General features: G+C 42.4%; 1 protein-coding gene across 1 annotated transcript; it reads right to left on the bottom strand.

Moving 5' to 3' along the window:
* Window positions 1–17,274: 17,274 nt before the first annotated feature.
* Window positions 17,275–89,115, bottom strand: LOC124612861 (GTP-binding protein Rheb homolog). The gene is made up of 5 exons (XM_047141295.1): window positions 88,870–89,115; window positions 88,722–88,793; window positions 83,656–83,863; window positions 21,715–21,844; window positions 17,275–17,816 (listed from the first exon to the last, which is right to left on the bottom strand). Exons 1-5 carry the CDS (start codon window positions 88,916–88,918, stop codon window positions 17,727–17,729), a joined length of 549 nt encoding a protein of 182 aa, XP_046997251.1. The 5' UTR covers window positions 88,919–89,115; the 3' UTR covers window positions 17,275–17,726.
* Window positions 89,116–138,236: the final 49,121 nt, after the last annotated feature.

Below are 138,236 nucleotides of genomic sequence, written 5' to 3'. Positions count from 1 at the left end.
TCAGAAAGCATGGCATGTCAGTTCAGTGTTGATCGTATATCAGTAGGGATTCGAATTTAAAGAAATCAGACGTGGTTATCACAAGGTTCCACCTTGTGTCCTCTATTGTTTCAGATATACTTGCAGTTTCAGAAGATGCAATTTTTTTTCATTTTGCAGATATGCACGTACAAGCAAAATGTAGTACCAGTCCCATTAGTGAAAAGAAATCTAATGAAATATTCAGAAATCAGTTAATTAGTTAGTTTATTCATTCATTCATTCATTGTGTTCTGTAGATCACATCAAGAAAGAGAATCTTCAGGAATACAGAATGAGCTGGTCGTCAACTGTCAATTGTTGAACTGAGATACTGAGCTGAGCAGACAGGAGAGATGCAGTGAAGGGTGTGGCGCATTGCCTTCTGGTGGAGCCTTTTCCATTGGTGCTTCCCTTATAGCACCCAATGTATGATGGCATATCCTGTGAACATGGATCTGGATATATATGCAGTGGATGTGATGCAGAGGTGCTGGCCATGGCACCACAACGCTACTTCAAGCTGTTTGAGGAAGTACGGAAACAGTGGGAGATGGCAGCAGTGCTGTTTCACCTGAACAATGAACAGGTTGTGGACTGAGACACAGCCTGGTACTGGCAAGTGTTCATTGAAAATAGAGGAAAGGCTGCTGCCAAAGCTGTAGGTGGGGAGACAGGCAATGTCACAGATACCAATACTATGGGTCAGGGCTGAATGACCATAGCATTGAAAAGTGTGGGTCTGCATGTGCAAACTGCCATAGTGACCAGCACTGTGGGTAGTGCTTGGACAACTGGGATGTCCAAACAAAAACCTGCACACACTGCCACAGTAAGTCAAATTCCCACTGCCATCCAGTGTCAGCTGTTGGAATACGAGCAGAGACTGGCAATCAAAAATGGCTGCACCACCACCCATCGCAGAGGAGGCCAGCTCCCATTTGGCACCCGTTACCAATTGGTCTGAGCAGGGATCACTACTATTCATTGTTGGGAGCTGAACTCACAGTGAGTCACAGATTAAGGTAGCTGCGTCTCACTAATTTTCTTCCTCATAATATTAACTTGAACTGCATTATGTTGTTCCATAGCCTCATTCCTTTCTACATCCAATTTTGAATGGTTAGTACCTGTAAGAGACAACTGAACCAAGACAAAATCATTTTTGGCCAATGACATTACAGTAGTCTCAGAAGTTCCAGCTTCATGTTCCTCTACAATACTGGTAGTATCAGATATTACAGTTTCTTGCTCCTAAACTAGGGGATAGACATCTTCCTCTTCCTTGGTGTCCTCTCAAGAACACTCAGTTTTCTACACAACTTTTTTGGGTTGAGAATTTACATAGCTATGACGAACTTCTTTCAGGTTTTCCACAAAGCTGTCAGACAACATCTGCTGTCAGCCACCTGTTTCACTTTGCAAACTTCTTTAATGGGTATGATGCCAGAAGCACAAAATCCTGCAAGAATGGTGTCTGGAATTTTCACACCCATGTTTTCAAACATCGCCCTCAACATTGTAATGATGGTAATTTTTGGACAAACACCGCTACTGCCTTTCATCCAATCAGTCTGTGCTTTCCACTCAGCTATTTTCTTTGGGCAAAAGAAAGTTGCATCTCGAGCCTGGCAGATGTGTGTTACATCTGAGGGGAGCAAGACTAATTTAATATTGTTCTCCTCATATTGGGAGATTAAAGACATGAAACTGTAGCTTTAGAGGTTGTCCCCTATCTGAACCGAGACCTCTTCTGGCTGCTTAAGGTACAGCAAAGCTACTGTATGAAACCAGGCTTCAGATAAATTGGCCCACATTGGTTTCTATTGTAGGCTCCACCATTCACTTGACCTTCTGTCCAAGCTGGTTAGAGACGAGTGGCCTTATAAACTGCATAAGACAGCAGATGTCCATCTCTTGCAGCAGCTATCATCAAAGGCTCACTTGTTTAAAACAAGTCTATTATTCTATGTGGATGTTTACATCCTCTCTTGACCCACACTTGGACAGCACCAGAGTCCATTGTCTCATCACAGTTGATTATATGACTAGGCTGGACACAATGCACAGTTTACTCCTAATTTTTAAAGTAGTTTGCTATAACTTCTCTTGTCACTTCAGATCTAGCTCTCTTTTTACAGGGTGTTCGGAAATTCCCATTACAAACTTCTAGGACTAGTAGAGAGCACTGACTACAAAATATTTTGAATAGGAACTCATGTCTGGAAACCTACTGTTTCCACACAATAGCCATTAGAAAACATATTTGCCAGGTAGGTTTGCAACAGGGCAGTTATAGTGGGGGTACTTACGTCAGATTAGCTGATGACAGTTCACTTCTATCCTACTTCCCTCACCCAGTTCGAGTCTCATTCACGCCTGTCAGTTTTGAGGTGCTATGGTACATTGGAGATGGTGTGGATGTAGTAGCTGGTCATCCACAATACACCAGATGGTGCTGGTCGAAATATCCACTGCGTGTGCAATCGCTCATGTGCTCCTTGATGTGTTCTCTTCAGCACGATGCAGTATGGCCTCTTCCAATTCGGGTGTGCAGTGTCTCCCTGGAACACCACAGTCACAGCTGCTGATGGTGAAGGTACCCCTTTCTTGAAGCTGTTGCATAATTGTGGCAAAAAGGGAATGCAACAGAGACAGACATTGTGCATAACAATCTTGATAAAAACAATGAGCAGCTCTTCCATTACCATGACTTTGGCTTACAGAAGGATCATGTCAGTATATTCTGCAAACATGTACTCAATCATGTTGTCCTAACACTCACAGACATATGAATGAGCCTCAGACTTGGTCAGAAAGGTAGTGCAGAAGTCAAATGACATCAGCCAATCCAACATAAGCATTACACAGTTGCAAACCTACCTTGCAAGCATGGTTTCAAAATAGATGTACCATGGAAATGGTACATTTCTGGACATGGTTTCCTATTTAAAATATTACAATATTATGAAAAGGATAATTGCTATTCACCATATAGCGGAGGTGCTGAGATGTAGATAGGCACAACGAAAAGACTGTCAGAAAGCAAGCTTTCGACGGACAAGACCTTCATCGAAAATAGACAACATACATACACACACACTCACACAAACGCAACTCACATATGCATAAATGTATGTTGTCTATTTTTGACAAGGGCCTTGTGAGTTATGTTTGCATGAGTGTAAGTGTATATTGTCTATTTTCAATGAAGGCCTTGTTGGTCGAAAGTTCACTTCTTGACAGTCTTTTTGTTGTGTCTGTCTGCAACTCATCATCTTCCACTGTACGGTGAGTAGCAACAATCCTTTTCATAATATTGATACATTCCATCCTAGACTTTCCATAATTTGAGTTTGTTTTATTTAAAATATTAGTCACTCAGTCCCCTCTACAAGTCATAGAAGTTTGTAACAGGAATCTCCGAACACGCTGTATCTTCACTGAAATGTACAGAATGATCCTTATAAAGTGAGAACAGATTTTCACCCACTCGTATCCACATCTACTGCCTTGAAACCTCTTCTATATTCTTCTGCTTTGGTCTGAGTAACACTTCGCAACATACCTAACCTTAATTGTTTTAGTAGCTGATCCCATTCTACACATTTAAATAAAACACTGATTAAAGTCTTCTACCATAAAGATAGTTTGTACACCTTTTTTCAAAAGATTTTTTTGTTTAACTTCCTAGAGAGTGTACTAGTAGATATTCTATATTTTTTTAGATACATTTCTGAGAGAGATTTTACATGCCTTGACTGCCATAACACCTTTCTGGAGGCTTCTCTCACTATACTTTTAATAGTCATCTGGCCCAGTCTTCTTTTTGTGCACTTGCAGCATGTTCCAGTTCACCCTGAAAATATATAATTTTAAACATTTACACCTGTAACTAAAGAATAACATAAAAAACTTTCACCCAGCAGGTCCTTAATATTCTAATGACAGAGAGCTTTAATACTTTTACTGGAGTAGCTATGCAAAAGTTTGTCTTCAGTGTTAAAGCAAACAGGAAATTTCACACTTAAAAATAATATTTGTTTTAAAAAAAAATCACAAACCTCTTTGACACAAAACCTTTGTATTACTGTAACTACAATTTTCTCTGTTGACTATGATAACTTGTTGTTACTTATGGAAATTGCTTATCATTCCAGAAAAAGGACGATTTATTGGAATGGACATGGCATTCCACTTCCTCCCAGTAGTTGCAAATCAGCCTAGGCTATGGTAGATTATAATGCAATCTCCACTGGGACAGGCCTGATTATCAGCTTAATACCTGGTATGCAAAAAAACTTTTTCCAGCTCTTAGTGCCAGCAACCAGTAATATACGATGAAGAAACAAACAGCCTTGGTTGCAATAATTGCTAATTTACCAATGGCATCTTTCGCCTGATTCAGGGATTTTCAGATTGACTGATATTAGGAGGTATTAGACACTTGTATACCAATGATACAAAATTTCCCAGCAAATAACTCATCAAATATTTGCAAACTTTGCATGGTGTCCTTGTTGAGGCAGGCAACATAGTCCAGTGAACACAAAAATTATTTGTGTAGCCCGAAGATGAGCAACACACCTCCAACATGTTTATATGGTGACCAATCTATGTAACTTTGATCCTGTTTTGTATTCACTGGACTATGTTGCATGCAATAGCGACAAATCATGCAATGTTTCTGAATATTTGAAAAGGGCAATTATTTGCTGGGACGGTCTGTATGCTTGGCACCCCACATGCCTAACACCATCTAATATCAGCCAGTCTGAAGATACCTGAAGCAGGAAAAACACATCATTGGCAAATAAATAATAATTACAACTGTTCAACGAAGAGTGTTTATTTCTTCTTTACATCTGATATGTGACAAGTGGCGTACTATGGTCTTGTACTGCAAAAAGAACCAAGGCTCCAATATCACTATTACTATTATATTTTACCATATACCTGTATAATTACTGTTGAAATTGGGATAACATTTTGAGTCACTCCATATTGCATCTTGTGGAGAGAGAAGCAGCTACTTTCCAATAAACTGGTTTGCTCTAGATTCTTTTCTCTCAGATGTTATTTATCCAGTACTAGCAGCTGATAAATAACAATAATACATATCTCCTTTTGGAGGGGGACACAGACTTTTTATAATACTGAGAATAATCTAGCAGAGGGCATTAGCAGGCATCTGGAACTATCTGATTCAATAGAGATAAATTTGGCAACCTTTAACTCAGTTTTAAATTTCATGTTGTTCCACTACTTTCTATCCTGGCATCTTCGTAAAGACCAGTAAACCCCAGAGTCTTTAAAGAATCAAGCTCATATACAAAACACTTTCAGAGGTCTGATTATTTTACAAATGAGTTACAAAGTTAAATATTTGACATTAAGCATGTAAGTGAGATCCCTTTTGTACAAACATCAAGTGAAGAAAACTGAAATAAGGTAGCTACAAGAAATAATGTCCTTAGAACGATCACTGGCATAAGTGGGGCACCAAGTCTACTGTGCTTAGAACCACTACTTTAGTACTTGGCTTTTTTGCAGCTGAGTACACGTCATGCCTGGCCTAGAACGGCACAAGCAAAGAAAATCAATATAAGCCTTAACGAAACTTGTAAGGCCAGTCACAGCATGCATGAAGCCCACTCCACTGGAAAAGCTCTACCAAGCTTTAGATTTCAGCAGTTCTAAGTCTTGTAGGGCAGCTCATGAACATAACGAGCAGTTCAAAGCAACATTTGATGAGCACAATTAATTATAAGGTAGTCTTAATGGCTTAAAAAGACTAAAATCAAGATATTGGTTCCTCAATTACTCCTTAGATGAACCCCTGTTGGCTACTCTGTTTAAGAACATCCACTAAATGGTGCTGAATTAAACTACAACTCATGGAAAATGTTGAACTTTACCATAACTGGTACAGCCCCTGTAAAAATCAGCCTGGTAAAACGTAGCCTATTACAACCTGATGACGCTAAATACAGCTATGGAGAAATATAAGACATGGCGCATCATTTAACATGCCAAAATTATCCTGCATGTTGCTCCCTAGACGGCCTCTGCCTAAGCAAGCCTGAAGCTTCTGACTTAGCCCCGAATTGAGCCAAAAAATTGACAGCTCTGGTAACAAAAAAGTAAAGTAAGTAAGCAAGATAAAGTTTTGAAAAAGTTTGTAATATTGCTTGAAGCTCGGCAGTTGCAAAATGCTCTAATTATGAAATGCTGAATGAATATAGTGTGTGTAATTTGTGCTGCAATTTAACCAAAACTAGTTTTCACACATCTAAATATCTAAGTGTGTCATACAATCATACGTATTTGCATGTACACTCAGTAGTATATGAGGATACTGTCTGCAAACTGCGTCCCAAATAATGTTGGTAGCAATAAGTAATAAATTAAAACATCATGTCTGATGCTTAAGTTTTACTGCATGAACAGCAAAAATGTACTAAATGATAAATACATTTTTCTTTAATCATTCTGTGTGTATGTCTATTATGTGTAAAATTTGTTGGAAGTCACTAAGTGCTCCCATCCTCATATACTGATTGAAAGACTGATTTGTGATCCATCAATTACACTGCCTCAATACAAACACACACACAGTTTGCAACGGTAATACTTGCCCTATTGCAGTAAACTTTCCATAGATTGACAGCATTTTCAATTTTTAAATTCAGTCAATAATTACACGAATGATTGAAAATCAAAGTTCTTTGGATCTGGAAGGTGTCAGGTAACCTGAACTGGTTCTGGAATAATTGCTTGGTAATACAGATTGTCCTGCCTTTGTATGGACCCTTTTATGAACTTTGACAGGGAATTAAAGTACCTATGTAGAGGAGTAAATGGTTCTTATAACAGTTTGTATCTCAAGTTACCTCAAATTTGTTTTACTATTCGACACAGTAAGGGTACTAATTTAAAAACACAGAGCATTAAAAGTGTACTCATGAGACAGAATTCTTGGCCTGTACTTATTTTCAGAATGCAAAATGTTTAGTACTACCAAAAAAGAGACAGAAAAATAAAAATGTTGACATCATCCTAGGTCTCAGAACTATTAGTTCCTTCCTTGGGGAAGAGAATGGGAAATGTTAAAATTAAAACTCCAGGACGAGAGGGATCAGCTGTAGTAGGGATGAGTGTAGGAAATGATGAAAGAGAAGGCTTCAGAGATGGAGAGGGAGAGAGGGGGAGGAGGGGAGAGAGAGAGGGAGAGGGAGGGAGGAAGAGGGGATTTCTGGTTGTTGTTGTGGTCTTAAGTCCAGAGACTGGTTTGATGCATCTCTTCACATTACTCTATCCTGTGCAAGCCTCTTCATCTCCTAGTAACTACAGCAACCTCCATCCATCTGAATCTGCTTAGTGTATTCATCTCTTCATCTCCCTCTGTGATTTTTACCCCCCACACTGTCCTCCAATACTAAATTGGAGATCCCTTGATGCCTCAGAACATGTCCTACCAACGGATCCCTTCTTCTAATCAAGTTGTGCCACAAATTCCTCTTCTCCCCAATTCTGTTCAGTACCTCCTCATTAGTTACACGACCTACCCATCTTATCTTCAGCATTCTTCCATAATATCACACTCGATGTTAACAAATTTCTCTTCTTCAGAAGTGCTTTCCTTGCCATTGCTAGTCTACATTTTATATCCTCTCTGCTTCGGCCATCATCAGTTATTTTGATTCCCAAATAGCAAAACTCATTTACTGCTTTAAGTGTCTCATTTTATAATCTAATTCCCTCCGTGTCACCTGATTTAATTTGACTACATTCCATTATCCTCGTTTTACTTTTGTTGATGTTCATCTTATATCCTCCTTTCAAGACACTGCCCATTCCGTTCAGCTGCTCTTCCAGGTCCTTTGCTGTCTCTGACAGAATTACAATGTCATCGGCAAACCTCAAAGTTTTTATTTCTTCTCCCTGGATTTTAATTCCTACTCCAAATATTTCTTTTGTTTCCTTTACTGCTTGTTCAATATACAGATTGAAGATCATCAGGGATAGGCTACAATCCTGTCTCACTCCCCTCCCAAACACTGCTTCCCTTCCATGCTCCTCGGTTCTTATAACTGCCATCTAGTTTCTGTACAAATTGTAAATAGTCTTTCACTCTCTGTATTTTACCCCTGCCACCTTCAGAATTTGAAAAAAGAGTATTCTAGCCAACATTGTCAAAAGCTTTCTCTAAGTCTACAAATGCTGGAAACATAGGTTTGCCTTTCCTTAATCTATCTTATACAATGATTCTTAGGGTCAGTACTGCCTCACATGTTCCAACATTTTTACGGAATCCAAATTGATCTTTCCCGAGGTCGGTTTCTACCAGTTTTTCCATTTGTCTGTAAAGAATTCATGTTAGTATTTTGCAGCCATGACTTATTAAACTGATACTTCAATAATTTTCACACCTGTCAATGCCTGCTTTCTTTGGGATCGGAATTATTATATTCTTCTTGAAGTCTGAGGGTATTTAACCTGTCTCATACATCTTGGTCACCAGATGGTAGAGTTCTGTCAGGGCTGGCTCTCCCAAGGCTATCAGTAGTTCTAAGGGAATGTTGTCTACTCCCAGGGCCTTGTTTTGACTTACGTCTTTTAGTGCACTGTCAAATTCTTCGTGCAGTATCATATCTCCCATTTCATCTCCATCTACGTCCTCTTCCATTTCCATAATATTGCCCTCAAGTACATCACCCTTGTATAGATCGCCTATATACTCCTTCCACCTTTCTCCTTTCCCTTCTTTGATTAGAACTGGTTTTCCATCTGAGATCTTGATATTCATACAAGTGGTTCTCTTCTCTCCAATGGTCTATTTAATTTTCTTGTACGCAGTAACTATCTTACCTCAAGTGAGGTATGCCTCTACATCTTTACACTTGTCTTCTACCCATCCATGCTTAGTTATTTTGCAATTCCTGTCGATCTCTTTTTTGAGACGTTTGTATTCCTTTTTGCCTGCTTCATTCACTGCGTTTTTATATTTTCTCCTTTCTTCAATTAAATTCAATATTTCTTCTGTTACCCAAGGATTTCTACTAGACCTTGCCTTTTAACCTACTTCATCCTCTGCTGCTTTGACTATTTCACCTCTTAAAGCTACCCATTCTTCTTCTACTGTATTTCTTTCCCCTGTTCTTGTCTATTGTTTCCTAATGATGTCTCTGAAACTCTCTACAACCTCTGATTCTTTCAGTTTATCGAGATCCCATCTCTTTAACTTACCACCTTTTCGCAGTTTATTCAGTTTTAATCTACAGTTCATAACCAATAGATTGTGATCAGAGTCTACATCTGCCACTGGAAATGTCTTACAATTTGAAACCTTGTTCCTAAATCTGTCTTACCATTAAATAATCTATCTGAAACCTTCCAGTGTCTCCAGGCCGCTTACACATATACAACCTTCTGTCACGCTTCTTAAACCAAGCGTTAGCTATGATTGAGTTATTCTCTGTGCAAAATTCTACTAGGCAGCTTCCTCTTTCATTCCTTACCCCCATTCCATATTCACCTACTACTTTTCCTTCTCTTCCTTTTCCTATTATTGAATTCCAGTCCCCCATGACTGTTAAATTTTCATCTCCCTTCACAATCTGAATAATTTCTTTTATCTCATCATACATTTCTTCAATCTCTTTGTCATCTGCAGAGCTAGTTGGCATATACACTTGTACCACTGTGGTAGGCGTGGGCTTCATGTCTATCTTGGCTACAATAATGCATTCACTATGCTGTTCATAGTAGCTTACCTGGGCCCCTATTTTTTTTTTATTGATTATTAAACCTACTCCTGCATTAACCCTATTTGATTATGTAGTTATAACCCTGTAGTCACCTGACCAGAAGTCTTGTTCCTCTTGTCACCAAACTTCACTAATTCCCACTATATCTAACTTTAACCCATCCATTTCCCTTTTTAAATTTTCTAACCTACCTACCCAATTAAGGGATCTGACATTCCATGCTCCAATCTGTAGAACACCAGTTTTGTTTCTCCTGATAACGATGTCCTCCTGAGTAGTCCCTGCCTGGGGATCCGAATGGGGGCTAATTTACCTCTGGAATATTTTACCCAAAAGGATGTCATCATCATTTAACCATACGGTAAAGCTGCATGCCCTCGGGAAAAATTATGGCTGTTGTTTCCCCTTGCTTTCAGTCATTCGTAGTATCAGCACAGCAAGGCCGTTTTGGTTATTGTTACAAGGCCAGAGCAGTCAATCATTAAGACTGTTGCCCCTGCAACTACTGAAAAGGCTGCTGCCCCCTTCAGGAATCACACCTTTCTCTGGCCTCTCAACAGATACCCCTCTGTTGTAGTTGTACCTACAGCACAGCTATCTGTATTGCTGATGCATGCAAGCCTCCCCATCAACTGCAAGGTCCATGGTTCACGGAGGGTATTCCTGGTACAGATAGGGATATTTATTTTGTGGAAGGATGACTAAAAGCTGTACCCATCCCTGTGATGCCAACTGAGGAGCTACTTGAATGAGAAGTTGCAGCTACAAGTCGTGGAAATCTGATACAGGGCAGAAGAGTGGTCTGCTGACCTCATGCACCTCCATAATTTACACAAATGATGATACTTGCAAAGGATGGCATGGTGGTCCATTGGCATTGAATGGTGTCTATGCCTGAATATGGAGTTTGTATTTAGAAGAAACAAAGACTAATTCTACGTAATTTACATCAAAATGCAGCTGATATATAAATAACAATTATTGTGTTTATCACTATAATGCAATTTATTTCTTACAAGATCCATGTAACATTGTTATGTCCAATATTCATTTTGTTATCTATCAATAAGCACGAGTTTATTGCACGTATTTTTACGTGAAGGCAAGCTGTATTGCTACAACACATTACACAAAATGTGATTAAGGGATATTGTACAAGTGGCAGTTTGAGAAAGACACATTCACTTCTGCATAATTTGTAGTCTGAAAACAATTTATCAGAGATTTTAGTAAGTATTACAACTTAAATGGCTCAAATGGTTCAAATGGCTCTGAGCACTATGGGACTTAACATCTGTGGTCATCAGTCCCCTAGAACTTAGAACTACTTAAACCTAACTAACCTAAGGACATCACACACATCCATGCCCAAGGCAGGATTCGAACCTGCGACCGTAGCGGTCGCGCAGTTCCGAACTGAGCGCCTAGAACCGCTAGACCACCGCGGCCGGCTACAACTTAAATACCAATTATACAAAAAGGAAGAGGGATAGATGGGGCTACAATTCGTTACAAATATCATTATGTTCATAAAATTTGTTTTATTTCTGTATACTCTTTACACCACTTTCGCCAGCATTCTCAAAAATTTTAGAAAAAGTAATGTACAATCAGCTTTATTACCATCTTATCTCAAATAACATACTGTCAAAGTCACAGTTCAGATTTCTAAAGGGTTCTGATATTGAGAAGTCTATCTACAGTTACAGTGAAAATGAGCTTAATTCATTAGATAAAAAATTGCAGGCAACTGGTATATTTTGTGATCTGTCAAAGGCATTTGACTGTGTAAATCACAATATCCTTTTAAGAAAATTAGAATATTATAGTGTAACAGGAAATGCTGCAAAATGGTTCAAATCTTATATCTCTGGCAGGAAACAAAGGGTATTATTAGGAAAGAGACATGTATCAAGCTATCAGGCATCATCCACCTGGGAACTAATTACATGTGGGGTCCCCACAAGGTTCCATTTTAGGGCCCTTACCTTTTCTTGTGTATATCAATGACCTTTCATCAGTAACATTACCAGATACCAAGTTCATTTTGTTTGCCGATGGTACAAACATTGCAATAAATAGCAAATCAAATGTAGTCTTAGAAAGATCAGCTAATAAAATATTTGTGGACATTAATCACTGGTCCCTAGCCAATTCCTTGTCACCAAACTTTGAAAAAACACATTACATGCAGTTCAGAGCTTGTAAGGGGTGTCCTACAAGTATATGCCTAACGTATGACGACAAGCAGATAGAAGAAGAGGACAGTGTTCAATTCTTGGGATTACAGCTTTATAATACATTCAGCTGGGAAAAGCACACCACAGAACAGCTGAAACGTCTTAACAAATCTCTATTTGTAATGCGAATTGTGTCAGACATAGGGGATATAAAAATGAAAAAGCTGGCATACTATGCTTACTTTCATTACATAATGTCATATGGGATTATTTTTTGGGGTAATTCATCAAGCCAAGCTAAAGTTTTCTGGGCACATAAACGTGCAGTAAGAGTTATGTGTGCTGTGAACTCAAGAACATCCTGCAGAAGCCTGTTTGGGAACTAGGGATACTAACTACTGCTTCCCAATATATTTATTCTTTAATGAAATTTGTCATTAAAATATATCACTTTTTCAAACCAACAGCTCAATTCATGGAATGAATACTAGAAAAAAGAATAATCTTCACAAGGATTTAAAGTCACTAGTCTTGTACAAAAAGGTGTGCATTATTCAGGAACACACATTTTCAATAACCTGCCAGCAGCCATAAAAAGCTTAACAACTAATGAAATTCAGTTTAAGAGAAGCCTAAAGGATTTCTTGGTGGCCAACTCCTCCTACTTCATTGATGAATTTCTCAGCAGAACCAACTGATTTGTGTGTGTATATATGTAAGTACAATATAACTTCTGCACAATTTCAGTGCAGTAATGTGTTTATTGTAAATAAGTATTATAGTAGTTGTATTACACATTTATTACCTTATAAATAAATAAATAAAACTTTTTTATTTTAAATTCAGTGCATTAGTATTTGTAAAATGATTTTTTCGTATAGTGTTCATTAAAAAATTACAATCATTCTACTTGGAACCTGTGGAATGGTACATTAGCTTATTTGTTTGAGTTGTTAATATTTGTCGTGTATTGTCATTTTTCTGTCATGTTCTACATCCTGGAGGACCTCCTCACTAGGGATCAATTGGAATGAAAGTAAATCTAATCTAATCTAAAAAAGACAACTAGTGACTGTACTACAATTTTATTTCTGTATGAAAAATGTCATACGTAACACTGACTAGATGGATTAAATGGCTTAAAGGTATTCAAATAAAACAGAATCAGGTCACCTGCTACTAACACTTTATGCAGGTTATGGGTAAACTCTGATGTGATAGGACAGGCTTGTGACAGGACTGGAGCAGGAAGTGCTGGGTGGAGGGACTGGGCATGTACTGCACCTTTGTCTTCCACAGTGTATAATCCCTGTGTCAAGAACCTTCTCACTTCTAACGTTGTGTTTCTTGCCCACCCAACCTACACAATATTCTTGTCCATCCAAACACCACTCCCATTCCCAACCTCTTGCCAAAGGGATCATATTCCTGTGAAAGAACAATGTGAAAGACCTGCAAAGTCCATCAACGCATACTTCCTGCTCTGGTCCTGCCACAGGCATATCATACCTCATCATCAGAGGCCTGGCCGCCTGTGAAAGGAGCCATGTCATATACCAACTCTGATGATGCAAACATTGCACTGCTTCCTATGTCAGTGTGACTACCAACCAGCTGTCCACTAGGATGAATGGCCACTGTCAAACCGTTGCCAAGAACAAAGTTGACCAGCCAGTGGCAAAACATGCAGATGAACATAATATGCTCAATTTCAATACCTGCTTTGCAACCCGGTCCACCTGAATTCTTCCCCACAACACCAGCTTCTCTAAGCTATGCAAATGGGAGTTATCTCTGTAACATATCCTTCACTATTGTAATCATCCTGCCCTCAGTCTTCCGTAAGTGAAAGTCCTCGCACCATCCACCCAACAGCTCCCCTTCCTCTGACCTGTCAATCACATCCTCACATCAACTTCAGTATGTGCCATTCCCCACGGTCTCTAAGAACTGTTGAACACATGCCTATCGTATGCACCTGCCACCTCTCCCTGATGGATTCCTAATTGGCTAACTGGCTGCCTCCTCCTGAGCTACTGCTTTTTGGTGAGTGGCCTCCTTTTGTCCTAAAGCATTTACACTCTATCAAAACTTTCCTACTAAATTTTAAATTTAACATATTAGTTAAAACTGTGTTAAGCAAAACTTCAAATTTTGAAAAGTTAGGGTGATCCTTCACTATCAGTTGGGAAGTGTTACCTATTATCACTCCAATTTTATTTTTATAAAAACGAACTTCACAAACAGATTATTCATTTAAAATGTAAAGTGTGGAAGTGAATGCAGCTGTAAACTACTTGTCACTGGCTGAAGAATAACCAAAGGATACATGATAATTCTTGGTACAGAAATGGTTGAGGCATGTGTACACTGAAGGAACATGTTGGAACTATAGATGTCAGAGACAAGAAAAATTGGCAGATTTACAGGATACTGACCTCAATATCTACAGCTACTATAATAGCTCACATCAAATGAGGTGAACCAGTCTTAATCTTTAAATCTTTCATTAACCTTCAGTAAAGTAACAATACTTTCATTTAAGGTATTTAATGAAACACCCATTTTCTATCAATGAAAGCGTTGTGATAACTCATTGTCTAAAACTGAGAAAATTTTCTGTGCTCTGGCACTACTTCACAAATAATAATAGCATTCCCTGAATCTTCATCCCTTCTAAGGTTCACTACAATATACAGTAAACAATTGCTTTAATCCACAGTACAGGGTGAATCAAAATGGACTTCACATCTTTGAAATGGTACAAAAATGTATTGAGATAACTTACAAGATCAGTAGATGTGTCATTTTTGAGCAAACCAACCCAGGTTTCACACAAAAGCGTCAAGTATCATTTTGGTTCGACATGACTACCATTTGTGACGCGGCAAACATCCTACAAGTAATAAATTTCTTCCCATGCTCATTGCAGCAAATTGGGGGTAACTTGTGCAATGGCAGCACAGATTCTATTTTTCAGGTCAGCTAAATTGTTTGGTATGGGACAAATGCATAAAAGGTCTTTAATGAAACCCCAGAGAAAGAAATTCAGTGAGCGTCAAGTCTGGGAAGCAAGGTGGCCATGCAACTGGTCTTCCACGGCCAGTTCACCAACCAGGGAACTGATTATCGAGGAAAGCTCTAACTTCCATGAGGAAATGAGGTGGTGCACTGTCTTGCTGGTGGCAAACCATCCCATCTTTGTCACCTTCATCGATCTGTGGAATTAAAAAGTTTTCAAGCATTTCCTCCAGATATACAAAACCAGTGACTGGTCTCCATGAAGAAGAAAGGGCCGTACACTTTCAGTTTGCTAAGAGCATGAAACACAATGACTTTCGGTCTGTCACGGACATGTTCCAGGATTGCCTCTGGATTTCCACTGTTCCATGCATTCACCATGCCACTGATATGAAATGTTGGTTATCATTTAAGATTATTGTATTCAAGAATATCTTGTCGCCCTCTTTCTGATGCAATATTTCCACACAGAATTCCCCAAAAGCAACCTTATCAGCATTGCTAACGTGCTGTGCCATTGTGAATCTGTATGGTTTCAAGCTAAATGTCTACACAATACTCACCAAATGGTCGTTTGTGGAATGCCAGTCTCGCGTGATGCATGCCATGTTGATTTTTGTGGACTGCGGGCAGAGTTCTCTCTAACCTGTTTGACATAATCATCAACATGTGGGTGACCTTGTGATGTGACACATTTTAGGGAACAATGTCTCAACACAGTTCTTGTGCGAAGAGTAAATTTAAAGCCCACTTGGAGACTCTAGTGTATTCAGTGCAAAACGTACACCGAGCAGTTGTTGCAGAGTTTGTTTCATGAAACCAAAATACACATGGAGCATGCTCTGCACCTGTGAAAGTAGCCATTTTAACTGTGCACTACACTGGCACTCCTGGTGGCAGGATGAGTGTCTGATGCAATACGTGAACCAAATTTGAGGTGGTTTGCTACAAAATGATACATCTAGTACTTCTTTAAGTTATCTTAATAAAAATCTGCATAATTCCAAATTTGTGAAGTCCTTTTTGACTGTGTGTAGCCTATTAGCTTGTATTTTTAAATATGCTAACTTTTCCTCACATTAACTCTGCTCCTACCTTCATGTTACTTTAATAATTTCACTGTGTAAAATAAAGAAATTATGAAACTAGTACAACGGCTGCAGACAACACTGTATGGAGTGATCCGAGTTTGTTAATACTATTACCTGCATGGAAAAGTTGTGTTGTATAAATAAAAAGAAATCAGCTTTAATTGTTTTGTTCTACTATCTCTAATTACAGGACAAATACCTCCAATCTCAGGGTATGTTGTCTTGGCAAACGGGACAAGGTGCAACATCTCAGGTACAAAAATGTTTCACATGTGTCGCAGCAGGTAAACAGAATACTTGATCAGCTAAAACAATCTGCCTGCTGCACTTTGAGTGAGTATTTCTAACATGTTGAAAAGAAAAGAATTTGGCTTATCTTGAGAACTTCAAGCAAGAGAAATTCCTAATGCTAAAGATAACTTTATTCCTTCACACAATTTATGTCTTTCTATATGAACTAAAAGAAAAACCTCTTTCTTTTTCCAGATCGTTTCTTTAGTTTCCCTTGACAAGGGTCATGAAAACAACTACACACCATCAGACTATTCTTTATTTTCTAAGCTTTGCAAGGAGTGAATGCAACATAAAATCCCAGACAACTGGATCACCTACGGTTCCTTGTGGCAAGCCTTTGGAAATTCCTCTGGCGAGGCATCTGCTTGTTCAAAATAGTGTTGCTTCTGTCTTTAGCATACTGTTTTTACACAGTTGTACAGTCATTAAATTCTCAAACTAAATGGCTGCAGGCAAATTTGTAATGTATATCGAATAAATGTGCAAGAGGCAGAGGGAATGGGTGGGAACTAGGACAGGGGATACCGACATTTTTACCACCACCCAGCTCTCCAGTTCTTTCAGGTTAAGGAAAGGTTTTTACTGTGATAAACATTCTTGATTCTGTCTCAATTTGTCAAACAAAATTAAAAATACAGTTAACATATATACTTCCAGAGTCAATAATTTTCACATTCATGAAAATTAATTATTTTTCAGAGAATTGGTTGCTAAGTATTAACTGTAAATTATTTAGTAATCAGTCTATGTTCTCTTGCAAATGAGAGTATATTTTCCATTCAAGAGACAGTGACATTCTGAAATCTATCTTTCTCATAGCACACACACAGCAAAAGAGTCAAACCTATATCAATTTAAAATGTTTCCTGAGGAAATGTGGTTTATATGCAAAACAAATAATAAACCATTATGACAGTTTATTCAGAATTCTGTAGCACTACATGGTTTAAATGGTTTCATTCACACAGTAACACTGGACGTGTCATTCAAAATCTTAAAGATATTGCTAACCTGTCAGTTCTGTGTAAGTGATCAACCTTTACACATATGTACACAAGCAAAATATTTAACAGATTATTTTCCAAATTACTATTAAAACTGAACTTTTATACAAATTTCTCTAAAATAATTTCAGTGTACAACACATTAAATCAACATATACCATCCCTAAATACAAAATATACACATTAGATACATATCATATTGAGAGGTTATAATCACATGATTATAATTGATAAATTGGTACAAATAAATCCTATAAAACACAATATTACAATAAAAATGTTATTCAAAAGAAACAAAAAATAACATTTGTATATTATATGTGCAACTTCAGCTAAAATAATCTTCTTTCAAGAAATGGTGCAACTCGATTTTTCTTGTACATTGCCATTGGCTTTTTCTATTTCCAACAATGCCGTGTGAAAAATATCTGCAACAGACTAGCAAAGGAAAGGTAGGGAGATTAAGTAATGTAGACATGATTAGTCTATAAATTCAAAACAAATTAAACAAATTTAAAGAATTGTGTGTATATTCAAAATCTTCAATTATTGCAAACACAAGATATGCACGCAAAAGAAGGAAAAAAAATTGTGGGGAGCTGCAGAGGGCCCCTAGTTTCTCTTAAGCAGCAACAAAGGTGAAATCCCAAGAAACAACAATGTAACAAACTGTCACTTCAATTCTTACTATAAAACATAAAGATTCAGCATCCACTCAGTGGGTTATTTTCTGTCCTGTTTCCCCTCTTTCAGCAATTACCAACAAAGTACTGTTGCCCTACACCATAAAGAATGAACAACCACAGAATAGTTGTCTTTTGTACGTGGTAAATCTTGCCTACCAATGACCAGAAAGACAGTCATTTAGGGAAGTAACAGTTCAACGTGGAAACTGAACAAGAGTATGAGTTAAAAAAGAAACATTTGAGCAGAAACTAAAAAATAATTAACAGCAAATTATTTCTTCAGGAAAGTGAATGGTTTGAAGCTACAAGTCAGAAGAGACTTGTTAAGCAGTGTGTAGCCAAAGATGGAGATGTTATGAGAGGCACCGAAGGAGTCGGGACGTTGCCAGAGGGAACGAGAAAGAAAAAAGGAGCCATCACAGGAGGGTGGGGAGCAGGGAGTTGGCCATAGTTGGGGGTGCAATGAGGCAGGGCAGAGTGGAAGGACAGGGTGAGGAACATTTCAGGAGGGATGGCATCAGAACGGGGGCCCTCTGAGTCTGCACATTCCTGTGTAAGCAGCTGAGTGGGAAGCACAGCTGGCAACCTGGCTCGTTAGTCATGCTGAGTAGAAATAATTCAAAGCCATTCCAAACCCTGTCAGAGATGAGGGCACAACCAAATGACTGCTCAAATTTAATGGATTAATAAATAACTGTTTATGTTTATAGACTGTTTGTTTGCAGCTACCCATAAAGTAATTCCTCTCTCTCAAGCTGTAAAGGAACCCTTGATACCCAGGGTGGGAGAGACCTACATCCTGACCACAAGGTCTCTTCCAGGGATCTGTAGTGTGTACCACATCACCAACCTGCTACACATTGACATCCACATGGGGAATCGATACTACAGCCCATCTTGCTGCAACACTTAATTCAGGAGTCAGAAGTGGGATGGTTTGTAGAAGGTATGCTTCATTCAAATGACAGTGGTGACTGAAGTGGGAAAACAACATATGGGAGCAGCAGCACAGACTTTTTTTCCACTTGTGGAATGCGTACATTCTTGTATCTTTGAATTATTGTTTTCTCGTATCATCGTAACTTTACACTGCCTTGTTCATCACTATTTCGAGTTTAAATTCTGTTGTATTTGGTGAAGGCCCGAGAACTGACCCAGTATCTCAGGTAACATACACAGACTGTAATTACCAGGTCTCTCAGCCCCAAGTACCAAGTTGTACAATGTAATTTTTTGGATATGCCATCAAAAAGGTCATTACACATGCCAGTAACAAGATCATGTTTGGCTTTGATATGGGACACCATGGGTACTGAGAGGACTTTTGAGAAGACCAAAATAGCCATAAGTTTTTGTTGCAAACAGGAATTTTATAAGGTAGAGTGAATACAGTACATATTAAGTTTAGGTAACAGATTTGAGGAACTTTTAGATTAGACTTATATTACGTGAACTATGTGAATAACTGGAACTGGGCACACTTAGTAAAGGTAGATGTAATCAGTGGCAGTTCAGCAGTGACCTAGTATAGCATGGTCTAAGTGTCACAACAAAATAGGATGGTAGAGACTTTTTCCTGTATTTACATTATGTGATACTGACCCAAACAATCTATACACTGAGGCACCACATGGATATAAGACAATTCATTTGTCCTCATGGTGTCAAACTGCCCCAGGTCCACCAGGACACGGTGCACAGTAGCAGAGAATAAGCCAATGATATCTCTAGAGATGTTGTAGGGGAAAATTTCAGGTTACTGAAGGAAGTTTTATGAAGTTTTTCAAAAGGGTATTACTTGCGGAGTACGATAGCTGGAAAGTAAGTCTGTGGGATATTTGAGAGCTTACGAAACAGGGCAACTGCACAACTTACATACTCTTGGAATGAGAGGAAGTTGTGAGTTCAAATATTCAGAATTATTATGAAGTATTGAGGATTCATTATGAAGATAAGTAAATGTTATGATTATGAAGAAGGATTATGTCCATTTACTGATGTATTACAAGGATGAAGGATGTGTTCAGTAGAGGCAATAGTTTATATTATTGAGTCAGACTTTTCACATTCAATTAGACAGGAAAAAAAAAAGTGCTGTCACTGATTTCCTGTCCTTTGTAGATAGTTTTCATTACTTGTTACATCATAATGATAAAATAGAATGCATATGGATTAATGAACAGAATTTTGCAGGTCAAGGTTCCCCCCCCTTCATATCAGCACCAGAGAGCATGGAATTTTATTTGTGAAATTGCCATCCATAAAAATGTAATATGTCAAATAATGAAAGCCCTGAATGGAATAACAACAATATGGAAAGGATAGATTGCTACTCACCTCATAGATGAGGCACTGAGTCACAGGTCGAATGAAAATGACTGCTAAAATATCACACACACACACACACACACACACACACACACACACGCACACATATATACAAGACCACTGTCTCCAGGCCCTGGAGCCTGGCTGCAACTGTCACTGGACTCACCTGACAAGCCAGAGCTGAAAGAATGCCTTGAGGTACTCAAAATTTAGTACAATGTAGGTGCCAGGTGTATGCCAGAAAATGCTACAGACAGTGAAATCCTCTCAACCTCCTCTTTCAGGTGGGCTACTACTGGATGTGAAAGGAGGTTATTAGAGGATAAATCTTCCACTTGGAACATGCTCAAGGGAAATGAGGAGTGATTATGGAGCAACAGGAATTGGCATACAAGGACATCCGGTTTTGACCATAATTTTGCAATGGTTTGGGGGAGGGGAAGGGGGAGAGGGGGAGGGGGGAATAGGGCAAATAGTGGTTATGTTGATCTCAGCATAAACTAAGAGTTTAATAAAATCAAAGCTCTAGAGTGTTTTTACTGACACACACATGTTAAGCAATCACTGTTTCACAAAAGGTACACTCTTTTGCTGTTAGTGATAAGCAATAATTTAGGTGCCAGCTTAAATCAGGCAGTAAATCTGCTTTCAACCCAGACAGGTGGCATTATTATGAAGGCAAAAACAATGGTGAATTATTTATTATGCAATGATTCAGCCAGAAAAGGAAAAGCTATGTTTCCGACAAAAGACAGGGCTGTAGTAGAGAGCATAAGTGACATGGTTAGGATGTTAATTGCCCAAGTGCAAGAATTTTTTGTTGTTGTCGAGTTTGAATGTATCAACACAAGAAGTTAGCCATCAGAAAGATGGAGGTCAATATGAAGGAGGCTGGCATGGGGCATAGTGAAAAGAGAATTATTTAAGAGCAAACTTTAATCAAATTGTCAGGGCATACTGTTTGGCATTTATCCATAATTTGTATCCAGTACCCTATGCATTAAATCCAATGACTCTTCTGAGTGAACTGACATTATGTTCATAAACACAGATACTCTAGACATATAAATTCCATGTACATTTATGATAAATTTTCTAGTTGCATTCAATAAAATTATCCTCATATTTATATTTGAGATATTAGGAAACTGGGGGAAATTAATGACTGCATAATTATACAAAATATCAGGAGCAGATGGCACTGTGGCCTAAAGCACAAATGGCAGCAGTAGATGCACGATACCAGGAACACGTAGACCATTAAAATGTAATTTCTACTTCAGGATAAAGCTTTCAGAATCTCATGTAATAATTTTTGTTACCTCATTCTGTTTTGCTGACGCCTCAAGGAATGCAGCTTTCCAGGAATCAGCCAACCTCTTTCCTTCCTCACTGCTTACAATTCGGTCCATGTGCAGATCAGTTTTATTTCCAACCAAAACAATTGGAACACTGTAAAACAATTTTACTAAATACCAGTGGCACAACCATTTTACTCATCATACATCACAAAAGCCAAGAGGATTAAAATTCTCTCAGTTTTCTCCATTTGCCATTTGTAGAATTTAATGATTGGTGAAAATATACAATCTACAACTGCACACTATTCTTTTCTTTTTGCTGTAATTTCTGTATCAAGTCATTTCCATTGTGACCTCAAATTAAAAAATACTGTGTTCACAGATCAATGTTTGGATGTGAAACGTAATGCACAACAGCAACAGAATGACACAACTATACCTCAAAACATATTTTTAGGAGGTGGCGCTCCACAACTTACTTATTTGAAAAATCTCACGTTATCACCTTTGCTGGTGAAATACTTCAGTTATACAAGCAGTTTCAGTTATCTGACCATCACCAGGTTCATAAAAGTATTCACAACATCATGTTAGGAGAAATACAATTTTATATTTTGTCTAACATGATGCTGTGAATACTTTATGAACTGGATGGTCAAACAATAAACTGGTTGTACAAATAAACTATTTTACCAGCACCTCAAGATGCAACATTTTTCAAGTATGGTACCTCAAAACATCCACTAAGACACTCTGATTCTGCAATTTACACCTCTCCTTTTTTGTACAGATACATTTCGATATTTTGAATCCGAAAAATTATTGCTTTATTTCAGATACATAGCAATGACACAAAAACTTGCCCCCTTTTCCATAGGGAATGAACATTTTTCAGTACAATGCATTACGTGATTTAATGTGTGTCATTTGCATTGGCTCATTTAGATGGTAAGTTAATCAGTGTATTGTAAACTCTGTTCCCTAAAGTTCAAATTTTTTGTATAACACTATACTATGTGCAGTGCATAATATTTAACTGCTGTGTCAAGATTCATGGATGTTTCTACTGGTCTCTAAAAACTGGATGTTAAATGTCTGTGGCGTTCAGTCTTATAAATGATGTTCATCCCACAGAAAATGCACCATCAATATGATGCACTTTAATGTTTCAACAAATTTACACAATTTTAAAATGTATTCATAATAAGCAGCTTACATCAACATACATATAATACTCATCATACATATAATACTTGTAAGCTGCACAGCACCACTCGTTCAAACTATTTTGAAACAATTCAGTCACCATCTCAATCTCAGTTATATGACTGATTCTCAAGTCAAACATAATAACATTGCAAAACTACTAACTTAAGACACTCTACTGACAAATACAGGGTGCCCATAAATTATCTTTACAATTTAAGACTTTAATAACTTTCAGACTATACTAGATATTAACAAATGGTTTGCACATGTGATAGAGTTTTTTACCTTCCAGGTAACACAATTTTTATGCAAAATTGAACTTCAAAACCTGATAAAATGTGGATGCTACAGGAGAAAGCTCAGTGCGTGGTCTGGTTCATACAGGCAACATCCAATACCCAAATGCAATGAAACTTTCGAACACTATGGATGGCAACTACTTGGACTTGGCATGTCGTATTTCATTTAAGGAGGCAGGTAGTGTTCCCCATAAACAAGACATGGATCACCCATCTATTTCACACACCAACATGGACTAGGTACAACAGATGTTTTCAAGGAGTCCAACAAAATCAGTGCATACAGTGGCTGGGGAACAGAGAGTTGAAATGAGATGATCAACAGTGCACAATGTCTTGCACGAGAGGTTACGGCTATATCCCTAAAAGGTGCAGCTGCTTGGGGCATTAAAGCTTACGAACAAACCTCAACCTGAATGGTTTGCAGTGGATATGCTAAGCTTGTTGGAAAAGATTTGTTTTCCGATGAGGTAACATTTCATGTATCTAGGAAATTAAATCATCATAACCTTCATATATGGAGTTCACAGCATCTTTGTGTTATGCATGAATGGAAAGTGTCCCATGGTCAATGTTTGGTGCGGACTAATGCACAGTTGCATTATTGATCCATTCTTTTCCATCAAGTCTGTCATCAACAGTAATGTTTACCTGGACATGTTACAAGAGGTTGCTGTGCCACAACTGGAACACCCGGAACCTGATGTCATATTCCTGCAGGATGGAGGACCACCCCACTGGTCCCTAGATGTCTGCCAATTTCTAGATGAGAAGTTTCCAGATAGGTGGATTGGCCAAGATGGTCCAATTTGATGGCTGCCACAATCCCCTGATCTTACACCATAGACTTCTTCCCGTGGGGTTTTGTAAAGGATCCGATGTACCAAATCACAGAGACCTACAGGACTTGAAAGCACGCATTCACAATGCATTTGAACGTGTCCCTGTAGAGATCTTGAATTGTATGTGGTGAGAAACGGAATTACAACTAGACATTATCCATGCCACTAAGGGGGAACACACTGATGAGTAAGAATGTGGAAAAAAATTCACGAGTTATCCTAAGACACACTGAAAAAGTCTCACTTACACCTCGTATTTTTTTGTTGGTTGATTAAGGTTCAGTTGGCAGCAATTTGAGATGACTGTCTCATAGTATTACTCAAAAATGACAGTAGTCCATGTGCTATATAAAGAGCCACCATATAAAAGATAAAAGTTATGGAGAATATATGAGGGAAGTTCAGCAACTAATGCAACACATTTTTTTCTGAAAGTGGTTTGGTTTTATTCAAGATTCCAATACAACATATTATTCCCCACCTTTATGTGAGCTGCTCTTGGGTGGACAGACCTGTGTGAGGCCTTGCATTGTCACGGAAAAGGATAAGTTCATTTTCATTTTTGTTGCAACAACCACACTGTAGTTGTTTCTTCAATAGTGCATGTCAGTGTTTCATTCTGTAAATATTAGCTGTTCCAGTTTACTGCACTGTATTCACCTATTTGACAATCCCTGACAAATGATCAGGGTAGTAAGTATTATATTCGTATTTTTTATGTTATACTTTCTGACAAGTTACACACCCACAAGAATCATCTCATTTTTTAGATCTATGGAATGAAAGCTGAATTTAATCTATTCAGTTTCATGATGGTAGCACAATACAATCAACAGTTGATAATTGCACCATGAGGGAGGACATCAAACACAATAACCCCTTCAGAGTACAAGAAGCTGTCGCCATGACTTAACCAGCTGAGGATGCTGCTTTGAACTTTTCTACAAAGGAGAGGTGGATTGCTGTTTTGTTTCGAGTATGAATTGATGAACTCACGTTTCATAGCATAGGATGATGATTGACAAAAACTTGTCACGATCAGCCTCGTAATCCGCAAGCAATTTCACACAGATGGTCCCTCTTTGCTCTTTATTGTCTTATAATAGGCTGCAAGGAAAGGAGCAGGCACACACCTCTGAGTGACCCAACTGGTGGACAAGTGTGTAAGTACCACTAACAGAGACATACAGTTGTGCAACGAGATGTTTGATTGTGATCCGTCAGTCACCTCGAATGACTCTAATGAGTGTCCACATGTTCGAACACTGCAGGGTCACAGCTGCGTGCAGTGGGTCAGAACATGGGAGATCGGACAGGTTTGCACAACCTTGTTGCAATGACAGACACCTCGCCCAATGACTCACCATACTTTTGTTCACTAATGGGTCTCCCCACGCATTCTGAAAGCATCTGTGAATATTTGCAAAGCTCCGATTTTCTGCCAAAAGAAACTCATTGACAGCTCTCTTCTTGGAACACACCTCCATTACAGATGCCTTTTTGGAGACCATGAACAGCACTATCACCCATCAGAAGTTCATGAAACTATAGGAGCTGAAGCAGGAATATTCCACGATATCACGCAACAAATTCTGCGATTTTTCAACTGAAATCGGCCGAGCAAAAAAGTGTTGCATTACTTACTGAATGCTCTTCATACATAAACCTGAAGAACCAGATTCAAGGATCAGGCAATACCACTGAAATATGATGATCAAAAAGTAATATCTGTTTTGAATCCATGTCTAGCAACATATTTCCAAACCTAAGATTACACCATAAATCCAACACAAGGCACAAACAGAATTTAATGCTACAGGAAACACTGATAGAAAACAAACTGACCTACAAGATGTATGACAAGGTGTGCAAACACACCTAAGAAAAGCACTATCAAGAGTGTTTTTGCACATCTGAAATCCTTCCCATTTTCTAACAAAGAAAATGGCACTTATGCTTCTTAAGACACAATCTCCTAAAACACAGAAAACTAAGATTCTTGTTACGGACACAATAGCAATATACCAATAGCAATTTTTTGTGTGTGTGTGTGTGTGTGTGTGTGTGTGTGTGTGTGTGAGAGAGAGAGAGAGAGAGAGAGAGAGAGAGAGAGAGAGAGAGAGAGAGAGAGAGAGAGATTCCAAAAATCCCCAGAGCAATAGAGATACTAGTGAAACAGCAACTACCCAGAAATATTGCCCACCAATGCTGCAACAGGTAACTACTGAATTCAATTCACGATTTGGAAGAGAAATATAAATAATAGTTTTTACGAAAATAAGGCCAAAAAGCTTTAGATAATATACACTGATGAGCCGAAACATTATTCCACTGCCCACTGCAAACAGAGCAGAGACAAATGGGGAATCACTTGAGTGATATGGGCTGCAAATACGAGGGCAGTTCAATAAGTAATGCAACACATTTTTTTTTTCTGAAACAGGGGTTGTTTTATTCAGCATTGAAATACACCAGGTTATTCCCCAATCTTTTAGCTACACAACACCATTTTTCAACGTAATCTCCATTCAATGCTACGGCCTTACGCCACCTTGAAATGAGGGCCTGTATGCCTGCAAGGTACCATTCCACTGGTCGATGTCGGAGCCAACGTCGTACTGCATCAATAACTTCTTCATAATCTGCGTAGTGCCTCCCACGGATTGCGTCCTTCATTGGGCCAAACATATGGAAATCCGACGGTGCGAGATCGGGTCTGTAGGGTGCATGAGGAAGAACAGTCCACTGAAGTTTTGTGAGCTCCTCTCGGGTGCGAAGACTTGTGTTAGGTCTTGCGTTGTCATGAAGAAGGAGAAGTTCGTTCAGATTTTTGTGCCTACGAACACGCTGAAGTCGTTTCTTCAATTTCTGAAGAGTAGCACAATACACTTCAGAGTTGATCGTTTGACCATGGGGAAGGACATCGAACAGAATAACCCCTTCAGCGTCCCAGAAGACTGTAACCATGACTTTACCGGCTGAGGGTATGGCTTTAAACTTTTTCTTGGTAGGGGAGTGGGTGTGGCGCCACTCCATTGATTGCCGTTTTGTTTCAGGTTCGAAGTGATGAACCCATGTTTCATCGCCTGTAACAATCTTTGACAAGAAATTGTCACCCTCAGCCACATGACGAGCAAGCAATTCCGCACAGATGGTTCTCCTTTGCTCTTTATGGTGTTCGGTTAGACAACGAGGGACCCAGCGGGAACAAACCTTTGAATATCCCAACTGGTGAACAATTGTGACAGCACTACCAACAGTGGTGTCAAGTTGAGCACCGAGTTGTTTGATGGTGATCCGTCGATCATCTCGAACGAGTGTATTCGCACGCTCCGCCATTGCAGGAGTCACAGCTGTGCACGGCCGGCCCGCACGCGGGAGATCAGACAGTCTTGCTTGACCTTGCGGCGATGATGACACACGCTTTGCCCAACGACTCACCGTGCTTTTGTCCACTGCCAGATCACCGTAGACATTCTGTAAGCGCCTATGAATATCAGATGCCCTGGTTTTCCGCCAAAAGAAATTCGATCACTGCCCGTTGTTTGCAACGCACATTCATTACAGACGCCATTTTAACAGCTCCGTACAGCGCTGCCACCTGTCGGAAGTCAATGAAACTATACGAGACGAAGCGGGAATGTTCGAAAATATTCCACAAGAAATTTCCGGTTTTTTCAACCAAAACTGGCCGAGAAAAAAAATGTGTTGCATTACTTATTGAACTGCCCTCGTAGAATAATGCACTCACTCAAGTGACAAAGGGTAGATTGTTATAGCCCAGTGCCTGGGAATGAGCATCGCAAAAACAGCGAAGCTGTTCAGCTGTTCACATACTACTGTCTTCAATATCTATAGGAAGTGGCTGAAGGACAGTAAAAGCATTAGAGGGTGACAAGTACATGGGCATCCATATCTCATCATAAAATGAGAAGCTCAAAGATTTCCCCACTAAAGCAGGATATGCACAATTTGAGGCAGATCGGATGACGGAGTACAATGTTGGTGCACGCACAACTTTTTTAAATGACTTCATATTGATCATCAACTGTGCTGTTTACTACAATATCAACTACTGCAATTTCCAATGGTGATTGTTGTTGTGGTCTTCAGTCCTGAGACTGGTTTGATGCAGCTCTCCATGTTAATCTATCCTGTGCCTATCCAGTACCTACTGAAACCTACATCCTTCCGAAACTGCTTAGTGTATTCATCTCTTGGTGTCCCTTTACGATTTTTACCCTCCACACTGCCCTCCAATGCTAAATTTGTGATCCCTTGATGCCTAAGGACATGTCCTACCAACCAATCCCTTCTTCTAGTCAAGTTGTGCCACAAACTTCTCTTCTCCCCAATCCTATTCAATACATCGTCATTAGTTATGTGATGTACGCACCTAATCTTCAACATTCTTCTGTAGCATCACATTTCGAAAGCTTCTATTCTCTTCTTGCCCAAACTATTTATTGTCCATGTTTCACTTCCGTACATGGCTACACTCCATATAAATACTTTCAGAAACGACTTCCTGACACTTAAATCTATACTCGATGTTAACAAATTTCTCTTCTTCAGAAACAGTTTCCATGCCATTGCCAGTCCACATTTTATATCCTCTCTACTTCGACCATCATCAGTTATTTTGCTCCCCAAATAGCAAAACTCCTTTACTTTAAGTGTCTCATTTCCTAATCTAATTCCCTGAGCATCACCCGATCTAATTTGACTACATTCCATTATCCTTGTTTTGCTTTTGTTGATGTTCATATTATATCCTCCTTTCAAGACACTGTCCATTCCGTTCAACTGCTCTTCCAAGTCCTTTGCTGTTTCTGACAGAATTACAATGTCATCGGCGAACCTCAAAGTTTTTATTTCTTCTCCATGAATTTTAATACCTACTCCAAATTTTTCTTTTGTTTCCTTTACTGATTGCTCAATATACAGATTGAATAACATCGGGGACAGGCTACAACCCTGTCTCACTCCCTTCCCAACCGCTGCTTCCCTTCCATGCCCCTCGGCTCTTATAACTGCCATCTGGTTTCTGTACAAATTGTAAATAGCCTTTCGCTCCCTGTATTTTACCACTGCCACCTTTAGAATTTGAAAGAGAGTATTCCAGTCAACATTGTCAAAAGCTTTCTCTAAGTCTACAAATGCTAGAAACGTAGGTTTGCCTTTCCTTAATCTTTCTTCTAAGATAATTCGTAGGGTCAGTCTTGCCCCAAGTCTTCCAACATTTCTGTGGAATCCGAACGGATCTTCCCCAAGGTCGGCTTCTACCAGTTTTTCCATTCGTCTGCAAAGAATTCATGTTAGTGTTTTGCAGCCGTGACTTATTAAGCTAATCGTTCGGTAATTTTCACACCTGTCAACACCTGTTTTCTTTGGGATTGGTATTATTATATTATTCTTGAAGTCTGAGAGTATTTAACAAGTCTCAGACATCTTGGTCAACAGATGGTAGAGTTTTGTCAGGGCTGGCTATCCCAAGGTCGTCAGTAGTTCTAATGGAATGTTGTCTACTCCCGGGGCCTTGTTTCGGCTCAGGTCATTCAGTGCTCTGTCAAACTCTTCACGCAGTATCGTATCTCCCATTTCATCTTCATCCTCTTCCATTTCCATAATATTGTCCTCAAGTACATCGCCCTTGTATAGACCCTCTACATACTCCTTCCACCTTTCTGCTTTCCCTTCTTTGCTTAGAACTGGGTTTCCATCTGAGCTCTTGATATTCATACAAGTGGCTCTCTTTTCTGCAAAGGTATCTTTAACTTTCCTGTAGGCAGTATCTATCTTACCCCTAGTGAGATAAGCCTCTACATCCTTACATTTGTCCTCTAGCCATGCCTGCTTAGCCATTTTGCACTTCCTGTCGATCTCATTTTTGAGACGCTTGTATTCCTTTTTGCCTGCTTCATTTACTGCGTTTTTATATTTTCTCCTTTCATCAATTAAATTCAATATTTCTTCTGTTACCCAAGGGTTTCTACTAGCCCTCGTCTTTTTACCTACTTGATCCTCTGCTGCCTTCACTACTTCATCCCTCAGAGCTACCCATTCTTCTTCTACTGTATTTCTTTCCCCCATTCCTGTCAATTGTTCCCTTATGCTGTCCCTGAAACTCTGTACAACCTCTGGTTTAGTCAGTTTATCCAAGTCCCATCTCCTTAAATTCCCACCTTTTTGCAATTTCTTCAGTTTTAATCTACAGTTCATAACCAATAGATTGTGGTCAGAGTCCACATCTGCCCCGGGAGATGTCCTACAATTTAAAACCTGGTTTCTAAATCTGTCTTACCATTATATAATCTATCTGATACCTTTTAGTATCTCCAGGATTCTTCCATGTATACAACCTTCTTTTATGATTCTTGAACCAAGTGTTAGCTATGATTAAGTTATGCTCTGTGCAAAATTCTACCAGGCGGCTTCCTCTTTCATTTCTTAGCCCCAATCCATACTCACCTACTACTTTTCCTTCTCTGCCTTTTCCCACTGTCGAATTCCAGTCACGCATGATGATTAAATTTTCATCTCCCTTCACTACACGAATAATTTCTTTTATCTCATCATACATTCCTTCAATTTCTTCATCATCTGCAGATCTAGTTGGCATATAAACTTGTACTACTGTAGTAGGCATGGGCTCCGTGTCTATCTTGGCCACTATAATATGTTTACTATGCTGTTTGTAGTAGCTTACCTGCACTCCTATTTTTTTATTCATTATTAAACCTACTCCTGCATTAGCCCTATTTGATTTTGTATTTATAACCCTGTATTCACCTGACCAGAAGTCTTGTTCCTCCTGCGACCGAACTTCACAAATTCCCACTATATCTAACTTTAACCTATACATTTCCCTTTTTAAATTTTCTAACCTACCTGCCCGATTAAGGGATCTGACATTCCACGCTCCGATCCATGGAATGCCAGTGGTTACGGGTGCTGAAAACAAAGCAGTACTTTTCAATTGCCTGTTACCACTTGGAAAATGACCGAAGGTTGAAATTGCAGTAGTCGATATTACAATAAATAATACAGTCAATGGTGAATATAGGGTCATTTAAAAAATTATTCGGAAGTGTGATCCCACAACGAATACAACTTTGCAAGTACATGAGTTTCAGATCAAACAATTTAGGGTACACTGTTGAACAAGGGGATCCAAAGCGGATGACTCCCACATGTTCATACATTAACGCAACAACATGCCAAATTACAACTGCAGTGGGCACAGGATCATCAAGACTGGACCACGGATCAATGGAAATTTATCACCCGCACAGATGAATCATGTTTCTTGTTACATCAAGTTAATGGTTGTGTCCAGATACAACATTATCCATGTGAATGGCTGCTCAAAACACACATTGCACCACAGACCCTGGTTGGTGGAGATAGTATTATGCTATGAGGGACATTCACATGGGCTCCCATGGGACTTGTTATTTTAAGACAAGGCAACACAACAGCTGTTGACTACATGAAGATTATAGAGTACTAACTGCACCCCTTCATGCTAGAGGTCTTGCCCAACCGTGACTGCATCTTCCAGCAGGGTAACTGTCCATGTCACAACGCCAGAATCGTGCAACTGTTATTTGAGGAACATGATAGTTAACTTAAATCGATGTCTTGGTTACCAAATTTGCCTGACCTGAAGTTGATAGAACATATCTAGAATTCTATCAGATCCACTCTGTCTAATTAGTGGCTTGTAATTTACTGGGATTGTGTGATCTTTGCATAGACCTCTGGTATCACATACCTCTGTAAACCTACCAAGGACTTGTCAAAGCCATGCAGAACCAGTGTTGTATTGCATTCTGAAGGTGGACCATCTTGCTATGAAGCAAGTGGTCATAATGTTTTGGCTCACCAGCATGTCTTAATACTGTTGATGGCAAGTATGGGTCGCTTTTAGGAGTTTATTTTTAAGGGCACTGACATTTTCCAAGTTACTAATTAATTGGTAACACTTCTCACTAAGTTCACAGTTAAGATATCAACTAAAATAACTAACAAAATATATTTACACATATGCTAACTCTAAACTGATTGGTTTGCATACTGTTCTCCCTATGTTTTCTCCTCCACTAATTCAAATGATTTATGGGTGCAGGGCCAACCGAACTGTGTAGTACCAGGCTTCAGTTTTTTCTTGACTTAAGGGGGGACGTTGATGAAATTGACCAAAAATGTCCATTTTTGATTTATTTTTTATTTGTTAGTACAACTCATGGACAACAAAGTTTCAATGTTGAAATTGCATCCGAAGTGCCTGAAAATTAATTAAAAGTGTGACGCGCCCTACCTGCCAAGCCCACATTTTGAAGCAGCACTTCAATACCAGCTCAGTGAACAACGATTCTGTGTATTACTTTCAACCCAACATGTGCGGGATACATCTAGAAAGCCGTGATACACACTCTTTGGTTTTATTGATCATCTTTGGCTGATCCTGCACTTCTCAAAAAGTGTGTTCATGGCTAAATCCAAATGACACTCTAAATTCACTCACATGGAAACGATGCCCTAAAAACAAATTTGCATCTGCTGCAGTTGTCAGAAGTGCAGCTTATGATGCAGTTACTGTATTTAGTGATGGGAACGTCGGGAGGATGAAGGTATTAGAAAGAATGGGCTTCAAGATAGAAAATTTTACTCAAGAAATCCTGAGAGAAATAGATTTACAGCGCGTCTCTGCAGCTGAAAATTCAGTTTAAGATCTGGTAAAGGTAAGAAGACAGACAACAAGAAACAGACGAGAAGCCTTGAAGGGAAAGACAACCCAGAGTACAAAGATGCCTTCTGAAGAAGTGACATAAGGAAAAAATTTAGGTTGAACTTTAAATTGCATTTCCTGAAAAGATTATGTACCTTTTCCTCAGAGTCTATGAATTCTAGAATTATAAAATTTTATACACGTTTCTGTAAACCTATAAACGTTGTCTCAAGAGAAAATTTTGAAATTCTGATTGCAAGCTGAGATATGGGGCAATGTGCTTGGAATTTTGCATGAATTTAAAATTGTACTTGTGGAATTATAATTAAAAAATTATGAAAATTCTCCTATTTGACCTATTTCAAAAACCTCACGAGAGAAGCTCACAACATATAGAGAGATGAAACAGAGAAATTTTTGTAGAAATCTCTTGAATACTTTCTGAAAAAAGGAACATACATTATTTTTTGAAAATAAAACTTCAAATTTCATTAAAAAAAAGTTGAATATATATAATCAAAGGATTTTATATGTAAATGTGTTACTTTCATGTAAAGTGTGGTACAAAATTTCATTGCCATATCTCCAAAACTGTGGATTTGGTGCATTTTTGAAATAGTGTGTGTTTTTCATCAATGTCCCCCCCCTAACAATGTTGTGTTATTTGATGTCGTGCACGGATGGTGTATTTGAAATGATTCGTGTGTATGAAGTGGCCATTTGGTAGCCTGTGATGGGGCTCTATAAAGTTTAATATAGAGTTCTTGTAATTTATTATACTATTATTAGTGAGTACCTGAAGATAGATAGTAGTGAGACCATTTAGTTTTTGGATTATGATTATCAGTAGTTGCCAACATGGATATAACAAATTTAATCATTACTTGTTGAACGACATTTTTTACTGTTACGTGGGTTGTTGTTGTTGTTGTTGTTTGGGGAAGGAGACCACACAGCGAGGTCATCGGATTAGAGAAGGACGGGGAAGGAAGTCGGCCGTGCCCTTTCAAAGGAACCATCCCGGCATTTGCTTGGAGCGATTTAGGGAAAGCACGGAAAACCTAAATCAGGATGGCCGGACGTGGGATTGAACCATCGTCCTCCCAAATGCGAGTCTAGTGTCTAACCACTGCGCCACCTCGCTCGGTGTGTTACATGGGTAACACCATTAAGTTTTTATAACAGTATGGCCTAATTAGTGCCACATATATGAAATTAATGATACCTGCCACTTTTAGAAACAGAGACGAATATACGAAACGACATAGTGAAAACGCCTTTTGGCAGCATATTCGTTGCGGTACCTGGTTCGAGAAATCTAGTACGGTGATCTGAGATATTTGTTTCCTGACTTCTTATTTTTGTCATCACTAGTCTGTCAGGTTTTGTGCTCATGAGAGACAGAATGGATATTAATGACTTTACCACACCAAAATAATTTTATTTATGTAATGAAGTTTGCTGAGAATTTATCATGTACTGGAGACTGATAAGATAGGGGAGGGTGGGATTGATTTTAGGTTGACTGTTTGGTGTGTTGAGGACCAAAATAAAGGTGTTACTGAGTCCCTCGGTTCAGAGGTAGTTCTTTGGAGTCAGTGATGTCTGCCTGAAACATGTTCTGATGACAAAAATATGTATGAGTGGTAAAATCTAGGCACTGAAGGCAATAGTGATGTCAGGACTGAGAAGCAGTTCCTGGAGAATTATATGGATTGGCCTGGTACATACAGGGCATGGACAATGAGTGGTGACTAAGGGAGACGGGACAGTTCATCCTCATGCAAAAACAGCCCTGGATGATGTGAGCTGTATGAACAGAGACCCTTCTCTTGGAACACGGCGTCACCATTGGGGAACAAATGTTGTACCATGGGATGGACCTGAACGGTTCATTGAATACCACGATATGGCTGCCCAAGAATTAATTGAACCTCTGGCTTGGTTTACTGTTGGTGAGTAAAGTCAGTCGTAAGTTGGAAACAGCATGAAGCAAGACTCATCTGATCAAATGACTGTTCCATTTCTCCATAGTCCAGGTTTCATGGCTTCAGCAGCACATTTTCCTGTTATGGGCATTTGCATCATCACTGATGAATAGTTTTGGAATTCCAGTTTGCCCTGCCATTCTCTGCTAGTGGAACTCCCTTCGTGCTGTTCTGATGCTGATAGTGTTTGACCATGGGACCTTCAGTTGTCTAGTGACTTTTGCAGTTTTCATTATCTTTTCTTTCGTCACAATCCTCTTCTTTAAAACACCACACACTTCAGCTCCCTCGGTCACGGAAGAACAAACCATAGAAGCATCAAGAATTCGCCCATGTTCAAATTCGCTTAGCTCTGACGTAATGCATTCACAACCACACAGAACAATGTTCTGACTATGGCTGACACTTGTAATGTATTGAGGATATTGCATAGGTGTCGCTCATGGTCAAATACAACAGCGCAACCTGCAGGTTTTGCTAGTACTTCCGTGTATGTTCAAACACACATTTCGCACTGTGTTTCAATATTTTTTAACATCTGTAGATCAGAGCAGACTCAGGGTCTCCCAGGGCTCACTAAGCGCAATAGAAATTCCACCTGCATCCAACCTCCGGCAACTCAATTACAGGCGAAGACAGTTACAGAGCAAATGATGCCTCCTAATTGGGAGATTCACAATAGTAATAGCGATAAGACTAAAAACATAATGGACACAAGTTGAACTGCCAATAATAAAAACAAAATCAGAGAAATAGGTTAAGGCAGCACGCATGTGCCACTGGGCCTCTGCAAGTGACGGAAACCGTCCCATCCACAGTTATCCCACACCTGAGCCATTACAGTCAAGACATTAAAGAGCATTAAACAGAGTGCTACCCTTAAAATGGATATAAGGTGCAGCAGAGAGAGTCAAAACACATCTAAAAACAATTAAAATGGATGGGAAGAGACAGCTGGTGAAGGAGTTACGATGGAGGGTTCCCCAGACCTAGCACGCACCAGGAAATGCCAAAGCTGCAAATTTAATTTTTTTTATTTACTTGATGATGATAAAACTGTGGTACGTAATTAAATTTGAGGAAAACAGTGTTATAAGAATGTAATCTGGTGTAAAGTTTTCTTATAGTGAGTCAAACTTAAAATCATTTTGCAGATTTGAAGAGACCAAGGCTTCCACCCTGGCTGTGTATTCGGAAGTCTGATATAACCCCATAGTCTTGAAACAGTCAGTGGCGCATATCCCTAATGGCTTGGTCACATGGGGCTGATTCCTGAACAGATGCTTGAAAGTTGGAAGGACCGCCACACTAAATGCCAATGACTGGGGCAGTGCTAAGATTTTTATGGTCTGTTGAGCCAGAAGGAGGCACTTCCAAATCTGGAGTCATGGTTCACCTGCATCTGTGTACAGACTTTGAAGTGGGCTGGTCCAAAAGGCTCCAGTCAATATCCGAATGCGCTCATGATAGACAGTACCTAACACCTTGAAGCACGAAATACGGGCTGATGCATAACCTATGGTATCATAATCTAACAGTGATGCGACAAATGCCATATGAAACTGCAGGAGGCACGACCTGTCAGCTCCACACACTTTTTTGCCAAGGCATTTCAAAATATTCAATGATTTGAAGCTCTTTGTTTGTAGTTCCTTCAGGTGTAGAATCCAAGGTTAATTTCGAGTCAAACTGCAGGCACAAAATATGCAGTGTCCTTAAAATGTAAAATACTGTCCCTCATTGTGAGCTCTGGTTGGTTAAAACTTCAATTAGCGTGGTTAAAACTAATGTACAGTCTTCTCTAGTGAGAACTTAAAACCAGTTTTACTGGCCCAAGCTTCCAGCCTCCTGATGGTCACCTGTAGTTGCTTCACTGCCCATGAACGATCAGAGAAACAGTATGAGGCTGCAGAGTCATCCCAAAACTTACATTTAACAGGACTCCTGACTGTGGAGGAGATGCTATTGATAGTGATTGCATCGGGGAACCCCATCTCCTGAATACAGCAATCAGACAAGGCATCACCAACACACTATCGTAAGGATTTTGTACTTGTGTGTATGCTTTTTTTGAGGTGAAGAAACACATCAACCAAATGGTTTCAGCATAAGGAGCCCTGTGTTGCCATCTCCAGGAGCCAGACAAAGCAATGAATGACCACACACTCTTAGAGTGTTATCCATACAACTGTTCAGGGCTACACTGCAGTAACTGTTAGGATCAGTACAATCCTTGCCTGGTTTCCATAATTGAATTGACATTGCCTTCAAGTCATGGGATGCTGTCTATTAAGGCAGATCTGACTACAAAAAAGACAGAAGTTTGCCTCTGGCACCAGGTCACACATGTGACAGAGCATTGCAAGATGAACTGCTCACTGACTAACTTCAAGTTATAACACATTCACACGAGGCCAGTTTAACAAAATAAAGGGTTCTTTTAATTCCTTAACATAAAAACTCCGAGTTATCATTTTTATTATTATTGACAGAAACTTAAAATCCTGAGTATACACAGGTAACTTATGAAGACACCTTTTTTTTAAAAAAAATTTTAACCACACTTATATCTGTTTCAGCACAAATAGTTAAGTGTTGGGCTGCTAGGGTGGCATCTGGTACTACATTTGTAGGCTGGCTGTTGTGTTTTGGTTGAGATGGTTGGCACTAGATATCACCCACACTGTCTACATTGGATACTATACAACAAAATGTGTGCTTTCAGCCTCTCTCCTGTATTGCTATTTAGGCAATGTTTTCAGAAAAAGGATGGCCATAGTGATCCTGAAATTAGCTGCTTAGAAAGTGAGGAAGATGGATGTTACTTCATTAGACACAAACCGATGACAGTTCGTTAGCTGAGTGACAAGCACTTGCCAGAAGTATGAAATAAATACATCCTCTGCACTCCAGCCAGCCCCTCCAAACTATTGTGATGGGCATGGTTAGACTTTATGGCTACACAGAAACTAAAAATTGACTTCAAGTTTCAGGATATTTTAGTCCAAGTCCAGTGCACGAATATACTCAGGATTTTTTTACTGCTGGTCTTCAAGATTTTGTAACACTTATTTTGGGCTTCAAAAGCTATCTTTATACATCTACATTCAAAATAGGAGGTTTTTCATTGATAAAAAAATAATTTTTTGGAACATGATTTGAAAAAAATCAACATGTTAAAGGGTTTAAACGGTATAAGTTCCACTGGAAAACATAAGGTGTTCCCAGCAAGAAATCTCACTCCTAACTGGTGCGAGATGTAAAGCGTATCCTTTCATATCCGTAGTTTAGACCCACCAGTAGATGATAGCAGCACCCTGATACTCTTGGAGAAGTGAAAGGAACAGATGCTAAAAGGTCACGAGGATGACAAAGTTGAGTACCATAGGACAGATTGTTCCTAATTCCTGCCTGGATACCAAGTGAAGGCAAGAGTGAGTGGATGGGAGGGGAGGGGGAGGAAGTAGAGGAGGGGAGGGGAGGGGAGGGGGTGAAGACAAAGGTGGTGGAGGTCGTGAGGTGAGGTGGGGAGGGGGCAGAGGCGGGGAGGGGGCAGAGGCGGGGAGGGGGCAGAGGCGGGGAGGGGGCAGAGGCGGGGAGGGGGCAGAGGCGGGGAGGGGGCAGAGGCGGGGAGGGGGCAGAGGCGGGGAGGGGGCAGAGGCGGGGAGGGGGCAGAGGCGGGGAGGGGGCAGAGGCGGGGAGGGGGCAGAGGCGGGGAGGGGGCAGAGGCGGGGAGGGGGCAGAGGCGGGGAGGGGGCAGAGGCGGGGAGGGGGCAGAGGCGGGGAGGGGGCAGAGGCGGGGAGGGGGCAGAGGCGGGGAGGGGGCAGAGGCGGGGAGGGGGCAGAGGCGGGGAGGGGGCAGAGGCGGGGAGGGGGCAGAGGCGGGGAGGGTGTGCGCATAAAAAATGGGGAGTACATTCTCTGGAGGTTAATGGGAGTCCTGGCACAGGGCTGCTAGGTACTTTCCAAAATAGTAATCCCACTCAAGGGTGGGTGTTGGGGTCGATGCCCCTCATAAGCAAAAAGAATATGGTATGTTGAATGACGAGTAAACTGTCAGGTGGTAATCGTTTAAGTGAGCAACAGTTGGTACCAGTGGAACAGAAGATGAAGATTCCTGCTTCAGCAAGGAGAATGCTACTGGGAATAGTCCAGTCAAATGTCACAATGATGGACTGGGTCAAACAATTTAAAAGCTGAAGGTGTTGCCAAGCCATAAACCCGCCAATAACAGTCCAACTGGGACAAGACCAGTACCCAGTAAACACAGAAGAGTAGCATGATCCACAGCCCAAGAGGTGTGGGCAAGGAAGTGTAGAGCATTATGCCTGCGCACGCAACTGGTCTGTAGTTGACAAATATGCAGAGGCTAACTCAGCTTTTTATCAAAGAGGCAGCTGAAAAAACAGGACTGTATCAATGTCCAAACGCTGGATATCCAAGCAGAGTTTTGGATCACTATGGACCACAGTATAACAACAGAAACGCACGGTGCGCATTTTTACTGAAGATAATTGGAAACCATGTGAAAGGGAAAAGCAGACACCCTTACAACTAAAAAATTATCAACCTACAGCACATAAGTGATTGTGGCCTGACAGGGGCTACAAGCCCAAAAACTGAGGTCATAGGTGCCCATGTTAAAACTAAACACGAAGACAGAGAGGAGTTTAAAAATGATTATACATCAATCCCAATTGATGTAAGAGAAGACAGCTGAAAACAGGGATGTGGAGAAGGCAGCTGCTGACAGCCAGGTTATGAAGACTCACTGCTACAGGGCACAGAGACAGAAGGATCCTGCTCCATGATGTCCACAGAAGCATAGGCTGTTTTGTGCTGTCAGCCTGTGAAGCCCAGCGCAGGGCAAAGGTATCACATGGCAACACTGTCGAAGCGGATCTTTGGGGAGGGGGGGCGGTGGCAATGCTACCATGACACTAAGCCTCAGAGCTGAGTTTGAGGTCACATGTCTGCGAGGCCATGTTCTTCATGGAGCGAGATGTAGCAAGAACAGTACTATAAGAGCCAGACGGTAGAAAGCAGGGTTTGCGACTTGCCAATAACTTGTGAGTGACCGGGTGAGGAACGTTTTGCTTTACCCTGATCTCCTGGACAATCTGCTCATCAAGATACAAGGAAAATCTTGAGAGAAGGCGGCATGATCGCCATTGCAGTTGATACAACGTGAGAGAAGGAGGCGGGGACAATCGCCCTTCTGCGCACCCATACCACAGGTTACACATTTGGCTGGGTATCAACAAGACATTCGAGAGTGGTTGAAACGATGACACTGGTAGCAGCGCATTTGGTTAGGAATGTATGGTCGGACTGGGATAACTTCATAGTTTGCTTTGATCTTGGACAGAAGAACCACTCTGTCAAAGATGAGAAAAAGAGTGCGTGAGGGCACTAAGGGGGCATCACCTGATGGACGGCAATGACACCTTGATCAGAGAGGTATGTTTGAATTTCTGCCTCGGTCAGACCATCGAACACCTAGTGTAAATAGCACTACGGGAAGAATACAGTGTTTGATGGGTGTCGACACGAACAGAATAGCTGTGGAGGAGCAAAGCTCCAAGCTGTTGTTGTGCTTGAGAATCAGAAGCAGTCTCCAAAAGTAAAATGCCATTGTGTAAATGAGAGCAGGATTTCACAGGGCCAACACCTTCCTGGATAATAAACGGGTTTATCGTAGCAAAGGACTTACAGTCTTCAGTACATGAAATCATGAGGTGGTGTAGCTGGTAGGGTCTTTGAATCGTTAGCTTCATTCCGTTTACCTTTAGTAGAAATTGACTGTGAAGATGACGATTGGCTCACTGCAAGAAAATCTCCCACAATCGTCAGCGTCTCCGAAGGTGCACTCCTTCCAACGAGGAGGGGGGCCCTCTTCACAAGGGGACGCACCTGCTTCTTTAGGTGATTGTTCACACCTCCCAAACACCTGACAGAAGGACCAATTGGCAATTTGGGAAGGTGGCAGCTCCGGCAATCACCCCTCCCTGGGCCTGGCCTGTACTAGGAAGTACGTGTGAACCCTACCTGTCGACCTAGGGCTGGGAATTATGCGTTGCCGAGTCACCTGTTATGTGTCAGTCACATGGCCCGGCCTTCAGGAGCGCACAGGAAGGAAGAAGAAAAAAGCCTCAAATGCCGAAGTTGAGGAAGGACAGGAGAAAGAGAACAAAAAAAGGAAAAGGGAACGAAAAACAGTAGTGAGACTGTCTTTTTGTCAGCTACAGACAATGAGGAACATTCCAAAAAACACCCCAGACATGTTCCCCAAGGGAGGGGAAAAAGGAGAACAAGAGACATGCACCACGGAAGGCAAAAAATGCTGCAAAGGTTCGGGCCCTGTGGTAGCCAAGCACGAACCTGCCAAAGTGTGGCGAGCCCACTGGGGGGAACTAGTGAGATAAAAACAAATACACATTTGTAGGGAACTAGAAAGTCCCTATCATAGAGGATAACTAAAGTGTGATTGCCAAACATTGTTATATGCCTTTTGTAGATCGAAGGAGACTGCAACAAGGTATCAACATTTAGAAAAAAACATTTCAGTTGCTATTTCCAACATAACCACATGGTCAGTTGTAGATTGTCTCTCTGGGAAATCACACTGATAAGGGAACAAAACACCCCAAGTTTCAAGAACCCAGAGTAATTTGTGTGCAATCATCCTTCCCAGCAGTAACCAGGGTACACTCACGAGGCTAATTTTTTAGTAGCTTTTTGTAGACGTTGGGTTTTTGCCTGGCTTAAGAATGGGGACAATGATACTATCTCGTCATTGCAAAGGGTTGTTTGGTTGCTCCTGTGTAGTGAAAGTGTTAAAGAGCTCCCAGTATTTAACGGAGTGCTGCCTATAAAACAGAAAATGGGGTGCAGCTGAAAAGGAGCCAAATAACATCTCTAAGCAATTAAAACAGAGTAAAAGGTGGATGAAAGAGTGAGTTGGTCAAGACACAAGGATCAGGGCCTACCCAGAACCAGCATGTTCCAACCATAGCCACTTTTGCCCTTGCCCTCAAGGTAGCTCAAAACCTTGTATCTGAAAATAAAAGCCACTTTCACAGAGAAAAGAGACCTAGTTCAACTGTATGTGATTCATCTGCCAAAATTTGAGGCACAGAATTTTCGAGGGCCATGCTCAGCATGGAGGGCCAGAACAAGGAGGCCTTCCACAACACTATGAGCTATTGTTTGTACAAGTAAGGCTCCACAACTACTACGTGATGGTGGTTTATTGTGTGAAATAAAACTGTTGTAGCCTGGTATTACCAATGTGGAGGCAACACAGAACGGTGCATTCCCTCTGGAAGGAATGGAAAGAACAGTGCCATGCAGCAACAGACTCCTTGATGGTATGGGGTTTATTAGAGGACTTAGTAGCCAATCAGATGTCATTCCATCTCTGAGTGAGCAGAGATCTTATTTGCACCCACATATCAGCACCTGTAATTGGCAAAGTGAATAGGGGGGCAAAAATCACTCATCTAGCCAACCTGCTGGCCAGATCATTCTCTGGGATACTCACAACCAAAAGACTTCGGAACCAAAGAAAGATAACTGAGCAATCATATGACTAAGTTCAGCGAGGTCATGAATAACAGAAATCATTGGGTGACAAGTAACATCGGCCAATGATCTGAAGACTGCTCATTGAGTCACTACACATTACAATGTGATCAAGTGAGCATATTTAAGAAAATGGAGGGCCCTATTAACGGTTATCAGCTCAGCTGTAAAAACACTACATGTTCCTGGCAACGAATGATGTTTCTCACTGGCAGGGGATGTAAAAGCATATCCTGTCTTACCCACAGTTTTAGAGCTGTCACTGTAAAAGATGATAGCACCCCGAAACTCCTGAAGAACTGAATGTAACAGACGCTAAGTACACCAAGGAGACAGCAGACCTTAGGACGTTGAAACAGACTGGTCCTAATTCATGGCTTGGGCACCAACCAAGGAGGGGTGTGTGACAAAACATGGGCTGCACATTCCTTGGAGGAGAGGTGGAGATCCTGGCAGAGGGTTGCAATGCACACTGCAATTGGTAATCTAACCTAACGGCAGATGTCCAAAAAGAATGGGATACATTGGATGATCAGGGAATTGTTGACCAGTGATGGCACAGGAGACCAAGAGTCGGTACTGTTGGAACTGAAGAGGCAAGATCCAAACTTCAGCAAGGAGACACTCTATAGAACTAGTCCAGAATGTGTCAGGGGCCAAAAGAACTCCATGCAGCCTGGCAACCATCATCCAGTCGGGATGAGACCAGGGCCCTGTAAGTACAGAGAACAGTAGCACAATCTACACCACAAAAGGAACGGGCAAGAAAAAGAGTCTTAAGTGTTCACATGCAACTAATCTTTGACAAATATGGGGCAGCCAACTCAGCTCCTTATAAAAAAAGAGGCTCAAAAAATGGGTCTGTGAAAATACTTCCAAATCCTCTGTACCCACAGAGAGTTCTGGGTACCGAGGAGCTGGTATTCACCTGGGACTGTGGAATGTGAGCTGTATCAAACGTAAAGGTCATCAGCATGTAGTGCAAAGGTGACCAGCAGCCCAACAGATGTCACTAATCCATTGATTGCAATAAGGAAGAGTGTCACACTCAGGACAGAACCCTGTACGATGCCGATCTCTTGGATACATGGAGAGCTGAATGAAATACCAATTCACTCCCACAACAATATCTGGGATAAAGACATACAAATTAATATTGGCAGGGAGCCTTGAAACCCCAGTACTGTAGAGTAAGTAAAATGTGATGGCGTCAAGCAGTGTCATATGCAATATGTAGGTCAAAACAGACTGCACTGAGGTGTCGACATTTAGAAAAATGCCTGAAAATAGCTGTTTCTGGACCAGATGGTCAGTTGTTGATCATCCCTCCAAGAAACCATACCAGTAGGTGGATAAAAGCTTTGAGACTCAAGAACCAAGCAAAATCTGTGGGCAACCACCCTCAAGCAGTCTGCAGAGCCCAATTGTGAGCCCAAGGGGGGGTTAGCTGTCATGAGACATGAGCTTTTTGCCTGCCTCAAGGATGGGGATGATGATACTGTCTTGCCATTGCAAAGGGAAGACACCTTTGAGCCAAATACAGTTGAAGACCCAGAGCAGACACAGCATTTGAGTAACATCCAGGTGTTTGATCATCTGATTATGAACTGAATCAGGGCCTGGGACCAACTTGTGAAATAAGGAAAGTGTCTGAAGCAGTCTGCAGTCTGTATGGTTCATCATATGATCCGGCTTGGCAGAGGTGAATCACAGGCAGACATCTTCAACTTGTCATTTCTGCAGTAGAAAGGATCTGATTGGACTGATAGACTTAAAGAGACCAAAGTACGTGGTCATCATTCCCTCTAACCTATATGCTCAGCTGGAATAACCTATATGCTTAGCCAGAAAGAGGACACAGAAGGCAATCCTGGTAAATCTGATAGTAACCAAGAATCAATACAGTAGAAGAAATAAATATAAAGGCATGGGCACTTGAAGGAAAATTAACTTTATTGATTGGAATACTTGGGTAGAGTGAATGTGCAATAGTATGAGATCCGGTATACTGACAAATGCAGTCAAATGACATCACATTTGATGCTGGTAATACAGTATATAACAAGACATAAATGATTCAGCCTCTGTTGGTCCATTATGGACAGGTGGTAGATAGTGGAACTCGGTATACAAAGACAGTCAGCAATGTGCAGTGTTAGTGTGTGTGTGTGTGTGTGTGTGTGTGTGTGTGTGTGTGTGTGTGTGTGTGCGCCTTTACTGCAGATAGGAAATGGACACTATTGATGACAGTGTGTATTGTGTACATAAACCAGGACTGTGACAATGCCATGCAAGGAACACTTGTCATATGATGAAAAAGCAAAAACCAGTACATACAATGAAATGGAACACACTGATCATCAAATCACCAAGAAGTTGAACTATTCAAGTACAGTGATTGATAATTTCATTAGACTGGGCACACAATATGGACAAAAAGGAAAATATGGGCACAGTAGAAAATTATCTGACACGTGGAAACAGTTACTTTTGGACAAAGCAAGGGCCACAAACTTGTTGCCAATCTTCAGTTGCCTGTAAATGCCAGACATGTGCGACAAATTGTCATATGACAGCTACCTAGCATTCAAGAAATGACAGCAGAAACTTGCTCTAACATCCATACATAAACAGACTAGATTGAAGTTTGATGAAAAATGTATGTTATGGACTTCAAAATGGGATGAAATGATCTTCAGTGATGAGAAGAAGTTTAATTTAGATGGGCTGAATGGATCTCAATTTAATTTGCATGATCTGAGAACAGAGTAGGAGGTAAGCTGAGCAGAAAATTTTGTGGTGGAAGGGATAGATTTGAGCAGGCTTCTGCACTAACAGCAAATTACACATTGCTTTGCTGAACACTAGAATGAGCTCCAACATGTATCCTGAGATGCTAGAGACAAAACTGATTAGAATGTATGAGGACTTACGGGACAAAATCCTAATGTTTCAACAAGATAATGCATCTGTGGATGTGTCTGCTATATCAAAAACTGGTTTGAAGATAAAGAGATCGCTGCAGTGCCCTGGTCTGCACATAGCCCGGATTTGAACCCCGTGGAAAACCTTTGGGGAATACTCCACTGCGTGTTTGTTACAATGAAGGCAATTTGAGACTGTATGCGAGCTGAAAAGAGCAATACGAGAAGAGTGGGCAATAACTTCACCGCATGAATTACAAACCCTAACAAAATCAATGGCGAAGAGAATTTCTGAGGTAATCAGAAGAACAGGGGTTGGAAAAGTACTGAATGGAATAATACAACATTAGATTGAGTGCCTTTATACAAATTTCCAGCCAGGAAATGCAAACACCTTATTTTGTTACCCATGTTACGAAAGAATCTATGTAAGCCCATCATGATTGTCTATGTCTTATATGTATCTACTACTTTCATAGTAAATTCAACACATGTTGCTTCAGACATTTAATTATTTCATAGGAACCCTGCTTTATATCGATTTCCTCCACTATAAAACCAACCGATAACAGTAAGTAGAAGAGAGAGTGGTAAACTCTGCCCAGAAAATAGCTGGAGGCCCCTCATGACCTGCTGTACAATGAGAGATGCTTTCTCTGTAACCGACCTGTGTTTCCCCATCCTCCTTTACCAAAAGAAAACTATCAATGCACACAAGTTAATAAAATCTCATAAAAGAGAACAATGGTGACAAGACAGTAAACCAACAGATGTAAAAGAATATGAGTTAAAAAGGTGAGAAGGGCATGGGCCAGGCCAGACCACCAAGCAAGGGCAGCAAATGGGCCCCCTGGGATGGGGCAGCAGCGAGGTATCCCTCCAATCCCTCAATGGCTGATGAGGCCAATGTACTCTTAGCTAAATTAGAGCAGCCCAGTAGAATGTGGACCACCACATCAGGCCAGTTTTGTTTTGTTTTAGGGTGCAAAAACAACTAAGGTCATATGCACCCATGTCAGAATCTTAGAACATTAATAAAAACAGGAGTTAAAAGTGCCTACGCATTAAGCCCAACTGAAAGAAGGAAAGGGAGCTAAGAACAAGGATTTGCTCTTGGAGAAAGGGCCACAAAATACACCATAGAGACAAAGGAGATCCCAAACTAAAGATTAAATGTCCTCCTCCATACTGCTACGAGGGATAAAAAGTAGAATGCAGTCAACAACCCATGTGGCGTTCACTAAAAAGGCCATTAACTCAGACAGCAAAAGTAAGTGGTTAAAAAAAAGGGCATTCAGACAGGAAATGGCGAACTGCCAAAGATTGATGACAATGAGCACAAACTGGTTGGGGGATCTCCAATTAAATGGCAATGGCTAAAACGACAGTGCCCAATAAGCAACCTAGCTAAAATGAACTCTCTGAGTGTGGGCTGAGAGGAGGTTGGCCAAGCAGCCACGACAGGTTTAATTTCCGAGAGCTTGTTCCCATGATGGGAAGATCAGTTGTGATACCAAAGTGATACCACCTGCTGGCAGATAGTAACACGGAGATCATCGGAAGGAATAGAAGAAACTTTGGGCTGAGGTAGGAGGACTGCAGGCTTGGCAGAACTTCACTTTGTCAGACCAGCGTGACAAGGGATCCACGTAAATATCACAGTGGCTCCCTCAAGAGTGAGCAAGTGGAAGCTTTCTTGGATCCATCGCACTAAGAGGCGGGCTGTGTGCAGCACACAAAGTCTCTGCAAGGCACAGAGAGAATCTGAGCAAATGACAGAATTGAAGAGCCCGTGTCACCAGATGTACTGTGTCACCTGATGTAGGCCAAAGAGCTTTGCTGTAAATACTGAGCAGTGCTCTGGAAGCCGATACTGAAAATGGTTTGTGCCAATGATGAAGACACATCCGACACCATGGTTAGTCCAAGAGTCATCAGTGTATACAAAGATACTACCAATAAGTTCCATGTGAAGGTCGTGAAACTTACAGGGATAGATCAAATCTGGAGTAGTGTCCTTAGGAGGCGAATGAAGTTCGAGGCGAACATGGGCCACCACACTAAGGCAAGATGGTGAAGGGTTCACACCCATCGGGAAAGTGGCAGGTAGCGCAAAGTTAAGCTGCTGGAGCAATAGCCAAAAGTGAACTCCAGGAGGTATCAGAGAAGAGGAATACTCTCCATACTGGCAGTCACTGGAGTCTTCGAAGGAGGAGGCAAAGGATGCATGGCTGGGCATATCCGATGGGTGGAACACTATGTCAGTATAACAGCAGCAGTTTGGCAGCTTCTGCTTAAAGACTCACAACCATCCTAGTGAAAAAGGTGCCAGTGGCCAAACAGATTCCAGAATAATGGAGTATATTTAGACAGCGTAAGATGGACAGACTTGCAGATGCATAAACGAAACACCCATAGTCTAGTTACAAATGGATAAGGGACAGCTACAAATTGAGGAAGGTGGTCCAATCCACTTAGGACATTTAAGACATTGAGGGACTGGGTACAACGGGCAGCCAGGTAAGACACATGGTAGGACCAAGAAAGTTTCCTATCAAATATGAGCTCCAGGAATTTCATAGTTTCAGGGAATGGAAGAGCAACAGGCCTGAAATGCAAAAACAGTGGAAGAAACCCATTGTGCTACCAGAAATTCATACAAATTGCTTTGTAAGTGGAAAAGCGAAAACCATTGTTGATTCTCCAAGAGCAAAGATGATTGAGACATCACTGAATACGCTGCTCGAGAAGACAAGTCTATGGAGAACTGCAATAGATTGCAAAATCATCAACAAAAAGGGAGCAGAGATGCCAGGCAAGAGACAGGCCATAATAGGGTTAATGGTGATAGTAAAGAGGATGATGCTCAGGACAGTGCCTTGAGCCACCCCATTTTCCTGGATAAAGTTGCCCTAGAAGGCTAAACTCACACATATGTCTTAGGCTTTCTCCAAAAGAAAATACATGGCCACAATCTGGTGCTTTCACAGAAAACCATTCAGGACACGAGTTGAAAAACTGACAAGACTGCTATCTGCAGAATGGCTTGCATGAAATCCACATTGTGCAGTTGTTAGTAAATTGCGAGACAAGCCACCATACCAGCCAAGCAAGAATCATACTTGCTATCACCTTGAAAACACAGATTGTGAGAGAAATAGGGCAGTAGCTAGCAGGAAAGTGTTTGTCCTTACAAAGCTTAGTTATGGGTATGATAGTGGCTTCACTCTTGCATCTGCAAAACGTGCCATCCGCCCAGACACGATTGTATGTATAAAGAAGAAAGTGCTTGCCTGCAAAAGAAAGGTGCACCAAAATCTGAATGTGAACATCGTCTGGCCCTGGGGCAGGAGATCGGGATGAAGTAAGAGAATGATCTGGCTCCTGCATGCAGTGTTCACGATTCTGAGAAGAAATGGATATCACCCAAGCATCCTCCACTTGTTTCCGATGGTGGAAGGTAGAGTGATAATGGGTGGAGCTCAAAATCTCCGTAAAATAGCAGCCCAAGGTGTTAGATGTAGCAATGGGATCCACAATGAGATCATTTGTTATGGTCAGGCCACAAATTGGAAACTAGACCTTGGTCCCAGAGAACCATCGGAAGTTGGTCCACACGGCGGAAAAGCCACTGCAACTGTTGAAAAAACTAGTAAATGAAATCCAGCAAGCTTTCTTGCTAACCCAAATAATGTGACAACACTGTGCACGCAACTGTTTATAACAAATGCAGTTCACCATCATAGAATGACTGTTAAAAATGCAGAGTGAATTGTGCCACAGCACGCCTTAGTTTACCAAAGGACCAGGACATGACGTAAAAGGAAGTGCGAGGAATGGAATTTTCTGCAGTGGTAAGAATAACGTTTGTTAGGTATTCTATCTGGTCATCACAATTTGGGAAACGTTCACCGAAGGTCACCAGGGAGGAGTAAAGCCTCCAGTCGGCCTTAGCAAACATCCAACTGGGTTTACACATTGGGGTAGGAGTTAGCAAACAGGTAGCACACTGGAAATGGTTTGTCAAGTTTGTTCAGAGAGAATGGACCACTTGAGATGACAGGCAAGCTGGGAATTGCAGACCAAGAGGTCCAAATGGAAATAGGTGAAAAACATTAATGACACGGGAAGAAAGTAGTATAACGAGCTAAAACAATACACCAGATGGACACGGCTGACTGACCACAAGAGTAAAAAAAGAGAAGCCAGCCACTGTGCAACACACTAAAACCTCCAGCCTAAAAGTTTAGGCCAGAGTCCTGACATATCACAAAACTTTACAACCTTAGTCACACTCACATCATCATCAGCTAAAATAGAGGGCAGATTTGCTTCTGCCCTTGCATCACGGTATAAAATGCCCCCTCTTAAAATATGGCGGACAGACATGTGCACACCACAAGCATCACAAAATGGGGGATCCTCTCACTGTAGTAAAAAGCTATTTGTGAGAGGGCAGTGCCCAATTCTAAGACGCATGAGGGTCATTTCATCCTGCCTGAGAAACCTGGCAGGAGGAATGCCATGGCCGGGTTTTTGACTTCACCAACCGCAGCTTATTGGCCATCATTACCAGCCATTCCTTGTCCAACAACAGCATCCACTTCCTGTGTAGTGCAGAAATGACAGCCTGCAAGGGAATAGGGCACTGTGCTGATTCCTGTTCTCTGTAGGCCTCCTTGACAGCCCGATCAGCCTGTTCATTTCCCCATATCCCTACACAACCTGACACCCAGCAGAACGACAGCTGCCTACCCTGCTGTTAGAGCAAGTACAGTAGGTCACGTATATCAGCCGGACCAGCTCCTCAGCTGGGTACAGGTTCTGTAACTATTGTAAGGCACTAAGGGAATCAGAGGAAATGAGAAACCGTTTGCCTCGAATATGACACATTTGCTCCAGTGCCTTCAGGATTGTGTGGAGCTCCGCTGAGAAAACTCTATACTCATCAGGAAGGCAAATCCTGGTGACATGGTCAGGGAACACAACACAGCAGCTAAGGGAATTCCCTTGTTTGGAGCTATCAGTGTGTACTACTGTGAAACCGAGATGTATATCTAAAATATTAAAAAACAAATTGAAATGTAAAATCTGACATACGATCTTTCTTAAAATTCATCAAATCTAAAATAAGACTGTGTCTCTAGAGAATCCAAGGTGGAAATCTGCTCCCACCGCGATGTAAAATATGAAGACCGGCCACACCCCCCCTCTACAAGGCTATCCTGTGCACGAATCCCATAGGGCCTGGTTGCCTGTTGCCAATTACGAAAAAGCCTTTCCAGTGGAGGCTGAGCAATGGTATGGTAGGTAGGTGTGTATGGTGAGGACAGTGTTTTGGTGCACGTAAGTAGCCTTCTTCTGACGTGAAGTGGCCTCGGCTCAGAGGCTTGGTATAGGGCTTGTTCTGAATGCCCCAGTGTCCAACCAAATCCCTTCATGGTGCACCACATCCAACATCTTTAAATAAGAGGGTCCCGCAGACCCAAACACTGTGCACACATAATCGAGCCGAGATTGCACAAATGCCATGTAAAACCAGAGCAGTCAAGACCTGTCTGCTCCCCATGTAATGTGGCTAAGACATTTTAAAATACTTAAAGCCTTAAGTAACTGTTTTTTCAGGTCCTTAACAGGTGGTAACCACATAAGCTCAGAGTCAAATATGAGGCCCAGAAACCTCACTGTGTCTTGTACGGACAGTCCCCCTAATCCTCAACTCAGGAAAATTTAAAATCAAACGAGAATGGTTAAAAAGAACATGCAAATAGACTTCTCAATGGAAAATTTAAAACCACTCTTCTGTGTCCATTCATCCAAACATTGAAGAGTTAGTTGCAACTGATGTGTTATCGCTGTGAGGCTTGAAGAAGAGCAAAACACAGAGAAGTCATCCACAAACAAAGAACACTAGACAGGACTTTTCACCATGGACGTAGTGCTATTAACAGCTATTTCAAAGACAGTCACATTTGAGGGACACTGTTCTCCTGCTCAGCAACCGCAACTGGAAACCTGGATCCTGACTGGCTGTTGCAGTAACTGTGGAAAAATACGTCGCCACAGTCTGGGCAACGCCTGACTGATTGGTTTGGAGAGTGCCGTTCCCCATTACCGCAACCATGGGCACCTGCCTCCTCTCCCAAAAATTCTCCTGATGGTCTCCCATTCAATGGAACTTTTGGTGGAATAAATAATGGTGCTCAGGAACTGTTGCCACGACCTTTTCTTGCTATCTTGAATAATTTGGCAACACTTTGCCCTCGCCACCCGAAAGGCTGCAAGATTCTTTGCAGTTGGCCGACACTTTAATGTACGCAGAGCTGCACCCCTAGTCCTGATTGCAGAGCGGAATTCGGCACTTCACCAAGGGACAGGTTGTCTCTTCTGTTGTCCCATGGACTGTGGAATGGGTGCTGCAGCAGCGTGGTGGATCATTTTGATTATATGATCCACCCACGCCTCAACATTTGCATGATGTTCGAGCTGGGCCAACTGGCTATAAATTGTCCAATCGGCTCTACGAGCACCCATCACGGTGGTTTCCTTTTGGGTTCCACCCCATCTGGCAGGTGAATCCATGCAAGTCAGAGACCACTACCCACTGAGCAGTGTGAGCAACGGCTCGAGCGCAAAGCAAGAGATCAATGGAAACCAACAACTGAGTTGCTGTGCAAAGCAAATTGGGTGCATTAAAATCACCATAGAGGATGAAGGGGGCAGGGGATCTGTGTGATAGGGCCTCTTCATCAAGTGCATCATGTGGGGGCACGTAAAGGGAACATATCATACATGGATGATGCATGTGCACTGATACAGCAACTGCTCGTTAAGTCATCGTAAGTGAGAGAGGCAAGGAGGGGTAGTTGGTATTGATGAAAATACCTATGCCTGTCTCTCTCTCTCTCTCTCTCTCTCTCTCTCTCTCTCTCTCCACTCAGGGTGTACTTTTTGTAGAGTACATAGCCTTGTAGCTCAGGGGTGTATGGTGTATGACTGATGGAAACTAATCTCCTTGAGACACAGACACAGTAGTCTATCCTGAGATAAGAGCTGGAGTTCCTCCACATGCGTCCAGAAACCCTGCTAGTTCCCCTATAGGATGGGAGCCATTTCAGCAATGTGGTTTTAATTTAACCCTATCTTTGCACCATGGAGGTGAAACACTTTTAGATCCTCCGGGGAGTGGAAGGGCGGGCGCTGATGACCGAACAGTTGAGTGCCCCACAAAACAATCATCATCATCATCATCATCATCATCATCATCATCATCATCATCGAGTGGAGGTGCTGCCTGGATCCAAGGCATCTAACTCCATGATGTCCTCCTCATCAGTCAGGCATGAAAGAATGACGTATGACGGCACTCGGGACAGCTTTTGACCCAAACGTCGTGAACCTTTCCCTGCACCTTGTTCCTTCGAGGATGAGGGGGGGGAAGGGGGGGGGGGTGCCGAGAGGCACTCTCGCTTGTTGTGTGCCTTCTTGACTCTTACTACGGAACTGTTGCTGATCTTTTCTGTGGCGGTTGCTTGGACTGCTTTTCCTTCTCATTTTGCCTTGGCATACACATATGCAAGTAAAGGTGCTAGTGGTGGATGGTTGTGCGCTGGATGACATCGTGTCAAGACGGCGACGTTAGGAACAGGTTTCTGTGCCATGGAAGCATAAGAAATGGTAAAGGCGGGAGGTTTCGGCACCTTATATTCCTTTTTGGCTTCAGCATAGGGAATCTGCTTGGTGACTTATTTCTTGAATTTTTCGTTCCTCTGCAAAAGCAGGGCATTCTTGGCTCCAAACTGGGTGGCTCCCAGAGCAGTTAACACAGAATGCTGGATATGGGCAGTCAGTCCCAGCTTCATGGGCCACCTTTCCACATTGCTTCACCCCTGCAAATCAAGTGTTGTGTGACCAAAATGCTGGCATCTGTAGCACCAAATAGGGTTAAGTACATAAGACCTAACCCTAAGTCGGAGGAAACCTACCTTGATGTGGTCAGGTAAAATTAGAGAATTAAAGGCCACAATGAAGGTGGCGGTCTTCTCAATTTCTTCATTATTCCTACACATCCTTTCCTCTACATCCACTATCCCCTGTAATGCACATTCCTGTTTAAGTTGGGCTATGTCGATATCCATAATGTCATGGCATGTGACCACACCCTTGTTAGAGTTAAGTGAGTTATGCAATTCAACAGTCACATAATATTCACCGAATTTTTCAGCCTTCGTAAGTAGTTCCACCTGCTTTGCCCTATTAGTCTCAACCATTAGGGAACCATTCTGCAGCTGCTTAATAGGCTCCAAGTTCCCTGCAAGTCCTTCCAAGCCTTAATATATATAGGAGGAGGACACTTTTCAAGACGTCCCGTCTTCCTCTTAATGACTGAAAACACATTTTGATTTATGACTCCTTGAGCCCTGTTACTATAATTCAACTGATGCAGCTTACCTCTAGGGCTAGCCTCCCTCATTCGTTCGGAGAACTGGGCGTGAATACTCCCAGGCTGTACACCCTCCCCACTGGGAGGGGAAGATGTTTTCAAGGGCTCCACATTGATCCCACAAGCAGCTAGGAAAACAAGGGTCCACTCAGCCAGTGTCCTACATGCCTGAGTAAGCTGTATACAACTGAGGTGCAGCAGGATCCCCAGATGTTGCCTGCTAATGACTGTTCCGCCTCAACAGCCAAGCATCTCATCAGCGCACAGAACATCTTGACATTGAGGAGTTTTTTTATAGAGGTTTTTACCATCTTCATAATTGTACAGTCAAGCCTAGATCTCCATTCCCTGTGACACAAAACGTTTCACTGCCTCACCATACAGTGGTCGTTGAAGCATGCCAGAGCTTACGGTGACAAGAGACTCCTGGCACTTACCAGTCCCCAGCTCAGGAACCACTGGGTCGCCACGCCCCTACTCAGCAAATGAATGCTGAGCCCCTGAGGGTTGTGTGTGTGTGTGTGTGTGTGTGTGTGTGTGTGTGTGTGTGTGTGTGCACGTGTGGAGTACAAAAGGGATTTGGGTGCTCCAGTGTTAAGGCAGATGAGGCTGAATTGACTGAGAAGGTCAACCAAGGTGGCACCTCTCTGACAGGTTCTGGAAGAGCCCCAAAGGGGATTATGTGTATATGCGGACTGAGTGCTTGCAGCTGAGTATTCAGTGGGACAATATGACTATGAAAGTCATCGCAGATAAGCGGCACAATTCCCCCTTGAGATGAAATGCCATCCTTGGGAGGAAGGTCAAAATGGACTGGAAAGAAATGTGAGAGGTCACTGCAGTTGCGAGGGTGCACTTATGTTTCCTGGAGGCAGGAAACAAGTGGACCCTGCAATTATTTCTTGTTGGGTCTAACAATTCCATTGGAGGAGAGTCATGATGGGGAAAGGGGAGGAGGGAAAAAATGAAGTGTTGTCACCTTGGTGGCTGTCAAGTGCCAGCCTTCAAAGACTCACTAATACTGGGCTCAAGAGGCTGGAGGATTTTGCTCCACAAGATCTAAAGAAGCGTCAGCATTCTCACTGGGTCGGCCTGCAGATTCTAGGGCAGAAAAACAGTTCGGGGTGTGCAACGAGTGAAATGGAGGTTAGCTGGGTGAGGGTATCACGCGGTGACACTGTTGAAGAGGATCCCAGAGTTGGCGAAGGATAAGACCATTTGCCTTTGTTTGATTTCTTGGAGCCTTTGCGGTTCACAGATGAAGACTTAGATGTTTGTTGTCTGGATGGACGTAAAATGTCTTCATAGGGGTATTCCTTCTGTTCTTTCCAGCCAGCCGGTTGTCTAGCAGGTGATTTTGCTGCCAGAGACAAAAATTTGGGAGATTTTGCACAGCTGGAGGAGGAGGGGGAGGGAGGAGGGGGAGGAAGGAGGGGGAGGAAGGAGGGGGAGGAAGGAGGGGGAGGAAGGAGGGGGAGGAAGGAGGGGGAGGAAGGAGGGGGAGGAAGGAGGGGGAGGAAGGAGGGGGAGGAAGGAGGGGGAGGAAGGAGGGGGAGGAAGGAGGGGGAGGAAGGAGGAGACAGGGATGCTATCATGACATTGGGTGCTGAATTTGAGGTCACGAGTCTGACTGCCCCCGTCTTCGTGGAGTGAGGTGCAACAAGAACAGTGCTGCAAGTGCCAGAGAGTAAAACACAGGGCTTTCCACTAGCGAACAACTTGTGGGTGACAGGGTAAGGCACTTTTCCTTCACCCAGATCTTCTAGAAGGGCCACTCATCGAAATACAAGGGATATTCTTGAAACGAGGATGCATGGTCACCATTGCAATTGACACGGCAGGGAGGAGCCAATGCCTCTGATGATGCATTTCTTCCAACTGGAGTGCCCCTCTCAGGGGTGGGGCTCACCCGCCTTTGATGACTGTTCACACACACACACTTCCAGAACTCCTGACAGAGGGATCAATTGACTATTGGGAAGGCAACAGCTCAGGCAATCACTCCTCCCTAGGCTTGGTCTCTACCAGGGGGCATGTGTGAACCCCGCCTATCGACATGGGACTGGGAATTACATGTTATTTAGTCACCTGTTACGCGCCAGACACACGGGCTGGCCTTCAGAAAAACACAGGGAGGAAGAATAAGCAAAGAGGAACCTAAAATGCCAAAGCGGAGAAAGGATAGGAGATGGAGAATGAAGAAAGAAAAAACAGTGGATGTACTGTTCTGATGTCAGATTACTGAAAATTAAGAACACATTACTAAAAATATCCTAGACATGTTCCCCAAGGGAGGGAAAAAGAATAGCAGGATGAGAGACATGCATCACAGAATGGCAAAGATGAGGCAAAGGCTGAGGCCATGTGGTATCCATCTACGAACTCACCAAAGTGTGGTGAACCTCCTGTGGGGAGCATCAGACAGGCACCACACAGACAGCAGATCCTCATGTCACAGGATTTGGTCAAGTGTCAGCCAACTGTAGCCAACAGCATGGAAGATTTCCTACAAGAAGCACAAAGACTGCCACATGGTGGTCGGCCACTTTACTGCTCGCAGTTTGGATAAACCAGGGCACATGAAGCCATATTCTAAGCCTCTAACAATTGATCCCTACAAACAGCTGAAGGTCTGGTTCCAATATTTCCATCTTCAAAGTTGGCATCCTGATAGTGAAGTTGGCCAACTCATCAGCATGTTCATTGGCTGGGATACTAACATGACCTAGGTTCCAAAGACAACCAACCATCCAGCTTGGAGGTCACAGAGGAGATCCTGGATAGCCACAACCAATGGGTGTCACTGCTGATTAAGAATGTATCACCAGTGCAAGAATGAATGCTAGCCACCAATTCTGCAGTGAATACACTGCACCCATTTGGCAGGGAGCTTAGTTCACTGCACCTTGCATGTGTGAAGGTAAAACTGGTTCATCAGTCAACCACAGAGCCATCAGTGTCACTACTTTCAAACCTATAAATGCATCAAGGATCATCAGAAACATGCTAGCAAAAAACGATGGGGTCAACAGAGTCTTTTGGTCCAAAGGATAGATCAAGACAGATCCAATGACAGGGTGCACCCCATGGGGGCATACAAGACTGCTACCTGACAAGAGGTGACAGTACGTGAGATCAGAGTTCAGAGCAGGGACACAATGAACTGCAATCTTAACCCCAGTCATAGGACTCTTGTGGAGCATACATCTTCCTAAAAGGAAAAAGGACATGGTAGTGCAGATGCTTAGTGGAGCAGAGAATGTATACTGCATAGTTGAGCAGCAGTTGTTGGCACCTGGGCTGTAGGGATGGACCCCAGCCTCTGTAATTAAGCTGTTTAGAGAGCTGGTCTGAAAGGCACCTGCTGCAAGTCAAACCCCACAATGGTGTATCAGCTCCAGCATCCCCAATGCTGAGCCATATGCCAGACTCCCGTAATGAAGATGGAGCAGGATCCGTGCTTTATAAAGCCGTGAAACTGTAGAAAATTCTGCACCCTAGCTGGTGGTACAGAGGCAGCAAAGAACATTAAGGTGTGACCGGCATGTTTGCTTAAGTTCGCAAGGATGAGGAAGCCACACAAATGGGCATTGAAGGCCAGACCCAGAAAGCAATAAGACTCTAGCACACTGAGAATTGGTAGTTGATGTAGAGTTGTGACTGGATGGACAGTACGATGGTGACAGAAGTACATGATGTGTGTCTTGGTGGCTGAAAATCTGAAGCCATAGGTGAGAGCACGACTGCACATTTCGTATGACACTTGCAGTTGGCAGTCAGCAATGCACACAATAGAGAAGCATAAGCAAGTGCAAAAATCTTCAGGATACAGGCAGGGTGACTGTCCAGCTAGTCCATTGACAGTGACTAGACAAAGAGACACACACAATACAGTCATGGGTGACACTTTTCTCTTGTATACGCATGGAATAACTGTGGGAAGCACTAACCTGAACCCAGAAAGCATGGCACGTCAAAGTTCCAGAGAAATATCGGGAGCAGGCTCTAGAGACCCCACTCATGTAGAGTAGTGAGGATGTGATGATGCCTTGTGGTGTCATATGTCCTTTCCAAGTCAAAGAACACAGTGATAACATGTTGATACCGAGCAAAAGCTGACTGGATAGCAGACTTCCAAACTGTCAGCAGTAGGATGGAGTTGGCAAAACTGCCTTGGAACGGAGCCAAAAAGACCCTGACATTCAAGGTACCAACAGCCACCGGCTCACCATACACTCTTAACAACTTGCAGAGGATACGAGTGAGACTATTTCAATGATAACTTTTCATTTGTGGGGTGTTCATCCAGTTTCACTGTTCCAGGATGATAATGTTTTCTCACCACTGAGATGGGAACTAACCCTCACTCCAGATATGATTGGAAATGGCAAGAACATGACAGGAATCCACTGATTGGTGTTGGAGCTTTTAGCTGTGGATGCGCTCTGTCCCTAGAGCTATGTCACAGCAAAGAGGTACAGTACAGAATTGAAGAAAATGTCTCTGAGCACCATGGGACTTAACTGCTGAGGTCGTCAGTCCCCTAGAACTTAGAACTACTTAAACCTAACTAACCTAAGGACAGCACACACATCCATGCCCAAGGCAGGATTCAAACCTGCAATTGTAGCGGTCGCACGCTTCCAGACTGTAGCGCCTAGAACTGTTCGGCCACTTTGGTCAGCAGAATTGAAGAATTTTCACTCACTGAATGAAGTGTCATATAGCTCTAAGAGACGTATAGTAAAAGTTAAGTGAATTTGCTCCACCCACTGTTTGAGGGCACAAAATGCAGGCTGACAATTCTCGGACACAGAGGCTTGAGCCAAGTGTTCTGCAACAGCATCTGGGTCATTATGGCCACTACCATTCTGGGAGACATCAGGTACACTTGTGGGGGACTGGTGTCCATACATGTGTCGAACCTTTGCTGCCGGCCGGTGTGGCCGAGCGGTTCTAGGCGTTTCAGTCTGGATCCGCGCGACCACTACGGTCACAGGTTCAAATCCTGCCTTAGGCATGGATGTGTGCGATGTCCTTAGGTTAGTTAGGTTTAAGTAGTTCTAAGTTTTAGGGGACTGATGACCTCATATGTTAAGTCCCATAGTGCTCAGAGCCATTTGAACCTTTGCTCAAACCTGTGAAAGTGAGGTATGTGGCCCAATAGTTAGTAATATACTGTTCCCACCATTCTTGTTTCTGTTGTTTTATTAGGTGGTGGATGCATCTGTTTAAAGGCAATGAGGTGCTCAATCAATGGATGACATTTATGGAATTAGAGCACCCGTCTGTGATCTCTAACCACCATGGCGATTTTTGAAGTGCACAAAAGTACTGTTCCCAATGGGTGGATCCTGAGGATAAGTAAGTCTGCTGCTGATAGAATGGCTACGGTTGTGCTGTGGACACCCACATAAATACCTCCATGTGGCAGGGTGTTCAGGGTGACAGCAGAGGCAAACGCATCCCGAACAACACTGTGGAGGGCCCATCTGGATGGACACCCAGACAGATGACACTCAGTGAGCAACAGGACAATCAGAAAACAATCACTGCCACATAAGTCATCATGGACTCTTCGATGAATGGAGGAAAGAAGAGCAGGGTTGCAAAAGGAAAGATCAATGGATGAATAAGAGCCATATGCCACAGTAAGTGTGTAGGGGCATCAGTATTCTGGAGTCAAAGATCAAGCTCTGTAAGAAACGTTTTGATGGTTACTGAGGCCAATGGTCATAGTTCCACTCCACAAAGGATTGTGGGCATTGAAGTTACCCAGCCAGAGGAAGGGTGGGGGAAGCTGAGAAATCAGTGCAGATAACACGGTCTGATACACATCATTGTTGAGAAGGAGATAAACATTATAGACAGTAAAAGGCAGAGAGATCCTCACACAAACAGCCAAAGCCTCTAAAGTCTTTTTGAATGGCACATGTTTGCTGTACACAGAGTTCAGAACGTGCATCCAGATTCCATCTGACACTGTCACAGTCAGGTCAATTCTTCAAATAGCCCTGATGACTGCAGAGAATACGGGTTTGCAAAGCTGGGAACTGAGTTTCCTGGAGGGCACTGCAGAAAGTAGGGGAAACTCATAAGAGACATTGGAAATCAGCCAGGTGATGTAAAAAACTGCTACAGTCCCACTGGAGAATCCCATTATAGGTAACCTGTGTAGGCGTGAAGGGATCAAGGTGGCAGGTCATGCTCCAGGGTCGCCAGCTACTAACAGTTGCAGAATAATGGCATCAATACACATTGGTTATGAAGCGGGTTGTGTGGGTGGATCTGGTGCAACAGGGGTCACCAGGAACTCTGCGTCAGTTACAGAGCTGGAAAAGGTGGTGTCCTATAGCATGGGGATAATAAGAACCTCCTCCGTCTTGAAGGTCCTCTTTTAGTTCCCTTTTCTTCGGACGATTTTGATGTCTGCGAGGGCCTATTTGCCCTAGTTTGATGGACAGAGCGGGAATGCGAAGCCCTATGACCAGCAATCCGTACCTTCAGCCACTGGCTGGTAGCTAGTTGCAGATAAGCAGAATCCTGAGGGGAGCATACTGAGGAACCTCCTACATGGCAAGGCATGCCGTAGGAGGGTGTTGCTTCTCTGGCTGAGATGGGGATCAATCTTACCGGTGGGTGAGGAGCCAATGCTCCTTAAGTGGGTGTGGCGGAAACTGCATAAGGGGGGACCATAACCACACAGGGAACGCAAGTAGTCAGGTAGCAACGAGGGTCTGGCGTAAAAGGCACAAAGGGCAGGGTGCTGTCATTAGAGAAGATGACTTCACCTTAACTGTAGCTAAGGTCATTGTCATTCATACATGATGCAAACGATCACATTGTTCTTGGGCTCCTGGTAAGTGAGCCGGTCAAGGGTCTTCTATTCTTGGATTTTCTTTTCCCTTTGGAAGACAGTGCAGTCTGCTGAACAGTGGGAATGGTGCTCCCCGCAGCTGCGACAGATGGCAGAGGGGCACAAGAAGTTTTCGCATGCAACTGACACCCACAGTCCATACAGACGGACTAGTGTTACAACACAAAGACATGTGCCCAAATGTCATGCATTTGAAACACTGCATGGGAGGGGAGCATACAGTTTCACATCACATTGATACACCACCACCTAGACCTTTTCAGGCACAGAGTCACCTCCAAAGACCAAGATGAAGGCCCCAATATCAACCCTACTGTTTTCTAACGCCTGCTGGACATGACAGATGAAATACACACCCCATCACTCCAAACTGGCATATAACTCGTCACTCATCTGTAAAAGCAGGCTGTGGTGGATGATACCTTGTATTATATTGAGACCATTATGGGGGGGTGGGTCACAGTTACAGGAGAGCCACCCAGCTTGTATCAAGAGAGCAGCACCTGCTACTGAGCAGGTGATGCCATTTTAATCAGAACTGAACCACTTTTCACTTTCAAAATTGCTGCCACTTCTCCAAACATGCCCTCAAAGTGTTCAACAAATACTTATGATTTTTTGATGAAAAGGAATACCTGTCTGTCCTACAGCAAACTAAGTATTGTGGGGAGTGTTTCTCCCCTTGTCTCTTAGCCCTACATTCCTCCCACAGAGTAGTCTGGGAAGAAAACATAGTGCGGTCATATCTCCCTGCATTGTATTAAACCTCTCTTTCGGAAGAGATGGCTGGGGCCGTGCGGCCACCAGCAGAAGACAGTTTGAGCTGCTTCATCTGCAAGTCATCTGCCTTTGTACCACCCACTCCAAATAGGGGCTCTCCTCTCAAGACCATCAGCCACAGCAACAGAAATCTGGCCGGTTAACCACTGCCCTGGATACCCCATGCCCCAGCCATGATGGGCACATACTCCTTGGTACGCACAGGGCATTTCCAGCTCAGGCCCCAATAGTGCAATCCCTGTGTGGTCAGGTGGCTATCACTGTGTGTGTACTTGTTAGTCTGCCCCCCCCCCCCCCCATACACACACACACACATTTAATAGCCTCCTCCCCCCCCCCCCCCCCCCCCACACTCAACGGGATAGCTACCACATTGGGTATTGGGTGTACTATTTTTGCCAAAAAGGAAGGGTGCAAAGATAGAAGGGCACATAAGGGGGCATTGCCTGGGATTCCGACGTGTGCTGGGGTCCACACAAACATCACTGAACGGCTGGACCATTCCAGGACATAGATGGACTCCTGGATGGTCACTACCAAAGGATGATGAGGGTAGCACTAGTCGATAGCTTGTAGGCTGCTCAAGGAGTCAGTACACAGAAGAAACGACTCCCCTGGGCCTGAACAGATGTGCTCAAGAGCATGAGGTACAGCTACCAGCTCTGAAGTGAAAACACTGAAGCCATTGGGCAAGGAATGCTGTTCAATATGTCCTCCATGGACATACGCGAAGCCGAAGTGACCATCAGCCATCGAGCCGTCAGTGTAAACCACTTCTGAACATGTCAAGAATAGAGAGGAAGTGAGAGCAGAGAGCTGCGGGGTGAACTGAGTCCTTTGGGCCATGTGAAAAGTCCAGGCGAAGACGCGGCCTAGGTGTACACCATGGAGGTGTACGCAAATGGACCTCAAGGATAGGTGGTAAAGGCAAGGACTTCAGTTGAGATAGAAGGGATTGGACGTGAACTGCAATTGTAGGCCCTGACCTGGGCCACCGATGCGGAGGATGAACTGCCGTGGGTGGGAGACGAAGACGGTAATTCGGATGCGCAGGAGAACTAGGAACATGTGCAACATAACTGGCGAGCAGTTGTGCATGCCTGACCTGCAATGGAGGGACTCCAGCCTCCACCAGGACGCTGGTCACAGGACTCATCCTAAAAGCTCCCTCCACTATGTGAACACTGGGTCGATTAAACGCAACACTGAGGGTGCCACCGAACCATAAACCACACTCCCATAGTCAAGGAGGGATTGAACAAGGGCTCTGTATAGCTGCAGCAGCGTAGAGCAATCTGAACCCCTGTTGGTGTTGCTCAGGCAGCGGAGGGCATTGACGTGCTGCCAGCACTTCCGCTTAAGCTGACGAAGGTGAGGAAGCCAAGTTAATCGGGCATCAAAAACCAACCCTAAAAATAAACGTGTCTCCACTAAAGTGAGGGGATCGTCAGTAAGCTAAAGTTTTGGTTCTGGATGAACGAAACAACATTGACAGAAGTGCATAACACATGACTTTGCAGCTGAAAACTGGAAGCCGTGTGCTAGAGCCCATGACTGCACCTTGTGGATGGCTCCCTGTAGGCGCCACTCAGCACCACCAGTACTGGTGGAGCAGTACGAAATGCAGAAGTCGTCTGCATACAGAGAGGGTGAGACAGACGGCCCTACAGCTGCTGCTAGACCGCTAATGACCACTAAAAATAGAGATACACTCAACACAGAGCCCTGCAGGACCCCATTCTACTGGATTTAGGGGGAACTATGGGAGGCACCAACTTGACACGGAAAGTACGAAGCGACAGGAAATTCTGGATATAAATCTGGAGTGGGTCTCTGAGACCCCACTCATATAATGTGACAATGATAGGATGTCGCCAGGTTGTGCAATACGCTTTTCGTAAATCAAAAAAGACGGCAACCAGATGTTGGAGTCTGGAAAAGGCTGTTTGGAAGGCAGACTCGAGGGACACAAGGTTATCAGTGGTAGAGCAACCCAGGCTGAAAACCCCGGCAGAAACCACCCTGGCACGGAGCCAGTAGGCCACGTGACTCCAGGACCCAACCCAACCGCCAACAAACCATACGCACCAGCTTACAAAGAACGTTGGTGAGGCTGATAGCTATCCACATCAAGAGGGTTTTTGCCAGGCTTGAGCACTGTATGATGGTGCTCTCCCACCAGTGCGATGGAAAGACACCATCGCACCAGATCCAGTGGAAGATCACAAGGAGATGTCGCTTGTAGTCAGATGAGAGATGTTTAATCATCGAGCTGTGGACCCGATCAGGCCCAGGAGCTGTGTCGGGGCAATGTGCAAGGGCACTGAGGACCTCCCACTCCGTAAATGGGGAATTATAGGATTCACTGTGGCGTGAAGTGAACGAGAGGACTTTCCCTTCCAGCCGCCGTGTGAGAGTGTAGAAGGCTGGGGGGGTAATTCTCTCTGATGCAGATGCTCGAGCATAGTGCTCAGCAAAGTGCTTGGCAATTGCGTTTGCGTCGGTAGATAACACCATTTATGTTAATACCAGGAAAACCTGTTGGGATCTGGTACCCAAAAACTCTCGTTTCTTTGCCCAAACTTGGGAAGGTGACGTATGGCACCCAATGGTCAAGACTTGTCTCTCCCAACACTTCTGGTTCCGTCGTTTTATAAGCAGGTGAACATGGACACACAGCTGCTTAAAGGCTATGAGGTGCCCCAGAGGAGGGTGCTGCTGTACATCTGCAAACCGAGAAATCAATGGCCGAATATGTGCCATGTGCCACACTGAAATGTGTGGGGGCACCTGTATTTAAGTCAGAGGTAGAGTTGTGACAGTAAATTTTTGACATTTCCGCCTCGGCCAGTAAGCACTGTGCCGCCCAAGGGGTTATGGGTGTTAACATCTCAAAAGCAGGAAAGGTTTAGGGAGTTGATCAATCAGTGCAGCCAATGCGTTCAGGGGTACTGCACCATCTGGAGGAAGATATACGTTTCAGACAGTTATTTCCTGTGTCATCCTTATCCTCGCAGCCACAGCTTCAAGAGGGGTTTGGAGGGGCACAGGTTCACTGCATATTGAATTCAGGACATAGACGTAAAATCCACCTGACACCTTATTATAGTTGCTACAGTTCCTGCAATATTCCTTATAGCCACAGAGGGCAGGGGTCCGCAATGGTGGGAACCAGGTTTCCTGGATGGTAATGCAGAAAGCAGGTGTAAAGCTTAACTGTTGCTGTAGCTCAGCCAGGTGGTGGAAAAAACCTCCACAATTCCACTGGAGGATGATGTTATCGTGAGGCTGGGAAGGCACGAAGCACATATGGAGGCAGGTTATGCCTCATGGTTACGTGCTGCCTGTGACTGAGTATTTGTAGCCATTTCTGTGGAGGATGAGGCATCAGTGAGATCCAGGTCAGCAGGGGATGCTAAGATCCCCACTGCATCTGCAGAATTGATAGGGAATGGTGGTGTTGGGGCCACCAGAGGGTCCTGTTTCTTAGCAGACTTCTTTTTAGTTTGCTTGCTCTCTCGCTTCTCTTTAGGAGCTTGCTGGGAAGATTTCTCCAAAGCAGCTTCAGGCACAGAGGAAGACCGTGAAGCTCTTCGTCCAGCAGCTTTTGGCTCCTTGAGCCACTGACGAGTGTCTGCCATGGCATTAGTGGAAACCTTGGAAGAGAGGGCCCCAAGGGACCCCTTCCACACGAGAGGCGCTGGAGGAGGCTGTTGCTTCTTTGGCAGGGAGGAGGGGACTCATGTCCCCTGTGTTTGGGGGACTTTGCTATTGAAGTAGGTGCTTTGGGAGCAATGGAGGAAGATTTGCCCCCTACCACCAAGGGGCAGATGCATTCTGGTAGCCTGGAGGGCCCACTGTTCGTGGCATGGAGTGAGGAACCACTGGCACTTGGGACAGCGATGGTGATGTAGCTGTAGTGTATGTTGACGTCAACCTAAAGCGGTGTAATCTTTCGAATTTACGTTTAGCTGCTGTGTAAGTCAACTGGTCCAGGGTCTTGCACTTCATAATTTTCCACTCCTTTTGGAGTACTGGGCAGTCTGGCGAGCAGGGGGAGTGGTGCTCTAGACAGTTGATGCAAGTGGGAGGTGGCGCACATGGAGTATCTGGGTGCATTGGACATCCACAGTCTCGACATGTGAAACTGGTGAAGTGCAGCGGGAAAACATGTGCCCGAACTTCCAGCACACCACATGGTTTAATGTCACAGTAGTAAACCACCACCTTGACCATTTCAGGCAATGAATCACCCTCAAAGGTCAAAATGAAGGCACTGGTAGCAACCCTGTTGTCTTTGGGTTCCCTACAAACGCGCTGGATGAAATGAACTCCCCGCCATCCTAAATTGGCACGGAGCTTGTTGTCAGACTGTAAGAGGACGTCACAATGGAAAATAACCCCTGGACCATGTTGAGGCTTTTATGGGGAGTGATGGAAACAGGAATATCACCCAGCTTGTCACTGGCGATTAATGCTCGGGATTGGGCCGGGGATGCTGTCTGAATCAAGACTGTGGCATTTTGCATCTTGGAGAGCGCTGTCACTTCTCCAAACTTATCCTCAAGGTGTTCAAAGAAAAATTGAGGCTTCATCGGTAGAAAAGAGTCCCCATTAGTTCTGCTACAGACTAAAAACCAAGGCGAATATGGTTCTCTCCGTTCTGTAGCTTTATGTTCCTCCCATGGTGTACCGATGGAGGGAAACTATTTAGGGTCGTACCTGTTGGCATTAAATTCTATCTTGCCCTTCTTAGAGACTGCTGGTGCCGTAAGGTCACCAGCAAGAGATGACTTAGTCTGCTTCATTGCGGGTCATCCGCCCTGATGCCACCCACTCCAATCAGGGGCTCTCCCCACGGGCGCCACCCAGCCACAGCAAAGGCCACCTGGCATGATGGCCGATGCCGGGAGTCCTGATGCCACAGGATGTCAGGCATCTACCCCTTAGCATATGTGGGGAGTTTACACTCAGGCATCAGCAGTGCGATCCTTGTGTTGCCAGGGGGCTACCACTAAATGAGTACATGACGACCCCACCACAATATACTGGCCACCGTGCTGGATATTAGGTGCAGAGAAATCCAATATTGCCACGGGGGCGAAAGGGACAGGAGACAACGGAAGAAGATGACACACCCCGGAAAATGTCCTCGCCCAAATAGTTGAATCGTAGGTGGAGACACAAAGCCATGACAAGAGATTCAGAAGATATAACATAAGGGCACTTGTGCACCATGCAAGGCATCCTTCTTCATAAGGCCCGCATTTCTGTAGAATTTTGAAAGGACAAACTATAGAATGGGACCCGTACTCAGAGGTCCAAAAAGTGAGAGACTCCTTTTAGTCACCTCTTACAACAGACAGGAATACCTCGGGCCTATTCTAATGCCCGGACCTGCAGAGGGAAAAGAATAATGGAAGGACATACTTGCATCACAGAAAAGGTAGTAGTGCTGCAAGGGCCAGAGCTCCATGCTGGCCAAGCGCATACTAACAAAAAGCGATGCAAGGCCCTTGTGGGGAGCAGCAGAAAGGTAGCTGGATAAGGATGCTGATACTGTTGCAAAGCATTTAACAAGAACTGGCACATCAGTAGAAAGAAACCCTGAAGGCCAAGACCCAAAAAGTCGTTTATCATTGGTGGCCCAGAAGACTAGAAAAGCTTGGCCCATACCTGGAAAGGAGGGGTATTTGTTCTTGGGGAGTAGATGTAATGATTCCAGTACTCCTTCTTATTGAATTTAATTAGCTACTGAGCCTTAGCACTAAGTGATACGCTGGTTTGCAAAGGATGTTGCTTGGAACATTGCAGGGCTCTTTGGAAACCATGCACAGCTGCTGCAATGCTTTGAGTCACCATGGTGCCAGCCTGAGGTCTTTTAGAAAGGGGAGTAGTGGTTCTAGTGGTGTGGATGATCGCATCAGAGACATCTTGTTGATGCAATCTGACGAGAGAGGGCGGAGGTAGAAGCAGAGGCATACAACCACCAGTTGGCTCTTTGAGCACCCAATGTGATAGTCAGTCCACCTGGTGGCAGCAAGTCACAGGATCACCAGAAAGTGGTCGCGAGGGAGAAGAGAGAGACTGATAGCTGAAAAGGTGCCACGGGTGACCTTGAAGTGGGTACAAGTACCACCATTGAGGGGGAGAGAGATCATAGCCAGTAAAAAGCTGAATAAGTAGAAGGCCCCTACCAGACGGAGAGTTACTCGCCCACAGATGGTCAACACTGGGTAAGTAAGTAACCTTCCTGCAGGAAAATGTTGCAAAGATGGTAACATGAAGGGGAATCCACTCACTGATCAGATCTATGTGAAACAATGTGCAGACCCCTCCATTGCTCTCTCAGGGCCACTTCCAACAAAATGCACAATAACCATGGAGCACTGGTGAATGGTCATCAGTGACATGTATTTCTCATAGATCAATACAAACTGCAAAGGAGAAAATAAGGTGTCTTAATTCCAGCAGGTAATAATAATATCCATTAAAGTTTCTCTGAATGGCCATGTTACAAGTGTCCCTAGTAGCCGTGAAGGGATCAGGATTGGTCACACCCCAGGATCACTGCCTGTCACTGATGCAGTTGGAACCACACCAATGAGCATTGGTTCACAGTCATACAGCATGGGTGCCTACAGGGGCACTGGAGTAGCCTTGTTATGACTCTTCTTCTGGTTCTTCTTTGCAGCCACTGGTTGCCGGGATTCTTGTGAGGGCCTATCCTCAACACACGTGTGGGTGGATGAAGAACAGACTGCCCTGGGATTACCAGGTTGCGGTTCCTTCAGCCACTGTCTGGATTTGGGCCTCTGACATGTGGGTTTCCAGGGAGAGAGCTCCTGAGAGGGAATTCTGTTACTGGTACACACCAGAGGAGGAAGCTGCTCCTCCGGCCAAGTGTGGGAAGTGGTTCCTGAAGATGTGCCAGGAGAACCACAAGAGCAAATGGCAGTGGGAGAAATGGTTTAAAGACAACTGAGACAGCGAGAGTGATAGCTGTGACTTTCACATAATGGGGATGTTATATCAACAGTACATAGTTCAGATTTTTTATGCACTTCAGTATACCTAAGACAGGTGGTCAATAGATTTACATTCCTGTATTTTCTTTTCTTCCCAGAAGATTGGGTCAACCAGTGAAGGTGGACGACACTGTTTCTTGCAAGTGACATGCAAAGTCAGTTCTTCACACAAGAACTATCTTCATGGACTGACCACGCACAGTTATTACAGTTTGGATCTGCCATGCAGCAGGATGACATCTTATCCAAGCACAAGCACTGGAAGCACCTCGCGGACAGTGAGACATGAGATTTCACATCGCACCTGTATACAATGACTAACTTTTTCTGAGAGGACATTCCCTTCTAAGGCTAAGATAAAGATTCTTGTATATATTTCATTATCCTTGTTATCTTTTTGGATGTGTCCAACAAAATGTACACCACACCCAGACCCCTGCTCAAGATTAGCCCATATCTCGTCTTTTTGAAGCCAAAGGCGTGGTGGAAGATGACTTCTTGAGTGAAGTCTTGGGTGAGGCAATGATTGACTGGTTGGTTTGGGGAGTAAAGGATCTAAACTGCTGGGTTATCAGTCCCTTGGGCAATGGTCATTGGTATGTCACTCAGATGTGCATATGCCTGAAGAGCTGTGATTGTGGAGCAGAGGTGGTTTTAATAAATTGTGATCCATTTCGCATTTTTGTCAAAACTCAACTTCTACAAATTTATCTTCAATACGCTTCACAAAAGATAACAGCTTTGTCGCAGTAAAAATGTCTCCATCAGTTTGATTACTTACTAATAACTGTTAAATTGTTTCGCTCCTAGACGTCTAGCTTGTCCCTTTTCCCATGGAATAGCCAGTGTAGGGAAAGTAGTAGGAATATAGCTATTTGCACTGAAGTTTCTATACCTGACATGCCTGGATTAAAATGGCTACTGATTTCATGTGTTTAGTGTTTCATGCATCAAATGACCACCCTGATGCCATCTATTCTAATCAAGGGCTCACCCCATAGGAGCCCCAGCCGCAGCAATGGCCATCTGGAATGTAGGCTATTGCCAGAAGCTCTGATGCCCCAGGAACACAGGAATCTACTCCTTGGTTTGTGTGGTGAACTAGTAACTCAAACATCAGAAAGTGTGGTACCTGTGTTGTCAGGGGGGTTAAACCGAAAGGGTACTTAACATCCCCACATGTTGTATTGGCTACCGCATTGGCTTTGAAGCACAAATAAGAGCTTAAGCACATATTGTGCACAGATCTTTAACACTGCAAGCAGTAGGCACTATTTAAGATGTTTTTCTCCAGTTGGTCTGTACTGCAAAAAAATTTGGAAAATGAAGGCCAAATTGAAAAGGGTACCACAAATTACTTCAGCCAAGAAGGTGAAGAATGAAAGAATATTACAAGAAAGGAAAGCAGAGCCTAGGGAACAGCCAGATTGACAAGGCTGTCACCACAGAGAGAGAGAGAGAGAGAGAGAGAGAGAGAGAGAGAGAGAGAGAGAGAGAGAATGCAGCATATGAAAGGAAGTAGGTGCTGCAGTAGCTTGAGGGTCTGTGTTTGCAAAAGAATCACGTGACACGAGGCAGCCTTTGTAAAGGGTAGACACCTTTGAGCCACATACAGTTGATGACCCTGAGTAGATGTAGGCTATGAGTACATTCAGATGTTGGATCATCTGATTATCAATTTAATCATAGCTTGGGGTCATACTGTGAGATGAGGAAAGAGCTTGAAGCAGTTCCTAGTCAGAGAAAGGTTCTGTGTATAATTTGGCTTGTGGCTGAAACATAGGACGACATCTTCAACGTATCATTCCTGTGTTAGAGAGGTAATCTGGTAAGAACAGGACACTGAAGCTGCCACAATGTGAGTTACAAGATGTTTAGCAAGACTGGACGCATTGGTACAAAGAACACCCAGAAGGAACAGCTGTTGACCTTCGGTGGCCCAAAAGACAACAGAGCTTGGTCCACACTTGGGAAGAAGTGACATACATTCCCAAAAATGGGATGTAATGCTCCCAGTATTCCTTCTTACTGTGCTTCATTACAGAGCGAGCTTTAGTGCAGATCAACTTAAAAGTTAGGACTGTGGCCTATGATGTTGTAGGGCCCTAAGACTTTCCTGAACAACTGTTGCAATGTTTTTGGACCACCTTTGGACTGACTTGCAGTGAAACTTGCCAGCAGAATTAATAATAGCAGTTCCAGCAGCAGAGGTGATTGTGTATGGTGAAGGTGACGGCAGAGAGACGAGGGCTGATCAACAGGGACAGAATGACTTTTTCCTGTACCTTCCATAATAGTTTCCCACATGTACCATGAATGTTTGAAAAGAGCGGGCTTTTATGTATAATTCCATAGGCGGCAACACACCTGTAGCGGTAGATTGCTAGTAATGCTCTATTTTGTAGACACTCTTTGCATAATAAACAACGGAGGTGACGTGATAGTAGTAGTATGGCGAAATAAAATTCTGTGTTCATTTAAACTATACAGCAACCAAAACTAACGAATAGCTGCAGAAAGCATAAGGTGAAGGTGCACCGCCTCATGCAACAGCGTTTAGATGGTTCGTCAAGGACTTCAAAGGACGACTTCTTGGACAGGGTGGCGACTTAATCACAACAATGCACGACTTTATCTTGTAAATCAAGTCAAGCAATTTCCGGCCCCATCAACATTACCCATGCAGCGCATCTGCCTTATAGCCCCAATGTTGCTGCCTGTAATATCCCCCCCCCCCCCTATTTCCATCACTAAAGGCAAAGCTTTGCAGCATTCAATATGAGAAGTCTGAAGTAGTGGTCAAGAAATGCGACGCAATTTTGAAGGACCTCAAAAAGAATGGCCTTCACTGTGTGTCAATAGAACTGGCAGAGATGCTGTAAAAACAGCATTCAAGCAGGAAAGGAGTACTTTGAAAAAGATCATGCAAACATTGAAATGGAGTAATAAACACCTGTGAAAAGAAATCAGCTTGTCTTTGTTGATCAGCTCCCATGTATAACTGCCAGTTTTCTCTTTGAAGAGGTAACTGGACCATCAAGCGGTGACAAGGAAGTGACCACCACAAAGTGCTAAACATTTTGCAATCCACATTGTGGCAGTTCCAATATCCTATTCTTACCTGGCTACCTCTCTAATGCAGGAATGACTAATGTAGCAAAGCCAAAAGGTAGGGACAACACATCATAAGGTTGACAGCCAAAAAGGTGCCATGTGTGGCACTGAAACGTGTAGGAGTACCGTCACTGAGGTGGCACTATCAGAAGACCCCTACCAGACAAAATGTTACTTCCCCATGAAACTGGGAGAGTGGAGGGAGAGGGGTAGGGGGTGGTGAGGAGTGTTGTTCGTTTAAGACTTATCTGAAGGGACGTAAGTGCCCTGCCTGGTGATAAATAATTGTTCAAATAGTGGTAGCTCAGTTTGCACTCTCACCACTAATGCTTCCAAAGAAAAAATGACAAGCATTGCGTTGAGAAGTGCCAGATAGTTTCCCAAGTGTATAAACTGGCCTATGAAGAGTCAGAAGCAGAAATAGTGGCTCAGTGTAGTGCTCACCCCAGTGAGCAGGGTAGTCAACACCTGGAATGTTATGCGTGGGAGAGAGACAGAAAGTAAACAGTCAACAATGTCTATTATTCTCTCTCTCTCTCTCTCTCTCTCTCATGCAGCTGCCTTCTTAGGTGATTTTTGTGTGTGTGTGTGTGTGTGTGTGTGTGTGTGTGTGTGTAATAAATAAAGGGATACTGGGGGCTCATTTAATCTGTGTTAGGGAAGAGTAAGAGGTGCTCTTTCACCTTGCTGTCTCATTTAAAAGTAAGATGTCTAAGCAATAATTTTAGCTGTTTCAGTATATGCTGAATGCTACAGACAAAATGTTTAGGACAAAAGTTACAAGTTGAGTTAGTGATGGGTGTGGATGGGTAAGGGCAGAGTTTAACTGGGACTAGGTTGTTTAATTCAGTTTGAGTATTAAGGTAGTTACACAGGTTTTGTTTGTTTCTGTGGGGAGCAGGAAAGTGGTGGTGGTGGTGGTGGTGGTGGTGGTGGTGGGGGGAGTATTTTTGGTTTCATTTTTTCTTTTTGAAGTAGTTTAACATTTACTTTATGGTAATATTACATTTAAACTTAGTGTTGGGAACAGGTACTAGTTGAGTGGCAGATGGGATTGAGGTCTGGGAGGGTGATGGGTGGCAAATAATGGGTGATTTATTTCTTTCTACAAGTTTTGTTTGTTAGTGAATGATGGCTTCTTTTTTTCTGTGTTCCACCAATATAGGTTTGTGTGAAGGCGGATTTTGGTTGACAAGTGCAAGGGTACATCAGAAAGTCTTTGCCCTTACATTTTTTTTTAAGCCAAATCACGGCTGTAGGTGCCATGTCAACATATCCATTCCCAGCGTTGGACCTTTCTTGGTTTGTGCCAGCCCTACCTGCTGGTAGCTCCGCCACATGGCTCTGCTGTCAGTTGTTAAAGATGGAGGTTGTGCAACACACGGCCACGGCATTAGAGCAACGAAGTGCGATTCATTTTCTACGGAGCAAGGGATGAATTGAGGTGCTGGTAGTGTGACAAATGCCATGAAGTCTAGCATGACAATGAGCTGTCAGGGGGAGGGGGGGGGGGGGGCGGCAGCGGCATTCATCACTGACCGACAACCACATTTCCCACATGGATGCAATGGTGAAAGCAGATAGATGTGTGCACATCGTGGCCATTGCCCAGGAGTTGGGAGCTTGGCATAACATTTTTCACGGGCCCTTAGGATACAGGAAAGTTTCATGTCGGTGGGTGCCTAAGCAGCTGGATGACATGATGAAAGGCAAGTGAATGATGTCCTCACTGAACCATCTGGAAAGGTACTCCAAGGAGGGTGGAGGTTTCCTGGGCCACATTGTTGCTGGTGATGAAACATGGACTTTTCATGCCAGAATCCAAGCAGCAGAGCATGATGTGGAAACATCTAGGTTTGCCTGTGACACAGTTCCATTCAGCACAGTCTGTTGGGAAAGTTATGTTAACAGCCTCCTGGGATAGCTATGGACTGCTCCTGCTGGATTTCATGCCATATAGTGCAACCATCAATGCCAACAAGTTATATTTCCACACTGTTACATCTGAGGGCTGCCACCAGGAGCAGGCGCCCTGGGATTCGTTACGTGGACAATGACGGCATATAGCAATCAAAACTGCCAAAAATCTCCGGGTATTTCACTGGGAGATTGTGAACCACCCATCATACAGTCCACACTTCGCCCCTAGTGACTTCCATGTTTTCAGACCACTGAACAAGGTCCTGACAGGAAGCAATTAACAAGTAATGATGAAGCCAAGGCAGCAGTCTGATGGTAATTCCATAGCCAGACAAATTCTACAGCATCGGGATCTCAAATTTAGTGCTGTGATGGGACAAATGTGTGAAATGATGTGGGAACTATGGGGAAAAATAGTTTAAGGAACATAGAATAGCAAGTATAACATATGTCATTAGCTGTAAGTACCTTACTTTAGATAAAAACAATAGGGGCAAAAACTTTATAATTTGCTCTCATACTTATTTGCCCTCATATGTTTATAATATTTATTTGTTTAAAGAACTAAGTTATATGTGTGTACTTGGTTCTGTGGATCATATTTAATTATACATAGAAATTCACACACCCCCATGAACCATAGACCTTGCCGTTGGTGGGGAGGCGTGTGTGCCTCACCGATACAGATACAACCACAACAGAGGAGTATCTACTGAGAGGCCAGACAAACGTGTGGTTCCTGAAGAGGGGCAGCTGCCTTTTCAGTAGTTGCAGGAGCAACAGTCTGGATGATTGACTGAATTGGCCTTGTAACACTAACCAAAACGGCCTTGCTGTGCTGGTACTGCGAACGGCTGAAAGCAAGGGGAAACTACAGCTGTAATTTTTCCCGAGGGCATGCAGCTTTACTGTATGGTTAAATGATGATGGCGTCCTCTTGGGTAAAATATTCTGGAGGTAAAATAGTCCCCCATTTGGATCTCCGGGCAGGGACTAATCAAGAGGACGTCGTTATCAGGAGAAAGAAAACTGGCGTTCTATGGATCGGAGCGTGGAACGTCAGATCCCTTAATTGGGTAGGTAGGTTAGAAAATTTAAAAAGGGAATGGATAGGTTAAAGTTAGATACAGTGGGTATTACCACAGTAGTACAAGTTTATATGCCAACTAACTCTGCAGATGACGAAGAAATCGAAGAAATGTATGATGGAGATAAAAGAAATTATTCAGATAATGAAGGGAGACGAAAATTTAATAGTCAGGGGTGACTGGAATTCGATAGTAGGAAAAGGAAGAGAAGGAAATGTAGTAGGTGAATATTGATTGGGGGTAAGAAATAAAAGAGGAAGCCACCTGGTAGAATTTTGCACAGAGCATAACCCAATCATAACTAGCACATGGTTCAAGAATCATAAAAGAAGGTTGGTTGGTTGGTTTGTGGGTTAAAGGGACCAGATTGCAACGGTCATCGGTCCCTTGTTCCAAAACTTAAAAACTACCACACAGAGTAAAAAATCGGATAATAGAGAAAACAGACAACACAGGACAAGAAAAACTCAAAGAACAGACATAACAAATTAAAATCACACGGAGTGTGGCAGTGGTTGGCCGACCATAGAATAAAAAAAAGAAAAGCCAACCACCGAGAACACATTAAAAACTCAATTTAAAACCATATGCCAAAGGCCAGAATCAACACAAAACAATAAATAAAACAAACACTCATATTAAATGATAAAAACCCCCTGCCCGAATAAAACGTAAAACTAAGCCAGCCATAGCAGGGTCATCAGTTAAAAGGGCAGGGAGCGTATCAGGCAGCGCAAATGTCCGCCTGACCACAGCTAAAAGGGGGCAGGCCAACAAAATGTGGGCCACTGTCAAAGCTGCCCCACAGCGACACAGAGGAGGGTCCTCCCGACGCAGTAAGTAACTGTGTGTCAGCCGGGAGTGGCCAATGCGGAGCCGACAAAGGATGACTGAGTCCCTGCGGTTGGCTCGCATGGATGACCGCCACACAGTCATCGTCTCCTTAATCGCAAAAACTTTTCGGTGGAGGACAGCTCGCAAATCAGTCTCTGGGAGGCCAACATCCAGAGATGGTTGCCTGGTGGCCTCTTTCGCCAGGCGGTCAACATGTTCATTGCCCAGGATACCGACATGACCGGGGGTCCACACAAAGACCACAGAGTGGCCACAACGGGCAAGAGTATGCAGGGACTCCTGGATAGCCATCACCAGACGAGAACGAGGGAAATACTGGTCGAGAGCTCGTAAACCACTCAGGGAATCGCTACAGATCATGAAGGACTCACCTGAGCAGGAGTGGATATACTCTAGGGCTCGAAAGATGGCGACCAGCTCAGCAGTGCGAACGCTGCAGCCAGCCGGCAAGGAACGTTGTTCGGAATGGTCCCCTAGAGTTAGCGCATAACCGACACGACCAGTAACCATCGAACCGTCAGTGTAAACATCAGAGCCCTGATACGTGGCCAGGATGGAATAAAAGCAGCGGCGTAAGGCCTCTGGAGGGACTGAGTCCTTCAGGCCCTGTGCCAATTCGAGCCGAAGGCAAGGGCGAGGAACACACCATGGGGGTGTACGCAAAGTGGCCCGAAAAGGAGGTGGAACAGTGAAAACCCTAAGCCCGGAGAGAAGCTCTTTGACGCGGACCGCGATCGTACAACCTGACCGGGGCCGGCGTTCTGGCAGATGGACGACCGATTGCGGGAACAGGAGACGATAGTTTGGATGCCCGGGCAAGCTAAAAACATGGGCAGCATAAGCGGCCAGTAAATTTTGGTGCCTGAACCGCAATGGAGGGACACCTGCCTCCGCAAGTATGTTGTCTACTGGGCTGGTCCGGAAAGCACTAGTGGCAAGGCGTATTCCGCTGTGTAGGATTGGGTCCAGTACCTGCAGCGCAGATGGGGATGCTGAGCCACAAGCCAGGGTCCCATAATCCAGACGAGACTGGATTAACGCCTGGTAGAGCCGTAACAGGGTAGATCGGTCGGCACCCCAGCGGGTGTGGCTCAAGCATCTCAGAGCATTTAGGTGCCGCCAAGTCAGCCGGGCATCAAAAACTACACCCAAAAACCTGTGGGTCTCCACCACAGCAAGGAGTTCGTCGGCAAGATAATGCCGTGGCTCAGGATGGACTGTTCGGCGCCAGCAGAAATGCATAACGCGGGTCTTGGCAGCCGAAAACTGAAAACCATGTGCTACAGCCCAAGACTGCGCCTTGCGGATAGTGCCCTGTAGCTGACGTTCAACAGCTGCAATGCCAGTAGAGCGGTAGTAAAGGCAGAAGTCGTCAGCCACCGCCGCAGCGAGCCCGTTTATTGCGATTAAAAACCGGCAGACACTGAGGACAGATCCTTGTGGTACCCCGTTCTCTTGGACTCGGGAGGAACTATGGGAGGCCGCGACTTGCACACGGAAGGTACGATACGACAGAAAATTTCGGATAAAGATCGGCAGAGGGCCCCAAAGACCCCATCCATGAAGTGTAGAAAGTATGTGATGACGCCATGTCGTATCGTACGCCTTCCGCATGTCTAAAAAGACAGCGACCAGGTGCTGACGGCGGGCAAAGGCAGTACGGATGGCCGACTCCAGACTCACCAGATTGTCGGTGGCGGAGCGGCCTTTACGGAACCCACCTTGAGACGGAGCCAGAAGGCCCCGAGACTCCAGTACCCAATTCAAGCGCCGGCTCACCATCCGTTCGAGAAGCTTGCAAAAACGTTGGTGAGGCTAATGGGGCGGTAGCTGTCCACCTCCAAAGGGCTCTTGCCCGGTTTCAAAACGGGGATGACAATGCTTTCCCGCCATTGTGACGGAAACTCACCCTCGACCCAGAGACGATTGTAAAGGTCGAGGAGGCGTCGCTTGCAGTCCACTGAAAGGTGTTTCAGCATCTGACAGTGGATGCGATCTGGCCCAGGAGCGGTATCAGGGCAAGCAGCAAGGGCACTGTGAAATTCCCACTCACTGAGTGGAGCATTGTAAGATTCAGAATGGTGGATGCGAAAAGAAAGGCTCCGACGTTCCATCCGCTCTTTAATGGAGCGGAAGGCCAGGGGGTAATTGGAAGAAGCGGAACTCAGAGCAAAATGCTCTGCCAAGCGGTTGGCAATTTCGTCGGAGTCTGTACAAACTACTCCATTCAGTGAGAGCGCAGGGACGCTGACAGGGGTCCGATAGCCATAGAGGCGTCGGATCTTGGCCCAGACCTGCGATGGAGAGACATGAAGGCCAATGGTGGACACATACCGATCCCAGCACTCCTGCTTGCTTTGGCGGATAAGGCAGCGGGCCCGCGCACGCAGACGTTTGAAGGTAATGAGGTGTTCAATGCAGGGATGTCTCTTGTGACACTGGAGTGCCCGCCGGCGATCTTTAATCGCTTCAGCGATATCAGGCGACCACCAAGGCACAGTCCGCCGCCGAGGGGACCCAGAAGAACTGGGAATGGAAGATTCGGCGGCAGTAACAATGCTGGTGGTGACCGATTGAACCACCGCATCAATGCCATCATTAGAGAGAGGCTCAATAGTGGCAATGGAGGAAAACAAGTCCCAGTCAGCCTTATTCATTGCCCACCGGCAAGGGTGCCCAGAAGACTGGCGCTGTGGCAGTGACAGAAAGATCGGAAAGTGGTCACTACCACACAGGTTGTCATGCACTCTCCACTGGACAGATGGTAAGAGGCTAGGGCTGCAGATCGAAAGGTCAATGGCGGAGTACGTGCCATGCACCACACTGAAGTGTGTGAAGGAACCATCATTTAACAGCGAAAGATCGAGCTGTGCTAATAAATGCTCAATGGTGGCGCCTCGACCTGTCGCCACTGACCCACCCCACAGAGGGTTATGGGCGTTGAAGTCGCCCAGTAATAAGAAAGGTAGAGGCAATTGGGCTATCAGCGCAGCCAGGACATGCTGCGCGACATCACCGTCCAGTGGAAGGTAAAGACTGCAGACGGTAACAGCCTATGGCGTCCACACCCAAACAGCGACAGCCTCTAAAGCTGTTTGTAGAGGGATAGACTCGCTGTGAAGAGAGTTAAGGACATATATGCAGACGCCACCAGACACCCTTTCATAAGCTGCTCGGTTCTTATAATAACCCCGATAGCCACGGAGGGCGGGAGTTTGCATTGCTGGAAACCAAGTTTCCTGAAGAGCAATGCAGAAGAAAGGGTGAAGGCTGATAAGTTATCGGAGCTCAGCTAGATGGTGGAAGAAACCGCTGCAGTTCCACTGGAGGATGGTATTGTCCATGGCTGAGAAAGGCGTGACGGGACTGGGAAGGCAGATTACGCCTCTGGGTCACCTGCTGCCTCCGATGGAGCACCCGTGCAAGTGCTATCCATTGCGTCTGAGGGACCCGCGAGATCGAGGTCCTCAGCGACGCAAGAATCTCCACCGCATCCTCAGACGCAGAGCTTGTAGGTAGCGGTGGAGTAGGTGCCACCGCAGGTGCCTTGGTCTTACGGGTCTTCAATGTCGTTTTCTGTCGCTGTTCCTTTGGTTGTCATTGTTGAGAGGGCTTATTGGAGTCAGTCTCCGGGACCGAAGATGATCGTGAAGCTCAACAACCAGCGACCTGTGGCTTCTTCAGCCACTGGTTGGTGTCTGCTGTGCCGCTGGTAGGAACCTGGGAAGGGAGTGACCCAAGGGATCCCTTCCAAGCGAGAGAAAAAAAGAAGACTTACGCTTCTCCGGCTTAGAAGTGGGGACTGGTGTCCCCGGTGGTTTAGTGGGTGCTGCTCACGAGGTAGATGGTGTGGGAGCAACAGCGAGAGAAGGGGCCCCCGTCGTCAAGGGGGCAGGTGAGGTCCTCTGACTCTGAGAGCTGACTGTTTGTGTTGCAGCTAAAGGAGCTGGAGCAGGAGTGACAGTTGAGGCATAAGATGCCATCATGCGCACGGGATGTAGCCGTTCAAATTTCCGCTTAACCCCAGTGTAAGTCAGTCGGTCCAGGGTCTTACATTCCATGATTTTGCGTTCTTTCTGTAAGATCCTGCAGTCTGGCGAGCAAGGTGAATGAGGCTCTCCACAGTTGACACAGATGGGAGGCGGAGCACATGGAGTATCGGGATGAGATGGGCGTCCGCAATCTCGACATGTGAGGCTGGAAGTGCAGCGGGAAGACATATGGCCGAACTTCCAGCACTTAAAGCACCGCATCGGGGGAGGGATATAGGGCTTGACGTCACAACGGTAGAACATCACCTTGACCTTCTCCGGTAATGTATCATCCTCGAAGGCCAAGATGAAGGCACCGGTAGCAACCTGACTGTCCCTCGGACCCCGATGAATGCGCCGGACAAAATGAACACCTCTACACTCTAAGTTGGCGCGCAGCTCGTCATCAGACTGCAAAAGTAGGTCCCTATGGAAAATAACACCCTGGACCATATTTAAACTCTTATGTGGTGTGATGGTAACGTTAACATCCCCCAACTTGTCACAAGCAAGTAACCTGCGTGACTGGGCGGAGGATGCCGTTTTTATCAAAACTGACCCAGAGCGCATTTTGGACAAGCCCTCCACCTCCCTAAACTTGTCCTCTAAATGCTCTACAAAGAACTGAGACTTCACGGATACAAAGGATTCCCCATCAGCTCTGGTACAGACGAGATACCGGGGCGAATACGTGTCACTGTCATTCATTGCCCTTCGTTCCTCCCATGGTGTGGCCAGGGATGGGAACGATTTGGGGTCATAAACGTTACCTTTCAAATGAGCCCTCGAACGCTTAGAGACTGCTGGTGGCTGGCCACCAGCAACAGATGATGTGCCACGCTTCATTGCGTGTCATCCACCCTGATGCCACCTACTCCAACCAAGGGACCTCCCCATGGGCGCCACCCAGCCACAGCAAGGGCCACCTGGCAGGATGGCCATTGCCGGGAGTCCTGATGCCCCAGGGAGATGGGCATCTACTCCTTGGCATACATGGGGAGTAAACGGCGCAGGCATCAGTAGAGCGATCCCTGTGTTGTCAGGGGGCTACAACCAACAGGGTACAAGGCGGCCCCACGACAACGGACTGGCTACTGTGCTGGATCTTAGGTGCAAAAATGTATGAGGTTGTCGTCGCAGCGAAAGCAACACTGCACAGTGCAGCGTGGAAATCGCACCCATGGACGTATCCTCGCCCAAGAGATGGAAAACAAGCTGGACACCATTGCAACGACGAGAAAGCCAGCTAAAGGTCTCAATGCACGACAGATACAGTGCACCATGTAAGGCGCCCTTCCCCAATTGGCTCGCTCTTAGGAACAATTTAGAAAGATGGAGGTCAAACCCGAGAGGGGACCATCACATAAGGCCGAAACATTTGAGACTCCTTTTAGTCGCCTCTTACAACAGGCAGGAATACCGCGGGCATATTCTAACCCCCGAACCCGCAGGGGGGAAAAGAAGGTTGTATGCATGGAAGAAGCCTGGAGATACTGACAGGTTTCAGATAGATTATATAATGGTAAGACAGAGATTTAGAAACCAGGTTTTAAATTGTAGGACATCTCCCGGGGCAGATGTGGACTCTGACCACAATCTATTGGTTATGAACTGTAGCTTAAAACTGAAGAAACTGCAAAAAGGTGGGAATTTAAGGAAATGGGACCTGGGTAAACTGACTACAGGAAAGTTAAAGATACCTTTGCAGAAAAGAGAGCCACTTGTATGAATATCAAGAGCTCAGATGGAAACCCAGTTCTAAGCAAAGAAGGGAAAGCAGAAAGGTGGAAGGAGTATATAGAGGGTCTATACAAGGGCGATGTACTTGAGGGCAATATTATGGAAATGGGAGAGGAAGTAGAGGAAGATGAAATGGGAGATACGATACTGTGTGAAGAGTTTGACAGAGCACTGAAAGACCCAAGTCGAAACAAGGCCCCGGGAGTAGACAACATTCCATTAGAACTACTGACAGCCTTGGGAGAGCCATTCCTGACAAAGCTCTACCATCTGGTGAACAAAACTTATGAGACAGGCGAAATACCCTCAGACTTCAAGAAGAATATAATAATTCCAATCCCAAAGAAAGCAGGTGTTGACAGATGTGAAAATTACCAAACTATCAGTTTAATACGTCACAGCTGCAAAATACTAACGCAAATTCTTTACAGACGAATGGAAAAACTGGTAAAAGCCAACCTCGGGGAAGACCACTTTGGATTCCGTAGAAATGGAACACATGAGGCAATACTGACCCTATGGCTTATCTTAGAAGTTAGATTAAGGAAAGGCAAACCTACCTTTCTAGCACTTGTAGACTTAGAGAAAGCTTTTGACAATGTTGACTGGAATACTCTCTTTCAAATTCGGAAGGTGGCAGGGGTCAAATACAGGGAGCAAAAGGCTATTTACAATTTGTACAGAAACCAGATGGCAGTTATAAGAGTCGAGGGACATGAAAGGGAAGCAGTGGTTGGGAAGGGAGTGAGACAGGGTTGTAGCCTCTCCCCGGTGTTATTCAATCTGTATATTGAGCAAGCAGTAAAGGAAAGAAAAGAAAAATTCAGAGTAGGCATTAAAATCCATGGAGAAGAAATAAAAACTTTGAGGTTTGCCGATGACATTGTAATTCTTTGCGGTCTCTGACAGGACTTGGAAGAGCAGTTGAATGGAATTGACAGTGCCTTGAAAGGAGCATATAAGATGAACTTCAACAAAAGCAAAACGTGGATAATGGAATGTAGTCAAATTAGATCGGGTGATGCTGAGGGAATTAGATTAGGAAATGAGACACCTAAAAGTAGTAAAGGAGTTTTGCTATTTGGGGAGCAAAATAACTGATGATGGTCGAAATAGAGAGGATATAAAATGTAGACTGGTAATGGCAAGGAAAGCGTTTCTGAAGAAGAGAAATTTGTTAACATTGAGTATAGATTTAAATGTCAGGAAGTCATTTCTGAAAGTGTGTATGGAGTGTAACCATGTATGGAAGTGAAGCATGGACGATAAATAGTTTAGGCAAGAAGGGAATAGAAGCTTTCAAAATGAGGTGCTACAGAAGAATGCTGAAGATTAGATGGGTAGATCACATAACTAATGAGGAGGTATTGAATAGAATTGGGGAGAAGAGGAGTTTGTGGCACAACTTGACTAGAAGAAGGGATCGGTTGGTAGGACATGTTCTCAGGCATCAAGGGATCACCAATTTAGTATTGGAGGGCAGCGTGGAGGGTAAAAATCGTAGAGGGATACGAAGAGATGAATACACTAAGCAGATTCAGAAGGATGTAGGCTGCAGTACGTACTGGTAGATGAAGGAGCTTGCACAGGATAGAGCAGCATGGAGAGCTGCGTCAAACCAGTCTCAGGACTGAAGACCACCACAACAACATAAATTCACATCAAGTATGAATTTGCACATTTCAGATGTCTGATAGTTAATATTGTTTACTGATGGTTTGGCGGTATTGTGGACTTAGTCATGTGACGTATTAGCCCTAACACTCTCTCTCTCTCTCTCTCTCTCTCTCTCTCTCTCTCTCTCTGTGTGTGTGTGTGTGTAGGAAAAGAAAGTCATTTATTTTGTCTGCTCCTGCCTAAACCCCACCTGCCGTGTTATCCTCAGGCCTTAGCCATCAGCGAATGGGGATAGGGAAGGGCAGGTAATCAGCACACTGCTCGACTAGTCATTATCAGTGCCACTACTTCTCCATCAAGTAGTTCCTTGACTGGCTCCACAAGGGCCAAGTGCACCTCACTCGCCAACAGCTCCTGGCAGAACCGCACAGTGATAATTCCAAGTGCTAGCCCAGCCTGGTAATATGATGGTAACCAGTGTTACCACGGCAGCAAGACTGTTGGCTCTTATTTTAATTACCACAAATAAATTTTGTACTGTGTAATTGTCTTTGATCACTTCACACTGTCGAATCTGTGACATCATTGTTGCCATACTTGCTAAAAGTGAGATGCCTTTGTCAGTCATCCTGATGAACGTCAAGATGATAGCTAATATTTATATACTACAATGTGAGTAAAAAAGTGAACAATGTTATGTTTTAGTTCCTAACATACCATACAAAAACATCTATTCTGAATTAGATCTGAAGAGAAATTAGAATAAGTTAAAGTTTTAAGTTCTCTATACTAAACACATTTCTAAATTAACAAGCCACATTTTTTTTAGAAGTTATTTCAACAATATTAAGTAAAAAGGTTCTCCACACAATTGTGCAGCAATACTAACTGGACTTTTCCTGTCATATCAAGTAGTTTGTCATATATTATTTGTACAACTTCAAATGATTTTGCAGAGTCAATTGAATACACAAGTACATAACCATGAATATCCATTGAATATTGTGCTGGAAATATAGAATATTCATCTTGACCAGCAGTATCCACTAGTTTAAGTTCATATTCTTGACTGTTGACACGAGTCGATTTTGTAAAAGCTGAAAAAAAGAAAGAAAAATTAAAGTAGTCCACTTAAAAATGTAAACACTGAAGACCAAATACTAATTATTACCTATGGAAAACTATACATGTGGATTATATAATTAAAACACCAAATATTTCATAATTGTATAAAAACTTAAAACTAACAATAATATTGTTGCATTCTGTCCTGGATTTTCCAAAACTAACAATACCTTCATTAAAAATTAGATACACAGGCAAATCACTGAACAGAATAACGTAGGAAAAGAAATGAGGGGGCGGGGGAGGGGGGGGGGGGGGGGGCAAGGATGGCAGCAGAAGACATCTTGTCGCATGTTACATAGTCTGGCTGTTACATACTTTTACTGACCCACTGACTTCACCCTTTCACAACTGCATCAAAATTCTGTTTATTGCTCACTGCTTCTTGAATTCGTTGTCAACTGACTATTAGCTACACCAGGTATCAACAAATATAGTTAATTACTTTATCTTTAATAAAGATTTTAAAAATTAAATAGACCAAAGTAACAATATTTCCACCTCAGTAAAAACAGACTTGTATTTTAAATTCAGAATAATCTATATTTAAGTCTCTTGAATATACATGTCAAGCAGTAGCCACTATGAAGGAACTGTAAACAAACATTAAAATGTTAAATACACTATTTGATCAAAAGTATCTGGGCTGCTATCAGCAAACATTGATATGGGTTGTGTCCACCCCTTTCCTTTATAGTGGCTTGAACTTTGTTGAGGACACTTTCAATGAGGTGTCTGAATGCCTGGAAGAATTGCAGTGTATTCTTCCTCAAGGGGCTATAAGGGGCATTCAAAAAGAAATGAGCTGGAGGCATACTTACAGAAACCAGTACCTGTATGTTAGAAGTATTGACCCTGGCTATTGAAGCACTTTTCCCACAGTGACAAGGCCGTGAGTAAATGGTTGTCTCATAAAATTCCTGGGGCTGCAATGTTAACCATTTCTGCACGTACAGCTGTACATTGTCGTCCGAGGTGAGCCATTTGCCCTTCAGAGCCTTTTTAAGGGGGACCCTTCTGATCCACTTCCTGCAGCATGGGACAACAATGAATGCCCAGCATTACTCGCAAACCTTGACCACCCTTCGCCAAGCAATCAAATCAAAACGACCAGGCAATCTCACCCATGGGGTCATTCTGCTCCACAACAATGCAAAGCCACATACAGCCAACAGTCACGGCACCCCTGCAGAAATTCAAATGGGAGGTTCTCGGCCATGCTACACACAGTCTGGTCCTCTCCCCCTATGATTATACCACTTTTGGTCCCCTTAAAAAGGCTCTCTGAGGGGCAAACGATTCGGACAAAGACACCCAGCTGTATGTGTGGAACTGGTTAACATCGCAGCCCCGGAATTTTATGAGACAGCCATTCACTGCCTTGTGTCACACTGGAACAAGTGTGTCAACAGCCAGAGTCAATACTTCTAACATACAGGTACTGGTTTCTGTAATTATGCCTCCAGTTCATTTCTTTTTTAATGCCCGTTATAAAACCAGAGACGGGAGTGATGTTGGATGTTGGGATTTGGGGCAAAGGTGACAATGTAACTCTTACCTAAGGAGTTCCACTGGGTTCAGGTCGAATTTCTAGGCAGACGAGCCCATTTCAGGAATGTTATTGTCCTCAAACCATTGCCTCAGAGACTCTTTACAGTACAATGCATTGTCATGCTTATTCAATAATACTGTAGGCAGTACATAATGCTGTAAAATGTGTTCATCTCCTCCTGCATTTAATGTTTTCTGAAGTGTAATAGGGGTATCAGACCCCAACCATAAAAAAACTACCATACTGTAATACCCCCTCCTCTGTACTTCACTGTTCGAACTACACACACATTTGCCAAAACCAAATTCTTCCATCAGATTGCCACAGGATCTAGAACGATTCATCGCTCCAAATCACTCATTTCCAGTAATCCACTCTCTAGTGGTATCACTTTACACCTCCTAAACGCCAGTTGGCATCGACTACAAAAACGTATCGCTTGTGAGAACACTGTACCCTATTCTTTTTAACTCGCTACACACAGTCACAGTGCTAGCTGGACTGCTGGCATCACTTTGATACTCCCAGCTGACTTCTTCAGATGATTTAAAGCAATTTTTTGCACCCACTCTCTGCAACACTCGATGGTCCCAGTCGAATTTGATCAGTACATGAGGTCTGCGTGGTATTGGTTTAGCTGCGGCTATACCTTCATGTTTCCACTTCACTATCCCATCAGCAACAGTTGACTTGGGCAGCTTTAGGTGGGTTGAAATGTCCCTGATGGATTCATCACTCAGGTGACATTCAATGACTGGTCCACATTCGCAGTCAATAAGCTCTCCTGAATTACTGACCCATTGACTGTTGCTGCTTTTCTACTGGCTACACATTACCTCCACCTCATTTTATGCTGGCAGGTCTGCCTCCCATGACATCTTGTGGTCAATTTTGCATTACATAGTAGCTTCTAGATTCTTCTAATCTGACAGTACAATTTAAAATGTATCTTAATTCCAATACAGTGGGTAATGATCCTGTATCATTTCAAATTCCGAGTTCTATCACTGTAAAAAAGACAAAGACCTTCACTATGCCATAGCATCACTTCAAGGAAAATTTTTGGAAATGAATGTAATGAAAACTTAGAATTAGGAGTTTCCAATATTTATATTATCCATTTGTCATTTGTAGAGAGCTTTTCATATAAGTTGAAGTACAGGGTACAACAAAAGTACTGTTTCTGGGATTGTGTGTGAACCAATACTGGGAGGCAGGTTCCAATCACTGTGTATGCTACGACCTACTGCCTGGACTTTGGCAGGTGGCACAATGGTTTTAGATTAACTAAATGAGTTAGGAATGGCCTAGAAAAGGACTATGACAAAACTGTTGTTCCATTTAGCAGTTTACATTGATGTTCAGTAGCATCTGCTTACAGATGCTGTGATCAGTCAAAATGAGGCATTAAAAAGTAATGGCAGTGGATCGACTGACCAAAATTCACTTACAGTCACTTGGTATGAGTCCTTCAAATGGTTTTTGTATCCAGGGCCTAATGGAGAAGCCTATCCTGAAATACTCCTTTTTTCTGATTACGCATGGCTGCAGGCATTGGGTACAGGTACTCTTATTTTACAGAAAAGATTTTTTTTGCCATCAGCTGCTCACAGTTGTAGCCAGTAACCTACACAAATTTTTCTTGCAGTCAATATTGGAGTTCTGAAAAAGAGATGTTTTTGATGATAGGACATGCCCTCAGAATAATGGTGTCTACACAATATATGCAGTCTTGCACTGTCCTTCATGAAATAATTTTAAGCCTTTTCTCAGGGGGAGGGGGCAGAAGTTACCGCATTTTGTTCACTTAGCTGTCAAAAGTTATGAAAAAAGATTGGTCTGGTAATTAGTGTTACAGTAATGCATAGCACACTTCACAGTATGGAGATACTCTTCATGTTACTGACAACAATTTTGAAAACACCACTGTTTGTTTTGCAAGTTCACGTACTCCGATTAAATGAAGCCATGCCTCACCAGAAGTAAGAGCATTTCAAAATCAATCTCTCCAAGCACAATCTCAAATGGCCAGTTGTAGTACTAATGTCAATCAACAGCATCTGAATTAATCAACTGATACACTAACACTACTTTGCAAGAATTTTTGAGTTTGCACATTACTCAAATCTATCTCCAAGGCAGCTTTCCTTGTTCAGCTAAAATCTACCTCCCAAAGTCCGAGGAACAGTCACTATTTATGTGATGGTTACTATAGCAGTTTCTATAAAACACCAGAACCAGCACCTCCATCATACATTAAACACTACAAAAACTATCATAACTAGCCTACATCTTGAGAATGAATTTAAACTTACTCGAGGTACCTTTGCAGGATATTTACAGAGTATTCCTCCTTATGGTATGCATGTGCTACATAAAATTAAAGCTCTGGTTACATAAACAAGTGCATTATGGGTGCTTACAAGCAGATGAACCATAACACACTAGTGCACGTGATAGGAGCCAGAAAAAGTTCAGATCTTCATTGGACTTCTAGTCAAAATTTACAGCCTTGAAAATCTCATATCACAGTGTATGTGTCAACATGTCTCACTGTCATCTTTATCCAGCACAATCATAACACTACAACAAAACATGTTTCATCAACAGATCTGTTTAAAAATGTCTGTAGCACTGCATCTACTTCGTGGATATGCAACAATATTGTGACAAGTTCATATGAAAATATTGAATTACAAATCCACAACAAGAAACACCATGCAATACTAGCAAATTAAGAAGTCAGTCTGTCTTGAGTTAATATGAAATATAGCAACAGCAAAATAATAGAAGCCACCTGACATTTACTGCCACCTGAAAGTTTACAAATATTAAGCTCAGTCTTTCCCACGATAACATATAGTTCACTGTACTTAAAAACACTCAGGATAAGACAAATTTTATTATGGAAAATCCTACAGCAACAATTTTAGCTGTAACATGTAATGCCAATTCAGTACGAAAAAATTAAATAAATGGAAGGCTGATATGATGCGTCTTAGGCATAAAATTGCCTTCGTTTTCTAGTTGTTTCTGAAAAACGTGCCCAAATGAGCAACAGAAAAACAGATGTGTTGTGGGCAAAAACAGCTACGTAGTGAACTCATTTTCCACTGGCTGGCAATAACTAGCTCAGCTAGGCGTCGCAATCTAATGTGTGAACGGCAGCATAGCAGACAACTATCGGTGTCAGTTCCGAAGATACTACGAACAGCCTTCATTTTACCGGATGAGTGATGAATTAAGTGTACAAAAAGCTGATAATGAATAATACTTACTATTTTCAATTGTAGGGTCGTATGAATCGACAAACTGCCCTTCCACGAACTGTATGCTTAGGGAAGATTTCCCTGTGGAAAAAACGCAGATGTCACTCCACTTCACTGCATGTAAATACAAATTTTACAATGCAACAACGTTACTCACCAACAGACCTGTACCCCATAATCGCTATCTTTCTCTGCTTGGGTGGCATTGTTATTTCACAATATCAGTTAAAAACACAGTCATTCACTTGTGTGGTACAGAAACTTACACACATATAGCCAAGAAATAAACGTTTAACCTGCACTTAACTTCCTGTCACACAATACGACACTGGCATCAGTACCAGCAATCATTCAAACACCACAGATCACCTTTACATCACTTGCGTCATTCGAGACCAAGGAGGTTAGACTTCATTGTTCGAGGCCACTCCATCAGAGTGTATCATAGAGTGTAACAAAAATCAACGAGTGAAGAAGGAGCATACAAGCTACGAAACAAAGAGTTCAGATAGCTCTCTGTGTCTATATTTTCATTTGTTTGCTACGCTTTCAGAATCTATAATATTAATGTTAATTGGACAAAACATAAGTTGAAAAAGCCTGAACGCGTATATAATCAACAAACTAGTTCGTTAGTACATTTAGAAAGGTATTTACTCATACATACTTATGAACACACAGAAAAAGACGAAGTGAATTATTTTTTTTTTTTTTTGGAAAATTGTTTCAAAAGATTCCGTGCTAAGTACTAGTATTAACCGTGGGGCATGTTGTAAAGCAAAATCAACCTTATTTTCCTCTCCTGCGGGGTCTCTCCCGCTTCATGGGCTAAATTAATACAAAGAAGCGGCTGTTATAGACCAATTGTCTATGATAAACCTTCAACAATAATAGGCTACATGCAATACTAAAAAATTACCTATCTTCGACATATTAATCAACATAGAAGTATAGAGGCATTTACCTATGCACTAAAAGCTTGGCGGATTATTTTATAAATAGTTACATTCTCTTAATATTCCTCTGGATGGATTATCTAATAACAGTGTATTAACGGAATATAGGTGAACGTCCCTAAGGTTCCATGCATGAATCACACCAAAATAAGGTTAGATTTTCATTTCATAAATCAATTTAATGTAGCTGTGACTTTTATAAGCCGTTTTAATCAATATTGCAGGTCATGATTGGTTTCTCAACTTCTACCGAATTTTTACATGCCGTTTTGAGAGAGCTTCAAAACATTATTGTACTGTGACAGGCATATCTAGTGTGCTATGAATATGTGTAACAAAATATTTTCTTTATGACTCAAGATATTACATACACCAATTGCAATCAAAATATCGGATATATGTGCCACTATTGGAATTAAAGCTCTCAAGGAAAAGTAAATGCATCTAGTGACTCTGGTAGGACAACATGCACGACACTGAGCCTGACATAGAATGCTGTTTTATTTTTGGGTTGTTACACCAGGGAATCAAGGATGCATGTTGCGAATGTATTGTTCAGGTGTAGGATTTGTGACATGTTACAAAAACATTATATATTTTCAAGTGCAGTTATGTCTTTACAGTCAGATTTCTGCTGAAGTAATTAACATTGATAAGGGAAAACTGATGATCAGCTATGCTGTTAATAACAATTACAAATATTTAATGAATTGGCCCAAATTTTTCCATAAGTGATATAAAACCGGAAATAAAAAGACAAGACAAATGAGAATAAATTGGCAGTACTTATTTAATGTAGATTATAATTTTCTATAGTGAACTGCATGCACATCTCAATAAGAAGTCTCTATGAAAGAAAGCTGTCCTTTGTTGTAAGCAGGGGGATGAGTTAGAAATTTCGTTTACAACAAACGAGTCTATGTTTTCTAAGTCCTCATCATTTTTGGAAAGTGGTTATTTCACTTCAGATTCTACATTCCCTTTACGATTTTCTGCAATTTCCACATGAATACCAAGCTGCTTTGGCCCAGAGTCAACCATGGTTTTGAACGTGTGGAATTCCTGTCTCATTTCTATGATCTGCATAATGTTTGCTGATACTCGCAACTCATAGGTATATATTCTGGGTGTTCACAAAGTTTTAAACTCAGATAAATATCAGAGTGCGAAATCAATAGCATCCGCTATGTAGCAGTTATGCTTATCAATATATTTATACAACTTCAGCTGCTGTCAATAATAATAATAGTAGTAGTAGTTGTAGTCATAGTAGTAATATTCATAACTTGTCTCAAAAAAGGAAGAATTGCTTTTGTGGAATTTTGTTGTTTTGTACATAATTAAGTACAGTTTATGGCAAGGATGAAATAATATTTAAGCTTTTGCTACTCTCCATTTCGTATTTTTGAATAAGTGGGAGCTTTTTGACCTTTTTTTATTTTTGCAGACAAATGTACAAGGTCCCTAATTCATATATTACTTAACGAATTAACTACTGGGCTGAAAATCAGGCATTCTTATGTTGCACCCACAAAATGACTTACACTTATTATACACTTCTTTGTTAAATGTTTGCTTGTAGTCACATTTATTTGATTTTGTCACTTTCTCAGGCAATGGATATGGTCTGGGAGGCCCTACTTTCTTTGCAGCTAATTTTTCGTGGTAATTTGATTTTCTGTTAGCATATACTACAGATTCAACAGAGTTCATTTTGACGCTTCACAGGAAGCCGATTCCTGCACAGTAAACAACCAACTCCAAACACAAACTGCCATTTGCGGAAATTATTAAATTCAAGTCTACCAATAACGACACTTGACCAGAATACAAATAAGACTCTGAGAGCCATAAGGATCAAAAGCACACCGTCTGCCCCCCCATATTTAAGTGAATATCAGAGAAACCAATGGGACAGCCTTTCATGAATGTTCAGATATGTGGGCCTACAGTACAGACAAATCTGACCCACAACAGCTATCAGAAGTGTGAATAAATGCTACAGTCTCACAATCGACGATGATGTGCTTTATGTTCTCAGTGTCTCAAACTGATTACTATATGATAAAATCCAAAACTTAATCTATTATATCTAATTCAGAATACACTGACAACTGATGTAATTTTACTATATTGTGTTTGAACTGGCATATCTGTGGAGAGTGCTACTACCTAGTGAGATTTATTCCAAGTGAATGTGGATAAAAGTCTGCTGCAGTGAGATACCATTTGTTTGCATTGACATAAATATGTAGTCAAATGATAAGGGCTAACAGTGCACACCACAAACCATGCACATTGTTTATAAAATCTATATGTATTTGACCTGTAAGGCAATTATGTCACGCCACTTTCACATATGCAGAAGCTCCTTAAAACATGCACAAGTAAAGGTGTGCTCACGACCCTGATGCCAACTTTCACTGGATCTAGAGGAGCAATTTTGCACAGCACAGTATACTTAGTACCATGTATTTCAAACTGCCACATCTACATTATGTTTAACAGCATTCAAAGAAAAATAACCAATAAATCTGGATGGTGTCGAAAGTTAGGGTGTTCATATGCTCTTGCGCTGTAACACAACAGCCGCCACTGTTTGCTGACCCTTAACTTTTAAGGCCTTTTACTATTTTTCCAAAGTCCTCTTTCAGGTCCTTTTTTATGCCATCTTATTTTGTTTTCAGCTGTGATCCTATTTTCTTTCCTTATTGGGATTGTAAACTTTTTATTTTGGTATTAACTTTCTGTCCTAATTCGGATTGTAAGTTTCCAGTTCTGGTATTCACTTGTTATCCTAACTGTAACTGTGAGTTTGCGATTTTGGAGTGTATTTCGACAAACATTTCCTCCAACATAGCGAGCTTGTTTCCACCTGATTCTGCTTGTGAACTACTCATGATTACACTTGACCCTGGTACTGGCGTATCAGTGTCAAGCAATTTACAAAAACATCAAATCACTGTCACTGATAATAAAATGAAAGAAAATGGACTACTTATCTGGCAGCTGTCGGCGCCCACAGTCCAGTCCAATCCAGTCCAAAAACGTCCTTTTATAATTTCTTTTGGTGTTATCTTTCATCTGAGATCCAAACTGTTTTAATTGTTATTGTCCACTCATCCTTTGACCACACTGTGACATTCAGTTCTCGTTTTCTGATGTAAAATACTTCCTCTTTGGTACCTGTAACATACTAACATTAACAACATGTCCCAACACATTCCAATAATCCCAGTTCCTTCACACTTTCTGACACACTCTTTTTACTAGGTTCTAACTAAAAATGTTCATTTAACATACTTGTAGATTTCGAGTATGTGTTAAGTTCAATGACATGCCTGGAGTGTGTACTTACCTTATAGGTTTCGACGACTTTTCTCCACCAGTTCAATGTTAATTGGGGTGCAGAATATTAATTTCTTCACTGCAGAAATCTCAGAGATCAATGTGAAAAGCCAATGATATTAAATAATTTAAACCAGCACACAGTTTGCCTTGTGTTAATCTTTATATTGTTTCAGAACGTTCATACACTACACCTCTCACTTAACAGATCATGTACTAGAATCAAGTGAAAACAACTGCTACTTGCAAGTGGACTCTCACCAGTGGCATGTGGGGTGAGGGAAAACTGTTTAAGCATGCAAGCTATGTCCATGAACTGTAACATCAGAGGGGTGGGAGCAGACTGTGTAACTTAGGTCAACTAGGCTGTTATCACTTTAAACTGAGCTCATCGATTTTGTACTTAAGAAATATGGCCTGTGATGTCAGAGAGCTATGCTGAGGCCTGTCATCTTGGATTGCCTGCAGTGCAAATTGTGCTAGCAACAATCATCTTCTGTGCCAGTATCCATGGAGTCTGCCATCTTGAGTTTTGTCATAGGGTTGGGGAAGTCTAAAAAATCTGACAACTAAGGAGGCTGAGATAAGGTCCGCCATATTGAATTCTACAGTTAACACAAGCGATTAGGCACCATACAGGCTGTGCTCGGATCAATAGCCTTTGATTATGATGTCAAAAACCCAGGAAACCCTGAGAACAGCACAGTATGTGCTAGTATCCACCAAGTTTGTCATTGTATATTCTGCTGTCATAGAAGTTGTGCTCACGCCTGATACCTTGCTTTTATACTTAGGACAATTGGACTAGGTTCACCATCCTAGGCTGTATGAATTTCCCATCATTTTTTGAATTTCTCTCGGTTTTATACATAGAGCAATTGATCTGTGATGTCAGAGGTATAAGAGGAGAAATCCAAGAACAGTGCATGTTGACATCATCAATCACATAATTGGAAATCTGGCTACAATGCAGCCTGTGCCGAAACTTCTATAGCTGCGCTACTCCTGAACTGTTATAAATCAAAAAGAAGTCTGGGCCTCATACATCTTGCGATGTCCTTCTCCTTTCATTTTGTTGTCTTCTTTCTTCTACTACTCATGTGGATGTCTTCTAGGTGATCATGTGTGCAATATATGCTGTGTTAAATGTCCCAGTCATTTACAGTTGAGGTTGTCCAGTAAATGCTCGCAAGCTGGCAAGCACCTGCATGTCTGTGTTGTTACAGTTGCATTCTTGGTATGTAAGTGTCACGTGGGCTCATAATAAGCGTTCCCACATGTGTGCAATGCCAGCCATTTAGTCTGCGATTACAGAAGAGAAACTGTTGTGACACACAGTGCCAGTTCAAGCGTTAGGTTTTGGTCCCTCTGCAGTTTCTGCTTGTTGGTGGTACCTGCATTACGCCATAGCACACAGATGCACTTAAGCACAGCGCTGAGCAGTGTCTTGAATAGAGTGACTGAATGACTACATACATACTGAGTGCATCATGTTGGAAGGCAACACAGTTTTGAACTGTTTTACGCATTCCCCTCTGCTAACATCCAGCAGCCATTTAGATTTAGATTTCCTCTTGATCTCTTTCCGTGAACAGCTCTGTATGATGAAAACTTCTCTCTGCCAGATTCCATAACTCAATGATCAGCGTGTCTGGCTGCTAAGTGGAAGACCTTGGTTCGATTCCTATCACTGCCAAGGATTTTTCTTTGGCCAGAGGACTGAAATGGGGTACATTCATCCTTGGGATGTCAGCTGAGGAGCTTCTTGAGTGAGAAGTAGTAACTCCAAGGTCAAAGAAAGTCGACAACAGCTGGAAGAGCAGTGTGCTGACCCCATACCCATCTGTGCCACATCAGAATGGCCCCACAGGCCGAGGATGACATGGCAGTCTGTCGGTCTCGACTGGTCCATCTAGGCCAGAACATGGAGCTTTGCTTTGCTTGTCTGAAACAACACTTTTTAAGGCTTGAAGATGTTTGACTCCTCTCTGGCGCCTCACACCTTCCACATTTCCCTATCACACTCTGCACACACAGAACTATCTTTGAAGACTTTGTGCACTATAGCTAATCATCTTGGCCCCAAGCGTGATAAGGGTCCCTCATCCCAACGGCATTTTTTTCAGTTAGTAAGACATAAATATACCACATTTAGTTGCAATTGCTCTAGAATTTCCACTTTCTTTATTTACATATCAAATTCCGTAGGACCAATTGAGGAGCAAATATCCAAGGTCATGGAATGTGTCAGTAAAGGAAATTACAACACAAAAGCAATAACAGATAAAAATAAATGTTTATGAACCTGAAAAAAGTCAGCATCTTTTTCAGTTAGTAAGACATAAATATACCACATTTAGTTGCAATTGCTCCAGAATTTCCATTTTTTTATTTACACGTCAAGATCCAATTGAGGAGTAAACATCCAAGGGCATGGAAAGTGTCAGTACATGAAATTACAACATAAAAGCAATAGCAGATAAAAATAAATGTTTATGAACCTGAAAAAGTCAGTTTAATCAACAATACAGCAAGAATCAACTTAATTTTTCAAGGAACTCCTCGACAGAATAGAAGGAGTGACCCATGAGGAAACTCTTCAGTTTCGATTTTAAAATGCGTGGATTACTGTTAAGATTTTGAATTCGAGTGGTAGCTTATCGAAAATGGATGCAGTAGTATACTGCACACCTTTCTGCACAAGAGCTAAGGAAATCTGATCGAAATGCAGGTTTGATTTCTGCCGAGTATTAACTGAGTAATAAGATAATATTGTTAACAAAAATGACAGTAAGGAATACATACATTGAGAAGCCAATGTTAAAATACCTGGACTCGTGAACATGGGTCGACAAGAGGTTTGTGACCTTACACAAATTATTGCCCGAATCGCCCGTTTATGAGCCAAAAATGTCCTTTTAGAATGGGAAGAGTTACCAAAAAATATAATACCATACGACATAAGCGAATGAAAATGTTGAATGATCACTCACTTCAGATACCATTCGAATAGTAAATATAGCAGTATTAAATCTTTGAACAAGATCCTGAACATGGGCTTTCCAAGACAGCTTATTATCTATCTGAACACCTAGAAATTTCAACTGTTCAGTTTCACTAATCATACGCCCATTCTGTGAAATAAAACGCCAGGTTTTGTTAAATTGTGTGTTAGAAACTGTAAAAACTGAGTCTTGCTGTGATTTAGTGCTAGTTCATTTTCTACAAGCCATGAACTTAGGTCATGTACTGCACTATTTGAGACCGAGCCAGTGTTGCACACAACATCCTTTAATGTCAAGCTAGTGTCATCAGCAAACAGAAATATTTTAGAGTTACCCATAATACTAGAGGGCATATCATTTATAAAAATAAAGAACAGAATGGCCCCAACACTGATCCCTGGGGCACCCCCCACTTGACCATACCACACTCAGACCCCACGTCACAGCCATTATCAACATTGTGAATAATGACCTTTTGCTGCTTGTTGCTAAAGTAAGAGGTGAATCAATTGTGAGCTACTCCCCATATTCCGTAATGGCCCAACTTCTGGAGCAATGTTTTGTGATGAACACAATCAAATCCCTTAGTTAAATTAAAAAAATATGCTAAGCATTCGAAACCTTTTGTTTAACCCATCCAGTACCTCACAGAGAAAAGAGAATATAGCATTTTCAGTTGTTGAACGACTTCTGAAACCAAATTGTAAATTTGATAGCAAATTGTGTGATATAAAATGATCAATTATCCTTACATACACAGCCTTTTCAATAACTTTAGTAAACACTGTTGATATAGAAATAGGTCTAAAATTATGTACATTGTCCCTTTCTCCATTTTTATAAACTGGCTTTACGACTGACTACTTTAATCGCTCAGGAAACTGACCATTCCAAAAGCAAAAATTACAGATGTGGCTAAATACATGGCTAACATGTGCAGCACCGTGCTTTAATATTCTGTTAGGCTCTCCATTGCAACCATGAGAGTCCTTAGTCTTCAGTGATTTAATTATTGACTCAGTATCCCCCTTGTCTCTACCACAGAGGAGTATTTCAGCCCAATTTCGGAAAGGCATTTGCCAAGGAAGTAACATGATTCCCTGTAAAGACTAAATTTTTATTTAATTCACCAGCAATGCTCAGAAAATGATTGTTATATATCTGATGTATCAGTAACAGAAATATTTTTACTATGAACTGACTTCAAAACGTCGACCTTGTGCTGCTGACCAGAAACTTCCTTCACAACTGACCATATGGTTTTAATTCTGCCCTGTGAATTAGCTGTTCTATTTGCATACCACATACTCTTTGCCTTCCTAATAACATTTTTAAGCACCTTACAATACTGTTTGCAATGGGCTACTGTAGCTTGAGTGTGACTACTTCTAACATTTTGATATAAGTTTTGCTTTGTTCTACATGATATCCTTATCCAACTAGTCACCCACTCGGGCTGTCTATTACTGCTAGTACCTCATTTAGAATGTTCTAATGGAAAGAAACTCTCAAAGAGCATGAGAAATGTGTTAAGGAAAGCATTATAAAAAAAATGGCTCTGAGCACTATGGGACTTAACATCTATGGTCATCAGTCCCCTAGAACTTAGAACTACTTAAACCTAAGTAACCTAAGGACAGCACACAACACCCAGTCATCATGAGGCATAGAAAATCCCTGACCCCACCGGGAATCAAACCCGGGAACCCGGGCGTGGGAAGCGAGAACGCTACCGCATGACCACGAGCTGCGGACTAAGGAAAGCATTATATTTATCATCTATGTTATCGGCGCTATAAACATCATGCCACTCTTGTTCCTTAACAGGCTTACAAAACTCTCTATTGCTGTTGGATTACCTTTCCTACATAGTTTATAATGAAATGTGACATTTTTTTGAGCACAAAAACCTTTTAGTGTTAAAATTTGTGCATCATGGTCTGAAAGGCCATTCACCCTTTTACTAAAAGAGTACCCATCTAGTAATAAAGAATGAATAAAAATATTGTCTATGGCTGTGCTACTGTTCCCCTGCACCCTAGCTGGAAAAAACACTGTCTGCATCAGATCATATGAATTTATGAGTTCTACCAAAATCCCTTTTCTTACAACATCATACACAAAATTTATTTTGAAGTCACCACATATAACTAATTTCTGGTACTTCCTACAAAGTGAATCAAGAACACTCTCTAGCTTGAACAGCAATGCTCTGAAGTCCGAGTTAGGGGACCTATAAACAACAACAATTAGAAGTTTAGTTTCACTAAATTCAACTGCCCCTGCACAACATTCAAATATCTGTTCAGTGCAGTGCTGTAATATGTCTATGGACTCAAATGGAATACTGTTTTTTATGTACACAGCCACTCCCTCACCCTGCAAGGAACTCCTTGAAAAACAGCCAGCTAACCTGTATCCTAGTAAAGGAAGCCTCTGAGTAGTCAAATTATTTAAGTGGTGCACTGATATAACAGTAATTTCAGAGTCAACATCTATAAGCAGTTCACTAACTTTATCTCTAATAGCTCTTATATTTTGATGAAATATGCTAATTCCTTCTCTGCTTGGAAACATTACATCCTCTGAAGGTGAGCCCTTAGAGGGACTTCCTTTAAGCATGTATACCTATCAGCTGACTTCAACCCAAAAAAGGTGCAGCTCTAACACCAACTTCTACAGGATTTTTTCCATGAGTGATCCCACCACCACCACCCACTACACTGTCACCTACAAGTTTCGCCAGCCTCCCCTTTCCATACCTATTGAGGTGCAGGCCATGTCTAGTGATATCCGATTTACTGATAGACTCAACTGGCACCACCGAGATGTGACCCATGCCCTGTGCCATCAGCGCCCTCCCCAGCCCTACGTTAATGCGCCTAACAGCCACATTAATATGAGGCAGATCATGACGCCAAAACAGTTGCACTAAATGCACATTAGTGCCACTAGTTTGAATAGCTATCTTTACCATATCACCACCTACATCATATTCCCTGCTTCACTCAAAGATTGTTCCCTGCTCCATCCACTATCATTACCTGATCCTCATTCATAAAATTCCTACATAACTCCCCTATACTGTCAGACACTTGAACCAACCCCGCACTAGGTTTTGCAACGCTTGTGACCTGGTATTCACTCCCCAACACTTTCTGCAACTGCTGGCCCACACCTCTACCATGTAAGCTACCTAGCAGCAGAACCTTCTTCTTTCTGTTAGGCTTTGAAACTGACTTAGGCCTCCTACCTGCTAAGGATTGCTGCATGTTCCCTACATCTACAGCTACACGAGGCTCCTCTCCACTTAACTCTGACAGTTTGTCAAATTTGTTGTAGATACGCAAAGTACTACTGTCTGAATACCTCCTCTTACTAGGTGCCCTCTTGCCAACTGCCGGTTCCCATTCCCCACCACCCTTCACCCTCTTCGACCTAGCTAGTTTCTCCTTTGCGCGTTGTTACTGCCCCTCTATCAACTTATTTCTACTACAGATTCTGCATTCCCAAGAGAGGATCTCGCTAGAATGCCCACTGGCTTCCCCACTGCATTCCCCCCCCATGAAAATACTTTGAACAAATCCCACACTGTAACCAACTACTCAGAAACCTATGACAGAGACACCACTTCTCACTCATGGTAAAATTTTACAATTACCGAAAAAATTATGCATCTATGTTACGAAATTTCACTTACACCAGCAGAACTATTTATACAAATAACAACAGTGGTCTCGAAATTCTCTGTCAACTAAGAAAGCAACTACTTGTATTAATACTACTACACTACAGCTAATACCAATACCAACAAAACTTCACAAAATTACTAGCTAAAACAAAAAATTCAAAGGCACTGGAACACTCAACGAAGTTAAAACAGTGAATGAAATTTACTAAACGACTTCAAGCACAGAAAACTCTAAAAAACACTGCGAGCGAACGTTTACAAAAGTTTATTAAGTCGTTATTTCGCCACAAACAGCACGAAACGCCGCTGAAAACTATTAAATTTAATAACTGTATAACAGTGCACAAATAAGTTTGCCAGTACTAGCGTTATTACAGCTGCATTGCACGCCGCAAAATGTAAACACCCTACATAGTTAGAGCACATTCACATTCCTCAGAAATAGGGACGTTGGATGGCTATTACTCTCCATAAAGACGACACATTGAGATGCAGATCGTTACACATTTAGCTTTCAGCGAAAGCCCTTATTTGAAAAGTTGACACACAATCATGTACACCTCAAGCACATATTGCTTCCATTTTTGACAGCTCCGGTCTAAGCTGCTGGGGAGGGTGAGGGTGTGGGTGAGGTGTTCTTACTTGTATGAATGAATGTATATGTGTATCCTTTTCTGAAGAGGTCTTTGGCTGAAAGCTAAATGTGTGACAAGTATTTTCGTTGTGCCTGTCTACGACTCGATGTGTCTTTACTGCGAGTAGCAATCACTCTTACTCCGTATATTGGTGGTATTACAACCTGGAGATTCTATTGTTTGATGTTAGATGTGTCGTATCTATACAATAATGGCCTCCTTGTTAAGTTATTTGTGTGCCAAGTTGAGTTAAAATACCTCTCTTTACTCCGGAGTTATTCCTACAAATCACTAGGCGTGTCTTACCACTACAGTAATTGTTTCTTTGTATCAACTCATAATACGGACAGCGAATACAGCTCAAACAACTGGTTTTAGGCTACAGATTTTTTTTGGGCTCCAGATTAATATGAATGTTAAAACTGCTTAAAAAAGCATTTTTTGATGTTTTCGGTTCTTTATTGGTATTATTGCCAATAATAAATGTAGATGTCAAAGAAAGGCTGAAAAATTCTAAGACTCTGTCAGCCCTTTGCATTAGACATTTGAAGTTACATAAGTAACAGGGTAGCGGGGCATGATCCCACTTTCGATATCAAATTGACATCAAATGGATATGCAAATCAACTAAATTGATCAATTAATTCCCCCCACCACCCCCACTCCCACCCCAGGATGTGTTTTCATCAGCCTGCAAGTGGGTCCCAGTTCCCTCTCTTCCCCACCCCACTGCTACCACTCCCTCTCCGCAACCCATGACATTGGCGGGAATTCCGAATTTCAGTGGGAATTCCGATTTTTGGTGGCATTTCGGAATTTTCGCTGTACAATTCAATTGTCAATTGTAAAAACTCAAAGAGATGATTATATAGCGTCCCTTTCTGTCCTGAGGCACATGAGGTGCAGGTTCTGACACCTGTGCTCACGACAACGCGGTCTGCTGCAGGGAATCCCTCCAAACGGCTGCCGCGTCCGGAGAGCTATCTGGCTGTTGCGTGCTGGTCGCGTGTCAGTGTCAACGGCCAGCCTCACTTTCACTTGTGGCCCGGCGACAGTGGCCCCCGCCTAATCCCTCAGGTATGCGGCCCGCTGGCTGTCAGCTTGTAGCACTGGACGCTCTCGCGTCCTTCTCGTCAGATGGCGCGCTGACGCTCCCCTTCTTGCAGGTAGCCGATGACCTCTTGTTTTTGCTTCGGCTGGCCTCTGCATTGCCACGATCCCTGTCATCTGCACAATTCTTACAAAAAACTTATGCCTAACTTTTCCCCATGACCTTCTATATTATAATAAATTTACATAACGATACATTGATGGTCTGTCATTTCAGACACTCTAATTTTAATTTTATAATTATAACAATATCTTGGTGTATCTAATCTAGACATGGAAATAATTTATCTTGATATTTGTGTAGAGACCGATCTCACTACTGTACATGGTGTGTGACAACTGATGCTATGTGTTGGATGAACAACTAAATGTGCGGGCCCGCACTAATATTATTATTACTTATATAGATCGATAGTAGACATGCTCAAGAATTAACTACCATTTGCCAAGGATCTACATTCTATGTCTTTTGAATAAATTACTGAGCTATAAAGAACACGCAACTATTCTACTTTCACTCGCCCGTCGTTCCTCCATCTCGGGTCTGTGGTTTGGTGACCTGAAAAATAGCATCCCAACAGGCGCGCGCCAAACAACACTTGTGGTAGAAGACCCCCACAATATTAAGGATCTAGTTATTGTTAAATCCTAAAGTTTAACTTATCCTAGTATATGGTACTCTACCTTTTTTTTACCTTATACAATACTCTTACATAATTCCTGTTACGCTGAGATGTCTCGTTGCTGGCCTCTATTGACGATAGTGATGTGCGCGCCGTACGACACGGCCTCCGAGTTCTCACTATGCCTCACTGAAACTTCAGAGACTGGGCTAGCCATGGCTATACAAGACAATAAATTTAGAGTTGCAAGCGATCAAAGTGCACCTTTCCAGAGACAATATAATATGACCAAGCCAGTACTGGTTCCTGTTGAGGATTCAGTCGCCCACCGCACGCCAGCTACACAGTATGTCACGAATCTCCAAGTAGAATTGCTTGGTTATTCATTTGTGACAGTCACGAGCAGCACGCTAAATCCCCAACCAGCACATTGGCATGGTAGGCTTTATGCCCGCATTTCTACTGTCTAGGGCACCATTGGAGTCAAACGCTCACAGGTTCACCCCGACTTGCAAGGCAACGATGCTGGCACATCACTTAAAAAACTATACTGTCCATATTCCTCCTCTAAATCACGCAATATACCACAATATTGCAGTGCACTGACGCGTGCTTGCAAGCATTGTTATGAATGTCTCGCGAACTGGTTGTGGCCGCTCTGGAGCGTATCACGACTTCCCAGAAGACTTATAGGAGCACGTTCTTGCATGCGCCCGTTTGTGCGACATCTCCTCACTCAGCATTATCCCTCAACATGGACACCAGGCAGGAAAGGACAAAAACATTGCTCATGGAATGGTAGTGCCTCCTACTCCATCAACATTGTAAGTCGCGAACATAAACCAAAAAGGAAAGCAGCAGTAAATTCTTATGCGAGACAACGCAGCGTGTTAACAGTTTAATAATCTTAATCTATTAGTGCAACGATTATTGTTCTCCGAAGAAAGGTTCATATATTTGCCTATTCTACTATGTACACCACTTAAACTACTATTATTCCACGAACTTCTTTTTGTGAGAGATGTGGTGGAGTCCTATGGACTAGCGCTAATCCCTTGTTAGACTCCCCCTCCTCTGACGTGCATTAGGATTTGCAGGTCGAATTTCAATCTCCTGGTTCTCCTGTTGTCCTTCATTTCGCTCTCTCCAATTACGGTCGCTTTGCCGTTCGTTATTCCTCCTGTCCCAGATTCCTTGTCTAGATTGACCCTGTTCCCTGACGTTCTGGTTTCCGTGTCTCTAGTTTCCATAACCTTGAATAGCGTAACCGTGATTTCCGTAACCCTGGTTTCCTAACTGACCAGTGTGATTATGCGATCTGTTGTCGTCTTCCCTTGCTGGCTCGTGGTATTTGTCATTTTGCGCCTTCTTCCTGTCCTTTGGGTACTTCGAGTTCGCGCAATAGACTCTTGAATGCTTCTATGTCAGATCCACACTTCCCGACAAGTGTCTGTTGATACCCAACTGGCAATTTGGAAAAGCAAAATTTAATGATTTCTCCGTTGCTATATGGACTATCTAAAAACTGATTCTTCTTGAATCATCAAAAAATTTGGTTGCGCTCCTATGCCCGGACACTTCCAGTTCAGGACAAAATATTATTTCCTCTTTAATCCTGTCTTGCGTTTCCTTTGGCCAGTAGGTCCGCAGGAATGCACCAACAAATTCCTGATAAGTCCGACACGTCGCTGCCACACTCCGCATCTTTTCCGCGGCTTGGCCTTCGATGTGTCCACACATGAATTCTAATTTTGCCTGGTTTGGCCATGACAACGGTAATGAATTTGTAAACTGCATCACCCAGCTCTTCAGATGCATCGACCCTCCATTATCTTTGAACTTCTGGAATTTTAGTATCGACAGGAAGTGACTCTGATCAGAATCCTGTCCGATCCTCGCACTGGTGTTGTCACTCGTTTCCGGTACTTGCACGTCTGCTGAGTGTCCTGATCTATCTTGCTGATAACTGTGATGTGCTACCTCTGTTCACAGTGGAAGTGGCATTCAGCATTCACTCTTCTAAGTGGGCTGCAATTATTGGAGCTATTACTCGCTGTTTCTGCGTGTGCATTGTTAGTTCCGCACTCTGTCACTGGGCTAGAGCGCGGCGGGCTTTTCCTCAGAGACACAATTCTGTGTACTCCATCATTGGTATCCGTGCGCGCAGTGCTCGTGTGCCCGTTTCGCTCTAGTTTTGCTATCCGACTCTCTACTTCTTTCATTCGTTTCGTGATGTTCGTAACCGCAATATTACCTTGAGTCTTTAAGGGGCTCCGGAAAGGCTCAAAATCATGAAAAGTTCAATTTTTACTTTTTTGCGTTTTCTGAATCTGCAGACTATTACCTTTTAATAGACATACAATTTATTCAATTCCGAAGACTAAAACTATTTTTAAATTTTTGTTGAAATGTGTTCTACATGGGCGTGACCCACTGTGGCGCTGTTAAACTGATGTCAAATGGTGTTATTATTAACGTCCGTGTTCATCAGGTACATTTTAGTGATGTGAGATAAAGTATGTGTTGTGGCTAACCTGTGATGGTTCAATATATATCGCTGGTGTGATTGTCGATTGTTTCATGTTTATTTACTCTGTCATTATCTCGAAAATATTCGTAATTAATTCTGTTTCTTGAGTCTCTGATTTGTTGAAGTATAATAATGAGTAAAAGTAAAGTTATTAGAAATCCTCTGAGGGCTTTTAAGAAAAGGAGAAATGTTGGAAAGCCAAAGGTATGTGTTATTACTGTAAACAATAAAGACGATAACCAATTGAGTGAACCTAACCTCTCAAGTACACCTGCCCATAGCAGTCAAAGTGGGAAAGAAAACTATGAATGTTTTATGGGCGAATCGGATGTGAATGAAATATTTGATATGTCGGTTCTCAAAGGAATTTTTTCAAACTGTGTAAGATGTATTCATTGTAGTGAAGTTGGTCTGGAACTCTCCATAATAAAGCACGTAGGACTTGCTAGTGAAATACAACTGAAATGTGATAAGTGTTCATACATGACCACCTTTTGGAACAGTGTTGCAGTAACTGCAACTGAAGAAAATAGTATCAAAATCTACGAACACAACAATGAGCAATGCTTGCTTTAGACAAGGAACGCCTTCAGGCTGCAGACAGGGCTGTAAAGAGTCTAGAAATACAAGCAAGAGTAAATAGGATGAGGAACAAGAGGAAGCTGGAGGAGGAGTTTGCAGAGGATGAAGATAATCCATCCTATGGACCTGGAATGCACTAAAAAGTTAATCCAATCTTTGTCGCTCGATTCCCAAAACTTTTATTTTCTCATACTAATTACATGTTTTGTAAGGACCTTCCAAACATATTTGTTTCAAACTTTCAGTAAATGTTTCACAGTACCTTCTGCATAATTTAACACAGCCTTTTTCCAAAAAACTGTATATTTTTGAATATATAAATAAAAAATTGCAAAAAAATGTTGTGAATTTTCATTACAATTGAAAAAAAAAATCATCTTTAATAACTGAACTAAAATTTTGTAAAATCCCTGCGTTAAGTTGTAGCCCATATTCCAATAAATAATCTGTAAAAAGTTCAACTTCCTATCTCAAATACTTTGTGAGGAAAGATGTAATTTATAAGCGTTATTTTAACATTGCAAGTATAGGGCGTTCCGGAGCCCCTTAAGAACGCTAGGGATTTTGAGCGTGCTTGTGTCGCACGTCGCAAGCGCCGTGCGAGTTGAGAAATTACTTTTGCGATTTTCATTGCCCCTGTTGCTGCCGTTTTGGCTAGGCCTGCTACTTTTTGTGCTACCAGTGACATTTGTTTTGCTTCTCCACATTCTTTCTTTATTGTTAGTAATTCCCCACGAATTTCCCCTATATGCGAAATTATTGCCTCAGTGTCCTTCTTACGCTGTTCGTCAGCTTCTTCCTTCTCCTTCTTACGTTGTTTCTCAGCTTCTTCCTTCTCCTTCTTACGTTGTTTCTCATCTTCTTCCTTCTCCTTCTTACGTTGTTTCTCATCTTCTTCCTTCTCCTTCTTACGCTGTTTCTTATCTTCTTCTTTCTCCTTCTTGCGTCGTTCGTCAGCTTCTTCTTTCATTGATCGTAGGAAGCTCAGTATTGGGTTTATGTCATCTTTTTGATCCTCGTCACACATGGGCGATGTAACTCTGGACACCTGGGCGCTAGAGCTCTGACGTGACCGAGCTGGCCCCTATCTGCTCTCGTTCGTTTGATTATAAACTTCTGCTATCGTCTCGACCTGTGTGCCTGTCTCCGTTTCATCCTCTACCTCACTATCATAATCACGGCCGCGACGTTGCTCTAAGATCGCGTCCAAATCACCTTCCTCATCAATGACCCTGTCGTCCTGTCCTGCTAAAAATGTGCCCATCTCATCTCCGAACCTATACCCGTCAGTAAACTGTCCCTTATCCATTATGCTATCCTCTTTTGCTTTAGCTTCGCTCGATAATAGTCGTACCTTACTTCTCGTGATCATTCATGAAAGACAATTTTATCTAAAATGCACAATAAAAATAATCTACTCCATATATTTTTCCACATAGACATAAAATTTCAACAACGCCGTTCCAACGCTGTAATTACATGCACAATTTGTTGTGGTACAGAAGCTGCACACAAACCCGACAAAGTGTAATGTGGTACGGACACCACATCAAAGAAACACATAAAACAATGAACAAACAAACAAATATATATGCTTAAAACAAGAACAGTAATCATGCGGCGCTACTTAAAACTAATCACGGTACTACAAGAAAAAGAAGTTGGGTATTAGACATTAAAAAAAAGTAGAGAAAAAAATTTCAATGTTCCTACTAAGAATACTGTTTGCTTATTAGTAGTTCACAGGAAAGATCCGAGGCTAAGGGTCAAGTCAACATATACCAGAATATTATCTAGTTTTATGAGGTCAGTTGTCTCATATGGGTCATGGACATTTTTGATGTTGTAACGCATTTTTTCTTTTGTCCTGTAATATAGAGATAAAAGTTGTTTTCTAGATGTAATATGTAACTGGAAATTATTTCTTTTTTATAAGTTTAGAGCTGTAAGTTTAGAGTTTATTGATTGTGGAAAGCTTTAATTTTTTTGTGTTTATCATTTACTGTAATAAGTTTGGTAGAAAATAGTTGTGTGAAGATACATGTAATTTACTTTGATGTTGTATAAACTGTGGGCAAGAGTATTGAGAAAGAGAGAGAGCAATATCGATAGTCGATCCAACAAAGGGGGTGTGTGTTGTTGGGTAGCGAGAGAGGTGGACAGATGTGTTACTGTGGGAGTTGTGACTTTTACGAACTGGTGAAGATTGAGTTTAGTGGCAAGCGATGTACGTTTTGAATGACTGTTTTATACCAGTACGTGATATGATAATAGTGAGTGTAGAAACTGGGCGAAGTAAATACTGAGACTGTGCCGTGAGACGAAGTAACTATGAGGATGCAACCGAGAATGGGCGGTATTGTAGCTCTGTGTCTGTGAATTGAACTGCACTTGTATTTTGACTGTGTTTTCGTACACTCAGGTACTGTGAACTTACATATTTATTCGCGTTTCGATGAACTGTCGGACGCCTATAATCAGTAACAGTCGTTATGAACTTATGCGAACTGTCTATTGTGTGTGAGTACATTCCCACCCAGGACGGTTTTTCGCGATCGCGGCAGTCATAATACGAATTGACTTTCCATAGAACTCGCCGTCGCCAAGTTTTATAAACTGTGTGTGGCATAAGTAAACTTAAATTGTGTGTGCCAGAAACATTAATACTGTGCACATACGGACATCTGTAACAACAATTACATCGACCAATTATTTCCATTTTTATTTTTTTTTACATTTTAAATCCGCTGCCGCTGCATGTGTATTTTTTATAACTTTTGGAGGGTATGTGTCTAAATTCGTGCGTCGTAGCATTTACCAGAAGTATTGTAATGCTTTGCTACTTGGACAAGGGCGCCCGCCATTAATTTCTTAAACGTCGACCAATGACAGTGAAGCTCGCTTGCTACTGGTGCTAACATTCTATAGTGGGTAATTCAAAGGTGGGTAGCTGTCATACCACACAGGTTGTGATTACTTTGAATGAGAGTCGTGTAAAATTGTGGGTTCATCACTCAACTTTGGTATTCTTTTGTTTATGGATGTTAGAAACAATTTTTTTTGTCAATGTCCTTAAATCTTATTTAATATGGTTATTCTATGCTAAACTGGGATAACTGCACGGTCAGATATTGTGTTGGTAAGTAAAATTTGGAGAAACGTCTATTTAGATACGGCTTGATTTGGACTGCATTAGTTAACACGTTATTTTTCGGGTATTTTGGCGATACTTAGTGGCAGGGTAGAACCGCAGTCGTCACATATGGCGACCGTGACAGGACAGGGTATTTTGATGCTGTCTTAAAGAATTGCAATCTTTTGATCTCAGTTTCAAAATTTTTGATAATTAGTGGGAGTGGTTTGTTGGTGTTAGGATCAGAAAATAGACAAGATGACTATTAAAGAGGATGAATGTGTAGCCAGTTTTAAACTGTGGGATGACGAGCAAGGGGAAAATAAAGAACATGAAATTGCTATGGAAAAGGTGGAAAAGGATATAGTAATTAAGACAGAACCAGAGGTTGATAAAGATGTAGATGGGACAGGAGGGGTAAAAAGTATGTTTGCTGTACTGTTAGCGGAAATGAGAGGAATGAAAGAGGGCCATAAAGGTTTAAGAGAAGATATAGAGGGTATAAATAAGAAAATGGAAGATGTTAGCAAATCACAAAATGATATGGGAGAAGAACTAAAGAATTTAGATAGGAAATTTGAACAAAGGTTTGAGGATTTTAAAAGGGAACTAGATGATGCGATAGAAAAGAGGATTTCAAATATAAAGTTGGATATAGGCAAAGATTTTAACAAATTTTAAGATGATGTTAAAGAGACATTTAAAGAAACTGAATTCGAACTGATGGAAAAGCAAAAGAGTTTTAGGGAGGAGGTAAATGGAAGGGTAGATTGCTTGGATAAGAATATTGTAGCACAGACTGAAGTGTGTGATAAAACACAGACAGTAGTGAAGGAAGCTCAAGTAGAAGTGGGAAGAATCAGGGAGTCCACTTCTGTGATTGAGAAAAGAGTAGGAGCTTTGGAAAGAAAAATAGAAGATAGGAATCGTACAGCTCCATCTGTGGTAGTACATATGAGAGATGGTAGTACTTTTAATAATATAGTATTTGATCCTAAAGGCAAAGTCCATCCAGTGGCTTTTGTGAATAGTTTACAAAGTCAGTTTACTGTAGAGTGGATTGAGAAAGATTAGTTAAGGAGGGCAAGTGCATGTTTAAAGGGTGAAAGTTTAGATTGGGGAGCAGATGCACCAGATAGATATGAAACTTTTGAGGATTTTGTGTGAGCTTTTCGAGCAGAGTACTGGTCTAAAGAAAAACAGAGTGATGTAATTGAGGGTTTTAAGAAGGCACCATGGTATGATAACCGAAATAGGGAGAGCATGAGAGAATATTGTGAAAGATGGATCAATAGGTTGAAGCATTTGGACAGTACTTGGAGTGATCGAGATAAAATAGAAGTATTGATGGAGAAGTTACCTCCTAATAGGAGATGTGGATTAATAGAGCATAATAATAATCTGAAAGATTTTCTGAATAAGGTGAGAGATGTGGATAGATGGCAGACAAATTGTTCTTTTAATGTAAATAGAGGTTCTTGGAGGTACCAAGAGAACAGGGAACAGACCGGTAGAGTGAATCAGGTAAATGTGAGAAGTGGGGGAGAAAGAGGTCGAGGGAATTTTAGGGGTAATGGTAGAGGTTATGATAGGAGAGGAAGTTTTAATATGGGAAACGGTACACCGCAACAGTAAGGGCCCATGCTGGAGCGGGTCAAGTATCAGGGCCTACCAATGTTGCCAGTTGCCACAATGATGTCAGATGTTTTGTGATGTACAGCAATAGTAATACTAATCATGGTGATAGGGGGGTGTGGAAGTCAGAACTTAGTAATTGAAGAGGTAGGGCCCAAAATTAAGTGTGGGAATAATATAGAATCTGGAGGTTCATGTATGGGGGTATTTTCTCATATGTATGATGGTGTTTCAGAATATGAAAAGGAGCAAATAGACAGGGAGAAGGAGAATGAAGTGATACAAATGGAAAGTATTGAAAGTGAGGAGGAAGAGACAAGTAGTGGTAGTAGTGACAGTGAAGGGGGAGAAGAAGAGGTACCAGAGGATACGTTTCTTTTCCAGAGTAATTTGCATAGGAGTAAAGGGGAAGAGAACGGGCCAGTATCTGAAGTTATTGAGGGAGAGATTTCTACCGATTTCTTGAACCATGGTGTAGATGCTGATGAGGAGGAAAAAATTAATGTGTTTATTATTGGCAAGGATAAGGATGTGGCAACTTGTAGTGAGGAGGAAGAGAGTTTATGTGCAATCAGAAGGGAGTCAAGAGAAGAGGAAAGCTCCGAGATAGGTTGTAGAAAATGGGAATATGATAATATTGAAAGAGATTTGTTACATGAGGGTGAAGATATGGGGGATATTAAAGCTGGACAACCTTTTGTGAAAATGAAAACCTATGGTAGGGAACAAAAGGCTTTTTTGGATACAGGTAGTGAAATAAGTGCTGTATCAGAGGGATTCGATAACTGTATAAAGGAAGGTAAAGAGGTAATGGACATACCTGTGTTGGGGTTAAAAATAATGGGTGCTACGGGCAAGTTGAGCAAAGCGGTCAAGCGACAGATCATCTTAGAATTTGAACTTGGGGCATAAGCTTAGTACATAATTTTTTTGTTGTTCCTGGGCTCAGTGTGGAAATTATCCTGGGCATGGACTGGTTGACAGAGTGTAAAGCAGGAGTAAATTGTGGGGACGGTTTTGTCACTTTTTATAATGAAGGATTAGAAACAAGTGTGAAATTTGATGGAATGATAGTGGGTAGCAATGATTTAGTTGGTCAGTTGAAAATGAGAGTGATGACAGTAGGAGTCAATATGAGAGATTTAGAGTTGAACTTGGACTATAGGGGTAGCAGAAAGGAGAGATAGATAATAGGAGAATTGAAGAACCAGATGGACAAGGTAGAAGGGTTAAGTAGATAACAGAAAGAAGAGTTAAGGGAAGTATTATGGATAAATAGAGAGGTATTTTCAGACAGACTTGGTAAAGTTAAGAACTTTGAGTGTAAATTAGATGTGAAACAGCATGAACCATTTGCAAGAAAGCCGTTTTTTATACCATTTGCGTTGAGGGAAGCTGTACATAAAGAGATTGAGAGAATGGTAGACTGTGGAGTTATAGAAAGAAGCAAGAGTGAATACAATAGTCCCTTAATAGTGGTGGGTAAGAAAGATGGTAGTGTAAGAGTGGTTATTGATGCTAGAGCTTTGAACGACATAGTGAGTAGAGAGACCGATCGCCCCAAAAATATGGACGGGATATTACAGAAGTATTATAATATGAACTACATGACTAGCCTTGATCTCACTGCCGGGTACTGGCAGGTTCCACTTGTGGAGGAGTATAGGAAGTATACGGCCTTTTTGGTAAATGGGAAATGTTACCAATATACTGTAGTACCCTTTGGTTTGAATATTAGTGTGTCCGTATTCATTCGAGCATTAGAACAAGTCTTGGGACCAGAGTTGAGTTCTAGAATAACTGTGTACGTAGATGATTTGTTGATTGCCACCGAGTCATGGGAGGAACATTTTAGTTTATTGGATGACGTGTTTCAGGCTTTGAGAAAAGGGGGCATGACCCTTAGACTTAAGAAATGTGAGTTTGTGAGAAAGGAAATAAAGTTTTTAGGTAGAATCTTGTCCACTATGGGTATCAAAGTTGAACCTGAGAAGACCAAAGCTGTTAAAGAATGCCCACCTCCGAACAATCGAAAACAATTGAAGTCCTTTCTCGGTTTATGTAACTTTTATAGAAATTTTGTATCAGGACAAGTATTTAACAATCCAAGTTTAAATAAGTTATTGAGTCCTAAAGTGCCATTTGTTTGGACCAGTGAGTGTCAGGAAGCTTTTACGCAGCTTAAGGGAGCTTTAAAAGAGGATAGAATTTTGCATCATCCTGACCTTATTAGATCTTTTTGTTTGGGGACTGATTCTAGTGGATATGGTATTGGAGTCGAATTATTTCATGATTTTGGAGAAGGTGGGAAGGAAGATCATAGAACAATTGCATTTGCGAGCAGGTCATTAACTAAGTATGAAAAGAATTATAGTGTGACAGAAAAAGAAGCTTTGGCAATAATCTGGGGATTTAGAAAATTTAGGGATTATCTGTGTGGAAATAAAACCATCATATATACTGATCATAGGGCTTTGATATTTTTCAAGAAATTTAGGTTGATGCATACTAGGTTGACAAGATGGGTAGTGTTCATGCAACAGTTTGAATTTGAAATCAAGTATGTTAAGGGTACTCAAAATAAAGTTGCAGATGCATTATCCAAATTACCTTTGGGGGAAAATGGGGAAACAGGACAAGATATAGATGAAGAGCATGCGAAATTATTCTATATTAAGGGAGTTCAAGGGGAAAAGAAAATAGAAAATATATGTAAATAAATGAGGAGGTATCAAAACCATGATGAGATCTGGAAAATGATTAAGAGAGAGTTAGATATGCCAAATGGTAATGATAAACTGCTGAAATACTATAAAGTGCATGGTGGAATCTTGCTCAGGCGAATTAATGAAGGTTCAGAGGATTGGAAGGTGTGTTGGCCTAGTGACTGCACTGATGAAATAATTGACTACATTCATTTGAGTTTTGGGCATATAGGTGCAAGGAAATGTATACAGAAATTAAGAGAATGTGTGGCCTTTGACAACATGGTAAAAAGAGTAAATAACAGGATTAGGACATGTGATAAGTGTCAGAGAGCCAAGGTTACAAATCAGACATGCCGGCTTCCTATGCAGAATGTAAAACCTAATGATTTGATGGAGTTATTAGCTGTCGATTTCTATGGCCCTTTGCCAAAGACAAAAGGAGGTTTTGCCTACGTTTTTGTGGTATTGGAAGTATTGTCTAGATTTATTAGGTTGTACCCTTTGTGTAAAGTCACTGGTAGGGCGATTCTGACTAAACTTGAAAAGGACTATTTTGTAAAATTTGGTAAGCCAAAAGCAATACTTTCTGACAACGGATCCCAGTTTACTAGCAAGAATTGGAAGGAAGGTCTTACTGACCAGGGAATAGCGGTAATATATACGTCAACTTACCACCCAGCCAGGAACCCGGCGGAGCGCTATATGAGGGAAATAGGAAGGTTATGCTGCACGTATCGTAGTAATAATCACAGTTCCTGGGGAGATGTTGTGGAAAATATTGAGGATGTAATGAACACAGTGCCTCATGATGTAACTGTGTTTACCCCATATGAGATTATGAAGGGAGAAAGATCCTTGAGTTTTGTAGAGGAGAAGTTGTCATTTCCACTGAGGGATGAGTTAAGTTGGGATGAGAAGAAGAAAAGACTGTGAGAATTAGTGGAAAAGAGGTTAGAGGAGAGGAGGAGACAGCATGATAAAAAATTAAAGAAGGTTGAAATTAAGGTGGGAGACTTGGTATTGGTGAAGACTTATGAAAAACCTAAGGAGATTAACAATGAGATATCAAAGTTTTTTGATGTATTTAAAGGTCCATTTGAGGTATTGGGTATACCGCATCACAATGCTTATTATCTGGTGTATCCAAAGACAAAAAAGAAGTTTGGTCTGAAGAATATAGTAGATTTGAAACCATATAAACCCAGGGCATGAGGTTTGGGTGATGAACCCCTTCTCGCTTTTCTTTTTCAAATCTGAACCAGAATTTGATGAACTGAGGGACATGTTTAAGGAGTATAGGATTATATTAGTCGCTATAGGCAATCGAATTTGAGTTGTAGAATCAATTATTTGAGTACATTAAAATACACAACATTATGACAGACTCGACAATTTGGAGCCATAAATTTTGTGTGGAAACATGACTTGTTACAAAGACTCAAAAGTATGTGGTAAAAAGTGATGTACACAGTGAGGAATGGACTAATGAGATTAGTCTTCAGTTATATTGTATAAGTTTGTTGTAATTATTTGTTTCTATGATAATTTTTTTAAAATTGTTACTGCTCATACATTTCTTAGTGCTGGATTCAGAATATAAACTAATCATTCATTTAATTGGTTTGCTTAATTGAAATCATTATTCTGTAGCAATATTGTTGAATATTGTTTTCATGATTGTTAGGTAGATTATGTGTCATTAAATAATATTAGAAATTACTGAGGTAATGTTTGTAAATAGAAGTTTTGGATAAGTCAAGTCAACATATACCAGAATATTATCTACTTTTATGAGGTCAGTTGTCTCATATGGGTCATGGACATTTTATCTTGAGAGGTTTTTGGGAACATCTCATGATAAAATGGGGGGCACATGTGAAGACATCGTTATTTTGCTATATATATATATATATATATATATATATATATATATATATATATATATCTTGTTTTTTTCCCGTCTGTTCATATATCTTTGATGTTATAGCGCATTTTTTCTTTTGTCCTGTAATATAGAGATAAAAGTTGTTTTCTAGATGTAATATGTAACTGGAAATTATTTCTTTTTTATAAGTTTAGAGTTTATTGATTGTGGAAAGCTTTAATTTTTTTGTGTTTATCATTTACTGTAATAAGTTTGGTAGAAAATAGTTGTGTGAAGATACATGTAATTTACTTTGATGTTGTATAAACTGTGGGCAAGAGTATTGAGAAAGAGAGAGAGCAATATCGATAGTCGATCCAACAAAGGGGGTGTGTGTTGTTGGGTAGCGAGAGAGGTGGACAGATGTTTTACTGTGGGAGTTGTGACTTTTACGAACTGGTGAAGATTGAGTTTAGTGGCAAGCGATGTACGTTTTGAATGACTGTTTTATACCAGTACGTGATATGATAATAGTGAGTGTAGAAACTGGGCGAAGTAAATACTGAGACTGTGCCGTGAGACGAAGTAACTATGAGAATGCAACCGAGAATGGGCGGTATTGTAGCTCTGTGTCTGTGAATTGAACTGCACTTGTATTTTGACTGTGTTTCCGTACACTCAGGTACTGTGAACTTACATATTTATTCGCGTTTCGATGAACTGTCGGACGCCTATAATCAGTAACAGTCGTTATGAACTTATGCGAACTGTCTATTGTGTGTGAGTACATTCCCACCCAGGACGGTTTTTCGCGATCGCGGCAGTCATAATACGAATTGACTTTCCATAGAACTCGCCGTCGCCAAGTTTTATAAACTGTGTGTGGCATAAGTAAACTTAAATTGTGTGTGCCAGAAACATTAATACTGTGCACATACGGACATCTGTAACAACAATTACATCGACCAACCTGTGGCCTGCAAAACGCCACTGTAATCAGATTTACAGCTTAATGAATACCACTGCCCGCCCGATTACGAGGAAAAATCATGAGCTGCAATCACACGACCGTGGGAGCAGATCTCAGCGTTTCACCAGGACCAGCCAGCTGCCGTCGATATCGCAACCATCGTCACAACACACAAGATAAGATTTAAAAGCAGCGCTCTCCTCTCAAAGACTCAAAATTATTGCAAACAATTTTAATTTCCTTTTGGCTGACATACACGTAACATTTGTCTTCTTTAGAATAAAAGTGTTCCCCTCGAAGTGGTGTGTTCTATGTAGACATTGTTGACTTTCATTAGCAGTAGCCATTTCCCTTTTAATTATTTCCATTTTTATTTTTTTTACATTTTAAATCCGCTGCCGCTGCATGTGTATTTTTTATAACTTTTGGAGGGTATGTGTCTAAATTCGTGCGTCGTAGCATTTACCAGAAGTATTGTAATGCTTTGCTACTTGGACAAGGGCGCCCGCCATTAATTTCTTAAACGTCGACCAATGACAGTGAAGCTCGCTTGCTACTGGTGCTAACATTCTATAGTGGGTAATTCAAAGGTGGGTAGCTGTCAAACCACACAGGTTGTGATTACTTTGAATGAGAGTCGTGTAAAATTGTGGGTTCATCACTCAACTTTGGTATTCTTTTGTTTATGGATGTTAGAAACAAATTTTTTTGTCAATGTCCTTAAATCTTATTTAATATGGTTATTCTATGCTAAACTAGGATAACTGCACGGTCAGATATTGTGTTGGTAAGTAAAATTTGGAGAAACGTCTATTTAGATACGGCTTGATTTGGACTGCATTAGTTAACACGGTGTTTTTCGGGTATTTTGGCGATACTTAGCGACAGGGTAGAACCGCAGTCGTCACACACACCATACATCACACATACAATATTTACACTATGATAAAAGAGCCATATTATTCTGCACAAACTCTCGCTCAGCCACTCTCTCATTCACACCATATGTGTCTCGCACTCCCCTCTCGCGATTCAAGTAAACACTGCGAGTACAGGAGGGTTTCGATCCCCTAATCACAAATGTCTATTTTATTGTCACCTCATGACAATCCAACTTTAGATTGCAACACAGTGTACTACTCCTGAACTCACGGTCAAATACTAGTTTGCTATACCAAATGCGGAGGTTGTGACGGAGCACTGCAAACACCACCGTACAGGCACTGCAAGTAGTCTTCGAGCATCAGGACATGTGATGCCGCAAATTGCACACCCTTAAACTGTCTCTGGGTGGCTCCATCTATTGTACGATATGCATTTGTTTTGGATCTTGTGACCCACAAACTCCACACTCGGCACTCCATCTGCCTCATCTTTCATTAATCTGATAACCTTGTTGTGAGGAACAATACTATATGGATTGTCGGTTGCGTATCCCTATGTGTCAAATTCATTACCATGACACCCAATTACTTCATAAGGATTGCAGTTCTTCAACCAATAGATGAAGCTCTCTGTATCCATATAAAGTAACTTTGACTCCATGAAATAAGTTTTAGCAAATTCATAGTGGAAGCAGTACATGTGGAGTTTGGAGTTGTCCAATACACACATACCCAAATAGATTGGTTTCGTAAACTCCACTGAAACCCTTGACAAGTCCACAGCAAGAAAGTTCTCATAGAAGATAGTAACATGCTTAAAATTTTATCTGGTTATGCATTTTCTTATGCTCCACAGATCTACCCAGTTGGTCCTAATCAAAATAACGCCTTCATTCCTTACATTCTGCATGGTTTTACCGAAAATTGAATTATTCATCAATTTATAAATATTTTTTTCGAATCCACTAGCCACGCCCGCCGTTTTTTCGGTATTTAATTCTCCATACTCCTTCAATCAGGCAGACTGATCGATGGAGACAGCCCAGGTGATTCCACCTAGCTCCATCATCCCTAAGATGAGACACTGCTGGAGATTATAGTAATGAATTACATACCTCTGCTTGTGTCCAGCAATGGTCATGTTTAGGGTCAGTGCTTCCTCACGGAACTTGTTGCCTTGGATGCAATGGCAAGTCGCTTGTAATTTCATGCAAACTATCAGGGACATGAGTTCTGCCTCCATCACATACCCTACATCAGAATCAGACGCCAGTCCCAAGATTTTTCCACCTAATCCCTCTAATTTGTTTTCAGGCACCCATTGAAACCCACCAACCAGCAGTGGTTGCATCATGGCATTCCCGAATAACTTATACACATTCAGATGTAGAATATAACTTGAATGTAGGGATGCTTTGAACTCTGCATCCATGTATAGATTATTTGCCTTTGCGTGTCTATGGACACTGGCACAGTCGACCATGGATCCCATGCTCAAAGAAAAGAAGCATATCAGCATCAATCGAAAGTTCGATGCTGCGCCTTGTTTTCTTAAACATTGCTTCCCAGAATAAGCCAGGTGCCATGTAATAAAAGGTAAGGTCCAGAGAGAAACATGGCCATGCGTACACTCCGGAACTTTTCAAAAACATCTGCAAGCAAGCGTTCATTGGTGTTCATGCATGGTCTTGCGTATTCACCCAGCTTTGGAATGTTGAATTTCAGCCAGACATTCATGGCATGCTCATAATCTGCACTAGTTATGGCGTCACCTGTAGCACTACTTTCGCCTTACTATCCAGATACTCACAAGGAAAAACTCCTTTCCTAATTACAAGCTGAAACTTTCCTCATTGAGGTAAGCAGATCATGTGGTATGCTTATCCTCCTGAGGTAGTGTTTCAACGAGTTTCTGGAGTGGCACCTACATAAAATGTAGTGTGTCAAGGAAGCAGAGTGTAATTTTTGGTGTGATTCGTTTGGAGAATTCCCATGAGAGATTCTCGAGCTCAGTGAGCAGCCAAGCCGCAGGATCATTCCTGACATAAGATTCATAGCGGTTAAGACTTGAATTATACGAACATGCAAGTTGATATGCCACCCCATATGGTAGGTATTTCTGTATGAAGGTGGTATGCGGGGCTACGGGATTCCCTTCACAGGGGGTGACAGGGGCAAGGAGACTTTCGAAGTCTGCATGTACAGCAAACAGACATCGGTCGTGGTGGCGAGAATTCTTCAATTTAATGAACTTGTTTTCTTCTCTGGGCACAACAATATATACCAGTTTCTTAGATTCACAGTCCTCCAGATGCCTTTTCAAAGACTTTTCTTCTGAAAAAGTATTTAGACACCTGAAGCAAATGTTTTTCTTATCTTTATGTTTCGACAATTGACTGTAAAGGAGGTGGGACATGTCTTTGATCCATATGTAATGATGAATAGCACCTACAGAGAAGAGCTGTATGTTTACTTGACGACCACCCTCACTGCATCTTTCGAAAAACCGAGTGGTCCAACTACAGTATGCTTTTCTGCTCATCTGGCTTGCTTTTCTGCTTCTTCTTCAGGCCTTAAATGTGAAATAATATTCCAGGATTTTGTGCCTCAAATTTTGGTATGTCCTGAATCAGGCTGAATCTTTATGGGGAACTTGATGCTGTCAAAGTCATAACATTCATGAATGTTAAGACCTACTTCCTATCGAAATGTATGTTGTAGATGTTTTGTCGAATTTCTTTCGCAAGCTAGGATTGACCTTGCAAATCAAGAGTTATATTTTTCATTTTGAACGTTAATAAAGGTCTGCTTGTTCTTAATATCCTCAAGGAGTTAGATATAACTGGACCCTCCATTTAACGGATCATAGACATGAGTACGGATGGCTCATTGCTTCAGCTGGGCCTCTTACTTCCATCTCGAAAAACCTGGACGGTATAGCACACAAAGTGGATTATCAATAGCACCCAGCGATTGATACACTGAGATATAACAACATTATCACCCCAGATGTAGTGCAGGCTTCACTCTTCAACAGCACCCTGCTGTTTGGGAGGGTGAGTTAACTCCCAGCAGAGTACTGCGTTCCATTTAATTAAATTATATCTCGGATTATCTAGGGCTTTTAGGAGCTCTGACTCCAGCACTGAGAGGCATACTGCTAGAAACCTGACTGGGTCGAGATACCCCCACCCCTGGTTTCTCAATTCTAGTAAACAAGATACGCCCCTCCCTTCACTATCAGGATGGGATAGAGCGTTACCACTAGCCACAGGTCCATTATCATTGAGGCTTGAGGCTCTGAACACTATGGGACTTAACTTCTAAGGTCATCAGTCTCTTAGAACTACTTAAACCTAACTAACCTAAGGACATTACACACATCCATGTCCGGGGCAGGCTTCGAACCACCACCTGTAGTGGTCGCGCTGTTCCAGATTGTAGCGCCTAGGACTTCTCGGCCACCATGTCCGGCCATTATCATTGATACTACAGCTAGCACACAACTGCATTCACCTGGCGGATGAGGGCTCTGGGGAGGAGGCGGTTTCATGGAAAAGGGGTATGTGCCAAGGTACACATACCTTCCATTGCTGGAGAGGGTGAACACCCGGAGACAGAGTAGGAGGAGCTGGCGGTGATGATGAGGGCGCTCGTTAACGCTGATGCATGTTTGATTCTTCACCACCGTCAGCCTGGTGTGGCAGATCGTTCCTCTGACTGAACCACCCAAAGACGCCAGAGGGTATGTGGTGGATCCGGGGCCGGCACTGTAGCAGCCACGGCCGCCTCTCGTGCAGCAACGAGCGGCAATTTGGGTGGTGGTGCACGCCACTCGCGTGTGTTTCATACCGGCCCCATAACCACAGCTCTAGGTACACCTGCTACATCAAGCTGTTGTTGTGGTGGTGTTGGTGGCACCTTTGTAACATAGGAATAGTGGAAAAAAAGTTAAGCACAATGCTCAAGACTTTTTTAATACATGCTGCAAACAAACAACAATAACTAAGTACATCAGAATTCCAGAGTGATAATTACATGCTGTAACGGTGGTGGTCACATTATAATCATCTTTTACGCTCTAGGTACCAGGATTGAGCAGTGCAGTCGATCTTTCTGGTAGTTCTCCCACCCAGTCAAATAGCCCAATCTCCTGTTCCAGAAGGGAGAGATCATATTGCCTTTCAACAGCCACCAATAAAGCTCCCTCTCCAGTATTTCACCCTCACCGGAATTGTTGCCGTTGTGGAGCCACCAATCCATCTGATGGAAGTCGTCTACAACAAGATACTGATTACAAGAAACAAAATTGTACTGAATTGTGCTGAATTTGCCTACAGAGAGATACTGATTATACATAACTACGAATAAATAAATAAATAAAAAGTTCATATCAGATGGAAGTGATGACTCCTGGTCATCATTACCGATGCATACACCTTCTAGAATCTCAGTTTCCTCTTGCTCTGAAGCTAGATCTACAACAATGAATAATATATGCCTCACACAACTGTGTACGATGAAAAGAAAGGTCTAACAGTAATATATAACAACTTTACTCATGTTCTTGCTGCATTTCAGCCTGCAGCAGCAGCTCATCCTCCACCAGCAGCTGCTCTAATACTGCAACAGCGAGATCAAAAATTTTATAAATACTGCTTACGATCGAAATACATCGAGAGCCGTTTTCTGAATGTGTAAACTATCACATAGAATTTGGAGACGAATTTGCATGATGGTAGCACAAGCTCTTCCACTTGCTGGCGACTTTCGGCTTCCAGCTGACGTTTTAGTTCTGGCAATATTTCGGGAACGAATGCTGTAATAGCAAGAAAAAAAACTTTTATAACCACTTGTTACGAAAATGTATCACAATTTCAAAAAATTTAACGAAATTTTATAAATGTCACAATTTGAACTCATAATATATTTTATTGACACTTACAAGGCAATTGCCCCAAGTTTGGCCATATCTCATCAACATTACCGCTGGCATCACTGCTGGCTTGCCATTTCATATTGAAGGAATCACCCAGACACAGCTAGGCACTGTCAAAGAATGGTGATGAGTGTGGTGGAGGTTGGGCTTTATGTACCTTGAGACTCCACCATCCATTTTGCAGAGGACCCACAAGGAACTCAGAATGTCATACCAGCAAGTTATGACTTGCCTTCTTTTTTCTTCGAGCAGACTTGGTGCAGGTGTCAGTAAAATATCGCTCTGTGGGGGAAAAAAATTCTAAAATTAGACACACCTGCTAGCTTTACAAAAGCACTCTTTGATCATTCTAAAGCAAACATATAGATTGATACTTCTGTCATTAGTTGGATCCTTTGAAGTACATGTTGTTGTTAGTCAGGGTATAACTGTGGGTTGAGGACACTAACCTCGCCTTCCTTTTCTTCTTCAAGCAGGCTTGGTGCAGGTAGTTGGTGGACAAAAAATTCTGTGATACAGGTAGAGGTCCCTTTCTGAAAATATCCTTTGTTTGCCGGCAAGTGGATGGAAAATTGGACACATCTGTTATCTTTAGAAAAACACCCTTTTTTCATTCTGAGGCAGACTGATAGTCTGGCACACTCAATGCCAGCTGCATCCCTCAAAATATATGTTGCTGTTTTCGTTAGGATAGAGCTGTGGGGGAAGACACTAACCTTCGAAAACAAATCTGTTTTTCATAGTAGATGCCCAAAAAAGTGCGCCTTGAGAGCAGCATTGTATATTACAATCATCTGCCAATTTTCAACTGCTGGCTGTCGCCTCCCGCCTCCCTGTGGCGTGGAAGTCGAGGGCTGGGGAATGTTAGGGAGGCAGACAAGTGGTCATCAACGGACTGCCGGACGCCTAACGAAGCACCGCACGTGGTGTGGTTGAGCCATCTAAGGCTGGCTGAGAGCTACGAGCATGCGTGGCGTGGGGCCTTTTCATCTCAAATCGCCCGCAGCAGGCCAGGAGGCAGGGTAAGCAGGTCCAGCAGTGTCCCGCGAGGCAGCCGTCATGAGGGACTGAGCCGCCAAGGCTATGTGGGGTGGGGGGGGGGGGGGGGGGAGGGGGCTGCTGCCTGATGCTGTGTGTAGCCGGGCACACCAGTATTGCACTCGTGCCCGGCAGTGCACTGTATAGCGACTTGATGATTTTATGAACGCACTATACGAAGCAATGAAGTGTTTAGAAGTTAAAGAAGAGTATCCCTATCCTACGAAATGCAATGTCCTTCTCAGAGCACAATTCACTGTTTTCCCATAATCTGAACTGTTTTTTCCCGATTTCTACCACCTATTTCGGTTTTATAAATAATTTCCATCAACAATTTCCTTTAATACTACGTCCTCTGTGAAGTATCTGCGCTAGCAGAATAGAAATGCCGAAAATACAAGTTCGAAAACGAAACAAATGCAATATCCAGAAGAACAACCGATTCGATCCCAACTGCAGATCGACACAAACATAAATTTACAAATAATAATAATAATAAAAAAGACTCATCTCTTCAAGGGGAGCGAACACAAACAGTTTGTAATGTCCCCACAGCAAATACCATCTACCACGCACCAATTAATCATTTTCAATCAAACCATCCCCATTCATTCACTTTGGAAAAGTTATCTGATCTGATTTGCTCGTAATATATGCGGCGACAGCTCGTCGACGCCAAAGTATTTTCTAGTGCATTTATTCTTTGAAATAACAGAGATGCATATATGCATGCTCCATGGTTGTTAGAGTGGTAACTAGGACAGCTTCTGGAGTATCTGTTGAGGGATTGACGTGTTTCTGAGAGATACATATTCTGCTTTTCTTCTCGCTAAAGCGAGCCAATTAACATTTGTGCCGCTAGCGGTTTGTTTTGAAGAGAAAGAGATTGTAAAAGGAAAATAATTAAGGCGTGGAATCACCGGAGATCTGGACATGTAATGGAGATGGATTTAATACACGATTTCCTCCATAAATAAGGTTTGTGACTTTTTTGTTCTGGAGTGAATGAACGAATGAATTTTTTCTGAAACATTTGTTGATCACGTTGGACCTGTAATTAGTGGGGAAGTTTCAGCTGTGTCGAAGAGAGCCTGCAATCACTGAGTCTGTGTTAAATTGTCCAAAAAGGCTTCGTGCACATCTGGAATTCGCAATCTTTCGTAGAAGGAACAAATTGTCCAAACTATGGATTCCCCCGACTGACTGCAGTGTTTAACAGTAATAATAAATGTAAAGATCTCTTACAGCAAGCCAGCCGCCGATTACCAAGACGAAGGACTCTTCCAAAGATTCTATTTGGCTGATTCAGTTTATCACTATATCACGTAATGAAATCTTATATTAAAAATTATACATAGATAAAGGAGAGAAAGAGAGAGAGCGAATGAAAATAGAGATAATACTAATAATCCTCCATTAGTCTGTCTCATCACGGATCAGCCAAGAACTGGGAGGGCCTTACTTTACTGTATAGACTTATGTGTGAAGGTGAAGGGATCTTAAAGACAACAGATACACGTCTATACAGACAAGACATTACACAGAGATAGCGGGTAGCTGCACTGATCATCTATTCTTAGATTAAAGAGACGGCAACTTATTATCCGAACATAAAAATGTTAAAAGTTCTACAACGTCAAGATGTTCGTCGACTATACCAAGAGATCGGCCAACTGGAAGAGACATCTGGCCGTGGCTGCCAGTGCGGCAGCTCTGTATCCTTCTGAGCGGTGCGTCGAACTGCCTTTTGCCTGCAGTGCGCCGCCTTATAAAGCCCGTTGGCGGATGTATCTGCCGGAACTATTTGCGATGACGCGTCTGGCGTAGCAAAGTAGTTCCTCGACTAGCGGCGACCTCTGGTGAAGCTATTCTGCAGGCTCTGCGAATGGGTAGCAGTCCCTGGCAGTCGTTGGTGGAGATCTGGTTGTGTGTTGTGTTGTGGCTGCCAGTAAGTCTATGTTTTGACAACACAGTCGATGTGGGTTTTCCTGGTGATGCAGGCGTCACATGATGGCTGGACGTAAAGTAGGATGCTGAGGCAGTAGGTGCTATGATGTCTGAAGTGTGCGGCGACAGCAACCTTCACGCTCCACCGCCCCCCCCCCCCCCCTCCCCCAAGGGGGAGTGAGAGGCCCACCTCGACGTCAGGACTGTGGGTGTCAAGAGACTGGGGGTGGTTGCAGGTGCAGGATCCACCTCAATGGGCATAGGGCCCTCTGCCGAAAGGTCCACCTGGGGTGTGATCAGCAGTGACAGTGGGGGCGGTGGTCGGGTGGGGAGAGGAGCACAGTCAGCCCCAAGGGCCAACAGGTCAGGAGATAGCAGAGACGGCGGCAGCGGACCACACTGGAGGGAAAGCTGGTTGGTGTGCTTCCAGCACACTGCACCATCGTTGAGGGTGACTGCCACCGTAGAGCAGCCGATGAGCGATGAGACCGGGGATGATGCCAGGTAAACATCAGTGCCCAGACTGGATCCTGTACAGAGTAACTGGGGTTTGTCTAATGCAGTGGAGCTGGGTGGGGAGAAGATGGGGACAGGAGAGACAAGGGGCTGATGAGGATGGCCATTAAGTTTTTAGCTGGGGATGATCCATCCTGAGCAGTGGATCGGTAGGAAGAAAGAAAGATGTTGAGGGCGTCATCCAGAGAGTGTTGCGGATGCAATTTCGACATCTGGACTTTGAATATCTGGAAAAACCGTTTGCCTAATCCATTAGATGCAGGATGAAAAGAAGCAGTATGAATCAACTGGATGCCCTGTGAGATGCAGAAGGAAGTAAATTCACCATATGTAAATTTAAGGTCGTTGTCGGTCACCAACGTCTTCTGAAGGTCCTCAATGGCAAATATGCAGGGAAGAGCTTGGATAGTATGGGCGGAGGTCGTGGAGGACATGCAGGAGACATAAGGAAACGCACTGCCAGATTCCACCAGGATGAGCCAGGAGGAGCCGACGAACAGGCCTGCAAAATCTAAGTGCAAATGGGACCAAGGAGAAGGAGTAGGAGGCCACGGTAACAGTTGGCAAGGGGTGTCCGATTGGTGCTGTTGACAAGAGGCACATGAGGCCACCATCACCATGTGAGTGCTAGTGGCGTCATCCCCCTCCAGTAGACCCACTGGCGCGCAAACCCTTTTTTTCAGGACAATCCCCCAATGGCCAAATGTAGGAGCTCCAATGCCCACTGGTGGGAGGAGGGCAGCAGCACCACCTGCCAGTGATCATTATCACCCAAGCTGAGGAGGACCCCATCTCTGACAGACAGATCTCTGGTTGTAGCATCTGACGATGGTCTGATGCCCAACTGTGCTGAACATTGTACAACAGCACCTGGAGGGTCGGTTTGTGTGCCATGTGACGTGCGACTAGCTTGGCATCCAGTGGCAAATCAGCGACTGTCTCTGCAGTGGTGTCATCTGGGTGGAAACAGGCAGCCAGGTTAGCATCAAACTCTGGGTCAACGCCCACTGGGAGATGAGAGAGAAGATCTGCATTGGCATGGAGAGCTGTGACCCACAAACAGATGTCGAAGGAATATTCCAAGAGGAACAATGCCAAGTGCTGGAGGTGGCGAGCAATTCTCATGGGGATGGCGGCTGTAGCACTTTACAACAAGACCAGAGGCTTGTGATCAGTGTATAAGGTGAAGCGATGGTCGTAGATGAAATCGTGGAATTTCTTAAACCCAAAGATGATGGCCAAGGTCTCCTTCTCAATTTGGCTGTAGTTATGCTGAGCCGGGGATAGCCTTTTGGAGACGAAGGACACCGGACGCTTGACTCTGTCAGTGATGTGAGACAAGGTGGCCCCCACACCATAGTGTGATGCATCGGCAGCCAAGGCGAGGCGAGAGGCCTGGTGGGGCTCATAAGGGACAAGATAAGAAGGTGTCAAGAGAGAAGACTTCAGATGGTGGATCAACCTATCACACGCCGGCAACCATTCCCAGGGAACATTCTTATGAAGGAGGCGGTGAAGTGGTTCCGCCAGAGGCGTGACATGTGCGATGAAATGGTGGTAGTAATTGAGTTGACCCCAGACTGACTTGGGCTGGGAGATGTCCTTTGGGGGCAGCAGCTGCTGAATAGCCTCAACATACTGGGGCATTGGTTGAATGCCATTAGCGCTCAAAACATGGCTGAAGTAGGTCAGCTGACAGCAGTGGCCACGTGGTTCTAAGTGCTTCAGTCTGGAACCACGTGACTGCTACAGTCGCAGGTTCAAATTGTGCCTCGGGCATGGATGTGTGTGATGTCCTTGGGTTAGTTAGGTTTACGTAGTTCTAAGTTCTAGGGGAGTGATGACCTCAGATGTTAAGTCCCATAGTGCTCAGAGCCATTTGAACCAATTTTTCGAAGTAGGTCACCTGAGGAAAAAAACAAAAGACATTTCTCCTTGCTGCAACGTAAGCCGACACCCGGAAGAGCCTAGAAGAGGCACCAGAGGTTTTGGGCCAAGTCTGGGGTGGAGATGCCAGTGACTAAGATGTCAACAAGATAGTTAGCCATCTCCAGAGTGTCTCTTATCAATGTTTCCAAGTATTGCTGGAAGATGGCTGGGGCACTGGCGACTCCGAACGGGAGGCCGTTGTAATGGAAGAGCCCAAAAGGGGTATTGATTACCAATGTCGTTTTCCACAACTCATCCAAAGGCAACTGGAGGTACATTTCCCACAGGTCAATTTTGGCAAACACCTTGCCACCAGACAACCGGGACAGGATGTCATCAACCTTGGGTATGGAATATGAGTCAATAACAGACTTAGCATTGACAGTGGCCTTAAAATCCTCACAAAAGTTAAGATATCCGATTGGCTTCTCAAGGACCACGATGGACACACTATGGTGGACTGGGGTCAGGATGCCCTCAACCTCCAGGTGATGAAGCTCCTCCTGTAGTCTGTCATGCAGGGAAAACCGTACCAAGTGAGCCTTGTGGAACTTATGGATCGCTGAAGGGAGGACTTCGATATGGGCTTTGAACCCAGAGACCCCCGGAGATGTGGCAGAGAACACTTCTGGGAAATCATCCATAAGCTGCTGCAAGTGTTTGTCTGCCAACAACGACTGGAAAGCCGGGCCCGAGTCATGTATCATGAGGCCCAGTAAGGGAAAAAGATCCATTCCCAATAAGTTGGTGGCCTTGGGGGCGGCGAGGACCAAAACCTGGGCTGTTACATTGTGAGTGAGGTACTAGAGTGAGTCAAGAACTTCCCCTGTAGTCAGATGACGTCATTTGCTGTAGCTCTTCAGAGAAGAATGGAATGGATGAAGTGGCAGTGAACCCAACTGACAGTGGGAATCCCCATCGATGATAGTCATGGAGGACCCTCTGTCCACTTGAAAAGAGAGAGAGGAGTGCTGTTCAACTGCACAGTCAGAGTGATCATCACTGTCGTGTGCGAAAAAACCGACTGTGTGAAGGAAATTGGTGGCAGTGGATCTGTCTCATCCACCATGGGGTCAGAGGCGTTGACAGTAGTGTGGTCCACGGCCATCAAGGCAGACGGCTGACAGACCTCAGCTCTGGGACCCTGCTTTCCGCAGGCCAAACAGGCCACCCTCCGGAAGCGGCAATCTTACCTCTGATGTGAGACAAAGGATTGACTACAGGAGGGCAACCATTGTCGCTGCTACTGCTTCGCTGCGACCGCTGTTGGCGCAGATGGGGACCAACGTCCTGGTCCTGGAGGGCGGGCGCAGTCTCAAGAAGTTCCCCCGGTGCCGCCTCAGCGGCTGCAGTGATGGGAACCGGCGACGAGGGGGGCAGGCGGCGAAGACCTGGGCCAGGGACTGCAGTGTGGAAGCAGTGCGAATGGACTGCTCATGAGTGTGGATAATGGATAAACAGGTGTCTAAAGAGGGATCTTTAAGCTTCAGAAGATTAGTCCATAAGGTATCATCAGGGGCATGGACAAGAATCATATCATGTATGAGTGCTGAACCATAAGACTGCTTGCAATGGGGGTTGCCACAGAAAAAACGACAGTCACGGGAGAGGCCTTGCAGCGTAGCAATCCATTCCCTGTATGACTGTGCGGGAGAGTCTGACAACAGAAGAACTTGTGATTTGCCGACGTCACGTGGACCTGAGGGTCAAAATAATCCAATAGGCTAGAAATCAAGGCCTCGGAGGAGAGTTCATGAGGTTCCATATTGGGATGGAAATGTTGCAGGTGATAAACTTCCGGGCCCACATATGCGAGGAAAAATGTGTGGCACTGAACATCGCCAGTGACATCATGAGCAATAAAGTGTTGCTCCCGACAAGCCACATATTTGCCCCAAGGTTCATCGGATTCGTTGAACTTGGGAAATGCAGTGGGGGTGTCACAGAGGCCCAGAAACGGGGAAGCTGGGTGGCGAACCCCTGCATAAGCATCTCAACAGGGAAGGTGGGCATCGACTGTAAACGCTGAATAATGAGCTCGTTCATTTGTTGCATACATTCCAACAGCGCTATGACTCGCACTGAGGTTTCATCAATACCTGGAATATCTTCTGCCACAGCAGACAACAACCTAGTAAACAAGGGAAATTCGAAACCAACTCGTCGCCACTGAAGTATCTGTGCTAGCAGAATAGAAATGCGGAAAAAGCAAATCCAAAAACAATTTATTGTACTCACCAAAACGAAACAATAGTACAATATCCAAAAGAACAACCAACTCGATCCCACCTGCGGATTGACACAAACACAAAATAACATATAATAATAATAATAATAATAATAATAATAAACCCCGTGGAGGCCCAGGAAAAGAATAGGCCTCAGGTATGTTCTGCCAGTCGTAAAAGGCGACGAAAAGAACAAACCACTAATAGGGCTAACCCCCCTTTTAGTGTGATTAGTTGGTTTAGGACAGAACTAAAGAAGCCTCGGACAAGCGCCATCATGGTCGGGGACGACGCTTGAACCCTATGCCCGCCCACAATGGTGACGACACTGCTAGCCAACTGGAAATTGATTTAAATCCAAATATAGGTGTTTTGCAGGATATGGCTTCCTGCAACCACCCTAGAAGGAAAACAAAGACAGAGGATGAGATGGTCAGATGAAGTTAACCGACACCTCATGTTCTGTTATTACCAAGCAACAAACCTAGGAACCAACACAACTGGATACAGATCACAAGTATACACAACATTTATTACCAGATACCCAGAATTAAAATTTTTAACAGAACAACGACTAGCTGATCAGATCCGTGTAATAATAAAAAATAACAGGATACCCCAGTCAGAATTAGAAAACATCAAACAACAAGTACAACAAATACTGGAACAAAATAATGTGCAATCAGAAGAAGAAGAAAATACAGTAATGGACTCAAACATCCCAGAGCAAACAAACAAAGGACAACACGCATCAATTAAACAATCAGAGGAAAACGAAATCTTAAGACAGCCACCAGAACAAGCACAAATAGAACACGGAGTGACACACGTGTTAGATATAGCAGAAAAATTTCAGCTGACATATATGGAATACAAAGACACAAATATAGACAGTAGACCATTCTTGCATAGACCCCCAAATAGCCCACAAGTCGAAACAACAATAAAAACTATCAACACAATCATACACAACAAAATAAATGAAAACACAACTATGGAAGAGTTACAACTACTGGTTTATATCAGAGCACTCATTACACTAAGTATACACACTAGGCAGAGATCAGAACCAACCAACACACAGAAGAAACCCACAAAACCAGCATGGCAACACAGGCTACAGATCAGAATAGAAAAACTGAGAAAAGACATCGGACAGCTAACACAATTTATAAGAAATGAAATGTCAGAAAAAAACGAAAAAGGTTAGGTAAAATCTCACAACAGGAAGCGATAGAGCAATTAGATGAAAAGAAGCAGAAATTACAAGCATTGGCCAAACTACTTAGAAGATACAAAAAAAGTGAAAATAGAAGGAAACAAAACCAAACATTCAACACAAACCAAAAGAAATTTTACCAGACAATAGATAACACACACATTAAAATAGACAATCCACCAAACATAACAGACATGGAACACTTCTGGAGCAACATATGGTCAAACCCGGTACAACATAACAGACATGCACGGTGGATACAAGCAGAAACAGACACATACAAGATGATACCACAAATGCCTGAAGTGATAATTTTGCAACATGAAGTCACCCAAGCAATTAATTCTACTCACAATTGGAAAGCCCCTAGAAAAGATAAAATAGCAAATTTCTGGCTAAAGAATTTCACCTCAACACATTCACATCTAACTAAATTATTTAACAGTTACATTGCAGACCCATACACATTCCCTGATACACTTACACAAGGAATAACTTATCTGAAACCTAAAGATCAAGCAGACACAGCAAACCCAGCTAAATATCGCCCCATAACATGCCTACCAACAATATACAAAATATTAACTTCAGTCATTACACAGAAATTAATGACACATACAACACAGAACAAAATTATAAATGAAGAACAAAAGGTCTGTTGCAAAGGAGCATGAGGATGTAAAGAGCAACTGATAATAGATGCAGAGGTGACATATCAAGTTAAAACTAAACAAAGGTCGCTACACTACGCATACATTGATTACCAAAAAGCTTTTGATAGTGTACCCCACTCATGGTTACTACAAATATTGGAAATATACAGAGTAGACCCTAAATTGATACAGTTCCTAAACATAGTAATGAAAAATTGGAAAACCACACTTAATATCCAAACAAATTGAAATAATATCACATCACAGCCAATACAGATTAAGCGTGGAATATACGAAGGAGACTCATTAAGTCCTTTCTGGTTCTGCCTTGCTCTGAATCCACTATCCAACATGCTAAATAATGCAAATTATGGATACAATATTACTGGAACATACCCACACAAAATCATACATTTGCTATACATGGATGATCTAAAACTACTGGCAGCAACAAATCAACAACTCAACCAATTACTAAAGATAACAGAAGTATTCAGCAATGATATAAATATGGCTTTTGGAACAGACGAATGTAAGAAAAGTAGCATAGTCAAGGGAAAACACACTAAACAAGAAGATTACATATTGGATAAGCACAGTGACCGCATAGAAGCGATGGAAAAAACAGATGCCTATAAATATCTAGGATACAGACAAAAAATAGGAATAGATAATACAAATATTAAAGAAGAACTAAAAGAAAAATACAGACAAAGACTAACAAAAATACTGAAAACAGAACTGACAGCAAGAAACAAGACAAAAGCTATAAATACTTATGCTATACCAATATTGACCTACTCATTTGGAGTAGTGAAATGGAGTAACACAGACGTAGAAGCACTCAATACACTTACACGATCACAACGCCACAAATATAGAATACATCACATACATTCAGCAACTGAAAGATTCACATTAAGCACAAAGGAAGGAGGAAGGGGATTTATCGACATAAAAAAAGGTTTTTCTAGAACGAGCAGAAACTAGCAAAATACACAAAGCAATCACTCATATAAATACATCGGCTATACCACTGCAATTTCATAACCACTTCTACAACCCTTTAGATCACATAACATTAACAGATACAAAGAAAGCAAATTGGAAAAAGAAAACACTACATGGCAAGCAGCCGTATCATTAACAGAGCCACACATCGATCAAGATGCATCCAACACATGGCTAAGAAAAGGCAATATATACAGTGAGACGGAAGGATTCATGATTGCGATACAGGATCAAACAATAAACACCAGATATTACAGCAAGCATATTATCAAAGATCCCAATACCACAACAGATAAATGCAGACTTTGCAAACAACAAATAGAAACAGTAGATCACATCACAAGTGGATGTACAATACTAGCAAATACAGAATACCCAAGAAGACATGACAATGTAGCAAAAATAATACATCAACAGCTTGCCTTACAACATAAACTTATAAAACAACATGTTCCCACATACAAGTATGCGCCACAAAATGTACTGGAGAATGATGAATACAAATTAAGGAGAAAAAATTGAAAAATACATCCAACTGGCTGAGGAAGTCAAGGACATGTGGCATCAGGATAAAGCTGACATTATACCAATTATACTATCAACTACAGGAGTCATACCACACAATATCCACCAGTACATCAATGCAATACAGCTGCATCCAAACTTATATATACAACTACAGAAATCCGTAATTATTGATACATGTTCAATGACCCGAAAGTTCCTAAATGCAATGTAACATATACCGTACAGTTAAAAGGAAGTCACACTTGATGAAGGTCTGCGTCACTTTCCATTTTTAACCAGATCTAAGGTCTGAGAAAGGAAAGAACATAATAATAATAATAATAATAAAAAAACACCCGTCTCTGCATCAGGAGCGAAAACAAACAGTTCTACAACGTCAAGAGGTTCGTTGACTATACCAAGAAATTGGTCATCTAGAAGAGACGTCTGGCCGTGGCTGCCAGGGCGGCAGCTCTGTGTCCTGCCAAGTGGTGCATCGAACTGCCTTTTGCCTGCAGTGCGCCACCTTATAAAGCCCGTTGACGGATGTATCTGCCGGAACTATTTGTGAACACGTGTCTGGCATAGCACAGTAGTTCCTAGGCTAGCGGCGACCTCTGGTGAAACTGTTCTGTAGGCTCCGCGAATGGGTAGTGGTCCCTGGTGGCCGTTGGTGGAGACTGGTGGTGTGTTGTGTTGTGGCTGCTGGTAAGTCTTTGTTTTGACAGTCGCTGGTGAATATACACCCTGTGATGCAGGCATCCCGCGATGGTTGGACGTAAAGTGGGATGCTGATGCAGTAGGTGCTATGATACCAGAAGTGTGCACTTTGAATTGGCAGTTGAATTGTACAGGGAAAATTCGGAATTGCTGCCAAAAATTGAAATTCCCGCCGAAATTCGGAATTCCCGCCAATAGGGTAGGGTAGGTAAATTCCACATTTGCCAGAAGCAATTGCATGACAATAGTAGAAATTTTAATAATGAATTAAGCCATTGGCCAATATTTATTATCCAATTTGTTCATAAACACTCGTTCTATAATGCGTTCAACCCACGCCCAGCCATCCAGATTTAGGCTTTGCAGGATTTCTCTAAATAACTCCACGCGAATGCTGGAATGGTTCCTTTGAAAGGGCACTGCCGTTTTCTTCCCCCTTCCTTGACAGAATCCAGTCTTCCTTTCTTCCTTCCTATATTATGTTGATCCTTAAGTCGAGTCCTTTCGTCAGAAACGATATCATTCGAAGACAATGCTAATCTTCCAGAAGCCCCAGAACTCCCCACCAAAGATAAATATTTTTGAGCTACAAATGGCACGCGTGGTACACACCCTGTAATCTGTTCCTAAAAAGTGACAGCATCAATGTTTGTGTTTAGTAAAGGATGCTGAAAACGAAGCCGTATTTCGTTTCGAGAGAAAATTTCGAGATACTTTACACTACTCTTGCATGCTTCATGATCATTTGATGACCAATAAGGAGTTGCAGTTGTTTTGACTCTCTCGATTTGCAGTGAATGTGAAAGTTTACCCTTATTGCACAAGTACTTATTTACCTCTTGGGTAAAATTTGTAGCGGCTTTGATGGCAAATGAGGGGGTTCATGCAAATTATTTTAATCATGGATCTGATAACATAGAATTGCAAAGAACAGAATTATGTAATACATTATGACTTTTGTCTCTAAGGTTGCACAGAAGAACCCATTTTAGAGAATGATTACTGGGAGAGTGACAAGATTTCCTGTGATGTATTCCCTTCCAGAAATCTCTCTCGTGGCGTTGTCGAAAGGCATTACAATATCTGATATTTCTTACAGCAATTCAGCGTGTGCACCAGGAATGCATTTTTCATAGAGGGATTGTGTAGTACGTGGGCAATTAATGGTGACAGTTTTAGGAATCCTTTCAACATAAGGTAGATGCTATTCCGTCATTTTTGTACTGATTGAACCAAAATCACTACGTTTACCTCTAATGTGCCCTCCCGTCCTTACTCTGTCTTGAAAGTGGAACGATTGATTTCATTTCGCTTACTACGCTTTTCAAAATTTTATTGTTAACGTCCTCTAGGTCGCCTGTCAATATTAGGTGTGGAAGATTGGCAAAACAATAAATTGACTTCCGTTACCCGACAAGTTTCTTATACCAGCCATCATTTTGTCCCCCCCCCCCCCCCCCCAGCAGTGCAGATGCCAAATATTTTTGACTTCGATATGCCAGATACTTCAAGGAGATCTTTTGTTTATGCAGCAATGTAATCGTCAGTGTCTCTCTCTGCAAGACAGCGAACGCTCAACATTATTCGGTCTGGCTAACTATTGCTTTCAAAGGGATTTGAGACAACAAAATATTATTATTTATAATAAAATTTACATACTACTCGGATATTTTAAAAAAGCAATAAAAATTACTTACATTTAAAGTGTGCTGGAGCTACCAGAAACGCCTTTGCCGAATTGATGAGAGTACAACAGTCTGCAGTTAATGAAAAGTGCCTTACATTAGCCAGTGGTGATCTAACTACCTAGAAAGGCTGCACTGTACTTATTGCTTATCATCTAAGTCACCAGGAAAACGACAAGTTTTGTTTATAAAAGACGTTTTTTTTAAACGGCTGTTAGTAAAGAATAAAAAACTTGTTATAACTGAGACAAAAAGATACCGAAAAATACCGTTATTCAGAACTAAAACACCGGTATCGGCGGTTAACCCGTCGATTTTTCATATTCCTCAGTCATATGTGAACCAACTTTGTTTCGAATTGGTCGAGGCATCGTTGCAGCACCTCTCAGTTGGTGCCAATGCCACTGCATCGGCGATGTCAGACTGTAACGGTTACCAGGTCGCTCTGCTGTAGTTGAGTTGTGTCACATCTTCCATCTGCTTTTCTTCTTTTTCTGTACTATTGTCTTCAGGTTCATTTTCCTTGTGTAGCCCTCTATATAGGGTGATTCTGAACCTTCACGAGAAACGTGTAGGACTGATAGATAACGTCTGTGACGAAAGTTGTTGCAGGCCTCTGAGATACGGCGGGCTGTAGGCACACTGCAGCATTCATATGCAGTATGTGTTGCCTAACATCCAGTCATTGCTGCATGAGAAAGGCAAAAGGCCGAACACAACTGAAGTTTCTGATTCAGGTCTAAAATATTTTTCACCGCTTACAGTCACTCATTCTTATGGCTTACTTGTTGAAATTCACTCTATCAATTTACTGGAGTGGGTATTAAGCAGCACGCCGGGTTAGTAATCATGATAGCTCAGTGAAATCTCATCCTCCCGGGTCTGCAGAATATTAAAGAATGTCTAATGTCACTGAGAAATGTCAGCGAAGATTTTGTCTCTAACAAAAGTGTTCCTCATAAACTTGAGCTATCACGACTGGAGGTTTGTCGCAAAGGCTTTTAAACAATCTATATATTCCCTCGACCTTTCAGCTGTCCCTCCTTTGGTTAGTACAGGGTTACCATCTGAGTTGTTGATATTCCTGCAGCTTCTTCCCTTTTCTCCGAAGGCATCTTTAACATGCCTGTAGATGGTATCTATATTTCCCTGGTTTTAAATGGTTCTATAGATTGCATTCACACCTAATACTACTAATTCATAAGTTTTCCAGATGAATAACAGCCTTGTTGCTCAGGGATGGTGGTTGGGTTCACTGTGTGATGCCATTTGCTTGGCGCAACAAGGGGATGCACTGTCTGGTGACAAGTGGTAAGCCAGCATTCTGAGCAAAGATATTAGGAACAGATCCGATCCTAACAAGTCTCGTTTGCAAGCTGAAACCAACACAGTGACTAGTACCGATTAGTTTGATATACGATTGCTGCCCTGACGCATTATTGAGTTTTCAGTATCCAAATGGGATCCCACAGATGCCTTCTAGACTAGCAACGGACACTCTCCGCCGCCCCCCCCCCTTCCACTCCTCCACTCACCCCTTACCTCTCACGGCCCAGCCAGTCCCCAAGATCTGTGGTAGAAGAAGTTAAATAATATGTTGGGTTTCTCTGGGCCTTTTGCTTTGAGATATTTCAGGTGTGGTAATTATGTCAGTGTTTAGTCAAATGTTAGACCCAGATACACTACTAAATTTTAAAAACACAGTAATGATCCTCATCTGCAGTCCAGGTAGATTGAAAATGCCACGAGAACTGTGAAGGTCAATGTGTATTGTTTCTCTGACAAGGACAAGAAATCACAGGGTAAAGCCTATTCCTCCAACATGTGAGACGAATTCAAGGGCGTGTCATCTGCACTAGCCCCATGGCTAGTAAAACACTCTCATGTTCAAACGAACCTTTGGGTTGAGAAAAGCTTCATATATGCCACGTAAACTTGACTGTCAGTCTTTGAGAACGTAAAATGATGTAATTTATTAGACTAATCAGTTAACAGTCTTGGCTATAATTACAATATTCCCTCTATTTTACATTACGTGAATTAATAAAAGTTGTTCATGAAATGAATACCCACAAAATAAAGTACCGTGGTAGAAATATTAGTTAAGAATGAATATCGATCTCTTCAAATTTTATGTTGAAGATAATAAAATAACTGATTTAGGGATTTGGAACAAGTCAAGGTATACGTTAACAAAGACGATCAATAATTGTTGCTAACCAATTCTGTAACAATATTTAACAATCGCTAAACTGCTGTATGCTACTTGTACATACACAAGCTAAGATGATCATAACGGAAGTACGAGTAAATCCATTAGTTAAAAAATAAAAAAAAGAGTGTCGTATCTTAGCTGTACTAAATAATCTGCACCCTTTCTGCTACATCAAGCTACATATTTACAGGCCTGTAATAATAGTAACCAAAAAATTACTGTTATCTACTGTCAGTGCAAACCAAGTTTATGCTACTAATAAACAAGGTCTGGATACCTGGTATGGTATTTACTTTTTCGAATGCAATTTTTTTATGCTGATTTCAAATCTGAAAAAAGTTTTGCTCTACCACGTCAGGTTTTGAAGATATTGACAATAATTAATTTTCGTAGAACATTTCTGGTCTTATTTATTTTTTAGCCTCAAGTTCTTAGTAATCTTCCAAGCAACACCTACAATATTTTCATCTCCAGTGAAAATAGACATACATAATGTAATACGCCAAAATATTTTCAATGTCAGTTTAAGGCGATATTATGGCGTCCACGGGTTACATAAATTCAACAGATGTGTTTTGCTATATGTAGAGTTATCTAAGAGAGAAGTCCTATCGATAGACTTTCACACCGTTTCTGAGGAAAACATATCAGCTATACTTCGATTCAAAGGCGGATAATGGCAATCGTAGGCACCACAGTTCATCTGTTTGATATGTGCACGCAACCTGCGCGGTTCGATAAGGAAGGCGAATTAGGGCAACCACCTGGCATTCGGAGGTCCTGTGGTACGGCGTGAGTCAAGTAACCAGATCTGTTTGGCGAATGTCACCAGATTTTCATACAAATCTCGTACTTCTATAAGGTATCCAGACGTTCCCACAGTTTCCAAACCAATCCCACATGATCCTATCCTTTTCCCGGTACCAGGATTATCTACAGAATACACAAGTTGACGAACAAATACAAGAGCTTTTATTTTCCAGCAACGTATTAGAACCTGACCACCAATCTGGAGAAGGTATTAATTCACTGAACAACGCTGATCTTTGAGACCTCATATGAGAACCGGCAATAACACACTAAAAAAAAGCCGGACTGAATAGCTTCGTTCAAGCCTTAGGGAATTTAATTTGCTTCCACCAGTAACGACAACTTCAAATTTTCGTCGAAGTTTAGATGCAATGTCGAATACTCTGACTTCAAAAGAACGATCGTCTGTATTAAGTGCTAATTACTTCCCACC

Source organism: Schistocerca americana, chromosome 1 (assembly GCF_021461395.2).
Source record: "Schistocerca americana isolate TAMUIC-IGC-003095 chromosome 1, iqSchAmer2.1, whole genome shotgun sequence".
Taxonomy (NCBI): domain Eukaryota; kingdom Metazoa; phylum Arthropoda; class Insecta; order Orthoptera; family Acrididae; genus Schistocerca; species Schistocerca americana.
The sequence above is the reverse complement of the archived record's forward strand: the minus strand, read 5'-3'. Positions and strand labels throughout refer to the sequence as shown.

What these genes read in the sequence shown, in the direction of transcription:
- LOC124612861 (XM_047141295.1), bottom strand. Translation starts at nt 88,918, where the DNA reads ATGCCACCCAAGCAGAGAAAGATAGCGATTATGGGGTACAGGTCTGTT. An exon ending in GATATGACAGGAAAAGTCCA is followed by an intron (nt 21,845 to 83,655) that starts GTTAGTATTGCT and finishes ATTGTTTTACAG; the next exon opens with TGTTCCAATTGTTTTGGTTG. An exon ending in CGTCAGCAAAACAGAATGAG is followed by an intron (nt 17,817 to 21,714) that starts GTAACAAAAATT and finishes TTCCTTTGCTAG; the next exon opens with TCTGTTGCAGATATTTTTCA.